The 141,950-nt window shown below is 54.6% G+C and overlaps 2 protein-coding genes and 1 pseudogene across 3 annotated transcripts; 1 reads left to right on the top strand and 2 right to left on the bottom strand.

The window, feature by feature from the left end:
* Window positions 1–6,131: 6,131 nt before the first annotated feature.
* On the bottom strand, window positions 6,132–8,379 carry LOC311513964 (hydroperoxide isomerase ALOXE3 pseudogene; annotated as a pseudogene). The gene is made up of 3 exons (XR_014714656.1): window positions 8,329–8,379; window positions 7,623–7,793; window positions 6,132–6,334 (listed from the first exon to the last, which is right to left on the bottom strand). The product of XR_014714656.1 is annotated as a hydroperoxide isomerase ALOXE3 pseudogene (transcript).
* Window positions 8,380–49,311: 40,932 nt separating this feature from the next.
* LOC311514046 (hydroperoxide isomerase ALOXE3-like) lies at window positions 49,312–68,975 on the top strand. Its single transcript, XM_084616341.1, has 14 exons — window positions 49,312–49,927; window positions 57,166–57,370; window positions 58,967–59,051; window positions 59,229–59,351; window positions 59,838–59,941; window positions 60,855–61,027; window positions 61,292–61,435; window positions 62,023–62,226; window positions 62,559–62,645; window positions 63,847–64,016; window positions 65,968–66,089; window positions 67,257–67,357; window positions 67,849–68,019; window positions 68,691–68,975. The coding sequence occupies exons 1-14, from the start codon at window positions 49,781–49,783 to the stop codon at window positions 68,868–68,870; spliced, it is 2,016 nt and encodes a 671-aa protein (XP_084472467.1). The 5' UTR covers window positions 49,312–49,780; the 3' UTR covers window positions 68,871–68,975.
* Window positions 68,976–73,694: 4,719 nt separating this feature from the next.
* Window positions 73,695–108,160, bottom strand: GUCY2D (guanylate cyclase 2D, retinal; the record flags this gene model as incomplete). The annotated part of the gene is made up of 20 exons (XM_084616601.1): window positions 73,695–74,503; window positions 75,353–75,473; window positions 75,838–75,923; window positions 76,139–76,233; window positions 76,404–76,502; window positions 76,983–77,157; window positions 77,483–77,675; window positions 79,402–79,565; window positions 79,789–79,937; window positions 80,919–81,068; window positions 81,179–81,335; window positions 88,112–88,288; window positions 89,184–89,264; window positions 97,627–97,710; window positions 98,526–98,633; window positions 99,168–99,264; window positions 100,262–100,346; window positions 105,050–105,404; window positions 105,620–105,921; window positions 107,452–108,160. The coding sequence occupies 19 exons, from the start codon at window positions 108,158–108,160 to the stop codon at window positions 75,392–75,394; spliced, it is 3,348 nt and encodes a 1,115-aa protein (XP_084472727.1). The 3' UTR covers window positions 73,695–74,503; window positions 75,353–75,391.
* Window positions 108,161–141,950: the final 33,790 nt, after the last annotated feature.

Raw genomic sequence — 141,950 nt, 5'->3', positions numbered from 1 at the left:
GCCTCCCTGTGTTCGAGTGAGCCAGCCCAGGGAGAATGGAGGCTGGGGGTTTCACAGGACATGTGACCATGTCACATGATGCTGGAATCCATCTTAAATCAGGCATTTTTCCATTTAGGAGAAGGGGTGGGGATCCAGAGACACAAAGGATTCCCGCCTTGTGCCAAAGCTATAAAAGGGGATGGAAGAGAACAAAGGGGGTCCCAGTCATGAGAAAGCCCCTGCTTTTCACCTAAGATGCCTGCTGGGACTAACAAAGGCTGTACCAGGGGAAGGACTGGGCCCAGACTAGGAAGCAGTGTAGTCTGTGAAAGAAGCTTATTGGAACATCTCTGAGGATGAGATTTACCTGTATTCAGTTTCTTAATGTATTAGGCTTAGACTTGCGTGTTTTTGTTTTATTTTGCTTGATGACTTACTTTGTTCTGTCTGTTATTACTTGAAACCACTTAAATCCTACTTTTTATATTTAATACAATCACTTTGTTTATTAGTAAACCCAGAGCAAGTATTAATACCTGGGGGAGCAAACAGCTGTGCAGATCTCTCTATCAGTGTTATGGAGGGCAGACAATTTATGAATTTACCCTGCATAAGCTTTATACAGAGTAAAACTGATTTATTTGGGGTTTAGATCCCATTGGGAACTGGGTGTTTGGGTGCTGGAGATAGGTGACCTGCTGAGCAGTTTTTGGTTAAAGTCTGCAGCTTTGGGGACGTGGATTTAGTTGGGGATTGATCCTGCTTTGAGCAGGGGGTTGGACTAGATACCTCCTGAGGTCTCTTCCAACCCTGAGATTCTATGAGTCTATGATCAGACCTGGGTCTGGGTTGCAGCAGGCTGGCGTGTCTGGCTCAACAAGGCAGGGTTCTGGAGTCCCAGTCTGGCAGGGAAAACGGGCTCAGAGGTAATTCCAGTACGTCAGGTGACAGTCCCAAGGGGGTCTCTGTGACCGAACCCATCACACATGGGCTGCTAAGCAGAGTGCTAAGAATCGCTAAAAGGCAAGTCCTCCACCAGTGACTGAAGATTGGAGCACTGTCGCCGTCAACTTGGCCACCATGGGAAGAATTGTATAGAAATACCCATGAAAAATTTGCAGAGTTGGGAGTATCTAAATCCCTGGAAGTATCTAAATGCGCCTGTTAGATGCATGGCACTTCCTTTTTTGAAAGCCTTCATCCAGCACTGGGAGCAGACTACCTATTCCTGACCCCATGCCCCATACTCTCCTGTACACAATAGGTCACAGAGCTCCTACTGGCAACGCAGGTTCCTGCCCCAGGCAAGGACTGGCTACCAAGCTGTCTCTCTAAAGAGAGAGATAGCAGAGATGTGTCCCTTCAACAGCTGGTAAACTCAGGGATGGTATGTTACACACGTACCACTTGGCGCTGTAATCTTGGTTTACGCAATGCTGTTGTAGCCAAGTTGGTCCCAGGATATTAGAGAGAGTTGGTGGGGGAGTTGGTTCAGTAAAAGATATTACCTCTCCCACCTTGTCTCTGTAATATAGTTTAGCAGTCCCTTACAGCAGCTGTTGTTGTGGCCACAAGAAAGGCAGGGTATAAAACAAACCTTAATCAAGCAACTGCCGAGCTGTTTATCCACATCACCTTTCTTTGGGTTCTGTTAATTTCGATTCCTTGGAGAAAGAAAAGGATGCTGTAGTGTGGTTGAGTTTTATTAAGAGTCCTTAATGGCAATTCATAGTGTCCATAAAAGAAGAGAAAAGTAATATGATCTGGCCAACGTCAAACTAGAAAATCGGTCAATCTGACCCTTCAGGTTTTCAGAATCTAATCACTCAACCACGACGGCAAGTCACTCTTATACTTCATCCAGGACTATCTCTGGAAGGTGACTTTGTTCAGATTTTTTACTCCAAATCCCCCAGGACATGGCCACATTTGGTTCTCAACACCGGCGCTGCTAACACAGCAGAGGGAAAATCATCCAAAGCCAGATCACAAGACAATCTGGTCAATTACTTGCATGCCGGTTCCCCACGGTCTCCTTCCCAAGGGATGTGTTGGCCACCCTTGTCACCGATTTCCAAATGAACGATACTAGCCCCAGGCCACAACACTATCTAATAGAAACTCCAACATTTATGACAGACAGAGCGCAGCTTAAAAAGGCACAGGCTTGGTCTCATTTTATGTCCACACACACCTAGAAGGTGAAAGGAAGCATGAAACCATTCACCACTGTAGATACAAGTCCTGTGTCCAGCAATCTTTGTCAGCAACAGTACTTGGTTCAATTTTAAATCTACTTTACGGCAACCTTGATTGAAACCTGTCATAAATATCAAGGGAAGGGTAAATCCCTTTAAAATCCCTCCTGGCCAGAGGAAAAACCCTTTCACCTGTAAAGGGTTAAGAAGCTAGGATAACCTCGCTGGCACCTGACCAAAATGACCCATGAGGAGACAAGATACTTTCAAAAGCTGGGGGGAGGGAGAAACAAAGTCTCTCTCTCGCTCTGTGGGATGCTTTTGCCAGGGACAGAACAGGAATGGAGTTTGAGAACTTAGTAAGTAATCTAGCTAGAGATGCATTGGATTCTGTTTGTTTAAATGGCTGAGAGAATAAGCTGTGCTGAATGGAATGGATATTCCTGTTTTTGTGTCTTTTTGTAACTTAAGGTTTTGCCTAGAGGGATTCTCTATGTTTTGAATCTAATTACCCTGTAAGGTATTCACCATCCTGATTTTACAGAGATGATTGTTTTTTACTTCTATTAAAAGTCTTCTTGTAAGGAAACTGATTGCTTTTTCATTGTTCTGAGATCCAAGGGTTTGGGTCTGTGGTCACCTATGCAAATTGGTAAGGATTTTTATCAAACCTTCCCCAGGAAGGGGGTATAAGATTTGGGAGGATCTGAGGGGAAAGAAGTTTCCAAATGGGCTTTTTCCAAATTATATCCCTGTTAGACGTTTGGTGATGGCAGTGATAAGTCCAAGGGCAAAAGGTAAAATAGTTTCTACCTTGGGGAAGTTTTTTACCAGCTTAGGTTAAGTAAGCTTAGGAGGTTTTCATGCAGGTCCCCACACCTGTACCCGAGAGTTCAGAGTGGGGAAGGAACCTTGACAGAACCTGTTACTGAACAAAGACACATGTCGTAGCTTTGACGTACCCACACACAAACTAACTAGGTCCTCGTTTCAGGAAGGGGTCAGCGGATCGATATTGGTCGTCACCCGAGAGAACGTCCGGGCATTACTGATCCCCAGCTCTTTGCTCAGTTGCTGTCCACAGCAGGAGTTGACATTGCCAACGCAAGGCGAGCGAAGGACAGATGCCACCAGTGTCCTTCCCTGGAACGCCAGCAGGCCATCTATGTTGCTGGAAAATAGAGACAGCTGTAGGTACTTGGGGTCACCACGAGCGCTCCCAGGGTGGCCAACCCAAGACCTCAGTCTACATCCTTCCAGGTGAATTCAGATTTTCTGGAAGCAAATATGCTGAAGGTGGGAGGGTGTCACGTTCTGAGTGGTCCATAGAATCATAGATTCTCAAAGCAGGACCAACCCCAACTAAATCATCTAGACCTTCATCTAGACTGCGTTTCCCCATCAACATGCCGCTAGCTTCTGAAATATCTGGTTCAACATCTCCATAATGCATACAAGTCCCGCCATATTCTTTGATGCTCTTTAAACCTGTGGAACTCCTTGCCAGGGGACGTTGTGAAGGCCAAGACTATAACAGGGTTCAAAAAAGAACTAGATAAATTCATGGAGGATAGGTCCATCAATGGCTATTAGCCAGGGAGGGCAGGGATGGTGTTCCTAGCCTCTGTTTGCCAGAAGCTGGGAATGGGTGACGGGATGGATCACTTGATGATTACCTGTTCTATTCTGGGACACCTGGCATTGGCCGCTGTTGGAAGACAGGACACTGGGCTAGATGGACCTTTGGTCTGACCCAGTATGACCGTTCTTATGTTCTTATGACAGTCTGTCACGGCACGCACCATGATTTCAACAATTTCCATCCCACCACCAACCTCAGCCTGGTCCAGTCCACACAAGAGATCCACTTCCTGGACACTACAGTGCTAATAAACAATGGTCACATAAACACCACCCTATACCGGAAACCTACTGACCGCTATTCCTACCTGCATGCCTCCAGCTTTCACCCTGACCACACCACACGATCCATCGTCTACAGCCAAGCTCTGCGATACAACCGCATTTGCTCCAACCCCTCAGACAGAGACAAACACCTACAAGATCTCTGTCAAGCTTTCTTACAACTACAATACCCACCTGCAGAAGTAAAGAAACAGATTGATAGAGCCAGAAGAGTTCCCAGAAGTTACCTACTACAGGACAGGCCTAACAAAGAAAATAACAGAACGCCACTAGCCGTCACCTTCAGCCCCCAACTAAAACCCCTCCAACGCATTATTAAGGATCTACAACCTATCCTAAAGGATGACCCAACACTCTCACAAATCTTGGGAGACAGGCCAGTCCTTGCCTACAGACAGCCCCGCAACCTGAAGCAAATACTCACCAACAACCACATACCACACAACAGAACCACTAACCCAGGAACTTATCCTTGCAACAAAGCCCGTTGCCAACTGTGCCCACATATCTATTCAGGGGACACCATCACAGGGCCTAATAACATCAGCCACACTATCAGAGGCTCGTTCACCTGCACATCCACCAATGTGATATATGCCATCATGTGCCAGCAATGCCCCTCTGCCATGTACATTGGTCAAACTGGACAGTCTCTACGTAAAAGAATAAATGGACACAAATCAGATGTCAAGAATTGTAACATTCATAAACCAGTCGGAGAACACTTCAATCTCTCTGGTCACGCGATCACAGACATGAAGGTCGCTATCTTAAAACAAAAAAACTTCAAATCCAGACTCCAGCGAGAAACTGCTGAATTGGAATTCATTTGCAAATTGGATACTATTAATTTAGGCTTAAATAGAGACTTGGAGTGGCTAAGTCATTATGCAAGGTAGCCTGTTTCCTCTTGTTTTTTCCTACCCCCCCCCCCCAGATGTTCTGGTTTAACTTGGATTTTAACTTGAAGAGTGGTCAGTTTGGATGAGCTATTACCAGCAGGAGAGTGAGTTTGTGTGTGTATGGGGGTGGGGGGGATGTGAGAACCTGGATTTATGCAGGAAATAGCCCAGCTTGATTGTCATGCACATTGTGTAAAGAGTTGTCACTTTGGATGGGCTATCACCAGCAGGAGAGTGAATTTGTGTGGGGGGGTGGAGGGTGAGAAAACCTGGATTTGTGCTGGAAATCACTTTAGATAAGCTATTACCAGCAGGACAGTGGGGTGGGAATAGGTATTGTTTCATATTCTCTGTGTATATATAAAGCCTGCTGCAGTTTCCACGATATGCATCTGAGGAAGTGAGCTGTAGCTCACGAAAGCTTATGCTCTAATAAATTGGTTAGTCTCTAAGGTGCCACAAGTCCTCCTTTTCTTTTTGCGAATACAGACTAACACGGCTGCTACTCTGAAATCTTCCAGTTCTGTTCTCCCTGTCACAAGACCTTGGGATGTAGGGCTGAGCTGCATCTGTACCTTCCATTTTGGATGGTTCCACTCTGCAGTCGAGCGTCCTGCTAATCACGCTCTTTGGTGTCATGTCCTTTGAATAGCCAATTACGGTTAATTAAAGCCACAGCTGTCCTTTAACCCCTTCCTGTCAGTGCAGGGTTTGGACACACAGGTATTCTGCTACCCATGAACACATGGCTTGGTGTTGGCTGGATCATTTCACATGAGCCTCTCATGCCTCCCTGCTCTAACCCACTAGCCCCCTCACCCCTCCCAGAGCTGGGGAGAGAACCCAGGAGTCCTGGTTCCCAGCTCCCCTGTTCTAACCACCAGCCCCCTCAGCCTGCCCAGAGCCGGGGAGAGAACCCTGGAGTCCTGGCTGCCAGCCCCCCTGCTCTAACCACCCTCACCCTGCCCAGAGCCGGGGAGAGAATCCAGGAGTCCTGGCTGCCAGCCCCCCGCGTAGTACCCCACGAGAGAGAATCAGCCATTCAGAGTGGAACCAGGCTGTGGTTTATTGCTCCCGGGACAGGATCGCAGGGACACCGGTGCCAGCGGCCACATGGGGCCCGTCCCTGGGGCTCTCCGGCCGGGCTCAGATGGACGTGCTGTTCTCGATTTGGTGGGGATCCAGGTAGCGGTAGGGGATGGGCAGGGACCTGTTCCTCTCTTGGATCTCCTGGGAGATCTGGGCCAGGCGCCCCTGGAAGGCTGCAATCAGCTGCTTGGGCTCCTCCGCTGTGAAGTGCTCGTCGGGGTACGTGCCCAGGAATCTCTGCAAGGGAACGGGAGAGCGGTGAGGGACAGCCCGGAAGGGACCCCTCGCCCGGTGCCGAGACACGGCCACCTCTGGGGCGGGGCTGCTGGTGACCCAGGGACCCCTCGCCCGGCGCTGAGATGCGGCCACCTCTGGGGCGGGGCGGCCGGTGACCCAGGGACCCCTCGCCCGGCGCTGAGATGCGGCCACCTCTGGGGCGGGGCGGCCGGTGACCCAGGGGCCCCTCGCCCGGTGCCGAGACACGGCCACCTCTGGGGCGGGGCTCCCGGTGACCCAGGGACCCCTCGCCCAGCGCTGAGATGCGGCCACCTCTGGGGCGGGTCGGCTGGTGACCCAGGGACCCCTCGCCCGGCGCTGAGACGTGGCCACCTCTGGGGCGGGGCGGCCGGTGACCCAGGGACCCCTCGCCCGGCGCTGAGATGCGGCCACCTCTGGGGCGGGGCGGCCAGTGACACAAGGATCCCTCAGGCCCTGGGCCGAGAGCACAGGGCAGGTGTTTACCAGCTGTGTAGCAACACTGGGAAGAGTTCAGGCCAGGGAGGAAAGGAGAATCCTGCGGCTGGTTGAAACAACATGGTGGAATTTATGGGCATTTGAATGAAATCCCCCAAATTGCAGCTGGGCCAGGACACCTGGCTTCATGCCCCGGCTCATGTGAAAAGTCAGCGGGTCCTTTTTTCTTACCACAAGGGGGCAAAGAACTCCGCTGAACGGCTCATTAAAAGACACCCCCAGCTGCAGCCGAGAGCCCTCTAGCACCGCCCTGGGGTCAGTCCTGCCTGCCAGGGGAGAGCGCCCCCTGCTGAGCCCCCACACCCCGCTCCCTGCCCCACAGCGCCCCCTAGCACTGCCCTGGAGCCAGCCCTGCCTGCCAGGGGAGAGCGCCCCCTACTGAGGCCCTGCCCCACAGCGCCCCCTAGCACCGCCCTGGGGCCAGCCCTGCCAGCCAGGGGAGAGCGCCCCCTGCTGAACCCCGCCCCTCTCCCTGCCCCACAGAGCCCCCTGGCACCGCCCTGGGGCCAGCCCTGCCAGCCAGGGGAGAGCGCCCCCTGCTGAACCCCCACACCCTGCTCCCTGCCCCACAGCGCCCCCTAGCGCCGCCCTGGGGCCAGCCTTGCCTGCCGGGGGAGAGCGCCCCCTGCTGAGCCCCCCACCCCGCTCCCTGCCCCACAGCGCCCCCTGGCACCGCCCTGGGGCCAGCCCTGCCAGCCAGGGGAGAGTGCCCCCTGCTGAACCCCCGCCTCTCTCCCTGCCCCACAGTGCCCCCTATCTCCCGTGTCCTCACCGAGTCCCCCGGCTCACAGCAGAGGATCCAGAGGATGTAGATAGCGAGGCTGGTGCTGTTGACCTCCGGGATGGTGTCCAGGTAGCTCTCCAGTGAGGTGGTGCCCTTGGCCTGGGGCGGGGGGTTCCTCATGGTGGCCGGGAAGTTGGGCATCCAAGCGCCAAGGTCATACTGCAGCCCAGAGAGACCCCCGCAGTCAGAGCAGCCGGGGACCCCCAGCCCAGCCAGGAACCTCCCCAAGCCCAGCCAGGGATCCCCTCCTCACCCCGCCCAGGGGGCACCAAGAGACCAGGGCACCCGGGGCTTGGTCACAGTCTCACCCATGGGCAACGGGTAGGAAAGTCAAGGCGGGGGTCGGGGGTGCTGAGCGTGGTGGTGGGGGAGGGTCCCGAGGTGTCCGGGGTCTCATTGGGGTTGGGTGCTGGTTGGGGGATTGGCTGCTAGAGCAGGGTCCTGGGGATTGAGGTGTCAGTGGGGTGCGGTGCAGGGTGGGGATGTTGGTGGCGGGATCCCAGAGCCCCATGTGGGGTGAGGGGATGTTGGTGGCAGGACCCGAGGGCCCTTTGGGGGGCAGGGTGGGGGTGTCCGTAGCCAGACCCCAGGGCCCTGTGTGGGGGGCAGGGTGGGGGTGTCGGTGGCTGGACCCCAGGGCCCTGTGGGGGGGCAGGAAATGGGGCTCCGAGCGCCCCGGCTGGCCTCTCCCTACCTGCCCGTTATTGAGGGCAGCGTGCCGGGCCGAGCAGCAGTAGATCCACATGGTCAGGTACTTGATGAATCATAGAATATCAGGGTTGGAAGGGACCTCAGGAGGTCATCTAGTCCAACCCCCTGCTCAAAGCAGGACCAATCCCCAATTAAATCATCCCAGCCAGGGCTTTGTCAAGCCTCACCTTAAAAACTTCTAAGGAAGGAGAACCATCCTCTCTGGAACCACCTCTCAGGTAGTTGAAGGCAGCTATCAAATCCCCCCTCATTCTTCTCTTCCGCAGACTAAACAATCCCAGTTCCCTCAGCCTCTCCTCATAAGTCATGTGTTCCAGTCCCCTAATCATTTTTGTTGCCCTTCGCTGGACTCTTTCCAATTTTTCCACATCCTTCTTGTAGTGTGGGGCCCAAAACTGGACACAGTACGCCAGATGAGGCCTCACCAATGTCAAATAGAGGGGGACGATCACGTCCCTCGATCTGCTGGCAATGCCCCTACTTATGCCCCTACAATGCCTCAGCCTCACCTCAGTCCCCGGAAAAATCAAGGTGGGTAGAAAGTTGGCTAGATTGTCGGGCTCAACGGGTAGGGATCAATGGCTCCATGTCTAGTTGGCAGCCGGTATCAAGTGGAGTGCCCCAGGGGTCGGTCCTGGAGCCGGTTTTGTTCAATATCTTCATAAATGATCTAGAGGATGGTTTGGATTGCACCCTCAGCAAATTTGCGGATGATACTAAACTGGGAGGAGTGATAGATACGCTGGAGGGCAGGGATAGGATACAGAGGGACCTAGACAAATTAGAGGATTGGGCCAAAAGAAATCTGATGAGGTTCAATAAGGATAAGTGCAGGGTCCTGCACTTAGGACGGAAGAACCCAATGCACAGCTACAGACTAGGGACCGAATGGCTAGGCAGCAGGTCTGCAGAAAAGGACCTAGGGGTGACAGTGGACGAGAAGCTGGATATGAGTCAGCAGTGTGCCCTTGTTGCCAAGAAGGCCAATGGCATTTTGGGATGTATAAATAGGGGCATAGCGAGCAGATCGAGGGACGTGATCGTCCCTCTCTATTCGACATTGGTGAGGCCTCATCTGGAGTACTGTGTCCAGTTTTGGGCCCCACACTACAAGAAGGATGTGGATAAATTGGAAAGAGTCCAGCGAAGGGCAACAAAATGATTAGGGGTCTGGAACACATGACTTATGAGGAGAGGCTGAGGGAACTGGGATTGTTTAGTCTGCAGAAGAGAAGAATGAGGGGGGATTTGATAGCTGCTTTCAACTACCTGAGAGGTGATTCCAAAGAGGATGGCTCTAGACTATTGTCAGTGGTGGAAGAGGACAGGACAAGGAGTAATGGTCTCAAGTTGCAGTGGGGGAGGTTTAGGTTGGATATTAGGAAAAACTTCTTCACTAGGAGGGTGGTGAAACACTGGAATGCGTTACCTAGGGAGGTGGTAGAATCTCCTTCCTTAGAAGTTTTTAAGGTGAGGCTTGACAAAGCCCTGGCTGGGATGATTTAATTGGGGATTGGTCCTGCTTCGAGCAGGGGGTTGGACTAGATGACCTCCTGAGGTCCCTTCCAACTCTGATATTCTATGATTCTATGATTCTATGGGTGGATGGGGTTGGATAGAGGGGCATGTACGGGGATGGATAGACTAAGGGGTGTGTATGGAGATGGATAGACAGAGGGGAGTGTACGGGGATGGATAGACTGAGGGGTCATGTATGGAGATGGATAGAGGGGTGTACGGGGATGGATAGACAGAGGGGCATGTGTGGGGATGGATAGAGGGGTGTACAGGGATGAATAGACAGAGGGGTGGGTATGGGGATGGATTCACAGAGGGGCATGTATGGGGATGGATAGAGGGGTGTATGGGGATGGATAGACTGAGGGGCATGTGTGGGGATGGATAGAGGGGTGTACAGGGATGGATAGACTGAGGGGCGTGTATGGAGATGGATAGAGGGGTGTACGGGGATGGATAGACTGAGGGGTGTGTATGGGGTTGGATACACAGAGGGACGTGTATGGAGATGGATAGGGGGTGTACGGGGATGGATAGACTGAGGGGTCGTGTACGGGGATAGCTAGCTCGCTATGATCCCAAGCGGCACCAGGTCGGCCCCCAGGCCCTGCCCCCAGCCCGCAGCCCCCTACCTTTGCCCTCCCGCAGCTCCAGGGTGCGGTAGCCCTCGATCCACTGGTAGCAGGGGAAGCGGTAGCACTGGCCGTGGGGGGAGACGACCTCCACGAAGCTGCAGTACCAGTTGTCGCTGGGGTAGAAGGAGTAGGGCTCCTTGTGTAGCCGCACCAGGATGATGTCCCCCAGCCAGCGCCGGCAGCACAGCTTGAACTCCTCCACCTGCAGCGGGGGGCAGGGAGGGGGGCCAGAGTGTGAAGGTGTGGGTCAGGGATTAATCCAGCAACTCAGGGGTTAACTGGCAGCATCTGTCTCCACCCCCCCCCCCCACCCAAAATAAAACACTTGCTGGCCTCCTGTGCCCCCATTGTGTGGAAGTCTCCAAGAAAACACAGATCAGCCCGGTCACTGTTGCAATTAGTGTTCTACTTGGCACCTGCCTTTCATTCGCCCGGAGGTAGAGGCCAAGGTTTACCGGTTTGGCTACAGCTTGAGGTACCTCAGCGGAGCCGAGCAGTGTCTAGGAGACGGGCGCAATCCCTTTCAAGCCTTGGTGAGCCCTCTGTTGGTTCCCTCCATGTTTCAGAAGCTGCCACAAATGGGTCAAAGCAGCCATGTGCGTCGGCCTCAGTTAAGGGAGGGGCCAAAGTCCTGCCCCCCTGCCCATCCAAGCCTGCTGCCGTGGGCTCGGCCCGACCCATCCATGCTTTGCGGGTCAATGAGAGGCGCAGCACACTCCCCAGGGCCCCAGTATTGAACCCCGAGCCTGCCAGGTCCTCGGGCGCCCTCCTGAGCCGCTGCCCCTCCTTGAACCTGCAGCCCTGGGGCAGCCGCGGGCTAGGCCCCCCTATGGGCTGGGCTTGCCACACTCTCCGTGGGTACCCGGACTATATAAAGACCCCAAGGGCCAGAGGAAACTGGCTGAGCGACAGACCCATGCCTTTTGCCTCACCCGGCCCTGCCCTACTGCCTCACCTGATCTCCTCCCCCCTCAATCCACTGACCTGGCCCCATGCACCGGATCTTCCGGCCCCTATCCGACCCCTTGAGTCTTGCTCTAGACCGGCCCCCCTTAGCCCGCCCCATCCCCCAGACATTATGGTCCCCACCAACCATTCCCCTGTGATCTCCAACCCCTGGCGCTGGTGACTCACAAAAGCACCAGGCCTGCCATCTCAAAGGGGCAGCAGCTCGGGGCTGGCAGGGCACTTACCACCGCTGCGGTGAAATCACAAAACAAAGTGATTGGGCAACAAAATGGCAATTGAAATTTAATGTGGATAAATGTAAAGTAATGCAGATTGGGAAAAATAACCCCAACTGTACATACAATATGATGGGGGCTAATTTAGCTACAACTAATCAGGAGAAAGATCTTGGAGTCATCATGGACAGTTCTCTGAAGACGTCCACGCAGTGTGCAGCGGCAGTCAAAAAAGCAAACGGGATGTTAGGAATCATTAAAAAAGGGATAGAGAATAAGACGGAGAATATCTTCTTGCCCTTATATAAATCTGTGGAACTCCTTGCCTGAGGAGGTGGTGAAGGCTAGGACTATAACAGGGTTTAAAAGAGAACTGGATAAATTCATGGAGGTTAAGTCCACTAATGGCTGTTAGCCAGGATGGGTAAGGAATGGTGTCCCTAGCCTCTGTTGGTCAGAGGGTGGAGATGGATGGCAGGAGAGAGATCACTTGATGATTACCTGTTAGGTTCACTGCCTCTGGGGCACCTGGCATTGGCCCCTGTCGGTAGACAGGATACTGGGCTGGATAGACCTTTGGTCTGACCCAGTATGGCTGTTCTTATGTTCTTAATCTAGTGCTAGCGAAAAGGAGACTGAATTAGTTGTCCGAGTAGACGCAGATCGTGAGTCAGGGGGTTGGCCTCTAGGCCCTACCGTGAAACAACCAAAGCCAGTTTGGCAGCTTCTCTTCTGTCTCTTTACACTGACTCCACAAAGGAATACAGGAACTGCTGCACTTGGATGGGACCAATGGGCCCATCTAGCCCGGTATCCCGTCGCCCACCCACGGAGAAACATTTTGCAATAACCTTCCCACAAGTGACACATCTCCCTCGCTCAAGGCACTTGGGAGCTGGCTGGGGACCAGGAACCGCAGGGCAGACAACCCTTGTTTATTGCAGCAGGTGGAAGCCTGGATGATATTACAATGATTTATAGAATGATTTAATCTCTCTGCTCAACCCTGCTTCGCCCTTCCAGTTAGTAGCTGTGAATGCTACTGTGAATGTAACCTTTAATCCAATTAAAGTTTTTGCTGCTTTTGTTTAATGTCCCGTTATTTATTTATCAATTATTATTAATATAAGAAGAGGTCACATTTTCCATTTTCACATTTTTTCTGCCCTGCAAAGGGTAGAAATGGAGTTTAAAAAAAAACAAACCCCAAAAAAACCCGAACCAAGATTCTCAGATTCACATGACTCCAGGTGCTTGGGCCTTTACCCCAAAAATCACATGATGCGCAAAAAAGTTAGGCAAGTTAGCAGGGCGGTAGAAATGCCAGTGCTGTTAACTATTTCAGTGCCATCCGCAAGTGTTCCCCCACCATCAGTGTATAGCCTTGCTTAGGCCTGAGATAGTCACATCCCAAATTCTTTTTGATACTCTTAAATCTTATACTAATATGTGTAAACAAAAGACAAAGACTAGGGGCAAGCTCGGCAGGTATATTTGGGCCTGCTAAAGAGAGGGGGAGGAATAGGGAAGGGGGACACAGGCCGGGCTTTGCAGCATCAGAGCTAGGAAGAGGGACACGGGGGACCAGACACTGCCGGCGTCTAGAGCGATGGCCATGCTTGCTTGGAACTGACCCCAATAAACATCACATTGCCTGCACTACGGCCTCCTGGCTGCCTGCTTTCTGTCTGCATGGCAAGAACCAGGGGAGAGGGTGAAGGCACATCTACACGCTCCCATCGGGACTACGGTGCACGAATGGATCTGTGGAACTCATTGCTGTTTGCAATCGGACCAGCGCACGCTCCCTGGTTCCATATCAAGTGCTCAAGCCACTGTGGACCATACCCCCTTTGTCTGTGACTATCCAGTGGACTTATAATACGGACAACAGCACACAAAACCTGCACTGCCAACTAGACAGATTTAAAATATACACTCCAGAAGGGTGTTAAAAGACCTCGACCCTGTCCGAGGAGGAGAAGCAGTTCGGGTGGTGACCCGGATGTTGAACCATGTTACAACGATCAGGGCTCCCGATGTTACTGTGGATTATTGTGGCTATTGGCCTATTGTTAAGTATGCTAATTTTGCGGTGGTTAAGCGGGGCACAGACCCACAAGGTACAAGGGCTAATTGCCATGGAAGAGGCCCTCCACCACAATGTGACAGATAACTCGGAGACCCCACCTTCTCGGGAACACCATTATGGGGTGTCTGGCACACTCACTGGAATATGGATGTCCGTCCGAGGGAAGGGGACTGCCGTGACACCCCCGGAAGGCGGGTGAGGAAGAAGTAGTGGGCACTGCCGGAGGGCAGCGTCCTAAAGAGGACACCGCCAAATGGGGGAGCAAAGCGGGTCCGAAACAGGGGAGTAGAGCAAACAACGCACAAGACTCCACCTGCAGAGGGCGCCCCGGAGCTGGACTGAGCTCATTCCCGGGGCAGCCAGCAGGAGGCGCCCTTACACGCTCCTACGGGGTACAAAAGCGGTGGGACAAAGACCCCCAGACCTACGCGCCTCCAAAACGGAACATGACCATAAGGGGTGGGACCCGGGGCGTGCACGGCTGTTATATTTGGGGCTGCTGAGGAGGGGGGAAATGGGGACACAGGCCAGGCTCTGCAGTATCAGAGCTGGGAACAGAACCCTAAGACATAGACACTGCCAGCGTGTAGAGTGATGGATGTTTGCTTGGCACTAACCCCAATAAACATCAGATTGCCTGCACTTTGGACTTCTGGTCTTCTGCTTTCTGTCCGCATGGCAAGAACCAGGGGAGGGGGTGAAGGGAAAGCCCCCTAACGCGCACCATCCCTTAGCGTCCCTCCCAAACCATCATGAGTTTGGTTTACAAATCATGAGATTTTTTTAAAAAGCGGTAACCGGTGCGCTTTGTATTCTTGAGGCATTTCTACATCTGGTCTATTTTTGGTACTTATCTGGCACCCACCACTGCTGTACGGAGGCACCTTGAATCTTTAATGCATTTACCCTCACTTTGTGAAATAGTACAGTGCTGTTATCCCCATTACACAAGTGGGGAAACTGAGTCACAGAAAGGCTTTCCCACAGTGAACTGTGGTAGCATAGGGAATAGAACCAGGATCTGTCATAGCCCTGGCAACTACTCTAATCTCTGGACCATCCTCCCCACGGGGTATAGAATGGATTTTTCAGTTCTAGCAATGCAACAAAATTGTGGGGGGTGGAAATTCAGTTCTGGTCAAACCGGAAAAAAGTCAAGAGACATCATTTCAGGTGGAACAAAATATTTCATTCGACCTGAAACAAAATGTTTTGTTTTTGATCTCCAGCATTAATTTTTTAAATGTTTTAAACAAAAGGATAGATAAAAGGAAATGCTCCTTGCCTAGAAAAATTGAACGTTTTCATTCTGAAAATGAGAAGACCAAAAGATTCTGCTTTTTTTATTTTGGCGCTCAAACAGTTCGCTGGAATCAGTGCACATTTGTGAAAGGTTGTGCCAAATAGCCATTTTTCACCACAAAAAAAAATTACAGTTGAAAATTTGCACCCCTTTCTCCTCTCTAGGATCAGCAGTAATATTCTCACAATAAAAGCTGCCAGTCTCCTGTCATAATCACATGACTCCAGGCACTAGAGATTTAAGAAAAAAACCCACCAACTATTAGGAGGTTTTTTAAGCTGCACTTAGTCCAGGTTTTCTATGCAACCACAAGGACTAGAAACTTCAATATTTTTTCAAATGAATGCAGAGTAGCCCAGCATAACCCCATGACTCCAGAAGCTGGGGTTTGATGATCAAACAGCCCCAAGTCACGAGCCTTGGTAACTGTGACGTTATGCGTGTAATATAGTATCTCATTGAAAGGGGACAGGGCCAGAAAGAGTTAATTAACTCTCAGACTGACCTGACCCATGGCCGAACTTTAAAGCCTGGTTAGGAAGAGATGTAAATAAATAGAGCTTTGCAATGCAGCCGGCATTGTTAGAGATAGAAGGGGAGATGTTCGCTTAGGTCTTGTAATGTCAGCAAACAAGTCTTGTCTATTGCTAAGCTTTGGTTCAAAGATCAAAAAAGGAATATTAACATTTAGGAAGACACTTGAGTGAAATAGGATTATTGTCCATATGTCTCTTTGAAGATTGTGGTAACCTGTATCTGAACTGTTTAATGGATAAATTACCCTGTGCTAATTGCCATGATGTTTGGGAGAAGGAAAGTTAATGGGTAGTGATCAATGGCTCCATGTCTAGTTGGCAGCCGGTATCTAGCGGAGTGCCCCAAGGGTCGGTCCTGGGGCCGGTTTTGTTCAATATCTTCATAAATGATCTGGAGGATGGTGTGGATTGCACTCTCAGCAAATTTGCGGATGATACTAAACTGGGAGGAGTGGTAGATACGCTGGAGGATAGGGATAGGATACAGAGGGACCTAGACAAATTGGAGGATTGGGCCAAAAGAAATCGGATGAGGTTCAACAAGGACAAATGCAGAGTCCTGCATTTAGGACAGAAGAATCCCAGGCACCGCTACAGACTAGGGACCGAATGGCTCGGCAGCAGTTCTGCAGAGAAGGACCTAGGGGTGACAGTGGAAGAGAAGCTGGATATGAGTCAACAGTGTGCCCTTGTTGCCAAGAAGGCCAATGGCATTTTGGGATGTATAAGTAGGGGCATTGCCAGGAGATCAAGGGACATGATCGTCCCCCTCTATTCGACACCGGTGAGGCCTCATCTGGAGTACTGTGTCCAGTTTTCGGCCCCACACTACAAGAAGGATGTGGACAAATTGGAGAGAGTCCAGCGAAGGGCAACAAAAACTATTAGGGGGCTGGAACGCATGACTTATGAGGAGAGGCTGAGGGAACTGGGATTGTTTAGTCTGCAGAAGAGAAGAATGAGGGGGGATTTGATAGCTGCTTTCAACTACCTGAAAGGGGGTTCCAAAGAGGATGGATCTAAACTGTTCTCAATGGTAGCAGATGACAGAACGAGGAGCAATGGTCTCAAGTTGCAGTGGGGGAGGTTTAGATTGGATATTAGGAAAAACTTTTTCACTAAGAGGGTGGTGAAACACTGGAATGCGTTACCTAGGGAGGTGGTGGAATCTCCTTCCTTAGAGGTTTTTAAGGTCAGGCTTGACAAAGCCCTGGCTGGGATGATTTAATTGGGGATCGGTCCTGCTTTGAGCAGGGGGTTGGACTAGATACCTCCTGAGGTCCCTTCCAACCCTGATATTCTATGATTCTTTAACCCAATTGTTTTCTCAGGCCAAAAGGCTGCAGGAAATGTCTAAAAACCTTGGGACACGATCCTTCTTCATCTCAGATCTGCTTTGGGCTTTGTGGCAAATGGCCAGCACTACTTTGATGGGTCTCACGCTGTCTCTTCTTGGGGAGGGTCCAGGGCACCGTTTCTCGCCCCTGAACTGGGGTATTAACTGCCCCACTAGTGTCCTAGAGGAGGGGAGTGGAGACGGAGGGACCCGGGCTCGCCCTGTACTCCGGGTCCCACCCAGGGGCCCTAGGGATAGCGGTAAACCTCTTGAACTAGCGGTTCCTTCCCCTGGACTACTTCCCTCTCCTGCCCTTCAACTTGTGGGGCTTCCTGCCCTCCCTCTGCACAAACCAGGTGTCCCTTTACCTGGGGTCTTGGTCTTCTTAGCCCACCGCAGCACTTCTCCAAACTCTCCTCTGCTTCCCTCCAAACTGCTCTCTGCTCCCACGCCGATCCACTCTGCTTTAACTCCTCCAAACTGCTCTCTGCTCCCACACCTAGCCGCTCTGCTTCAACTCGTCCAAACTGCTCTCTGCTCCCACGCCTAGCCGCTCTGCTTTAACTCCTCCAAACTGCTCTATGCTCCCACGCCGATCCGCTCTGCTTTAACTCGTCCAAACTGCTCTCTGCTCCCACGCCGATCCACTCCGCTTCAACTCCTCCAAACTGCTCTCTGCTCCCACGCCGATCCGCTCTGCTTTAACTCCTCCAAACTGCTCTCTGCTCCCACGCCGATCCGCTCTGCTTTAACTCGTCCAAACTGCTCTCTGCTCCCACGCCGATCCACTCCGCTTCAACTCCTCCAAACTGCTCTCTGCTCCCACGCCGATCCGCTCTGCTTTAACTCCTCCAAACTGCTCTCTGCTCCCACGCCGATCCGCTCTGCTTTAACTCCTCCAAACTGCTCTATGCTCCCACGCCGATCCGCTCTGCTTTAACTCGTCCAAACTGCTCTCTGCTCCCACGCCGATCCGCTCTGCTTCAACTCCTCCAAACTGCTCTCTGCTCCCACGCCGATCCGCTCTGCTTCAACTCCTCCAAACTGCTCTCTGCTCCCACGCCGATCCGCTCTGCTTTAACTCCTCCAAACTGCTCTATGCTCCCACGCCGATCCACTCCGCTTCAACTCCTCCAAACAGCTCTCTGCTCCCAAGCCGATCCACTCTGCTTCAACTCCTCCAAACTGCTCTCTGCTCCCACGCCGATCCACTCGGCTTCAACTCCTCCAGATTACTCTCTGCTCCACTGCTGATCCACTCTGCTTCAAGTCCTCCAAACTGCTCTCTGCTCCCACGCCGATCCACTCGGCTTCAACTCCTCCAGATTACTCTCTGCTCCACTGCTGATCCACTCTGCTTTAACTCCTCCAAACTGCTCTTTGCTCCCACGCCGATCCACTCCGCTTCAACTCCTCCAAATTGCTCTCTGCTCCCAGGCCGATCTGCTCTGCTTCAACTCCTCCAAATTGCTCTCTGCTCCCACGCCGATCCACTCTGCTTCAACTCCTCCAAACTGCTCTCTGCTCCCACGCCGATCCACTCTGCTTCAACTACTCCAAACTGCTCTCTGCTCCAGCACCGATCCGCTCCGCTTCAACTCCTCCAAATTGCTCTCTGCTCCCAGGCCGATCTGCTCTGCTTCAACTCCTCCAAATTGCTCTCTGCTCCAGCGCCAATCCGCTGTGCTTCAACTCCTCCAAACTGCTCTCTGCTCCCACGCCGACCCGCTCTGCTTCAACTCCTCCAAAGTGCTCTCTGCTCCCAGGCCGATCCGCTCCGCTTCAACTCCTCCAAACTGCTCTCTGTTCCCATGCCGACCCACTCCGCTTCAACTCCTCCAAACTGCTCTCTGCTCCCGCGCCGATCCACTCTGCTTCAACTCCTCCAAACTGCTCTCTGCTCCAGCACCAATCCGCTCTGCTTCAACTCCTCCAAACTGCTCTCTGCTCCCACGCCGATCCGCTCCGCTTCAAATCCTCCAAACTGCTCTCTGCTCCCACGCCGACCCACTCCGCTTCAACTCCTCCAAAGTGCTCTCTGCTCCCAGGCCGATCTGCTCCGCTTCAACTCCTCCAAACTGCTCTCTGCTCCAGCACCAATCCACTCTACTTCAACTCCTTCCCTTGTCTGATTGAAGTAGGGGGGTTTTATCAGGTGACTGGCTTCAGGTGTTCTAATTGGCTTCAGGTGATTTAATTAATCTATAGCAAACTTTCTTCCTTCTACAGGGAATAAGGCTCCCTTCTAACACTCTCCTGCTGCCCTCTGGCCATGCTGTGTCACAGTTTAAAGAGAGGAAAACCTTAAGCCATAAGAATTGAGATCCCCAGTCACTGACTGGAGTCACCCTGAGCATGGACATTGGACTATAACCTCTGGACTATTTCTAAAAGAACCTTTGGCAACTACAATGCAATCATATCTGATGAGGTTCAATAAGGATAAGTGCAGGGTCCTGCACTTAGGACGGAAGAACCCAATGCACAGCTACAGACTAGGGGCCGAATGGCTCGGCAGCAGTTCTGCGGAAAAGGACCTAGGGGTGACAGTGGACGAGAAGCTGGATATGAGTCAGCAGTGTGCCCTTGTTGCCAAAAAGGCCAATGGCATTTTGGGATGTATAAGTAGGGGCATAGCCAGCAGATCGAGGGACGTGATCGTTCCCCTCTATTCGACATTGGTGAGGCCTCATCTGGAGTACTGTGTCCAGTTTTGGGCCCCACACTACAAGAAGGATGTGGATAAATTGGAAAGAGTCCAGCGAAGGGCAACAAAAATGATTAGGGGACTGGAACACATGACTTATGAGGAGAGGCTGAGGGAGCTGGGATTGTTTAGCCTGCAGAAGAGAAGAATGAGGGGGGATTTGATAGCTGCTTTCAACTACCTGAAAGGGGGTTCCAAAGAGGATGGCTCTAGACTGTTCTCAGTGGTAGCAGATGACAGAACGAGGAGTAATGGTCTCAAGTTGCAGTGGGGGAGGTTTAGGTTGGATATTAGGAAAAACTTTTTCACTAGGAGGGTGGTGAAACACTGGAATGCGTTACCTAGGGAGGTGGTAGAATCTCCTTCCTTAGAGGTTTTTAAGGTCAGGCTTGACAAAGCCCTGGCTGGGATGATTTAACTGGGAATTGGTCCTGCTTCGAGCAGGGGGTTGGACTAGATGACCTTCTGGGGTCCCTTCCAACCCTGATATTCTATGATTCTATGATTCTACAAACTCATCTCTGCTCTGTGTCTGAACCTCTAGACATTGAACTCAAGTTTGTCTGTACATTGATCTTTTAACCAACTCTCTCTATCTCTCTCTTTTCTTTTTTAATAAATGTTAGTTTAGTTAACAAGAATTGACTCTAAGCATGTATTTTGGGTAAAGTTACCATTTGACCTGGCTCTGGGCCTTGGTCCTTTGGTGTCAGGAGAACCTTTTCTTCTATATGATGAGAGAAGATTTTCAGAATTTATCATCCTATGTTTGACGTGTGTGTCTGGATGGAGGCCGGAGCCTGGGTACTTTAAGGGAACTGTGTTGTTTGGACTTCTCAGTAACCCGGGAGGTGCTACAGAAGCTGTTTTGGGCTGGCTGGGTAAATCTAAGTATTAAAATATCCACCAGCTTCTGGGGTTTGTCTGCCCCGTTTTGTTTGCAGTTTACCCTAATTAAGTGACCTCAGCTGGCTCCCACGGGCAGCATCGTCTCAGCAACCCCTGCACTTTCTACTGGGAGGTTCTATCCACTGAGCCTGGCCCCATTCTACTAGTACTCACCGCCCCAGGGTTGAAGTCCTTCCCGCAGTTGTCGAGGGGCTTCTTGTCACTCTCCTCGTGGGTCCCCACCAGGGTGATGGAGATGGAACTGAACGTCCCGGCTAGCAGGAAGTTCCCGGTGGTGACGCGGACTTTGTAGTTGCCCATCGTAGTTGGTGAGGCAGGGAGGAGCGTATCTGGCAGGATCCCTTGTCTGGCTGTCTATCCTTGCCGGAGAGCTGGTGCTATTTCCCAGCCCTGCCCCGCTGCTGGATTTTATATTGCCCTCATTAAGCAGCCAGTGATGTGAGCTGCGAGTTCTTCCATGGATCAGTCACCCCCAGCATCAGGGGTTGGACACAGGCAAAGGGTGGCGAGGCTAACTTGGCTAATTTTCGTTTCCAATATATGATTAAGGAGGCCTCCGCCCCCTGCCCACACACGGTGACAAAACAAAGCAGTGACAGCCCAGGGACTCTCAGGGGTCCCCTAAAGTGGAGAAATCCCACTGCACAATTTTGGGGGGCACATTATGGGTTCTTCTTGCTGCTTCACAAAATTCAGCGGGTGATCAAGGGGCTTCTTATAGCAGAGTTGGTAGTAGGGAATGATTTTCAGGCAGTCGACCTGTAGTGAATAGAGAGATACCAGCAGAAGGCCCTGGAGTAGGAAGAAGGAAGAACTCTAAAAAGATATATTGGAATTGGAAAAGGTTCAGAAAAGAGCAACAAAAATGATTCGGGGAAGGGAACAACTTCTATATGAGAAGAGATTAATAAGATTGGGACTTTCAGCTTGGAAAAGAGATAACTACAGGGGGATATGATAGAAATCTATAAAATCATGACTGGCGTGGAGAAAGTAAATAAGGAAGTGTTGTTTACTCCTTCTCATAACACAAGAACTATGGGTCACCCAATGAAATCAATAGGCAGCAGGTTTAAAACAAACAAAAGGAAGTGTTTCTTCACACAACACACAGTCAACCTGGGGAACTCCTTGCCAGAGGATGTTGTGAAGGCAAAAACTGTAACAGGGTTCAAAAAAGAACTAGATACGTTTATGGAGGACAGGTCCATCAATGGCTATTAGCCAGGATGGGCAGGGATGGTGTCCCTAATCTCTGTTTGCCAGAAGCTGGGAATAGGTGACAGGATATGGATCATTTGATGATTCCCTGTTCTGTTAATTCCCTCTGGGACACCTGGCATTGGCCACTCTTGGAAGACAGGACACTGGGCTAGATGGACCTTTGGTCTGATCCAGTATGGTCGTTCTTATGTGTATTACAGAGAGAATGGGTTGAAATTTTCCAATCAAAGCGTTTTTCATCCAAAAAAAAAAAGGCCGTGTTCAGGACACTGACCCATTCCGTGAATTTTTGTCGGTTTTGTTCAATTGTTCTGGTTGGACTGAAAAAAGGAGGAAAGAACTCAGAAAAGGCAAATATCGTTCAGGGGTGTATTCACAGCAGTGTTATACGCAAGACATGGGAAGTCATTGTCCTAATTATGCCTGGGGCCAATTGTGGGTGCGGCATTTTCAGAAAGAGGTGGGCAAATTGGACCACGTCCAGAGGAGAGCAGCGAAAAGGATCAGCAGGTTAGAAAAGCCAATCTACGAGGAAAGGTTACAAAAAACGGGCATGTTTAGTCTTGGGAAAAGCCGACTGGGGGGGGATCCAATACCAGTCTTCAAATATGATCAGAGCTGTTATAAAGATCCGTTGTCCCCCGTGTCCATGGAAGACAGGACAAGAAGTAAGGGGCTTAATCTGCAGCGAGGGAGACTTAGGGTAGATATTCGGAAAAACTTTCTAACTTTCTGGAATAGGTAGTTGGTCCTGCTTTGAGCAGGGGGTTGTATTAGATACCTCCTGAGATCCCTTCCAACCCTGATCTGCTATGATTCTAGGTGTCCAAGAAAGGTGGTGGAATCCGCATCACTGGAGGGTTTTAAGAAGAGGTTGGACAAATACTGGTCAGGGATGGTCTAGGTTTACTTGGTCCTGCCAATCTGACATTTCTATGATTTTGATGCCTGCTTTTTTATGTCAAACGTTGTGGGTTCAAATCCCACACGTGGCTGTGAAAGGGGCAGCGAAGATGGCTATTTCTTCCCATGAAATCCCATGGCCTGCGATAGGAGGGCAGACTAGACTATCACAGAGGTCCCTTTGGGCCTGGGAAATCTCTGAATGCCCCCCTCGTTTTTACAAATGCATGGGGAAGCTAAATCTCTGTCTCATAGCATTGTAGGGTGGTAGCCTGACAGTCATCTGACCTGCTTTCTGTTCCCAGCTCTGGCCTGCAGGCTGATCTCAGCTGACTCCCTTCTGTGGTTGCATGACTCAGTTTCCCCATCTATAAAATGAGGTTAAGGATACTGGGCTCCATTGCGATCTCCTTGTGAAACCTGCCAGGGATTATTCTGAAAGCCCCACGATGCCAGGGGCCACCTGGAAAGGAAAGCGAATCCCAGCCCACCCCAAGGAGTTTACAATGTGTGAGATGGGGGCGGGCGAGCAGCGAGATCCGATTCAGCTGAGTGGGTCTGCCAGGTGCCAAGAATCTACTCCAGCCCTTGGTAAATTGTCCCCGTGGTTAACTGCTCTCACCACTAGTTCCAGTCTCAGTTTGTCTAGTTTCTGGATCGTGTTATATTTTGTCTGCTGGACTGAGGAGCCCATGATCCAGTATTTGTTCCCTGTGTTGCTATCTGCTGACTGGGATCAAGACACACCTTAACCTCCCCTTTGTTAAGCTAAATCGATCGAGTTCTTTCAGTGTCACTCCAAAGCCGATTTTCTAACCCTTTCATCATTCGCGTGGCTCTTCTCTGAATTCCCCTGCACTCTTATTTGCATCCATGCCTCCCTCGCAGCCTTCTACCCAGCTCCCCAGATCCGCTTCCTGCCTGACACACTGTCCGGTGGCTACGCAGGAAGTGCTTGCCCAAATCGTGTTGCAAAAGGTCCCAGCCTCCTCAGAATGCTCGTTAACTTGTGATTTATAGCCGGGATGAATGTTGCGACCAGATCAAAGGGCATACCCATCTGCTTCACTCTGATGACATGTCAAGGAGTCCGCCGAAGTGGAGGGTCTTTTTGTTGCCAGGATATGACTCATGGGCTTGCACGAAGGCGTGGTTAAAGCTGGTTTCAGTACTTTGGAAAGTGACATATGATGAGGAAAAAATTCGACTAGCGTGCTGAGGCTACGTCAGCTTTTGGATTTCAATTATTTCCTGCAGCAGGGAGTTCCACAAATGAGTTATCTGTCACCGGAAATGTATTTCCTTTTATATTGGACATCAGTTCGTTGCACTATTGATATCGTTCCCATAGTGCCTAGAGGTCCCAGGTGAGACCATGGCCCCCGGGTGCTGCACAGACCCCAAGCCAGATCAGGGCCCCTCCCCCATTGTGCCATGCCACCTTGGTCTTGTGTTATGGAAAAGGGGTAAATAGCAACATACTGGCCCTAATCACATCTCTAACCCTAAGCAACTACTCCAAGTATTAAAATTAACCCTTACCCATAACTGTAACCCTATACCCCATCCCTAACCCTAAACTAACCCCTACCCATAACTGTAACTCTATACCCCATCCCTAACCCTAAAACTAACCCCTACCCATAACTGTAACTCTATACCCCATCCCTAACCCTAAAACTAACCCCTACCCATAACTGTAACGCTATACCCCATCTCTAATCCACCAAAAGTGATTTGAGGGCTGCAGAAATTGCCTGACAGGGAGAATGGTTTAGCTTACAACAGAGAGGATCATTGTGTTGTATAACAGGAAGAAAATCCCGGGAACTAAAGGGCTTTTAAGCCTCGTGGGAAAAGTCAGAACAAGAACCAATGGCTGGTGCTTAAACCAAGCAAATTCCAATTGGAAATATGGCACTTTAGAGATCAGCTAAATTCCTGGAGGATAGGTCTGTCCATGGCCATTAGCCAAGATTTTCTGGGATGCAACCCCATCATGCTCTGGGGTTTGCTAGCCAGACGCTGGGACTGGACGACAGGGGATGGATCACTCACTAATTGCCCGGCCCTGTTCATTCCCTCTGGGGCACCTGTCTGTGATATTCTATACCTTGGGGGAGCGTATTGTAACCCCCATATGACTCATTTTCATATAATCGTGATCTTACATATAAAGCATGCCTTGTAAGGTATGCAGAGAAAGGTTACAGAGTGGCCAGCTGCAGGTCCGTTTTCTAGGCAGAGGGGCCACGGGGCTCCGTGCGCTGCCCCTGACCTGAGCACTGGCTCCGCACTGGAGAGGGGACAGTGCCACCAGGCGAGAGCCACGGGGAGCCGCTTGTGTACCTCCGCCTAGGAGCCGGACCTGCTACTGGCCACTTCTGGTGCATCGTGGTCCGCGGAGCCAGGACAGGCAGGCAGCCTGCCTTAGCACCCCCATTGCGCCACAGACCGGGAGCCACCCGAGGTACCTCTGCACCCCAAACCCCTACCCCAGCCCTGAGCCCCCTCAAACCCAGAACCCCTTCCTGCACCCCAGACCCCTCATCCCCGGCTGTACCCCAGAGCCTGCACCACCAGTCCAGAGCCCTGACCCCCTCCTGCACCCCAACCCCCTGCCCCAGCCCTGAGCTGCCCCAAACCCTGAACCCCTCATTCCCGGCCACATCCCGCAGCCCCGCACCTCAACCCTCTGCCCTAGCCCTGAGCCCCTCCCACACCTCAATCCCCTCAGCCCCAGCTCTGCTGAGTCGTGGATATCAACAATTTTCTTCAACTGGGTCCCCAGAAAAAAAGTTTGAAAACCACTGCTCTAGGAGATCGAGTACAAGTTCTGGGCCCTGTACAGAAATAACTCCCTGGCCCATGTCATGCCACAGTTCAGTCTGGAAGATCCTGGTGGTCACTCATGAATCATCTTGAAAGGTGACCTGCCAAAGGAAAGACCAGCAGGAATTTGTTTCCTGGGCCACATGCCAGGTAATGACAGGAGAGGACACTGCATTGGTATAAGTACATCAGCTCTTTATTAAGAGAGCTATTTCTAGAGACGCTCCTCGGGCAGCGCCATTCCAGCCACAGGCACACAGACCGACTTCCAGATGCCTCCTCCAAATGCTTCCCTCCTGCAGCCTGTGCCCCTCCCTCCGAGTTCCACGCAGGTGGCTGCAGGGTTTGTGCCCTTTTAAGAGACCTGAAAAAATTTCCAAAAGCGATTTATTTCCTGCCTGTCAAATGGGAAGTGTGGCTCAGTGGATGCAGCACTGGGGAGTAGGGGGTTGATTCCCGGCTTTGCTGCTCGCCTCTAAAAAAATTCTTGGTCCCAATCCACTTCCATAGCTTCTCCAAGGAGAGCACTGTGACGTTATTGACATAAACTGTGACCATATAGATTATTGTTGCAACCACTGTTACATATTTGCAGCAAATCTTGTACAAAGGTTGTCGTGTGAGGCGTCTATGAAAAGGTTATGATTTGCTGATTATGGTTATGCTGTCTGTTTGTGTGTACCATTTTTGTAGTTGAAGTTATGAATATTGGCTATGGACTTGTATCTCAATGTGTTTTGATTCTAAGTAGCCTCAGCTAAGCATTTGGTCAGCTTCTTCAGAAGGGACTATTCTCAGTAAGTGCCCAGTCAAGAAACACTTAACAGCCAATGGACTTTGGGAGATGCCAATCCACATCTGAGCTTTCCTGGGAACGTTCAAACTAACATGTACACAATGGCGTCGGCCTGTAAAGAACTGAGTCATGCATGGACATGTGACTTGCCCAGGTGACTCCAAACTCCATCTTGCTGTGATCTTGCACAGGAGAACCAAGTTTCAGAGTAGCAGCCGTGTTAGTCTGTATTTGCAAAAAGAAAAGGAGGACTTGTGGCACCTTAGAGACTAATAAATTTATTTGAGCATAAACTTTCATGAGCTACAGCTCACTTGATCAGATACACCAAGGGGTTTCCTACAAGAGAGAGAATATAAAAGTCCCTGGAAGCTCCTCCATCTTGTCTTCAATCCTGCTTCTTGCCTCTAGAGGAACTTTGCTACAAACGGAAGCTCTGAACAAAGGACTGAATGACCCATCCCTGCTGTGGATGTTCTCCAGAGACTTGATTTGAACCTGCAGTTTAATCCATCACTGCTACAAGCCTGAACCAAGATGGTTTTGTGGAAATATCAAGGATATAAAATCTGCTTTCCCCTGGTGCTTGGGTTTTCAAACTGGGGGGTGCTTGTCCCTGGGTCGGCAGGGGGCGTGCAACCAGCACCTTTTCCATGGAGCAGGGGCTGGCAGAGATGCTGTGACTCCAGGGCCAGGAGCAGTAACATCAGGCGGTATGTGCTGGAGAAGACCCTGGGGGTGGGGATGGGCGTGGGAGCCCCTTGCTCTGTATCAGTGTCCCATCCTCTTCCTTATTTAGCACTCCCCAAATTTTGGATGTCCTTTGCACACCGTATCGGGGCTGGTTTTATGCTTCCTTCCAGCTCATGGATTAAAACCATTAAGTAGCATAAGACTAAGGGTATGTCTACAGTACGAAATTATTTCGAAATTATTCTATTCGAATTTTCGGAAGCTATTTTATACATTCGGTCTTCTGTGAATTCACTAAAGAGCGTGAATTCGGCAGATTGCATCCACAGGACCAAGGCTAACACCGAATGTCGGAGCGGTGCACTGTGGGTAGCAATCCCACAGTTCCCGCAGTCCCCGCCGCCCATTGGAATTCTGGGTTAAGTTCCCAATGCCTGATGGAGCAAAAACATTGTTGCGGGTGTTTCTGGGTGCGTGTCATCAGGAAGCTCTGGCGGACAATCGTTTTGCGCCTTTTTTGGTATGCAGACGCCATACTGCTCTCAGCAGACGGTGCACCGCTTCTCTCCTGCTACTATGAATCCACCTCTCATTTTCTCTCCTCTTCCTATGTAATCTCTACTATCTGCTCTTTCTCTTCCTCATCGAACGCTTCCACCGCCAACTCTGCTCTCCTGCTATTGCCACACTTCCGAGCTTCAAGGGGGGAGGGATAGCTCAGTGGTTTGAGCATTGGCCTGCTAAACTCAGGGCTAAACCCAGGGTTGTGAGTTCAATCCTTGAGGGGGCCATTTAGGGATTGGGGCAAAAATTGGGGATTGGTCTTGCTTTGAGCAGGGGGTTGGACTAGATGACCTCCTGAGGTCCCTTCCGACCCTGATATTCTATGATTCTCCGCATTGTCTGTCCTGGGTTCCCACCTCCGTGAATGCCACAGAAGACAACCATTTCCCGCCTTTTTTCGGCTACCGTGAACCGAACAGCACCTCTTCCTCTGCCACTCTGCTCTCCTCCGTTTCGCGCCCTTTTTCCAGGATTAGCCATGCAGGTGCCATAGCCATGGAGCCCGCTCAGATCTCTGCTGCAGTTTTGACCATTGTAAATACCTCGCGCATTATCCAGCAGTATGTACAGTCCCCGCAAAACCAGGCGAGGAAGCAACGACAGCACGATTACTATACTGATGAGGACATGGATACAGACGGCACGGCATATGGCGATTGGGAGAGCATGGTGGTGTTGGCCCAGGTTCATGCCGCGGAACGCCGATTCTGGGCCCGGGAAACAAGCACAGACTGCTGGGGCCTCATCGCGTTGCAGGTGTGGGATGATTCCCAGTGGCTGAGAAACTTTCGTATGCGTAGGGCCACTTTCATGGAACTTTGTGACTTGCTGTCCCCTGCCCTGAAGCGCAAAGACACCAAAATGAGAGCTGCCCTCACAGTTGAGAAGCGAGTGGCCATAGCCCTGTGGAAGCTTGCAAGGCCCAACAGCTACTGGTCAGTCGGGAATCAGTTTGGAGCAGGCAAATCTACTGTGGGGGCTGCTGTGCTGCAAATAGCCAATGCAATCTTTGACCAGCTGCTATCAAGGGTAGTGACTTTGGGAAATGTGCCGACCATTGTGGATGGCTTTAATGCACTGGGGTTCCCTGACGGTGGCGGGGCGATAGATGGAACCCATATCCCTATCTTGGTCCTGGAACACCAGAGCGGCCAGTACGTGAACCGCAAGGGGTACTTTTCCATGGTGCTGCAAGCACTGGTGGATCACAAGGGACGTTTCACTGACATCAGTATGGGATGGCTGGGAAAGGTGTATGACGCTCGCATCTTCAGGAACTCTGGTCTGTTTGAACAGCTGCAGGAAGGAACTTACTTCCCAGACCAGAATATTACCATTGGGGATGTTGAAATGCCTATAGTTATCCTTGGGGACCCAGCCTACCCCTTAATGCCATGGCTCATGAAGCGGTACACAGGCACCCTAGACAGTAATAAGGAGCAGTTCAACTATAGGCTGAGCAAGTGCAGAATGGTGGTAGAATGTGTGTTTGGATGTTTGAAAGTGCGCTGGTGCTGTTTACTGACTCGGTTAGACCTCAGCACAACCAATATTCCAATTGTAATTGCTGCTTGTTGTGTGCTCCACAATATCTGTGAGAGTAAGGGGGAGACATTTATGGCGGGGTGGGACGTTGAGACAACTTGCCTGGTGGCCAGTTTCGCACAGCCAGACAACAGGGCAATTAGAAGAGCGCATCAGAGAAGCTTTGAAAGCCAGTTTCATGACTGGCCAGGGTACAGTGTGAGAGTTGTGTTTGTTTCTCTTAAAGTTACCAGCCCCCTATATATATATTGTAACCCTTCTGCCCGTCAGAGTTGGCAGCAACAAGGGCCGGGTTCAATATCTAGGGGATCCATTCCAATAGCACAATTCAAACCAGCTCGAGTCCCCACCCAGTGACCTGGGACAAATATATACCACCCCCGCTGGACGCCTCCAAGAGGCAGTACTTCCCCTCTCACAAGCACATAGTCTGAGTGTAGCAAAAAGCCTTTTAACAACAGAGAGAAACAATGTGGCATTATGTTGGGGAAACACCACCAACAGGATTCATAACACAACCCATGAGCAAAAAAACCACCCCAAGCAAATTGGGGCATGCCCTTTCCCTTTGGTTCTTGAGTCCAGCAAACCCAAATCACCCAAAGTCCCAAAAGTCCAATGACCCAAAAGTCTCTGTCCCTAGTCAGGGCAGCCCCAGAGTTCGAAAGTTTATCTGCAGAGCTTTACCTCCCAACCTGGGTGGAGATGGGGGCGGAGGTAAGAGGCACCTTACATGATCTGAAGCTGACCGCCCCACAGCTCCATAGGCCTTCGCTCCGCTCCAGCAGCCGCCCCATGAACTGCTTCGCTCGGCTCCGTGGGCCACACACAGCTCCCGCCATCCAGCCAATCCACAAACTGCTCCGCGTCCCACCAGCTGCTCCCGCTGTCCTATGAACTGCTCCACCAGCCTGTCCACAAGGCACTCCAGCTGTCCCACAAACTGCTCCACAATATATCTTCAGGCTCCCCCGCTACTTAACACAACACTCAGTGATTTCAGCTCTTAGGTGAATTCAGCTTCTAGTAGGGGAGCCTCAGTGCTGGTACACTATTAGCCCAAAGTGAGCTCAGCAGCCTGTAACTAGACTTCTAATGAAATCAAAATTAGCTCTGATATTCCACAGTGGAGAGAAGAGGAAGTGCAATTAGCATATAAGGCCCTCACCAAGGGGCCCATGCCACTAAGTATTAATACTTGTCCCCAACCCCTCTCCATTCACAGAGTTTTGGAACCCATGACCCTTGCCTAGCGAGTGCTACTTAGTTGATGGTGAGTCCCTCCATCATAACAAAAGGCCAAGTACAGTTCCAAGCACAGTTCCCATAATCAGGGTAATAACAATTTATTCTTCCTGCCCCAATAACAGAGACACTGGGGATCCCACAGCAGCCAAAGTGACCATTTGGGCAGCTATGGCCTCATTCTAGGCAGGGTGGGTGTGCCTATGCAAATGAGATCGGCCCCTGAAGTTCTTTTCCACAACTTGCCACACCTCACCACCAGATGTCAGGGTGGAGCTCATCCTGACACTGCTTACAATATGAAAGGAAATAAATTCACAGTTGTTTAAAAACCATTCTTTATTACTTGTTGCACAAAACACTGAGAGAAATCAGAAGCCAGATGGGTGGGCGGGGGGGTATTGGGTTAGGGGGGTGGAGGAGGAGGGAAGGACAAGTCCAGAAACCAAATCAAAATTTAGGATATGTCAGCTTTCTGCTGTTTGTGCAATCCTCTGGGGTTGACTGTGTGGGTCCCCGTAGCCTCCCCGCCCATGTTCTTGGGCGTCTGGGTGAGGAGGCTATGGAACTTGGGGAGGAGGGAGGGCGGTTATTCAGGGGCTGCAGCGGCAGCCTGTGGTCTTGCTGTCTTTCCCACATTAGATCCACCATACAGCGGAGCATATCAGTTTGCTCCCCGATGAGCTTGACCCTAGCATCCTGCCTGCTCTCGTCGCGCGCGTCCCCCCTCTCTTCGTGTTCATGTAACGCTTTACGCGACTCCACAATTGTTTGCCTCCACGCATTCAGCTGGGCCCTATCAGTGCGGGAGGACTGCGTGAGCTCGGCAAACATGTCGTCCCAAGTTCGTTTTTTCCGCCTTCTAATCTGGACCAGCCTCTGGGATGGAGTAGATAGGAGCCACGTTGAAACATTTGAACCTGCTGCGGGAGGAGAAAAAGGGAGGGTCGTATTTTAAAAGATACCTTTTAGAGAAGAAAGGGGACACTCTTTCTCAGTGAAACAGGCAATTCATAGTACACAGCACATGTTCTTTCTGTACAAGGTCGCATTTTGCCTCTTATACTGAAGTGCCTGCCACTTTGGTGTGAGTAAGCCATCACATGTGGCCGGGCTACAGAATTCAGCTTGCAGGCAGCCTGCGGGCTCTCTGGGATGATCACTTCAGAAAACACCCTCCCTCCCCGCACACACACCCCACACACACCGTGGGGCTCCAATGAGACTCTGAGCAGGAATGAGCCCTTTAAACGAAATGCGAACAGCCCAGCAGGGCTGGGTTTCCCCCCACCCCCATGGCATTGCATCGATCAAGCTCTCACTCACCAGAAGTGCCTTCTCCAGGGTCATGGTCTGGGAGCATGCTTTGGATGTGTGGGGAGACTATTGGTTCCAGCGTTAAGAATAGTTCCTGGCTAGGGGGGGAAACAGATTCCCCACTTGCCACCTGTGCACTGTCCTCCTCCTCTTCATCCTCCAAAAACCCATCCTCCTCGCTCCGTGCTACTCCCCACTGGCAGGTGTCCATGGACAGTGGTGGGGTAGTGGGGTCGTCACCCCCCCATAATTGCATGCAGCTCACGGTAGAAGCGGCGTGTATGGGGCTGTGACCCAGAGCGCCCATTCGCCTCCCTGATTTTTTAGTACACTTGTCCGAGCTCCTTGACTTTTGTACGACACTGTTCTGTGTCCCTGGAGTAGCCTCTTTCCGTCATAGCCCGGGAGACTTTAGCGTATGTATTTGCATTTCTTTTTTTGGAACAAGAAAAGGAGGACTTGTGGCACCTTAGAGACTAACCAATTTATTTGAGCATGAGCTTTCGTGAGCTACAGCCCACTTCATTTGAGCTGTAGCTCACGAAAGCTCATGCTCAAATAAATGTGTTCGTCTCTAAGGTGCCACAAGTCCTCCTTTTCTTTTTGCGAATACAGACTAACACGGCTGCTACTCTGAAACCTTTTTTTGGAACGTAGTTCTGAAATAACAGATTCGTCTCCCCAGCATGCGATGGGATCCAGTACCTCCCATTCGGACCATGCTGGAGCTCGTCTGCGAATCCGGGACTGCGTGGTCTCCTGAGATGGTGGACTCTGCATGGTCGCCTGTGACAGTGGACCGTGCTGATGGTCACCTGTGCTGATGGTGACCAAACAGGAAATTCAAAAGTTTTCAGGGCTTTTACTGCCTACCTGGCTAGTGCATCGGAGTTCAGAGTGTTGTCCAGAGCAGTCACAAGGGAGCATTCTGGGATAGCTCCCAGAGGCCAATATCGTCGAATTGCGTCCACAGTACCTGTAACCCGGAACTGCGATCTCGATTTTAGCGCTGCTCCACTTGCCGAGGTGGAGTACAGAAATCGGAGTAAAGAGCCCTTTAAATCGAAAAAACTGGTTTGGTCGTGTGGACGGAATCAGTTTTATTTCGAGGTAACTCGGCTAATTCCTCGCTCGATGGTGGTTCCCTGGTGACAATTTTGAATCCATCAAACACGCCCCGTCTTACTTTCTAATTTGTTAATCGGGACGTCAGGTGGCACTACTCCAAATGCTGCACAGAAGTCCAGGTCGATTACATCAACTCCGTGACCTTTATCATAAGAACAGTCAGACTGGGTCAGACCAAAGGTCCATCTAGCCCAGTGTCCTGTCTTCCAATGCCAGGTGCCCCAGAGGGAATGAACAGAACAGGCAATCACCAAGTGATCCATCCCCTGTCGCTCATTCCCAGCTTCTGGCAAACAGAACTTGTAATCTCATTATAAAATCAAAAGGTATCAAGTTAGTTTGACGGGATCTAGTTTCCATAAACCTTTGTTGATTGGCATTATAGATATTTCCTATGTCAGCTGTTCCATTATCTTGCCTGGGAGCAGAGCCAGGCAGACAGGTCTATAATTACACACTTTGTGGTTTTTGTACAGTTGCCTCACCTTCACTGAGACTCAGACACATTGCGATCTTCTAGTCTGATATCCTGCATGTTGCTGGCCGCAGAACCTCGCCCACTCATTCTCCGCCGTTCACTCTAGCTTAAACCTGCAGCTGACGCATGCCCCATGCTGCAGAGGAAGGCGAAACACCACACCTCCACCCCGGGTCTCTACCAATCTGTCTCAGGGGAAAATTCCTTCCCGATCCCAAATCTGGTGATCAGTTAGACTCTGAGCGTGTGGGCAAGACCCATCAGCCAGGCACTGGGGAAAGAATTATCTGTAGTAACTCAGAGCCCTCCCCATCCAGTGTCCCACTTTTCAATCCTCCTTTCAATCCCCGTCGTCTCCAGTTGAACGAATAATTTCCCACATGGAACAGTATCAAATGCCTCACTGAAATCCAGGTGGATTAGATCTGTTGCATTTTCTTTGTCTAAAAAATCAGTTCTCGTCTCAAAGACAGAGATCAGGTGGGCCTGGCACAATCCGGTTTTGGTAAAACCGTCTTGTACTTTATCCCAGTTACCATTAACCTCTGTGTCCTTGACTGCTTTCTCTCCTCAAACTTTTGTTCCAAGACCTGGTGTGCAACTGAGGTCAAACGAACAGGCCGGCAGTTTCCCTGATCACTTTTTCCACCCCTTTCTGAAAAATAGGTAATACATTAGCAATTCCCCAGTCATAGGGTGCGGCGATGCTGCATTCATGGATTGCTGTCGGGTTTGCAATTTCACATGCCAGTGCCTTTAATATTCTTGGATGGAAAAGAGGGAGGAGGCCTAGGAGACGGGAACTTCTTTATTCTATAACACACTGCTGCACTCAAGCAGCAAATGGATTGGCCCTGGCTTCGGGCCCGCATTTCAACGGGGTCCTGATGTGACCCAAGAGCAGCGGAGGCAAGGAGGGGATAAAAAAAACCCCCTGTGGTTCTCAGCCAGAAGGGATGGACCTAAGAAGTCATGGGGGTGGGGGCGGGAAGAGACAGGGTGTTGGTGGGGCCGGTGCAGAGCAGGGGTGGGAAGAGGCAGGGTATGGGTGGGGCCTCAAGGGAAGGGGTGGGTTGAGGGGTGGGGTCTGGGGCAGAGCGGGGCCCGGAAGAGGCAGGGGTGGGAAGAGGCAGGGCGGGGGTGGGGCCTCGAGGGAAGGGGTCAAGTGGGGGCAAGATCTGGGACAGAGCGGGGGTAGGAAGAGGTGGGGAGGGGGTGGGGCAGGGGCGGGGGCAGAGTGGAGGTGGGGTGGGGTGAGAAGAGGCAGGCAGGGGTGGGGCCTCGAGGGAAGGGGCTGGCTGGGGGCTGGGGTCCAGGGCAGAGGGGGCACTAGGGTCAGGAGGACCCCACACACGCTGCGAGAAGTGCCGGCAATAGGGGGCGTTGCGACAGGATGCGTCGCTACTCGGCCCCCTCGCATGGACAAGGGCTTGAGGAGAACCTGGAATGAGCCTTGTATTCGTTCTCCCCCCACACCTCCCTGGGTGCCCCTTCCCATCCCCCACTATTTCACGGACTCGCCCCAACTCCCCCTGGCAGGGGCTCTGGCTGCCTTGCATTTGCCCCTGCCCCCCACGCCAGGTACCCTATTCTCCCTTCCATACCAGGGGCCCTGTGTACCCCCTTTTGCCCCGTATCCACCTCTCCCTGGGTTCTCCTCTGGGTTTCCTGCTGAACTCCAAACACCCTCACACGCTGCAGACCCATTTATTAGCGGCCCGAAGATCAGGGCCTCATTAAAGCTGGGCGCTGCAGGGATGGCCCCAGCTGAGATTGGGGTGCCGGGCTAGATCCCAGCTGAGATCGGGGCACCCCCATTGTGCCAGGCGCAGTGCAGAGCCTGGCCAAAATTGGGCCCCCCAATTCTGTTTTCTTTCGATCCTGATCCTTTTTTGCATCCGTTCCCATTTCACATCCGTTTCCTTTTGATCCCCATCCACTTTGTTGTGAGCTCGGCGGAACGTGCCAGCCCGAATTGCCCGCGTTCAGTCCCGAACCGCCAAAGCTCCTGGCCTGCATCTTCCTTCTCTGCCCTCCTTCCTTTGATTTTGGGGAATGACTCACCGCTCGCCGGCCAAAATCGGTGTCTGTAGCAACTCCACCTGCCTCGCATCTTCTCAGGACCCATCCGCCCGTAAACTCCTGGCTCGGGCACGTTTTAATAAAGACAGAACCCATTTATTTCGGCGCCTTGGGCCTGATGGCTCCCTGGCGGGAGATTAAAGCGGTGGCATAAATTGTTATGAACAGGGCAACAACCAAAGCACTTTAACAGCTCTCAGCCCGAGCCGCCGATCAGCTGTTTCTTTCTGAAGGTTCATTTACAAGGACAAAGGGATCGGAGAGTTATTTACAGGCGAAAGCCAGCGAACAGCTACAGACCAATGAGCTGCCAGCAAAATCATAGACAATTAGGGTTGCAAGAGACCTCAGGAGGTGTCTAGTCCAACCCCCTGCTCAAAGCAGGACCAACCCCAACTAAATCATCCCAGCCAGGGCTTTGTCAAGCTGGGCCTTAAAAACCTCTAAGGAAGGAGATTCCACCACCTTCCTAGCGAACCCATTCCAGTGCTTCACCACCCTCCTGGTGAAATAGTGTTTCCTAATATCCAACCTAAACCTCCCCCACTGCAACGTGAGACCATTTCTCCTTGTTCTGTCATCTGCTACCACTGAGACCAGCCGAGCTCCATCCTCTTTGGGACCCCCCTTCAGGCAGTTGAAGGCTCCTATCAAATCCCCCCTCATTCTTCTCTTCTGCAGACTAAATAACCCCAGTTCCCTCAGCCTCTCCTCATAAGTCATGTGCCGCAGCCCCCTGACCATTTTCGTTGTCCTCCACTGGACTCTCTCCAATGAGATGAACCTTTAATTAAATGCAAGTGGGGGAATGGTCCTGCTATTGTGGGGAACTTTCATGGCTTCTGCACGACCCCAGTGAAATGGGCTAGCGAAAGGATCTGAGTCCTCGCTCCCACTTCCTTTACCCAGTGGCCTCCCTGCCCTTGAGGACTCCCCTTCCACGCTCCTGTCTGGCAGAGTCCTCGTAACCCCAACAAGGCTGGGCCCAGGATTCCTGGGCGGCTCGACCCCCAACCCTGCGGTGGTCACCTAGGACAGGGGCTAGGGTGTCCCCATTCCGGGGTACTCTCTCTGCACTGGGCACTTCTCTGACCCACTGACCATTACGTACAAGTTAAAGCAAATGCAAGTTATTTAATCAACAATTAATTTGAAAAAGGATAAGGGGAAATGGGAAAGGTGAAAGGAAACACATCACCCCGCCCTGTGGCAGGGAGCATCACAAACAGCGTCTCTGGTACGTCAGGGCCGTTCACAGTCTGTTCCTTGTAAGTCCCAGGCCCCTTCTCTGGCCCTGGCCGTGCTGCAGGGATGCTGCGGGTTGGACGCTTGCTCTGGTGGTGGCCACACGCTCTCAGGCTCTAAGTGGCAGGACCCTTCTTCCCAGTGTCGCCCCCGCCCTGTCGGGGTTATGATCCAAGCCTGGCCTGCAGAGCCCCTTGGCTGAGGCGTCTCCCTGTGCTGGGCCCGCTGCCCAGGGTCCCCCTCGGTCCCCCCAGCTGCTCACCGCACCCAGCTCCGGACTGCTCCAGCCCCGGCCCCACCACTCGGTCTCTGCTGCTCTGCCTCCAGCTCCCTGGGCTGCTTCTCTGGCCCCTCTGGCTCCGGTTGCTGCAGCTCTGCTCCCAGGGCAAGTCTCCTCTCTCTGGGCTGTGCCTCTGGCTTTGGGGCTGCAGCTCTGCTCCCCGGACAGGTCTGCTCTGCAGGCTGCTTCTGAGACTCTGCTCCCATCTCTGACCTGCTCCTCTGGCCCCTCTGGCTCTGGCCCAGCTCTGCTCCCCAGCCCAGCTCGGGCCCCTGCTCTCTCCTTAGCTCGGCCCCACTCTGTCTGACCCAGGCAATTCCAGCTCACACGGAGGATGGGACCTCCCTGGCCTCCAGACTCCCTGATTAGCCTGCCCGCCCTGTCATTCAGGCTGACCTGGAGCATTGGCCTCTCTCCATTGTTCCTGGGCCTGACAGTTTCAGGGTCCTGAATCTGCGTCGACCCTTCCCCCTTTTTAGTACTGGGAGCTAGCAATTAAAACACCCCGCACTGAATGTTAGTAAGGGGGCAAAAGTCCCCTTGCATAAAGATGACGTCACGTGAGGAATCTGTCGAAGGAACGTTGTAGTGATCCGTCGGTTCGAAGCGTCTGTCAGGGCAGCCCCGGGAGGCAACTCTGGGGATCTCTGGCCCTTCAGAGCTCAAACAGCCAAATGGAGGGAAGGGGCAGTGCAGGGGGCAGGACCTCGGCTCAGGTGCCGGTGGCCCCTCCACTTTTAGGAAGCTTCCACTGCTCCTGTCTGAAAGGGACCCCAAGACGTCACCGAGTCAAGCCCCCGGCATTGATGCAGGACCAAGTCACCTTATAATTAGAGCCAAGTGAAATTTTCCACCTGAAACCATTTTTCGGTGAAAAATGCAGATTCAGTGACACGGCAATGCGTCATGCAGTCATATCAGTTTCGCCAAATTGTTCATTTAAATCTGCACCTTTTTCAAATCCTGCATCATTTGAAATGGCCCAACAAAGGGGTTTCCAATTCTCCATTTGAAACGACCTGTTTCGAAATTGACTTTCATTTTATTTCTGAAAATTCTTTAAAAAAAAAGAAAAAAAGGGCACACGATTTACATGGAATGTTTCCCATGAAAACATGGAACGTTTCAGTGGTTTGGCTCAAAAAGATTCATTTCAAAATGCCCTTTCATTGGATGACAAAAAACCCCACCCTGTTCTTTTTAAAAGCTTGCGATCAAAACGAAACGTTTCATTTTGTTGAAACAAAACATTTTATTCGCCGCCGCCCCCTCGCTAGATTTGGTTTTGAGCTTTTTGATTCACAGGAAATCTGGAAAATTGTTTCATTCCAAACCAGATTGTCTTCTAATATTTCAGACTTGGCAAAGAACTGAAAAAATCCATTTCCCTCACTTCCCAGTTCTTCAGATAATAGACAGTTGCAAAGAGAGAGCTTGCTTTCAATCAGCAAAAAAGATAAAATCTTATTCACAAGCCAAGAGTGTTCCTTTCGTATTTGCAAAGGAACTGAGCAATACAAACTTCAGTTTGCCAGGGGAAAAGAGGACACATATTCCTCCCGTGTGACTACCCATGGTCTCATCTTCCTTTTCCTCATATAGACCAGTCATGTGATAGGCAGGGATCCTTTCAGCAGGTGGCTGCTTTACAATATAACAATGAGTAACTAACAGTTTGGAGAAAGGAAGTCAGCGTGAAAGATCTGACGTCGCTTGCAGCTTCAGTGATGTTGCAAAAAGTTCGAAAGCAGATTTTACAGCCCTGATAATTCCAAAGTTAAAAAAAAAATACCACGGAACCAACTTTTAAAAAGACAAACCTTCTTTCTCCACCATAAAGACACAGAAAATATAGTCGGTTGCCGGTTGCCTTTAAAAAATGTAACAACCCCGCGTCACAAATCACTGCGTGGAACTCGGAGGGAGTTGCACAGGTTGCAGGAGGGAAGCATTTGGAGGAATCACCAGGAAGTCAGTCTGTGTGCCCGTGGCTGGAATGGCGCCGCCATTGCATCACCTCTATAAATATTTCTCTTAATAAACAGCTGGTGCAGTTTTGCACAATCACGGCGTCCTCTCCTGTCATTACCCGGCACATGGCCCGTGAAACAAACCCCACCTGGACTTCCCTTCGGCAGGCCACCTTTCAAGATGACTCACCAAGGTGTGGTCCACGCTTCAAAGTTAGGTTGACGTAGCTATATCGGTCAGGGGTGTGAACTAAACAAACTCCTGACCTACCTAGCTCTGCCAACATACACCCCCAGTGTAGACACAGCTCTCTCAAGGGAAGTGTTGTCCCCCCACCTACGGATACCCCCTTTCCACAGGTGTAGGGTGTGTCTACACTACATCTGTGTCGTTATAGTCTCTCTAGCTTAATGGTTGCTTTCCCCATCCGCATTCGATTAATAGATTTCTGCACAGAGCCCAGAACTTGCGGTGGGGTTGGATCTCCTAGACCAGGGGCTCTCAACCTTTCCAGACGACTGTCCCCCTTTTGGGAGGCTGATTTGTCTCTCGTAGCCCCAAGTTTCACCTCCCTTAAAAACGACTCGCTTACAAAATCAGACAGCAAAATACAGAAGTCTCACATTAAGCGGTGACTGAAAAATGGCTGACTTTCTCCTTGTTACCAGATCATTATAAAATACATGGATCAGAATATAAATCTTGTCCTTCCATTTCACTGTATAGTCTATAGAGCAGTCTAAATGAGTCATGGTATTAAATTTTGGTTTGCACGACTTCGCTTGCACTGTTTATGTAGCTGGTGGTAAAAGCAGGCAAATCTCTAGATGAGTTGATGGCCCCCCGGAAGACTTTAGTGTACCCCCAGGGGTATGTGTCCCCCCTGGTTGAGAATGAATGACTCACACAGTGGCAAAGCCCAAAATGTTAGCCTTCATCTTCATCCTCACCCTCGCGTCTCCCCCAGCGCACGCAGGTCAGGGTAGAGTGTTTACAGTGTTACACTGAAGCCGGCCCGAGTTCATACCCACCGATGAAGGTTTTAGTCCCCTTTGTCTTATTTGAACGTGCACTTTGGGGGTGCCTCGCCTTTTCACAGGCCAGCTCGTTCGTTCTCCGGGCGCTTGGCACCGATTCACATCACCTTGTCGCTGTAGCGACAGGTTTCCTCGCCTTCAGGACGGCTCCGAGATTTCCCCCTGGCGACCGACGCACGTCTGGCGGGGTCCCCCGGCTTTCGGAGACCTTCTTGTCCAAATGTGGCCGTCGTTTTCAAACCATCAGCACGTCGTAAACGTAGACACAAGTGCAGCGGGTGTATTGTGCTGATCGGTCTTAAAGCCGAATGCCTGATTTGGCTAAGATAGCCATCGTCCGGGCCTGAGGCCCGTAGGCCCTGTGCTACAACATTAATTCTTATATTTGTCACGGTTCCTTCCCCATTCTGAACTCTAGGGTACAGATGTGGGGACCTGCATGAAAACCTCCTAAGCTTACTCTTACCAGCTTAGGTTAAAACTTCCCCAAGGTACAAACTATTTTACCTTTTGGCCTTGGACTTTCGCTGCTACCACCAAAAGTCTAATTGGGTTTTTTATTAGGAAAGAGCCGTTTGGAAACATCCTTCCCCCCAAAATCCTCACCAAAACATTGCACCTCTCTTCCTGGGGAAGGTTTGGTAAAAATCTTCACCAATTTGCATACGTGACCACAGACCCAAACCCTTCGATCTTAGAACAATGAAAAAGCATTCAGTTTCCTTACAAGAAGACTTTTAATAGAAGAAAAAGTAAAAAGAATCACCTCTGTAAAAACAGGATGGTAAATACCTTACAGGGTAATTAGATTCAAAACATAGAGAATCCCTCTCGGCAAAACCTTAAGTTACAAAAAGACACACAGACAGGAATCTACATTCCATTCAGCACAACTTATATTCTCAGCCATTTAAAGAAATCATGATCTAACGCATCTCTAGCTACATTACTTACTAAATTCTCAGACTCCATTCCTGTTCTGTCCCCGGCAAAAGCATCCCACAGACAGACACAGACCCTTTGTTTCTCCCCCCCTCCAGCTTTGAAAGTATCTTGTCTCCTCATGGGTCATTTTGGTCAGGTGCCAGTGAGGTTATCCTAGCTTCTTAACCCTTTACAGGTGAAAGGGCTTTTCCTCTGGCCAGGAGGGATTTTAAAGGTGTTTACCCTTCCCTTGATATTTATGACAGGCCCCCCAAATCACTGTTAGGGTGAAACGCTGGCTGGGATTTCTGCCTGGAGCTTTAGGAAAAACAGAGTTAATAAGACACATGTACCTCTAAATATACTACCAAGTACATAAAGACTAACAATATTTTCCACATCTCAAGGACGATTTTAACCGGTCGGTTCTGGGAAACTTTCACAGGAGAGTGCATCAGCCACTTTGTTAGAAGCTCCTGAGATGTGTTGGATGTCAAAATCAAAATCTTGGAGAGCTAAACTCCACCGAATAAGTTTTTTGTTATTTCCCATGGCGGTATGAAGCCACTGTAGCGCAGCATGGTCGGTTTGCAGGTGGAAACGCCGTCCCCAAACATATGGGCGTAGCTTTTCCAGGGTGTAGAGAATGGTGTAACATGCTTTTTCACTGACTGACCAGTTGCTTTCCCTCTCAGACAGTTTTTTGCTGAGAAACGCTACAGGGTGGAATTCTTGATCAGGTCCTTTCTGCATTAAAACTGCTCCCACACCACGCTCGGACGCATCTGTGGTTACTAGGAACCGTTTGTCAAAGTCTGGGGCCCTTAGTACAGGGTCAGACATGAGTGTCGCTTTAAGCTGGTTAAAGGCCTTCTGACACTCTTTGGTCCACTGAACGGCATTTAGCTGTTTCTTTTTAGTTAGGTTTGTCAGTGAGGAGGCGATTTGGCTGTATTGCGGTACAAATCGTCTGTAATAACCGGCCAAGCCTAAGAAGGATTGAACCTGTTTCTTTGACTTTGGGACAGGCCACTTTTGGATAGCATCCACTTCGGCCTGTAGGGGGCTGATAGTTCCTTGACCCACCTGGTGTCCAAGGTAAGTCACTCTGTTTACGCTTATTTGACACTTCTTAGCCTTAACAGTTAGTCCTGCCTCCCTTATGCGCTCGAAGACTTTTTGTAGATGTTCCAGGTGGTCTGCCCAGGAATCCGAAAATATGGCCACATCTTCAAGGTAGGCGACTGCATATTCTTTCATTCCCACTAGGAGACCATCTACAAGTCTTTGGAAGGTGGCGGGTGCATTTCGCAGCCCGAAAGGGAGTACATTAAATTCATACAGCCCGAGATGCGTGGTGAAGGCTGACCTTTCCTTGGCGGATTCATCTAGTGGTACCTGCCAGTACCCCTTGGTTAAGTCCAAGGTAGAGATGAACTGGGCCTGTCCCAGTTTCTCTAATAGTTCATCAGTGCGTGGCATTGGATAGTTGTCTGGGCGAGTTACAGCATTTAGCTTACGGTAGTCCACGCAAAAACGTATTTCCCCATCTGGTTTGGGAACTAGAACCCCTGGAGATGCCCCTGCACTTTCAGAGGGGCGGATTACACCCATCTGTAACATATCCTGGATCTCCCGTTCTATAGCAGTTTTAGCTTGAGGAGACACCCGGTAAGGTTGGACCCTAATTGGGTGAGCATTACCTGTGTCAATGGAGTGGTATGCCCGTTCAGTCAGTCCTGGGGTGGCTGAGAACGTTGACGCGTAGCTAGTGCACAGCTCCTGGATCTGCTGTCGCTGCATATGCCCAAGGGTCATGGAGAGGTTCACCTCTTCCACACCACCAGCACATTTCCCTTCGTAGTAAACACCTTCAGGCCACTCAGCGTCGTCTCCTCCCTGGGCTGTAAACTGACAAACCTTTAATTCTCTGGAATAAAAGGGCTTTAGAGAATTAATATGATACACCTTAGGCTTTCGGTTGGCGGTAGGGAATGCTATGAGATAATTAACAGCTCCCAGGCACTCCTGGACCGTGAATGGCCCTTCCCACAATGCTTCCATTTTATGGGCCTGGAGCGCCTTTAAGACCATGACCTGGTCCCCTACTTTGAAGGAACGCTCTCTGGCATGTTTATCATACCAGGCTTTTTGCTCTTTTTGAGCATCCTGTAAGTTTTCTTTAGCGAGGGGTAAAGAGGTTCGGAGGGTGTTTTGTAGGTTGGTTACAAAGTCCAGAATGTTAGTTCCTGGAGAAGGTGTAAATCCCTCCCATTGCTGCTTCACCCACTGTAATGGCCCCTTAACCTCACGGCCATATACAAGTTCAAATGGGGAAAACCCTAAACTGGGATGGGGTACAGCTCTGTAGGCAAAGAGCAACTGCTGCAACACTAGGTCCCAATCACTGGAGTGCTCATTTACGAATTTACGTATCATGGCCCCCAAAGTTCCATTAAACTTCTCCACCAGGCCATTTGTTTGATGGTGGTAAGGAGTGGCAACCAAGTGATTTACCCCATGAGCTTCCCAGAGGTTTTCCATAGTTCCTGCCAGGAAATTAGTCCCTGCATCTGTGAGGATGTCCGAGGGCCAACCTACCCTGGCAAAAATGTCTGCTAGTGCCTGGCTCACACTTTTAGCCCTGGTGTTGCTTAGAGCTACTGCTTCCGGCCATCGGGTGGCAAAATCCATTGAAGTCAGTATGTACTTCTTTCCTCTGGGTGTCTTTTTCGGAAAAGGACCCAGAATATCCACAGCTACTCGCTGAAATGGAACTTCAATGATGGGGGGTGGCTGGAGAGGGGCTTTGACATGGTCTTGGGGTTTTCCCACTCTTTGGCATACTTCACAAGACCATACATAGGTAGAAACATCCTTGCCCATTCCCTCCCAGTGGAATGACCCCCCCAAACGGTCTTTGGTCCTGTTCACCCCAGCATGGCCACTAGGATGATCATGGGCTAAGCTCAAGAGCTTGGCCCGGTATTTAGTTGGAACTACCAACTGTCTCTGAGGATGCCAGTCTTCTGGTGTCCACCAGAAAGAGTTTCCTTGTATAAAAGTCCTCTTTCTACAACAAACCTGGATTGATTAGAAGAGCTGAGAGGCGGTGGGTTGCTCTGTGCCGCCGTCCAAGCTCTCTGGAGGCTTTCATCTGCTTCCTGTTCGGTCTGGAACTGTTCCCTTGATGCTGGAGACATCAGTTCCTTATGGGATTGTGGACGAAGGCTTGGTCCCTCTGGAAGCAATGTAGGGGATGGGGCTGTTTCCGTTGACTGTGAACCGCTCTCCGCTGGGACACTATGTTGGGGTTCAGGCTCCGGCTGAGCCTCTTGTGTAGGGTTATGGGCTGCTGCCGGTTCAGGTTCGGTGGGGCCCTCTGGTGTTGGGGTTGCAAGTACTGGATTCAGTGCTGGCAATGGGTCTGGCGTTGGTTGTTCGGCTGGTTCCAGTTCTGGGACTGGTTCCGTCTGGGTCTCTGGGACTGGATCCACTACTGCTGTTGCAGACATTGGCCTGAGGTCCGGGTCCATCACCTCTGACCGGGTCCTGATAGAAGTTTCCGGAACAGAGCTAGGCCTCACGGCTTGTTTAGCCTGGCTGCAGGTGACCATTCCCACCCTCTTGGCCGGCTTCACATGATTGGCCAAGTCTTCCCCCAACAGCATGGGGATGGGATAATCATCATAGACTGCAAAAGTCCACGTTCCAGACCAGCCCTGGTATTGGACAGGCAACTTGGCTGTAGGTAAATCGAAAGAGTTGGATTGAAGGGTTGAATTGTCACTTGGATCTCTGGGTTGATTAAATTGGGGTCCACTAAGGAAGCATGGATAGCTGACACTTGTGCTCCGGTGTCCCTCCACGCGGTGACCTTCTTCCCCCCCACACTCACAGGTTCCCTCCGCTCCAAGGGTATCTGGGAGGTATCTGGGCCTGCGGACCTCTGGTGTAATTCCGGTGCAATGAACTGTATATCTGTTAGGGTTCTTGGGGCAGTTGGCCTTTACATGCCCCAGCTCATTACATTTAAAACATCGTCCAGCTGACGGGTCACGGGGGCGTGGTGGGTTGCTGGAGAATGGGGTGGTGGGACGATATGGTGTCTGGAGGGTTCTTTGGGAGGTAGGTGGGGCTTTGGGCGGCCCCCGGTAATAGGCTGTGGTCTGGGGTTGTCCCTTCTGGTCTCCGCTCCAACTGCGACCGGTTTTCTTCTTCTCTGCCACCTCCACCCATTTGGCTCCAATCTCTCCTGCCTCGATTACAGTTTTGGGCTTCCCATCTAGGATGTATCTTTCTATTTCCTCAGGAACACCCTCTAAGAATTGTTCCATTTGCATTAGGAAGGGCAAATTTACTGGAGATTCAACACTTGCTCCTGATATCCAGGCATCCCAATGTTTCACAATGTGGTAGGCATGTCGGGTAAATGACACGTCTGGTTTCCACCTTAGGGCCCTGAACCTCCGACGAGATTGCTCGGGTGTTATCCCCATTCTGACTCTTGCCTTGGATTTAAACAGTTCATACTTGTTCATGTGTTCTTTAGGCATTTCAGCCGCCACCTCAGCTAAGGGTCCACTGAGCTGCGGCCTCAGCTCTACCATGTATTGGTCAGTAGAGATGTTGTACCCAAGGCAGGCCCTTTCAAAGTTTTCTAAGAAGGCCTCAGTATCATCGCCTGCCTTGTAGGTGGGGAACTTTCTGGGATGGGAAGTGGTACCTGGAGAAGGATTGCTAGGGTTTGTTGGTATATTACCTTCTCCATCTCCAGTTCATGCTTCCTCTCTTTTTCCTTCTCCTCTTCCACATGCTTCCTTGCCTCCATTTCCCTCCTGTAGGCAGCCTCCTGTACGTCTTTCTCCATCTGCATGTGTTCTATCTGTCTTTCATGTTCCTTTTGTTTTTCCTCATCCTGAAATCTGGCTAATTCCAGCTTTTGTTGAGCCGTGGAGTCTGTCATCCTAACCTCTCTGTTTTTAACTAACTTTACATCCGAGGTTTAGAAATAAAACAAACAAAACTTGGCTTGTAAAATTTTGTTGTGCTGGAATAGGATACCTATTCTCTGATAGTGATTGTCAACCTACAGAAAAAGACAATTCCCTTTTGTCTCTGCTGTGGCCCCAAATCAAAGCAAAAAACCTCCAGCTACTTGGAAACCTGCTTTCCAGCAGCCCAAAGGAAAAAATATTCCTTTTCAAATCTATGCTCCTTGCAAAAAAAAAAAAAAAATCAAAATCCTAAAAAAACCCAACCCCCTACCACTTTTGTCTCCAGGCAAATAGGTAGAACACCCCCCTATTTACTTTTAGGGGAAAAAAAGGTTGTTCTTCAGGTTTGTGAAGAGTGTGAATTTCCCTGCAGGAGGTTAACTACTCTGCCTCCAGGCAAAGAAAACCCGGAATTCACAAAGATAATCCCCTTTTGTCTCTGCTCTGGCCCCAAAGCAGAGAAAAAACTAGCTGCTTTCAGTTGGATCTCCTTTCCAGCAGCCCCAAAGGAAAAAAAAATTTCCTTTTTAAAATCTGTTTTTCTGGTTCAAAAAAATCTCAAATTGATCTCAAAAGGATTTCAGGTTAATCCCACCACTCTGCCACCATGTCAACGTTCCTTCCCCACTCTGAACTCTATGATACTAAACTGGGAGGAGTGGTAGATACACTGGAGGGGAGGGATAGGATACAGAAGGACCTAGACAAATTGGAGGATTGGGCCAAAAGAAATCTGATGAGGTTCAATAAGGATAAGTGCAGGGTCCTGCACTTAGGACGGAAGAACCCAATGCACAGCTACAGACTAGGGACCGAATGGCTAGGCAGCAGTTCTGCGGAAAAGGACCGAGGGGTGACAGTGGACGAGAAGCTGGATATGAGTCAGCAGTGTGCCCTTGTTGCCAAGAAGGCCAATGGCATTTTGGGATGTATAAGTAGGGGCACAGCGAGCAGATCGAGGGACGTGATCGTTCCCCTCTATTCGACATTGGTGAGGCCTCATCTGGAGTACTGTGTCCAGTTTTGGGCCCCACACTTCAAGAAGGATGTGGATAAATTGGAGAGAGTCCAGCGAAGGGCAACAAAAATGATTAGGGGACTGGAACACATGAGTTATGAGGAGAGGCTGAGGGAGCTGGGATTGTTTAGTCTGCAGAAGAGAAGAATGAGGGGGGATTTGATAGCTGCTTTCAACTACCTGAAAGGGGGTTCCAAAGAGGATGGCTCTAGACTGTTCTCAATGGTAGCAGATGACAGAACGAGGAGTAATGGTCTCAAGTTGCAGTGGGGGAGGTTTAGATTGGATATTAGGAAAAACTTTTTCACTAGGAGGGTGGTGAAACACTGGAATGCGTTACCTAGGGAGGTGGTAGAATCTCCTTCCTTAGAGGTTTTTAAGGTCAGGCTTGACAAAGCCCTGGCTGGGATGATTTAACTGGGAATTGGTCCTGCTTTGAGCAGGGGGTTGGACTAGATGACCTTCTGGGGTCCCTTCCAACCCTGATATTCTATGATTCTAGGGTACAGATGTGGGGACCTGCATGAAAACCTCCTAAGCTTAGTTTTACCAGTTTAGGTTAAAACTTCCCCAAGGTACAAACTATTTTACCCTTGGACTTCCACTGCCATCACCAAACTTTATCTGGGTTCCTGAAAAAATGTAGTTTGGCAACATCTTTTCCCTCAAAATCCTCCCAACCCTTGCACCCCACTTCCTGGGGAAGGTTTGGTAAAAATCCTCACCAATTTGCATAGGTGACCACAGACCCAAACCCTTGGATCTCAGAACAATGAAAAAGCAATCAGTTTCCTTACAAGAAGACTTTTAATAGAAGAAAAAAAAATCACCCCTGTAAAATCAAGATGGTGAATACCTTACAGGGTAATTAGATTCAAAACATAGAGAATCCCTCTCGGCAAAACCTTAAGTTACAAAAAAGACACACAGACAGGAATAGTCATTCTATTCAGCACAGCTATTTTCTCAGCCATTTAAAGAAATCATAATCTAACACATACCTAGCTAGATTACTTACTAAGTTCTAAGACTCCATTCCTGTTCTGTCCCCGGCAAAAGCAGCATACAGACAGACACAGACCCTTTGTTTTTCTCCCTCCTCCCAGCTTTTGAAAGTATCTTGTCTCCTCATTGGTCATTTTGGTCAGGTGCCAGCGAGGTTACCTTTAGCTCCTTAACCCTTTACAGGTGAGAGGATTTTTCCTCTGGCCAGGAGGGATTTTAAAGGGGTTTACCCTTCCCTTTATATTTATGACAAGAGCCATCCTCTTTGGAACCCCCTTTCAGGTAGTTGAAAGCAGCTATCAAATCCCCCCTCATTCTTCTCTTCTGCAGACTAAACAACCCCAGTTCCCTCAGCCTCTCCTCGTAACTCCCCTGATCATTTTTGTTGCCCTCCGCTGGACTCTCTCCAATTTTTCCACAAACTGGACCCAGTACTCCAGATGAGGCCTCACCAGTATCGAATGGAGGGGAATGATCACGTCCCTCGATCTGCTGGCAATGCCCCTACATATACATCCTAAAATACCATTTGCCTTCTTGGCAACAAGGGCACACTGTTGACCCATATCCAGCTTCTCGATCACCGTAACCCCTAGGTCCTTTTCTGCAGAACTGCTGCCGAGCCATTCGGTCCCTAGTCTGTAGCGGTGCAAAGGATTCTTCTGTCCTAAATGCAGGACTCTGCACTTGTCCTTGTTGAACCTCATCAGATTTCTTTTGGCCCAATCCTCCAATTTGTCTAGGACTTGTGGCACCTTAGAGACTAACCAATTTATTTGAGCATAATCTTTCGTGAGCTGCAGCCCACTTCATCGGATGAATCTTGGTCTTCCGGCCAGCCAGGTTCCAGATGATGATTTTCTAGACACAGGTTATTTTCACATCCGGCATTTTCTTTTTTTGCACACGCCAAATAATAATAAATATTTTAAGGGCCAGTTCGAGGCAAAATGGCCCATCAACACCTCTGCAGTCACAGGACAAATTCCAGATTGTTGTAAGAAGCCAGAAATCCAGTGTCTTTATCCAGTCCATGATGTTTAGCGTCCTGCCAAGTCATGAATTTCAGCTCGTCTTTGGCAGGTTTTGGGCGCCTTTGAAGACTGAGAGGTCAGAGGTGGAGCGATGGTTTTGTGGGAAGTGTTCGCCCATGGTAACAGGGTGGTTTTGTCTTTTATCCTTTTTTTTCCATGTGAGTTTGTTCGAGAGCCCACGGATTGTCTGGTTTCACCCCCATAGGTGTTATTGGGCATTCGATGCCCAATGTCGTGATAAGCATCTGTAGGACCCATGGATCTTGAAAGGTAAGTTGATCATCATAGCAGAGGACTTCAGTGTAGTTTAGTGTACACCAAGCCGGGAGCAGGAAGAGGCGGAGCAAGGGCAGGGCCTTTGGGTGGAGCACCCACCCGGAAAGAAGAAAGTCGACACCCATGTCTGGGGTGGCAAGAATGGGTCGGGAAAGGCTGAAACTGACCCATACCGATGGAGGCTCTGGGAAGGCAACAGGAGTCCAGACTGGAGACGACTGAGCCTGGAAGAGACAAGCCCCAGGGAGAGATGGGTGCTGAAGGCACCCCTTGCTGTGGTATCCTGGTTTCCCCAGATTTTTGTTCCCACCCTGATGCCATTCCCGGAGAGAGAGCCCTGTCTGGCAGGAGGGGAACTCAGCATGCAGGTTTCTGGAGGTACTAATTAGCTGAGCCAGCCTCCATTTGCCTCGCCCTTGTTCTCCCTTCAGGGCTGGGGAGTGACTGAACCATCAAAGAACCCACAGCCAAGTCACCGGCTGCATCACTGAGGGTGAGCAGCGAATATAAAAACTACAGCGTGGCCAGGAGCCGGAGACAACAACGCCGGATCTCCAGGACGGACAGACAGCAGGACAAGGAATCCTGCCAGATACGCTCCTCTGTGCCTCCCCAACTAAGATGGGCGTCTATAAAGTTCGTGTCGCCACCGGGAACTTCCTGCTAGCCGGGACATTCAGCTCCATCTCCATCACCTTGGTGGGGACCCACGAGGAGAGTGACAAGAAGCCCCTCGACAACTACGGGAAGGACTTCAACCCTGGGGCGGTGAGTACTAGTAGAACGGGGCCAGGCTCTGTGGACAGATCCACTCCGTCGATATGGCGGGGTGTTTGATCATCAATCCCCAGCTTCTGGAGTCATGGGATCATGACGGGAGATGCTCCCTTTTTTGTTAAAAAAAATTCTGTCTCTAGCCCTCATGGGTGGATAGAAAAGCCTAAAAACATGAACATGGAGAAGGTAAAAGGGTCTGGAGATACCTTACATTTTTCTTAAAGCTCCAGCTCCTGGAATCAAAGATCATGCTAGGAAGAATTGCAGCTTTAGTTTTACAAAATACGCTTTTAGTCCTCGGTAGTGTGGAGAAAAGCTTCCAAACTTTGCTGTGAAAATTTTTTTTTAATGCAAAATAAAGATTCCATGTCCCTGAAATGGTTTTTTTTTGGTTTTTTTTTGCTAATTTGTGTCAGTTTTACCAAATTGTTTTGGTTAGGAGGGGGGGCCCGAAAAAATGCCCCCCCCCCAAAACCTTTGCTTTTGTTTTCATTTCAAAATGATGTTTCCTTGAATTTTATTTTTAAGAAAGTCAAAACAATCTTTTTTCATATGCCCCAAATCAAAATGAAAATTTTCGCTTGGGGCACTTCGCCCTTCAATTATTTTTTTCCCCTTCCTGTTTCATTCCCAAAGATTTCAGTTTTTGCTTTCACTCAAAAATGGCATTGTTTGATTTTTGTTCCTCAGAATGCCTCAGGCTGAAAAATCCATTATTTACACAGTTGTACTCGGCGGATGGGTCCAGGCAGGGGTAGCCAATTTTTTCTTAAGGTCCAAATTTCTTGGTCAAGGTCTAGTTAAGGTCCAGCCTCCAGAGAAATTAATAATAAAAAACCCCAGTAATGATACAAAATAAATAAAAAGATTTTCAGGTCCATTCAAAAGCATCTTGGGGGGAGGGATAGCTCAGTGGTTTGAGCATTGGCCTGCTAAACCCAGGGTTGTGAGTTCAATCCTTGAGGGGGCCATTTAGGGATCTGGGGCAAAAATTGGGGATTGGTCCTGCTTTGAGCAGGGGGTTGGACTAGATGACCTCCTGAGGTCCCTTCCAACTCTGATATTCTATGATTCTATGATCTGGTGGTCCAAATTTGGCCTGTGATTGGCTTATTGACTACCCCTGGTCCAGTGGTTAGAGCAGTCGGCTATCCTGCCACAGCCTTACTGCATGACCTTGAGCAAGTTACTTAGACCTTCTCTGCCTCCGTTTCCCCATCTGTACAATGAAGATAATAGCGTAGCCCTGCCTTAGAAGGTGTGGTGAGGCTAAATAAATTACAGAGTGTGAGATGGTGTTGGGTAGCAGATAAGTATTACAGATGTCTCAAAAAAAACCCATCTCCAACGCACGGAAAATGTAAAGCGCCTGGAGTCATGTGAGAATCTCAGCTTTTGTGTGTGTGTGTGGGAGGGGAGCCAGTGCCTCGTCTTCACAGTGGCACAGACTAGTTTGAAAATGTGACTGCTGCTAACGAAACCAGGAATCAAATCAAACAAATTGATTGGAGCGGGGGGGGGGGCGGAGAAAAGCCTCTGGAACGGTCCGAGAGCTGGGAAGAAAGTGAGAGACTGAAAGATCCTGATTTCTTTCACTTCTCAAATGGGAGATAGAGGGGTGACTTGACTCCGGGGTGTCAGGACTTGCACGGGGAGAACATTCCCGGGGACTTAGCAGAGAAAGACACAACAGGCCCCAAGGGCTGGAAGTTAAAGCCAGCGAAACACACGTTAGAAACAAGGCGGAAATTAACAGTCCGGGGGAATTAACCACTGCACCAAACTGCCAAGGGACGAGGCAGATTGTCGGCCTCTTGGCAGCGTCAGATCCAGACCAAAGGCTGTCATAGATGCACAGAGTTTAAGAATGGGCGAAGCGGAGGAATTTGATGGGGGGAAACTTCTGTTCTTGTCTTGCAAAGAAATCTGACAATCCAGCAAAGAAGCAGCTCAGGGAATCTCAAACAAGAGTAAGGAAAGGGGATTTTTTACCTCTGGATTTGGCCCTGGGGCGGCTGCTGCTGGGGTCCTGAGTCCGGTTCTGAGGTCCCCCCCCCCAGTTCAAGAGGGATGTGGATAAATTGGAGAGAGGTCAGCGAAGAGCCACAAGAATGATCAAGGACCTGGAAAACCTGCCTTCGAGGGAGAGACGCCAGGAGCTTGGCCCGTGTAGCTTCACAAAGAGAAGGGCGAGGGGTGACTTGGTCCCTCGCTGTAAGTACCTCCGTGGGGGAGCAGAAATGTGATCACAGAGGATCCTTCCATCTAGCGGAGACAGGTCTAAGAAAATCCAATATCGGGAAGCTGAAACTGGGCAAATAAGACAGTTTGTTCACAGGGAGTGTAATTTGCCAGAGGAACTTACAGCGAACCAGACAATCTCCGTTGCAAAATGACCAGTGACGGAGTATCCCCCACTGCCCTCAACCGGGGATGAATTCAGTGCCGCTTTCTCAAGAGGTACAGCCCCATGCATAACTGGCTGCCGGTCCATGACCGGGACCGCTGCTGCCCCAATGGAATAACCATCATCATGATGAAAAAAACCAAAAACGGGACAGTCAACGAAAGCGGCAAAATATAATTGGATGCAAGGACTTTACATTCCCCACCCGCCCCGGTCCAGGATTCGTGGCTACTGAGTGGAGAGGTGCTTTTGCAAGAGGATTAAATACGTCTATGAACAACCAGAACAGCATCCAGCTTTCCACCTGCTGCAATAAACACAGGCGAGGGTTGTTTGCCCTCAGATCCCTGCTCTCCTGCCAGTTCCTAAGTGCTCGGGGCTGAGGGACAAATGGCATTTACGGGCTTGCTCCTTGATGGGGTTTCTTGCTTTCAAGCAGCTGGGACTGGACACTGTGGGAGACAGGATACTGGATTAGATGGGCCCAAGCCAGGGCAGCAAGGAGAAGGCAGGATGCCAGGGTAGATAGGCCCATGGGTCTGATCCACTGCAGCAGTTCCAATATCCCTTGGTGGATTCATAGGCTGACTTCTGAAAAACAACCCATCTCCAGCAGAATAAGAGAGACTGCCCATAGGACCGCATTGTGCCGAGCACTGCCAGGCGCTGCCCAGACCCCCCAACCGAGATCGGGGCCCCGCCATGCTGGGCGCTGCCCAGAGCCCACTGCACCAAAACAGAGAGTGAGTCACTCCCTCAGCTGACAAACTCACAGCACAAATAAACAAGAGAAATAAGGTGGGGAGGAAAAATGGAGTATTAACTGCGGGTCACACGCCTGGTGTGATGCAGGTACAAATTACAGAACCTGTTTCAAAGACAGGGAAACTGAGTCATTGTAAGAGGCAGGAAATTTGCCAAATGTGACACAGTGAGTCTGTCAGACACCACCCAGGAGTCCGGGCTCCAACTCCCTTCGACCCCCACTCCCCTCCCAGAGCCAGGGATAGAACCCAGGAGTCCTGGTTCCCAGCCACCTGCTTTCTCCCGCAACTTTTAGGTCTGTAAGCGAGTGACCAGAGAGATTGAAGTGTTCTCCGACTGGTTTTTGAATGTTATAATTCTTGACGTCTGATTTGTGTCCATTTCTTCTTTTACGTAGAGACTGTCCAGTTTGACCAGTGTACATGGCAGAGGGGCATTGCTGGCTCACATAGAATCATAGAAGATCAGGGTTGGAAGGGACCTCAGGAGGTGTCTAGTCCAACCCCCTGCTCAAAGCAGGACCGATCCCCAATTAAATCATCCCAGCCAGGGCTTTGTCAAGCCAGGCCTTAAAAACTTCTAAGGAAGGAGATTCCACCACCTCCCTAGGTAACGCATTCCAGTGTTTCACCACCCTCCTAGTGAAAATTTTTTTCCTAATATCCAACCTAAATCTCCCCCACTGCAACTTGAGACCATTACTCCTTGTCCTGTCCTCTTCTACCACTGAGAATAGTCTAGAACCATCCTCTCTGGAACCACCTCTCAGGTAGTTGAAAGCAGCTATCAAATCCCCCCTCATTCTTCTCTTCTGCAGACTAAACAATCCCAGGTCCCTCAGCCTCTCCTCATAAGTCATGTGTTCCAATCCCCTAATCATTTTTGTTGCCCTCCGCTGGACTCTTTCCAATTTATCCACATCCTTCTTGTAGTGTGGGGCCCAAAACTGGACACAGTACTCCAGATGAGGCCTCACCAATGTCGAATAGAGGGGAACGATCACGTCCCTCGATCTGCTCGCTATGCCCCTACTTATACATCCCAAAATGCCATTGGCCTTCTTGGCAACAAGGGCACACTGCTGACTCATAGCCAGCTTCTCGTCCACTGTCACCCCTAGGTCCTTTTCCGCAGAACTGCTGCCGAGCCATTCGGACCCTAGTCTGTAGCGGTGCCTGGGATTCTTCTGTCCTAAGTGCAGGACTCTGCACTTGTCCTTGTTGAACCTCATCAGATTTCTTTTGGGCCAATCCTTCAATTTGTCTAGGTCCTTCTGTATCCTATCCCTCCCCTCCAGCGTATCTACCTCTCCTCCCAGTTTAGAGTCATCTGCAAACTTGTTGAGGGTGCAATCCACACCATCCTCCAGATCATTTATGAAGATATTGAACAAAACTGGCCCCAGGACCGACCCTTGGGGCACTCCACTTGATACCGGCTGCCAACTAGACATGGAGCCATTGATCACTACCCGTTGAGCCCGACAATCTAGCCAACTTTCTACCCACCTTATAGTCCATTCATCCAGCCCAGACTTCCTTAACTTGCTGACAAGAATACTGTGGGAGACCGTGTCAAAAGCTTTGCTAAAGTCAAGGAACAACACGTCCACCGCTTTCCCCTCATCCACAGAGCCAGTTATCTCGTCCTAGAAGGCAATTAGATTCATCAGGCATGACTTGCCCTTGGTGAATCCATGCTGGCTGTTCCTGATCACTTTCCTCTCCTCTAAGTGCTTCAGAATGGATTCTTTGAGGTCCTGCTCCATGATTTTTCCAGGGACTGAGGTGAGGCTGACTGGCCTGTAGTTCCCAGGATCCTCCTTCTTCCCTTTTTTAAAGATGGGCACTTCATTAGCCTTTCTCCAGTCGTCCGGGACCTCCCCCGGGGCCCACACTTCCCTTGACTTTTTTTGTCCGAGAGTCGGGACAATCCTTTGAACGCCGGGTGCAAGGCCGAGCAAAATCAATCCAGATGATCCCGTTGTCATTTGATCTTCTAGACACGGGTCTCCACCTCGTCGGTCCCATGTACACGGCCCGTGTGGTTTGCCGCGCTGGGGCAGCCGGGTTGGGCCCAGGGTCGGAGCGAGACACGTCAGGATAGGTGAAGCCTTTCATCGGCCCAGCTTGAGCTGGTGACAGAGAGGCACTCTCGAGCTGACACGGAGCTCGGTTTCGGGTCTTTCTTGCCGACGCCGGCCCCAGGGCCGGATTAACCCTTCGGGGGCCCCGGCGCCCGGACCGTGGCCCCACCCCCGCAGCCTTCCCCCCAGGAGTGGGGGGAGGGGCAGAGAACAGTCAGTGAGGGGGCAGGGGGGAAGAGGAGCGAGTGGGGGGGCAGAGAGGAGCGAGTGGGGGGAGGAGTGGAGAGGAGCGAGCCGTGCGTGCTGGGGGAGGGGCAGGGGGGGGGAGGAGTGGAGAGGAGCGAGCAGTGGGTGCTGGGGGAGGGGGAGAGAGAAGTGAGTGGGGGGAGGAGTGGAGAGGAGCGAGCCGTGGGTGCTGGGGGAGGGGCAGAGAGGAGAGAGGGGGGGAGGAGTGGAGAGGAGCGAGCCGTGGGTGCTGGGGGAGGGGGAGAGAGAAGTGAGTGGGGGGAGGAGTGGAGAGGAGCGAGCCGTGGGTGCTGGGGGAGGGGCAGAGAGGAGAGAGGGGGAGGGGCAGAGAGGAGCGAGCCGTGGGTGCTGGGGGAGGGGCAGAGAGAAGCGAGCCGTGGGTGCTGGGGGAGGGGCAGAGAGGAGAGAGGGGGAGGGGCAGAGAGAAGCGAGCCGTGGGTGCTGGGGGAAGGGCAGAGAGGAGAGAGGGGGGAGGGGCAGAGAGAAGCGAGCCGTGGGTGCTGGGGGAGGGGCAGAGAGGAGAGAGGGGGAGGGGCAGAGAGGAGCGAGCCGTGGGTGCTGGGGGAGGGGCAGAGAGGGGGGGGAGGGGCAGAGAGAAGCGAGCCGTGGGTGCTGGGGGAGGGGGAGAGAGAAGTGAGTGGGGGGAGGAGTGGAGAGGAGCGAGCCGTGGGTGCTGGGGGAGGGGCAGAGAGGAGAGAGGGGGGAAGGGCAGAGAGAAGCGAGCCGTGGGTGCTGGGGGAGGGGCAGAGAGGAGAGAGGGGGAGGGGCAGAGAGAAGCGAGCCGTGGGTGCTGGGGGAGGGGCAGAGAGGAGAGAGGGGGGAGGGGCAGAGAGAAGCGAGCCGTGGGTGCTGGGGGAGGGGCAGAGAGGAGGGGGGGAGGGGCAGAGAGGAGCGAGCCGTGGGTGCTGGGGGAGGGGCAGAGAGGAGCAAGTGGGGGGAGGGGGCAAGCGGGGGGAGGGGCAGCGGCCAGCAGCGGGTGGGGGAAGGGTGGAGAGGACCAAGCGGAGGGCGGGGTCTCAGGGCGGAGTGCAGGCAGAGCGGGGGCGGGGCCCCAGTCTGGGCGCCGGGGCCCCTTCTGAGCGTGGGTAGTGACAGAGAGGGCTAGCCCGGGCCCCGAGCGCCATCGGGGTGTGTGACCTGGGGGGGCCCGTGATCTCCACTGGAGTCCGTGGATCTGCCGGCGCAGTGAAGCACCCCGGATCTGTTCACCCCCAGCGGCGGATCTGCTCCCCTGGGCGCCTGTGCCAAACGGCCGCCGCTGGGGACGTGGCTGCCAACATTAGCTGACAGCAGGACGTCGGCCTCTGCTTTAACTGAGGCCAAGCTCAGACGCACCCGGCTGCTCTGACCCATTTGTGGCAGCTTCTGAAACGTGGGGGGCACCAACAGAGGGCTCACCAAGGCTTGAAAGGGATTGCGCCCGTCTCCTAGACGCTGCTCGGCTCCGCTGAGGTACCTCAAGCTGTAGCCAAACCGGTAAACCTTGGCCTCTACCTCCGGGCGAATGAAAGGCAGGTGCCAAGTAGAACACTAGTTGCAACAGTGACTGGGCTGATCTGTGTTTTCTTGGAGACTTCCACACAATGGGGGCACAGGAGGCCAGCAAGTGTTTTATTTTGGGGGGTGGGGGTGGAGACAGATGCTGCCAGTTAACCCCTGAGTTGCTGGATTAATCCCTGACCCACACCCTCATGCTCTGGCCCCCCTCCCTGCCCCCCGCTGCAGGTGGAGGAGTTCAAGCTGTGCTGCCGGCGCTGGCTGGGGGACATCATCCTGGTGCGGCTACACAAGGAGCCCTACTCCTTCTACCCCAGCGACAACTGGTACTGCAGCTTCGTGGAGGTCGTCTCCCCCCACGGCCAGTGCTACCGCTTCCCCTGCTACCAGTGGATCGAGGGCTACCGCACCCTGGAGCTGCGGGAGGGCAAAGGTAGGGGGCTGCGGGCTGGGGGCAGGGCCTGGGGGCCGACCTGGTGCCGCTTGGGGTCATAGCGAGCTAGCTATCCCCGTACACGACCCCTCAGTCTATCCATCCCCGTACACCCCCTATCCATCTCCATACACGCCCCTCTGTGTATCCAACCCCATACACGCCCCTCAGCCTATCCATCCCCGTACACCCCTCTATCCATCTCCATACACGCCCCCTCTGTCTATCCATCCCCATACATGCCCCTCAGTCTATCCATCCCCGAACACCCCTCTATCCATCCCCATACACGCCCCTCTGTCTATCCATCCCCGTACATGCCCCTCAGTCTATCCATCCCCGAACACCGCTCTATCCATCCCCATACACACCCCTCTGTGTATCCAACCCCATACACACCCCTCAGTCTATCTATCCCCGTACACCCCCATCCACCCCCATCCACGCCCCTCTGTCTATCCATCCCTGTACACTCCCCTCTGTCTATCCATCCCCGTACACCCCTGCCAGGGTTCCCTCCCCACTCTGAACTCTGAGGTACAGATGTGGGTACCCACATGAAAGACCCCCTAAGCTTATTTCCACCAGCTTAGGTTAAAAATTTCCCCAAAGCACAAATGCTTCCTTGTCCTTGGATGGGTACTGCTGCCACCACCAAATGATTTAGACAAAAGTTCAGGAAAAGGGTCACTTGGAGTCCTTATTCCCCCAAAATATCCCCCCAAGCCCCTTCACCCACTTTCCTGGGGAGGCTTGAGAATAATATACACTGGACACTAGCTAGAACGCGCGTCTATATAGCGGAAATTCGCATATAATCCGGTCGCAGCAATGGATCCCAAATTTAATTACTTTAATTGCAGTTCATTTTAATGCGGTCCCCGCTATAACACAGTTCCCATGTTAACGCGGTACCACACATGGATCCCAAATCCCACATTCTAACCAATTTAGCACAGACCAAACCCCTTGGTTTTTAGGACACTGAAAATTAACCAGGTTCTTAAAAGAAGAATTTTATTTATAAAAAAGTAAGAGAATCACATCTGCAAAATCAGGATGGAAGGTAACTTTACAGGGTAAATAAAAAGATTTTAAACACAGAGGATTCCCCTCTGATGCTGTTACAAAACAGGAATGAAATTACCTCTTAGCACAGGGAAAATTCACAAGCTAAAACAAAAGATAATCTAATGCATTTCCTTGCCCTTACTTACAATTTTTGAATCTTAGATGAATCATTTCAGGTATGTTTTCAGGAGATGTTTTACCTGCCTGGTCTCTCTCTCCGTCGAGAGGGGGAACAAACAAAGAAAGCACAAACAAAAACCTCCCCGCCAGATTTGAAAGCATCTTTTTTCCTTATTGGTCCCTTTGGTCAGGTGCCAACCAGGTTATTTGAGCTTCTTAACCCCTTACAGGTAAAGATTCAGTACAGCTACCCAGGAGGGATTTTATGCTACCCGTATCTGTATGTATATGACAACCTGCCTCTGTCTATCCATCCCTGTACACCTCTCCTATCTAATCTATCTATCTATCTATCCCATAAACACCCCTGTCTCTGTCTCTACCACCTTCTCTCCTCTCGCCCAGGCCAGACGGTTTGCGATGATGCCGATTCCCCTTGGCTGCTGGAGCAGCGGCAGGCCGAGCTCAAGCACCGACGCGAGTGCTATGGGTGAGTGAGACCCAGGTGGGGTTTGGGGGAGCTCTCCGGGGCTCAGACCAGCGCGGGGTCCCGGGGATGGAGGGGTGGTAGGAACCGCAGGACAGGTAGGCCCGGGACTCTGGCTGAGGGTTAGATGGGGCAGCGGCAGGCCAGGGCTAACGTCCCCGGCGGTCTCTCCCTGCCCAGGTGGAAGGAGTATGCCCCCGGCCTGCCCCGGTGCCTGGCGGTGGAGAGCATCATTGAGCTGGACTGCAACACCATGTACTCCTTCACCAAGAGCACCAACTTCCTGCTGCGCGGGGGGAATGCGTGAGTGCGGCTTCCCCACGGCCAGACCCGTTCCCAGCGCCGAGCCCCTAGGCCTGCCCTTAGAAATTACCCCTAACCCTGAACAGTAACTGCAATCCTGTACACAACCCTGTACAGTAACCCGAAGCCTGTAAACTCCTGCTTGCGGTGAACCACATCAGTGCTGCTGCCCCACAGCCCAGACCCCTTCCCAGGGACTAAGCTAACCCCTGACCCAATATACTAACCTCAACCTTAATCCGAGCTCCCTAACCCCACCCCATACACTGCAGCCTGACCCTAAACCTTCACCCAGGCCCGCACTTGCCTGCTGCAGGCGAGGAACGTCCCGCCCCGTCCAGCTCCGCATCCTTCCCAGGGACGGGCCAGAACCTCCGGCCTGCTCCCCCACGCTTGCCCTGCCCCCCTCCCCGTCCATCTCCGCCCCATTCCTGGGGAGTGGCCTGAACCCCCGGCCAGGCCCCACACACTCCCTCTGCCCCCCAGGCAAGTGGAGCTGCGCCTGAAGGGTTTCCTGAGCTGCACCAACTCCTGGGCAAAGCTGGACGACATCAACAAGGTTTTCTGCTTCAAGAAGACCCCGATCACAGGTGGGTGACCCCCCCCACCCCCACCCCGAGCCCCGCTTGCCTGGGCCCTCGGGAGCCCCCACGCACAGAGCAGGATGATTGGGATGGGTGTGATGCAAGCGGCTAGAGACCCCAGTGATGATTGTGCCAGGCACTGCCCAGACCGCCCCCCCGGCCGCGATCAGGGACCCCCTAGTGCCAGGCACTGCCCAGACCCCTCCCGACCGCAATCAGGGACCCCCTTGTGCCAGACCCCCCCCGACTGCAATCAGGGACCCCCTTGTGCCAGACCCCTCCGACTGCAATCAGGGACCCCTGTGTGCCGGGCACTGCCCAGACCCCCCCCGACCGCAATCAGGGACCCCCTTGTGCCAGACCCCTCCGACTGCAATCAGGGACCCCTGTGTGCCGGGCACTGTCCAGACCCCCCCCCGACCGCAATCAGGGACCCCCTTGTGCCAGACCCCTCCGACTGCAATCAGGGACCCCTGTGTGCCGGGCACTGCCCAGACCCCCCCCCGACCGCAATCAGGGACCCCCTTGTGCCAGACCCCCCCCGACCGCAATCAGGGACCCCCTTGTGCCAGACCCCTCCGACTGCAATCAGGGACCCCTGTGTGCCGGGCACTGCCCAGACCCCCCCCCCGACTGTGACCAGGGTCCCCCTTGTGCCAGGTGCTGCCCAGACCCCCCCGACTGTGATCAGGGACCCCCTTGTGCCAGGCACTAACCAGACCCACCTCTCCCCCGACTGGGGATCCCCATGTGCCAGACGCTGCCCAGACCCCCCCCCCCGACAGCAATCAGGGACCCCCTTGTCCCTGGTGCTGCCCAGACCCCCCCTGAGATCAGACCCCCCCCATGCTGGACCCGTCTCCCCTGAGTCCCGGCCCGGCATGTTAACCCCACGGCTGCCCTGCCCGTGTCCCCCCAGAGTACGTACGGGCGCACTGGAGAGAGGACACGTTCTTCGGGTACCAGTTCCTGAACGGGGTCCACCCGGTGATGATCCGGCGCTGCACGGAGCTGCCCTGCAACTTCCCCGTCACGCCGGCCATGGTGGCCTCCTCCCTGGGGGAGAGCACCAGCCTGCAGGACGAGCTGGAGGTAAGTGGGGCGCCGGGGACACCCCTGGGGGGACTCGGCCGCAGTCTGGGCTCTCGGCTCCCTCTCCAGCGTCGCTCTGGGCACGAGCAGCCACGGGTCAGAGGTGTCCAGCTAGCCCAACTCCAGAGCCAGGGGCCGCACTCACACTGGCCACTCAGCTCCAGGGGCTAGTCCCAGGGCACTGCTGCAGGGAAGCTCGCAGCGCTGGGGTCTCAGCTTTCCCCCAGCCCCCACACTCCGCTCTGCTCCCCCTGTGCCTTGCAGAAGGGGAACATCTTCCTCGCTGACTATCAAATCCTGGAGGGCATCCCGGCCAACACGATCAACGGCTACCAGCAGTATATCGCCGCCCCCCTCTGCCTGCTGCTCCTACAGCCCTCCGGGGAGCTCATCCCCATAGCCATCCAGGTAACGGTCCCCGGCCCCCCCACACTGCCCGGCGGGACCCCCTCACAGCCCCAACCTCTGCACAGTCCCAGAGCTGGGCCTTGTGTCTAAGAGACCGGCCCAGGGAGAGAACCCAGGAGTCCTGGCTCCCAGCCCCCTGTGTTCTAAGCACTAGACCCCACTCCCCTCCCAGAGCCGGGGAGAGAACCCAGGAGTCCTGGCTCCCAGCCCCCTGTGTTCTAAGCACTAGACCCCACTCCCCTCCAGAGCCGGGGGGAGAACCCAGGAGTCCTGGCTCCCAGCCCGCTCTGCTCTAACCACTTGACCCCACTCCCCTCCCAGAGCCGGGGAGAGAACCCAGGAGTCCTGGCTCCCTAATCCCCCCACACTCTTCTGTGTGCCTGCATGTGCCCAGTTGTGTGTCTATGCACACCCCAACTCTGTGAGTCTCCTCTTCCTAACACTGGATTTGCTGCACCGTCATGTCCCCGCACCCTGGCAGCCAGCTCCCAGCCCCTGGGCCCCCCGAGGGAAGCAGCAGGATTCACACACCTGGTTTGTGCCAACCTGCCCCCCCCCGCGCCCTCCTGTGTCTCTCCCCCCCGCAGCTCAGCCAGTGCCCGGGCCCCGACAACCCCATCTTCCTGCCCAGCGACTCCGAGTGGGACTGGACCCTGGCCAAGACCTGGGTGCGCTACTCCGAATTCCTGGTGCACGAGGCCGTCAGCAACCTGCTGCTCACCCACCTGATCAACGAGACCTTCATCCTGGCCACCCTACGCCAGCTGCCCCTGTGCCACCCACTCTTCAAGGTGAGAGAGGGGCTGGGGGCCAGCTGTGCCCAGATGTGCGGGAGGGAAGAGCCCAGCTGGGGAAGCGTACCGGAAGGGGCCCTGCCCCCGGCATCCAGCTGTGCCCAGCCGCCCGTGCGTGTGCCCGGCAGGGTGCGTGTGCCCGGTGTGCCAGGCTGGGCATGCCCCACGCCAGCACCTCCTCCACCTCGTGGATGATGGGGGAGAAGGAGCCGCTGCTGGCTTCTCGCTGGGGCCGGGTCTTTGCCCCTCCCCGGATACATGCGGGGATGGGGGTGGGGGGTGGCTGCCTGCTTGCTCTCACCCACCCCTCTGTCTCCTCTCCGCCCTAGCTGCTGCTGCCCCACACCCGCTACACGCTGCATGTCAACATCCTGGCCAGGACCCTGCTACTCAGACGCGGAGGGCACATTGAGAAGGTGAGAGGATGCCATGGTCAGGGGCATTGGCCAGAGCCGGGGAGAGAACCCAGGAGTCCTGGCTCCCAGCCCCCCTTGCTCTAACCCACCAGCCCCCACTCCCCTCCCAGAGCCGGGGAGAGAACCTAGGAGTCCTGGCTCCCAGCCCCCCTGCTCTAACCACTAGTCCCCACTCCCCTCCTAGAGCCACTAACTTGGGAATAAAACGTGCCTGTCGCCCGAGCTACCAGCCTCACCTGGAACGGGTAGGATGAGAACTCAAAGCAACTGCGACAGCCTGGAAAATTGGGCTGAAATCGACAAGCTGAAATTCAATGAAGACAAGAGCAAAGTGAGCCACTGAGGAAGGAAAAATCCAGTGCCAAGTCCACAATGGGACATAACTGGCAGCCAGGGGTGGGGGTGGGGAGTTCGTACTGCTCAAAAAGTTCAGGCAGTTATGGTTCGGAAAAAGGGTAATATCATTCTAGGCTGTATTAACGGGAGCGTCATGTGTAAAACCCGGGAGGTTATTGTCTGGCCCTGGTGAGACCTCAGCTGGAGAATGGGGGATGTGGCCAAATTGGAGAGAGTCCGGAAAAGCGGAACAAACATGATAAAAGGTTTCGAAACCCTGATCTATGAGGCCAGGTTAAAAAGAACTGGGCACAAGGAGTCCTGAGAGAAGAAGACCAAGAGGGGGACCTGAGCATCTTCAAATATGTTACAAAGAGGACAGTGATCAATTGTTCTCTGGTCCTGCTGAAGGCAGGACAAGAAGTAATGGGCTTAATCTGCAACACGGGAGATTTAGGTTAGATATTAGGAAAAGCTTTCTCTCTCTAAAGATACTTAACTCTGGAGCAAGCATGGAGGTTGTGGAATCTCCATCATTGGTGGTTTCTAAGAACTGGTTGGACAAACACCAGTCAGGCGTGGTCTAGGTTGACTTGGTCCTGCCTTGGCGCGGTGGGGCTGGACTCGGTGACCTCTCAAGGTCCCTTCCAGCCCCACGATTCTACGGTTCTGTGAAAACACGGGTGTTGGGAGTGATAGGTCATTTCTGGGGTACAACACAGAGCAAAACATCGGCACATTTGTCACGGGGCGTATTGTGCATCGATGTTTTGTGCTGAAATAGAACGCGGCGGTGTTTCATTCTAACCTGCCCCTCGGCCCGGTGGCTCGGAGGTTGAAGGCTCTCTCTCTGGTGCCTTCCCAGGGCATGGGCTCGGGGCTCGAGGGGACGAAGGTGCTGATGGCCAAGGGCATGTCCTGCCTGACTTATGCCTCCCTCTGCTTCCCTGATGACATCCAAGAGCGCGGGGTTGACTGCATCCCCAATTACTACTACAGGGATGATGGGCTGAAGATCTGGTCGGCCATTGAGAGGTAAGGAGCAGGAGCAGGAGCAGGGGCAGAGGCTAGCGAGGAAGCAGATGGCATGTGGAAAATTCCCACCAGCCCAGAGTTGCTTGGAAACACGGCTTTCCTACCACGTAAAGAATTCCGAGTTAAGAAAACCCTGCAATTCCCCAAAAGGAACTTTTTCAAACACACGGGCCCCCACACACCAAGCTAGATTGCATGAAAGCTCCTTGAGCCACTCATGAATCACACAGAGAAGAGCACCAGCCAATTCTCCCCAGCCTTGCACACCAGATCTATCCCATTTTGTCCTGCTCAGAAGCCTGCCCAGTTTAAGTTTATTACCTACTCTGCCCCTCGCTCAATGTGGAGAGGACATACACCAGTCTTTGTACCTGAGCTGAGATTTCCTGAGCACTTCAACCAAACCAAATTGTTTTAGGTAAAATATAAAACAGGTTTATTAACTATAGAAAGATAGATTTTTAGAGGTGAGCGATAGTTACCAAAGAAAACACAGTCTAAATCTCAAACCTTATTACACTAGGCAGCATTTAGATCAAGCAATTTTTCTCATCCCACCGGATGTTACAGTTCTTAATACACAGGCTTCTCCCTGAAGCCTGGGACCAGTCTCCTCAGTCAAAGTTTTCATCTTCCCAGCATTCTTGTTGCTTTCGGCGTAGGTGAGGGAGGAGAGAGGCCAAGGAACAATGCTGCTGTCTCTTATTTTATACCCTCAGTCCGTGTGCCTAGAAGACACTTGCCCAGACACATCCTGGTGGGCTTTGCTGAGTCACTGGGTTGAGCAATCCCTCTGGTGGGTCTTGTGCAACTGAGTCAGAAAGTGCAACAGTCCCCATTGTGTGGTGCTTGGGAAGCCCTCACTGAATTGTAAATCCCTTGATTACAACTCTCCTGCTTATTAATGATCATTCAACATCCTCCTGGGTGGGGGGAAGTTCTTTAACTGTCACTAGCAAATTTACAGCATATTTCAGTAACAACCACCCAGCAAAATCTCATAACTTCATACACACTAATGATATACACATTGGGAAAGAGCAACAGGTTTCAGAAGATCGTGACCTTTCATATGATATCTTACATGGCATGCTTTGTATGAAATATCACAACCACACGTGAATGACACATATGGATTTTACAGGGAGCTATTTTGAGGTACGGTGTGTCACAGATTATATTCCTGATACCTGGAGGTTCCCTGGTAACAAGGCGGCGTGGTGCCAACAGGCAGCTTTGGGCACTAAAAAATTAACCCTACCACAACGGAAAAGTCAACCACCATAAATATTGATGCCTGGCTTGGTGATCTGGCTGATCACGCAGCTAACGACTCACTGGCAATCAGAGAAAGGGAATGCCTGAAAAATTCAAAGCAATTTCGGCTGACTTTTTAGAAGTCTATGATCAATATAGACACTGAAGATAGATCACATTCCCTCCCCTGCCTTTATCCTAACCCCCTTTACTTACTTTGTGTGGTAGATTGGTTGGCTTTGGAAAATGAATGAAAACTTATAAATACACAAAAATGGAGAGGAAAAGTCAAATGTTTGGGAATTTTTTCCCAAAAGCAAATTCCGGGGAAAGGTCTTGTTGGGGGTGAATGGAAACACTTTGTTTCTGTCAAGCCAGGGCGTTTTGTGTCAATGGCAACTCTTGTTTAACGTTTTAACTTCCACAAGAGCAAGTCCAATTTGAAATGAAAAGTTCAACTCTGCAGTAGACTGTGGATGAGATCCAAGATCACCTGGAGGTCAGGCCAGAGGCTTGGCCACCAGGCCATGCTCCCACATCTAGAAAAGGGCGAAGTGGAGGGGACAGTAGGTGCTGGCAAGGATGCATGGCAGCACTGGGCCCTTTGCAGTCACTGGCTGAGTGTGGCTGGCGCACTGGGGAGCGATGTGGCCTGCATTGACCCATCAAGCTGACACGTCTCTGCTCTCTCCAGCTTCGTCTCCGGCATCGTCAGATACTATTACCCCAGTGATGCCCATGTCCTGGCCGACTGCGAGCTGCAGGCCTGGGCAGACGAGATCTTCAATCAAGGTTTCCTGGGGAACGAGGCATCCGGTAGGGGCCACGGGAACCCAGAGCTCTGCAGCCGCCAGTCACCGGGCTCCATGCGGGGTCATGCGGAGCGTCTCCAGACTGTGTGTCTCAGGAGACTGAACGACTGTCAGCCAGATCCCGGCCGGTGTCAATGGGCGTCTCTCCATTGCAGTCAACGGGGCCAGATCCCGGGCAGTGTCAATGGGCGTCTCTCCATTGCAGTCAACGGGGCCAGATCCCGGGCAGTGTCAATGGGCGTCTCTCCATTGCAGTCAACGGGGCCAGATCCCGGGCAGTGTCAATGGGCGTCTCTCCATTGCAGTCAACGGGGCCAGATCCCGGCCGGTGTCAATGGGCCTCTCTCCATTGCAGTCAACGGGGCCAGATCCCGGCCGGTGTCAATGGGCCTCTCTCCATTGCAGTCAACGGGGCCAGATCCCGGCCGGTGTCAATGGGCGTCTCTCCATTGCAGTCAACGGGGCCAGATCCCGGGCAGTGTCAATGGGCGTCTCTCCATTGCAGTCAACGGGGCCAGATCCCGGCCGGTGTCAATGGGCCTCTCTCCATTGCAGTCAACGGGGCCAGATCCCGGCCGGTGTCAATGGGCCTCTCTCCATTGCAGTCAACGGGGCCAGATCCCGGCCGGTGTCAATGGGCCTCTCTCCATTGCAGTCAACGGGGCCAGATCCCGGCTGGTGTCAATGGGCGTCTCTCCATTGCAGTCAATGGGGCCAGATCCCGGCCGGTGTCAATGGGCGTCTCTCCATTGCAGTCAACCGGGACAGATCCCGGCTGGTGTCAATGGGCCTCTCTCCATTGCAGTCAACGGGGCCAGGTCCCGGCTGGTGTCAATGGGCGTCTCTCCATTGCAGTCAATGGGGCCAGATTCCAGCTCATATCAAGTGGCCCTGCAGGGGACAGGGAGTAAGATCTCTGACCCCATAGGGACAGGGTGGTCTGGGTCATGGCAGTGGGATGGGGCCGTGGGGTGACTGGGAATGGCCCCGCCATGGGAAAGGGCAGGGTGGGGACCTGACGCGTGGCTGAGCTGAGGCCTGGAGCAGGGGAGCGTCTCACTGGGGCAGGCTCCGGCTGAGGGAGGCATCGAACCCGGCTCTAGGGGTCCCAGTGCCGAGGCCGCGGAGCAGGGCAGGGCCAGGTCAGTGATGGCCGTTCTCCGTCCCACAGGCTTCCCCTCGTCCCTGCAGAGCATCCCTGAGCTCATCAAGTACCTGACCATGTGGATCTACTGCTGCTCGGCCCGGCACGCCGCCCTCAATAACGGGCAGGTAGGGAGAGGCCAGCCGGGACGCTCGGAGCCCCATTTCCTGCCCCCCCACAGGGCCCTGGGGTCCAGCCACCGACACCCCCACCCTGCCCCCCACACAGGGCCCTGGGGTCCAGCCACCAACATCCCCGCACCCCACATGGGGCTCTGGGATCCCGCCACCGACATCCCCACCCTGCACCGCACCCCACTGACACCTCAATCCCCAGGACCCTGCTCTAGCAGCCAATCCCCCAACCAGCACCCAACCCCAATGAGACCCCGGACACCTCGGGATCCTCCCCCACCACCACGCTCAGCACCCCCGACCCCCGCCTTGACTTTCCTACCCGTTGCCCATGGGTGAGACTGTGACCAAGCCCCGGGTGCCCTGGTCTCTTGGTGCCCCCTGGGCGGGGTGAGGAGGGGATCCCTGGCTGGGCTTGGGGAGGTTCCTGGCTGGGCTGGGGGGTCCCCGGCTGCTCTGACTGCGGGGGTCTCTCTGGGCTGCAGTATGACCTTGGCGCTTGGATGCCCAACTTCCCGGCCACCCTGCGGAACCCCCCGCCCCAGGCCAAGGGCACCACCTCGCTGGAGAGCTACCTGGACACCATCCCGGAGGTCAACAGCACCAGCCTCGCTATCTACATCCTCTGGATCCTCTGCTGCGAGCCGGGGGACTCGGTGAGGACACGGGAGATAGGGGGCGCTGTGGGGCAGGGAGAGGGGCGGGGGGCTCAGCAGGGGGGCGCTCTCCCCCGGCAGGCAGGGCTGGCCCCAGGGTGACGCTAGAGGGCACTAGGCAGCGGGTGTCTCTTGAATGATCCGTTCCACTGAGTTCTCCGTCCCCTCCCTTGTGGTAGCAGTAAAGGACCCGCTGACATTTCACACGAGCCGGGGGGTGAACCAGGGTGTCCTGGCCCAGTTGCACACTGGGGGACACCCACAAATGCCCCCCTGTTGTTTCAACCGGCCGCAGGATTCTCCTTCCCTCCCTGGCCTGAACTCTTCCCAGTGTTGCTACACAGCTGGTAAACACCTGCCCTGTGCTCTCGGCCCAGGGCCGGAGGGATCCTTGTGCCACCAGTCGCCCCGCCCCAGAGGTGGCCGCATCTCAGCGCTGGGCGAGGGGCCCCTGTGTCATCGGCCGCCCCGCCCCAGAGGTGGCCGCATCTCAGCGCTGGGTGAGGGGCCCCTGTGTCACCGGCCGCCCTGCCCCAGAGGTGGCTGCATCTCAGCGCCGGGCGAGGGGTCCCTGGGTCACCGGCTGCCCCGCCCCAGAGGTGGCCGTGTCTCGGCACCGGGCGAGGGGTCCCTTCCGGGCTGTCCCTCACCGCTCTCCCGTTCCCTTGCAGAGATCCCTGGGCACGTACCCCGACGAGCACTTCACAGAGGAGGAGCCCAAGCAGCTGATTGCAGCCTTCCAGGGGCGCCTGGCCCAGATCTCCCAGGAGATCCAAGAGAGGAACAAGTCCCTGCCCATCCCCTACCGCTACCTGGATCCCCACCAAATCGAGAACAGCACGTCCATCTGAGCCCGGCCGGAGAGCCCCAGGGACGGGCCCCATGTAGCCACTGGCACCGGTGTCCCTGAGATCCTGTCCCGGGAGCAATAAACCACAGCCTGGTTCCACTCTGAATGGCTGATTCCCTCTCGTGGGGTACTGCGCGGGGGGCTGGCAGCCAGGACTCCTGGGTTCTCTCCCCGGCTCTGGGCAGGGTGAGGGTGGTTAGAGCAGGGGGGGCTGGCAGCCAGGACTCCTGGGTTCTCTCCCCGGCTCTGGGCAGGGTGAGGGTGGTTAGAGCAGGGGGGGCTGGCAGCCAGGACTCCTGGGTTCTCTCCCCGGCTCTGGGCAGGGTGAGGGTGGTTAGAGCAGGGGGGGCTGGCAGCCAGGACTCCTGGGTTGTCTCCCTGGCTCTGGGAGGGGAGTGGGGGCTGGTGGGTTAGAGCAGGGTGTGTGGGGAGCCAGGACTCCTGGCTTCTATTGTCCTTTGGCAATAGGCATAAGTCTCCTGTGCTCACTGTGCCTCAGTTTACCCCTCATCAAAAGGAGAGGATGTTCCCAAGCTCCACCACAGGGGGAACTAAGATTAGCCTGGGGCAGGGCCAGGTTCTGACCTGGGTCAGACTCGGGGTCAACCCCGAGTGGCAAGAATGACTCCCCCCAGGGAAGGACACGCCTTGAAATCTCTAGCCTGACCCTTTATTTACATGGTCACACAGTCGTTAACGACCCCAGTCGTGAGGTGTCTAGTTCATCTCCTCCGCCCACCCCGACACGTTATAAATATAGATATAGTCCCCTGCCCTTCCCCCGCCACCCTGGCCGCTTCCCTCCCCCCAAGATACACCCAAAAGTCGTTGCAAAAAAAAAGTACAATTTGTACACGAGTCTATGAAAAATGATAGACAACCAGATCCCCAGACCGGGTGGCCGGCTCCTCCCTCAAAGCTGTGAGCCTCCTGGGCCTTTAAAACACGGCTGATCACAGGCCACCCCTTTAAGAAAAATTTTTTTTGATCTGCAGACAAATATTTACCAAGCACATTGAGTGTCATCAGAAATGCAGGGTAGAGAAAGATGGCCATTCACAGGCCACCCCTTTAAGAGATGGATGATTATATGCCACCCCTTTAAGAAAATTTTTTTTCATCTGCAGACAAATATTTACCAAGCACATTGAGTGTCATCAGAAATGCAGGGTAGAGAAAGATGGCCATTCACAGGCCACCCCTTTAAGAGATAGACACTCACAGTCCCCACCCCCGGAAAGTTTTTTTTGTCTGCAGACAAATATCTTCCAAGTAAATCGAACCACCATGAAAAAACGCAGCATAGACAAAAGTGGCCACCCCTTTAAGGAAAAACAAATCTACAGATTAAAAAATGACCATCCCTTTAAGAAATATGTTTCCCCCCCCCCGCCCCCTCCCCGCCACAGACACATCCCGACCAGGTGCATGGGGCACCTCATTCCCACTGCACCGAAATATTGATCGAGTACAGTGACCCCTTGGCCTCCACCTCTGGGTGGGTTTTACGGGAGGGGAGTTTCGTGTTGGGTTGGGGGTGGTGGTGTTTGTTTGCAGATCACTATTGACCAAGTCCGTCGAGCAATGACAAAAACCCATGTGGCAGAACCTAGCCAATCAGCCTCAAGCCCTTTATGACCATATTTTTTGTCCACAGACAAATATTAACCAAGTGCACCCGGGCTGGCATTGCGATAATTTTCCAGACAGGTCACTGGATTTTGACCGCAAGGTCGGGCATATTACGATTATTTTTGGCCCAGTTTTTCACAGGCCACTGTAGCTGACTGATGATCTGGGCGGGTTAGGCCCCCGCCAAGGGGAAACCTGATCACGAGGCGAGGGCATTTCCAACCATTTCATAACAACTGTGGGGGGCAGCTATTTCACTCATTCAACCAACAAACCACGGGGAGAAAAGTCATCCCGGCTAAAGATTCGGCACGGCCGAGAACGCCAAAGACTTAGAATCATAGAATATCAGGGTTGGAAGGGACCTCAGGAGGTATCTAGTCCAACCCCCTGCTCAAAGCAGGACCAACCCCAACTAAATCATCCCAGCCAGGGCTTTGTCAAGCCTGACCTTAAAAACTTCTAAGGAAGGAGATTCTACCACCTCCCTAGGTAACGCATTCCAGTGTTTCACCACCCTCCTAGTGAAAAAGTTTTTCCTAATATCCAACCTAGACCTTCCCCACTGCAACTTGAGACCATTACTCCTCGTTCTGTCATCAGCTACCACTGAGAACAGTCTAGAACCACCCTCTCTGGAACCCCCTTTCAGGTAGTTGAAAGCAGCTATCAAATCCCCCCTCATTCTTCTCTTCTGCAGACTAAACAATCCCAGGTCCCTCAGCCTCTCCTCATAAGTCATGTGTTCCAGACCCCTAATCATTTTTGTTGCCCTCTGCTGGACTCTTTCCAATTTATCCACATCCTTCTTGTAGTGTGGGGCCCAAAACTGGACACAGTACTCCAGATGAGGCCTCACCAATGTCGAATAGAGGGGAACGATCACGTCCCTCGATCTGCTCGCTATGCCCCTACTTATACATCCCAAAATGCCATTGGCCTTCTTGGCAACAAGGGCACACTGCTGACTCATATCCAGCTTCTTGTCCACTGTCACCCCTAGGTCCTTCTCTGTAGAGCTGCTGCCGAGCCATTCGGTCCCTAGTCTGTAGCGGTGCCTGGGATTCTTCCATCCTAAGGGCAGGACTCTGCACTTGTCCTTGTTGAACCTCATCCGATTTCTTTTGGCCCAATCCTCCAATTTGTCTAGGGCCCTCTGTATCCTATCCCTCCCCTCCAGCGTATCTACTATTCCAAGCCATTCCAGGCAAAAACCAAGTGTGTGTGTGTGGGGGGGGCATGGAGCCACATTCGTTCAGCCCCCCACGGCTGGAGGCAGGAACCAATTGCAGGACCTCCAGCCCCACAAAGCAGCTGTTGGCAGGGAGTGAGCAGAACGTTGTTCCCATCACTCCCCCAAGAGGGAGCTAATCCCCCAGCACCCAGACTCATATATATATATTAGAAAACAAACCTTGAAGGCCCTCTTTACCCATCCCAAAGAAGCAAAAAACGAGCAAAAAAATATTTGTTCATGGCTTCCAAGGCCAGCCAGGATATTTTGCTCAGGTAGTTTGACCTTCTGGAGACCACAGGCCAAAGACCTGCCCCAAAATAATCCCTTCTTGTGCTAGAGAAGCTCTTTAAAAACAAAAAAACACACCCCATCTTGACTGAAATCTTGCCCAGGATGGAGTATTCACCCCACGCCACTCGGTAACTTGTCCCAACAGATTGTGCCCTTTAAAGTCACACTGCCACCTTTAAGAGCAATGGGATAGTAAGGACCTGGGAATTACCATGAAGGAGAAGCTGGCTAGGAGTCAGCAGCGTGGCCTTGTTGCCAAGAAGGCCAACGGCCTATTGGGCTGTGTGAGTAGGAGCATGGCCAGCAGATCAAGGGACGTGATTATTCCCCTCTACTCATCACTGGTGAGGCCACAGCTGGAGCATTGCGTCCAGTTTTGGGGCCCCCACTACAGAAGGGATGTGGACACATTGGAGAGAGTCCAGCGGAGGGCAACGAAAATGATCAAGGGTTGGGGCACATGATTTACGAGGAGAGGCTGAGGGAACTGGGGTTGTTTAGTCTCCTGAAGAGAAGAATGAGGGGGGATTTGATCGCAGCCTTCAATTGCCTGAAGGGGGGTCCCAAAGAGGATGGAGCTCGGCTGGTCTCAGTGGTGGCAGATGACAGAACGAGGAGCAATGGTCTCACGTTGCCGTGGGGGAGGTTTAGGTTGGATATTAGGAAACACTATTTCACGAGGAGGGTGGTTCCCCAGGGAGGAGGTGGAATCTCCTTCCTTAGAGGTTTTTAAGGCCGGGCTTGACCCCTGGCTGGGATGATTTAGTTGGGGATTGGTCCTGCTTTGAGCAGGGGGTTGGACTAGACACCTCCTGAGGTCCCTTCCAACCCTGATCTTCGAGGATTCTGTGATGATGGGGGGGGTCTGACTGCCATCTAGCGGCCAGCTGTGTGTACTGCATGTGCATGAGATTTTTTTTTTTTCCTTTTTTTAACCCCTGAAACGCCAGGTGGGTAAAGAAAAGTCGAGTTGGGGGTCGGCCCACATCCCCCAGGACAGCCGCTCTGCCGTGACCCCCCCCCCCCACATTCCTCTTGGGCACCGTTCGCGTGGTGCATGAGGAGACAATCCTGGGTGGGTCCGATGGGCATGTCCGGGGGCAAGGTCTGTGGTTTTAACCCCCCGCGGGAGAAAGAGCGCAGCCCAGACCTCGGCCGGTGACGGAAACGCAATCCGCGAGGAGACGGTAGATTTCATTGTTACCAGGTGGATCCAGCCCTGGCCCCCGACGGATTCACTCCCAGCCCACTTGAGTCAATCGCCTTCTCCCATCCTGAAGATGTGGAAAAGCCCCCTTGTCCCATTCCCTGCCCCCCTGAGCCAGCCAGTCCCTGCTCTGGGGCCGGATGGGAGCTGGCGCCCCCTAGAGGGGACAAGCCCCGTGCCCCATTCCCACCCCCCAATGTCCCAGTCCCGGCCCTTGGTCCGGATGGGAGCTGGTGCCCCCTAGAGGGGAAAGGGCCTGTGTCCCATTCCCTGCCCCCTGAGCCGGGCAGTCTTGGCTCTGAGGCCGGACGGGAGCCAATGCCCTCTAGAGGGGAAAGGCCCCGTGCCACATTCCCATCCACCCCATGCCCCAGTCCCCACCCTGGGCCAGATGGGAGCTGGCGCCCCCTAGAGGAGAAAAGCCCCATGCCCCATTCCCCCCCGCCCCCATGCTCCGGTCCCTGCCCCCTGGAGTCATATGAGAGCCCAGATACTACAGTGCTGGATAGGGAAGCCTCGTGCATACAGCCAGCGTGGCCGTGGGCGGGAACTGAACCCAGGACCTCCAGCCCCACAAAACATCTGTTAGCAGAGAGGGAGCAAAACTTTGTTCCCTTTGCTGCCCCTAAAGGGAGCTAATCCCCCAGCACTCAGCCGGCAAACTACAGTAACCCCATGGGGGCGTCGCTCCATTGCCCCATCGTGTCTGTCCGGGGTTCTCTGCAGAAAGCAATTAGGGTCTGAACAAACCACCCAGCCACCCCCATCTCCTCACAGTGGTACAGTCTGAACCACTGAAGAAAGGGGGGAGAACGGCTGGTCCCAGGGGACACTGCCCATTACAGGAATGAATGTGAATTCTCAGGTTGGCTGAAGTCCCATAATGCACCTGGGGACCTTGATTGGAGGTGAACGGCAAATTCCAGGTTGGCCGAAGTCCCATAATGCACCTGGCTTTGTAGTAGGAGGTGCATGGAATTTCCCAGGTTGGCCAAAGTCCCATAATGCACCTGGCTCTTCGGCTGCAAAGCAAACAGCGATTCCTAGGTCAGGGCCACAGTCCCACAATGCACCTGGGGAGGCGGGACCAGCGCACACAAAGACGAGTCCATTTCTGGTAACCGGCACCAGTTGCCCGCCTGCCCCGGCCCATTCTCCTTCCGCAGGGTGTGATGGGGTCGAGGCGGGGGAGCAATCTGAGTCTGCCCTGCGGCAGAAAGGCCCATAGAGACTGGCCGGAAAGTGTCAGGTGGTCTTGGCCGCAGATCTGGATAAGGGGGGTGGAGGCAGAATTAGTCACGTCAGAGCCACTCGATCTCCCCCAGTTTCCCCCCCGCTCCCGCTTTTATTGGGGTGGCACTCTAGGCCACATCTCTATGGCTAGGGAGAGCTGGAGGACTCTAAATGCAATAGAGTTGGGCCTGTCCATGACCATAGGGTGTGGGCCAGGGCAATAGAGTGGGCAGAGTGGCTCTATGTAGGTGGCTGCTCTGGGCCCCAGCTCTATGGTTCAGGAGAGTTGGAGGACTCCAAATGGAATGGAGCATTGGGGTGACCTCAGTGGGGGCAACCCGTAGGCCACCCATGACCATAGAGCTCATGGCTAGAGCGGTCCTACCGTCCCAGGCATTCTAGCCCCGTCTCTATGGTTATGGGTCAGTCCATAGGAGTGGGGATGGAACCAGGCTCCTGGAGGGCGCTCTGTGATCAGGGCGGGGTGGGAGGTTGTTGGAGGGGAAATTCAGAGGGAGGGTGAAGGGGAACGATATGGTGGAATTATGCAAATGATCTGGTGCATATTAATCAAATATGTAAATGAAAGCCATGCTCATTTGCATAGACCTGTGGTTTCTGGACCTGGCTCTGGTTGGGGGCGGATTAGGGATTTGTTCCCAGGGAAAGAGGAGAAGCTAAGAGCTGCCGGTGGCCGCTGATGGAGTGTCTAAGGGGGAGGAGCCCAGGGTAGCCCCACCTTCCAGGAAGTGGGGCCAGGAGGGGCGTGGCAGGTGCCTCTGTCTCCCAGCATGGCTTGGCCTTGCCAAGTTGCTCCTGGGGGCTCCTTTATCCACAGGGGGGCGGTTATCGCAGCTCCCCTGTCCCCCAGCCCTGGCCTCACCTCGGCCCAGCCTGGCCTTCCGCTCGCTGGTCTCCCTCACTACTTGTTCTGCCGGGCTTTCTCCAGCTTCTTCCGCCGGTCCTCGGGGATCTCGTCCAGGCTGATGCCGTGGTTACTCGCCCTGAAGGAGGGGGGCAGAGTGAAGCCTGGTGCCCAGGCCGCTCCCCTGCTCAAACCACTAGCCCCCACTCCCCTCCCAGAGCCAGGGAGAGAACCCAGGAGTCCTGGCTCCCAGCCCCCCTGCTCTAACCACCAGGCCCCACTCCCCTCCCAGAGCCAGGGAGAGAACCCAGGAGTCCTGGCTCCCAGCCCCATCCCACTTTGCTTCTTTCCAGGCGTCCCCTCCCATCTCCCTCAAGGCCCTCTCCCCTCTCAGGGTGGCCTCAGGGCCTGGGCACAGACAGTGACCACCCACCCCCTCCCGTCCTGCCTCTCCCATCCCCCCATGGAGGTCAGAGGGGGCTCCAGGCCCATGATGCTCTTACCCCGGCTGCAGGTCGGGGGGCGTAGGGATGGGTTTGTTGAATCCGTCTCGTCCCACCAGCCAGTATGTGTCTTCTACACCTTTGCCCTATGGCAAGGCAGAGAGAGAGAGAGACTGTGAGCCCAGGGCTGGAGTGGCGGGGGGGCTGCGGGTCAGGAGTGGGGGGCACCAGCAGGGCTGGGGCGGTGGGAGTGCTGAGCTAGCAGGGGCTGCAGGTCAGGAGTGAGGGGCACCGGCAGAGCTGGCGGGGGGCAGGGCTGGGCCAGCAGGAGCTGTGGGTCGGGAGTGAGGGGCGCCGTTACCTTGAGCTCCGTCTTGCCCCGAACGTCCAATTTGAATCCCTCCTTTAGCGAGTGCAGGATGGTGACCGTGCGGATGTTCACGTGGATCCGGTAAGCTGTGGGGGGCGGGGGGCACCAAGAACATGGGGGGTGAGCATAATAAAATCGCCACCCTCTGCTCTGTCCACCCCCCCTCACCCCCCACATACAAACACCCCTGGACACCAGCCCAGGAGAGTCTCTCCCGCCGGCCCCAGCGCTGCCCCGGGGACGAGGGGGGACTCACGCAGGCCGGTGGACTCCATGCGGGAGGCGGTGTTGACGGTGTCCCCGAAGAGGCAGTACCGGGGCATGGTGAGCCCCACCACGCCAGCCACGCAGGGCCCTGTGGGGAGACAGGAGAGGAGACGGGTTACAGTGGGGACGGACAGGGTGACAGGGCGCTGGCCTGGGCGGGACCGACACAGCAATGGCCTGAGATTGCAGAGAGCCTGAACCCATTGTTCTGACAGGGGGAGGTGCCCCCTGAATCTCAGTGGGGAGTTATCTCCAAACCACACTGCTCTGGGGGGGCCCAGCCAGCCCCAAGGCAACAGGGATGTTGGGGGGAGGGAGCAGCCCTCATTCCCCACCACCACTCGGTGAAGTAAACCCCAGGGAAAATACCGGGATCCCACTGCTAACACCAAAACCTCTCCAGGGGTAGGGGTGGAAAGAGTTCCCCGGTGGAGGGCAATGAAGAACCCCATTATGGTACCACTCCAGATGGGGATCCGGTAAGCTGGGGAGGGCAGAGGAAAAGGGGCACGGCCATCATGAATGAGCGGAGGCCCACAGAGGCCATGGCATTGTGCCCGCGCCATACCGGAGTGCAGGCCAATGCGGATGCGGATCGGCACGTCGGGCATGTGGCGCATGCGGAAGGAGCCGACGGCGCTCAGGATGTCCAGTGACATGTTGGCGATTTCGCCCGCGTGCCGGTTCCCATTCCGATGGGGCAGCCCCGAGGCCACCATGTAGGCGTCTCCGATGGTCTCCACCTGCCGGGGAGGGGCGGGGGTCAGACGGGGAGCTCTGTCCTCACCCTGCGGGGTGCCCCACCCAGAGACCCCCAACTCCCCAGTCCCTGCCACCCAAATCTCTGCTCCCCCGCCCCCCAACCTCCACCTGCCCCTGGCTGGGCCCCCCAATCTTGCCCCTACAATCCTGCTCCCCTGTGCCACCAGGCACTGCCCCCCATCTCCGGGGTCCCCAATTCCCCTGTGTCAAGATCTTCCCCCGTGTCAATGCCCTGCCTCCCGCCCAGGCCAGGCCCCATCCCCCAGGCCTGGCCCCACCCCACAGGACCGGGGATGGGGGCAGCACCTTGTAGACATCGTGGGAGCCAATGATGGCATCGAAGAGGGTGTAGAGGTCGTTGAGCAGGTCGACCACCTCGATGGGCTCGCTCATGGCCGAGATGGTGGTGAAGCCCACGATGTCGCTGAAGTAGAGCGTCACCTCCTCGAAGTACTCGGGCTCCACCGGAGTCCCCATCTTCAGAGCCTGCGCCACCGACCTGCGCCACCAGGGGGCGTCAGTGGGGCTGGGACGGCCCCTCCCCGGCCCCCCACCGCCTCCCCGGAGCCTGCGCCACCGACCTGCGCCACCAGGGGGCGTCAGTGGGGCTGGGACGGCCCCTCCCCGGCCCCCCACCGCCTCCCCAGAGCCTGCGCCACCGACCTGCGCCACCAGGGGGCGTCAGTGGGGCTGGGACGGCCCCTCCCCGGCCCCCCACCGCCTCCCCAGAGCCTGCGCCACCGGGGGGCATCAGTGGGGCTGGGACGACCCCTCCCCAGCCCCCCACCGCCTCCCCAGAGCCTGCGCCACCGACCTGCACCACCAGGGGGCGTCAGTGGGGCTGGGACAACCCCTCCCCGGCCCCCCACCGCCTCCCCAGAGCCTGCGCCACCGACCTGTGCCACCAGGGGGCGTCAGTGGGGCTGGGACGACCCCTCCCCGGCCCCCCACCGCCTCCCCAGAGCCTGCGACACCGACCTGCGCCACCAGGGGGCGTCAGTGGGGCTGGGACGGCCCCTCCCCGGCCCCCCACCGCCTCCCCGGAGCCTGCGCCACCGGGGGGCATCAGTGGGGCTGGGACGACCCCTCCCCGGCCCCCCACCGCCTCCCCAGAGCCTGCGCCACCGACCTGCGCCACCAGGGGGCGTCAGTGGGGCTGGGACGGCCCCTCCCCGGTCCCCCACCGCCTCCCTGGAGCCTCACCGACCTGCGCCACCAGGGGGCGTCAGTGGGGCTGGGGCGGCCCCTCCCCGGCCCCCCACCGCCTCCCCGGAGCCTGCGCCACCGGGGGGCATCAGTGGGGCTGGGACGACCCCTCCCCGGCCCCCCACCGCCTCCCCAGAGCCTGTGCCACCAGCCTGCGCCACCAGGGGGCATCAGTGGGGCTGGGACGGCCCCTCCCCGGCCCCCCACCACCTCCCCGGAGCCTGCGCCACCAGGGGGCATCAGTGGGGCTGGGACGGCCCCTCCCCGGCCCCCCACCACCTCCCCGGAGCCTGCGCCACCAGGGGACATCAGTGGGGCTGGGTCGGCCCCTCCCCGGCCCCCCACCGCCTCCCCGGAGCCTGCGCCACCGGGGGGCATCAGTGGGGCTGGGACGACCCCTCCCCGGCCCCCCACCGCCTCCCCAGAGCCTGCGCCACCGACCTGCGCCACCAGGGGGCGTCAGTGGGGCTGGGACGGCCCCTCCCCGGCCCCCCACCGCCTCCCCGGAAACTGCGCCACCGGGGGGCATCAGTGGGGCTGGGACGACCCCTCCCCGGCCCCCCACCGCCTCCCCAGAGCCTGTGCCACCAACCTGCGCCACCGGGGGGCGTCAGTGGGGCTGGGACGGCCCCTCCCCGGCCCCCCACCGCCTCCCCGGAGCCTGCGCCACCGGGGGGCATCAGTGGGGCTGGGACGACCCCTCCCCGGCCCCCCCCCCGCCTCCCCAGAGCCTGCGCCACCGACCTGCGCCACCAGGGGGCGTCAGTGGGGCTGGGACGGACCCCGACCCCCGGCCTCCCCGGAGCCTCTACCCCAGGCCGCAGTCTCAGCCGGGCCGCACGTTGTTTCTCTGGGTACCGCCGGCTTGGGGATGCGGGGAGTGTCTGGTCAGGTGCAGCCCGGCCCCTGCGAGGACTTGGGGGGCTGGCTGGGGTACAGGCCCCCCCAGTGTCCGGGCTGTGCCGGCCTCGTGAGTCTGCCCTGTATGGCTCCGGGCTCCCGCCCCGGCTGGGACTCACGGCGGCAGCATCTGGGTGAGCAGCTTGTCCGTCTTCTGCTTCTCGATCTCCAGCTCCTCCGTCCGCTCCCGGATCAGGTCCTCCAGGTTGCTGGAGTACTGCTCCAGCATGCGCAGCATGGAGTCGATGATGTTGGTCTTCCGGCCCTTGTTGATGCTCTTGAACTGCGGCGGGGGGCGGAGCGGGGGGAGGCGTGAGAGAGACGGCTCCCGCCTGGCTCCGGCGCCCCCCCCCCCAATGGCTCCGGCGTCTCTGCTCCCTGCCTCGGCATCCCCGCTCCCTATTGACTCTGGCTCCAACATCCCGGCCCCTCCTGGGCACTGGCTCCAACATCCCCACCGGCTCCGGCGCCCCCCTGTGCCCCATCCCCCATGGGCCCCCCGCTACCTGGTCGAAGATCTGGTCGACGGTGGGCCGCCGCTCGGGCTGCTCGCTCCAGCATTGCTTCATCAGCTGGATGCACTCCAGCGGGGCCTGGTCCACCGAGACCGAGGGCCGGCAGAGCGGGGGGGGCTTCTCCACCTTCCGGATGATCTCTGCCCACGAGAGGAGACCCACGGTCACCGCGGGCGCCTGCCGCCCCGCTCTGCCCCCACCTACTGCCCCGCCGGAGCTGGGGGGCAGCCCGGGGCTAGGCTAGCGGGGGGCTGTGGGGCGGGAGTGAGGGGCACCGGCGGGGCAGGAGTGAGGGGCACCGGCGGGGCGGGGAGGGGCAGGGCTGGGCTAGCAGGGGGCTACGGGCCAGGAGTGAGGGGCACCGGCAGGGCTGGGGGGGGCAGGGGGCTGCGGGTCGGGAGTGAGGGGCACCGGCAGGGCTGGGGGGGGCAGGGGGCTGCGGGTCGGGAGTGAGGGGCACCGGCAGGGCTGGGGGGGGCAGGGGGCTGCGGGTCGGGAGTGAGGGGCACCGGCGGGGCGGGGAGGGGCAGGGCTGGGCTAGCAGGGGGCTACGGGCCAGGAGTGAGGGGCACCGGCAGGGCTGGGGGGGGGGCAGGGGGCTACGGGCCAGGAGCGAGGGGCACCGGCAGGGCTGGGGGGGGCAGCGGGCTGCGGGTCGGGAGTGAGGGGCACCGGCAGGGCTGGGGGGGCAGGGGGCTACGGGCCAGGAGTGAGGGGCACCGGCAGGGCTGGGGGGGGCAGGGGGCTACGGGCCAGGAGTGAGGGGCACCGGCAGGGCTGGGGGGGGCAGGGGGCTGCGGGTCGGGAGTGAGGGGCACCGGCAGGGCTGGGGGGGGCAGGGGGCTGCGGGTCGGGAGTGAGGGGCACCGGCAGGGCTGGGGGGGGCAGGGGGCTGCGGGTCGGGAGTGAGGGGCACCGGCAGGGCTGGGGGGGGCAGGGGGCTACGGGCCGGGAGTGAGGGGCACCGGCAGGGCTGGGGGGGGCAGGGGGCTACGGGCCAGGAGTGAGGGGCACCGGCAGGGCTGGGGGGGGCAGGGGGCTGCGGGTCGGGAGTGAGGGCCCCTGGCAGGGTGGGGAGGCGGGAGCCGGAGGAGATGGGGGCACAGGCCCTCCCCCCGTACCGTCGGCCGGCATGTCCAGCATGCAGTAGGGGGCGCTGCGGCAGATCACCTCCTGCATGATGATGGAGATGCTGTAGACGTCCCCGCGGAAGGTGCCCTTGCGCTCCAGCGACGGGTCCCGCAGCAGCTCCGGCGCCGTCCAGAACCGATCTGGGGCCAACAACAAGCAGGGCCGGCTCAGTCGCCTGTAGCCCCCTCCCCGCCCCCAGACACCGCGACCCCTCCAGCCGCCCCCCCCGGACACTCCCCCGGGGCGTCACCTTCGGGCCTGGGCGGGTCGTGCGGGACCTTCTGGGCCTCCAGCAGCTCGTTGTAGCCGTGGTCCGTCACCTTCAGCACGAAGCGCCCATCCACCACGCAGTTCCGTGACTTCAGCCGCCCGTGGACCACCTCCCGGTGATGGAGATACTTCATCCCCTGCAGGGGGGGCAGGGCGGGGGGAGAGAGACAGGGGGGTGAGATCAACCTCCCCCATCCCTGGCTGGTCCCCAGGGCCGCCAGCAGCACTGGGATCTACTCTGACTGTGCGACAGCCCCAATTGGCCGTGTGGGGGATCCAGTGGATCCCTCCAACTCAGCCGGGGAGTTTGCTCCTTGGTTTATTTGCATCAATAGGTCCCAGGGGATCTCTGGTCCTGAAGCCCGGTCGAGCGAGTGGATCCCTCTGGCTGACCCAGGATTGAGTGGATCTTATGTTCTTTGAGGATGGCCGGGCTCCGGTGCCTAATCGATCCAGTGGATCCATCAGCTTGATCGATTAATTGATACGGTGAGTTTGCTCTCTGATCGATGCATTGAATCAGTAGGTCCAACTGCCTCCTGATTGGTTCAATAAATCCATCTGCCCCAGCCAGTTGATCTATCCACTGGATCTTCTGACCAGATTTTTTGGCCAGTGTATCCCAGTGGGTCCCTGACCAGCACCAGACTGATCCAGTAGATCCTTGTCGTCACTAGACCTACTGACTAGCTTCCCTGGGGTGTCTAATTAATAGATCCCAAATGGATTCCCAACCCTGCTGTCTGAATGATCCAGTGGATCGCTCTAAGCATGCTAGTTTGATCTATCCAGTTGGCGTCTTGCCTGGTGTGTTGTGCCAGTGGATCAAAGATTGACCCCGTTTTGATCCAGTGGATTCCTCCACTGCAGACAGTTCAACTATTCATGGGGATCCCTGTCCAGTTAGTGTGTTGTACCTGTTACAGAGTGTGGGGGAGCCCGAGCCCTGCACCCCCCTCTTCCTGGGATTAGCCGTGACTCTCAGCCAGCCAGTAAAGCGGAAGGTTTATTGGACAATAGGAACACAGTCTAAAACTGAGCTTGTGGGTACAACCAGGACCCCTCAGTCAGGTCCTTCTGGGGGGCAGGGAGCTCAGACCCCAGCCCTGGGGTTCCCTGCGTTCCACCACCCAGCCCCAAACTGAAACCAACCCCCCCCTCCCCCAGTCTCACTCCTCCTCCCCCCGGCTCCTCCTCCAGTTTCCCGTCCAGTTTCCCGGGCCAAGGTGTCACCTGGGTCCAACCCCCTCCCGGCTCAGGTGACAGGCTCAGGTCTCCTCACTCCAGTGGAGTCACCCCCGGCTCTGCCATCCCCCGTGCAGACAATCCCAGCAGATGTAGATGGCATTCCCCGGTCAATCCGCCCCCCTCCCTGCTCCCTCAATTTCTCTCCCCCCTTCGAGACTGAGCTGAGCGGGGTCACTCTGACCAGTGACCTGGGGAAGTTCGGGGCCCCCTCTCCGGGACAGCGCATCCGCTATCAGGTTGGCCCTTCCCTTCACATGGACCACGTCCATGTCGTAATCCTGCAGGGGCAGGCTCCATCTCAGGAGTTTGGCGTTGGCTCCTTTCATCTGGTGCAGCCAGGTCAGGGGAGAGTGGTCGGTGTAGACGGTGAAGTGTCGCCCGAAGAGATAGGGCTCTAGTTTCTTGAGGGCCCACACCACGGCCAGGCACTCCTTCTCGATGGCCGCGTAGTTCTGCTCCCGGGGTAGCAACTTCTTGCTCAGGTACACGATGGGGTGTCTCTCCCCCTTTTCATCCTCCTGCATTAACACCACCCCCAGTCCCGTGTCTGCGGCATCGGTGAACACCATAAAGGGCTCGTCAAAGTCTGGGTTTGCCAGAACTGGGCCACTGACCAGAGCCTCCTTCAGCGCCCGGAAAGCCTCCTGGCACTGCTCGGTCCAGACCACCTTGTCTGGCTTCCCCTTCTTGCATAGCTCAGTGATGGGGGTGGCTATGGTGCTAAAGTGGGGCACAAATCTTCGGTAGTATCCTGCCATCCCAATAAAGGCTTGGACCTGCTTTTTGGTGTGAGGAGCGGGCCAGTCTCTGATCACCTCCACCTTGGCTGGTTCCGGCTTTAGGCGGCCGCTCCCCACCCGATGGCCCAGGTAAGATACTTCCGCCATCCCCACCTTGCACTTCTCCGCTTTTACAGTCAGCCCAGCCCCCTGGAGTCGGTCCAGCACTTGTCTAACCTGGGACACGTGGTCCTCCCAGGTCTGGCTAAAGGCACAGATGTCATCAATATACGCCACGGCAAAACTCTCCATCCCCCTCAGGAGCTGGTCCACCAGGCGCTGGAAGGTGGCCGGCGCTCCCTTGAGGCCGAAAGGCAGGGTCAGGAACTCATAGAGCCCCAGAGGGGTGATAAAGGCTGATTTCAGCCAGGCATCTGCATCCAGCGGCACTTGCCAGTAGCCCTTTGTAAGGTCCATGGTGGTGAGGTACCGAGCTCCTCCCAGCTTGTCTAGGAGCTCGTCAGGCCTGGGCATGGGGTAGGCATCAGATACGGTGATGGCATTGAGCTTCCGATAGTCCACACAGAACCGGACCGACCCGTCCTTTTTGGGGACCAGCACCACCGGTGAGGCCCAAGGGCTGGCAGATGGCTGGATCACCCCCAAAGCCAGCATGTCCCTGACCTCTCTTTCCAGGTCCTGAGCAGTTTTCCCTGTGACTCGGAAGGGGGAGCATCTTATCTGCGGGTGCGACCCTGTCTGCACCCGGTGGACAGTCAGATTAATGCATCCAGGCTGGTTGGAAAACAGCTGTCGGGACGGATGCAGCACCCCCCTGACCTCAGCTTGCTGGACAGGGGTGGGCTGATTCGAGAGGGGAATTGTTTCCAGGGAGGAACCAGCTCTGGTCCCAGGGAATAGATCTACTAAAGGGTCATCTCCCTGCTCCTCCCACTGTCCACACACGGCCAACACCACCTTCCCCCTGGCATAATATGGCTTCATCATATTCACATGGTACACCCGGCGGTGGTGCGCCCGGTTCGACAGCTCCACCACATAGTTTACCTCATTGAGCTGCTTGACGACCTTGAAAGGGCCCTCCTAGGTGGCCTGTAGTTTGTTCTTTCTCACAGGGATGAGAACCATCACCGGATCCCCGGTGGCGTAGGCACGGGTCCGCGCCGTGCGGTCATACCAGACCTTCTGCTTCCTCTGGGCTCTGGCCAGATTCTCCCTGGCCAGGCCCATGAACTCAGCCAGTCTCTCTCGGAAGATCAGGACATACTCTTCCCGCTCCTGCTGCAGTTCCCACTCCCTGAGCTCCAACTCTCGCACTTTTAGCTCCTTCTCCCATTGCGGCCACCTCAGATCCAACGATGGGGAGCTCTGCCGGGAGGATCACGGTGCCCTCAGTATTCGCTGGGCTCCTCCCGGCCCTTCCCCTAGGCATAGGTAGAAGGGGTCTCGGGAAGCCCTAAGCAGCCGCCTGTCACTCCCCGCTGGGACAGACACCGGTGTTCGCACTGCATCTGCCAGGCTGCTTCCCTCCGAGACAGATCTCCCTCCTCCAGCTGGGCAATCAGCTGTTCTTTGGTGGGCCTCCCAGTGCGCAGCCCCCGCTGCCTGCACAGCTCCACCAGGTCGCTCTGAAGGCGTTTAGCGTACATCTCCCTGCTGGCCGCTCGCAGCCTGTGTGCTTGCCGCTCCCCACGGTTTCCAGGGAGAACCCCTAGGGTGCCAGCCTTTCTCGAGGTCACCACCTCTTTGCCAGGGTCGAGCTGCAGGCTCCTCCGGTCCCAGCACTTGCTGCAATCCCCCGGGGGACGCTGTTACTGCAAAAGTCCTTCTCGCTGGTCACACACTCCCGGGGTAACCGTGCCCCCCGAAACCGCTCCTCTCTGAGCCTTCAGCACGCCGGGTCCTCGTCAATCCCCCTTCATCTTACTGCTCCCCAGTCACTTACTGCAGGAAGCGCCATCATAGAATCATAGAATCATAGAATATCAGGGTTGGAAGGGACCCCAGAAGGTCATCTAGTCCAACCCACTGCTCGAAGCAGGACCAATTCCCAGTTAAATCATCCCAGCCAGGGCTTTGTCAAGCCTGACCTTAAAAACCTCTAAGGAAGGAGATTCTACCACCTCCCTAGGGAACGCATTCCAATGTTTCACCATCCTCCTAGTGAAAAAGTTTTTCCTAATATCCAACCTAAACCTCCCCCACTGCAACTTGAGACCATTACTCCTCGTTCTGTCATCTGCTACCACTGAGAACAGTCTAGAACCATCCTCTTTGGAACCCCCTTTCAGGTAGTTGAAAGCAGCTATCAAATCCCCCCTCATTCTTCTCTTCTGCAGACTAAACAATCCCAGCTCCCTCAGCCTCTCCTCATAACTCATGTGTTCCAGTCCCCTAATAATTTTTGTTGCCCTTCGCTGGACTCTCTCCAATTTATCCACATCCTTCTTGAAGTGTGGGGCCCAAAACTGGACACAGTACTCCAGATGAGGCCTCACCAATGTCGAATAGAGGGGAACGATCACGTCCCTCGATCTGCTCGCTATGCCCCTACTTATACATCCCAAAATGCCATTGGCCTTCTTGGCAACAAGGGCACACTGCTGACTCATATCCAGCTTCTCGTCCACTGTCACCCCTAGGTCCTTTTCTGCAGACCTGCTGCCTAGCCATTCGGTCCCTAGTCTGTAGCTGTGCATTGGGTTCTTCCGTCCTAAGTGCAGGACCCTGCACTTATCCTTATTGAACCTCATCAGATTTCTTTTGGCCCAATCCTCCAATTTGTCTAGGTCCTTCTGTATCCTATCCCTCCCCTCCAGCGTATCTACCACTCCTCCCAGTTTAGTATCATCCGCAAATTTGCTGAGAGTGCAATCCACACCATCCTCCAGATCATTTATGAAGATATTGAACAAAACCGGCCCCAGGACCGACCCTTGGGGCACTCCACTTGATACCGGCTGCCAACTAGACATGGAGCCATTGATCACTACCCGTTGAGCCCGACAATCTAGCCAGCTTTCTACCCACCTTATAGTGCATTCATCCAGCCCAGACTTCCTTAACTTGCTGACAAGAATACTGTGGGAGACCGTGTCAAAAGCTTTGCTAAAGTGAAGGAACAACACGTCCACTGTTTTCCCTTCATCCACAGAACCAGTAATCTCATCATAAAAGGCGATTAGATTAGTCAGGCATGACCTTCCCTTGGTGAATCCATGCTGGCTGTTCCTGATCACTTTCCTCTCATGCATCCATGGGGTGCAGTACATCCCACCGCTACCACCAGTTCTCATGGAGCGTGGGGGCGTCCGGGATTGGGCGATCCCAATGGATTCCCAACCCTGCTGTCTGAATGATCCAGTGGATCACTCTAACCATGCTAGTTGATCTATCCAGTTGGCATCTTGCCTGGTGTGTTGTGCCAGTGGATCACAGATTAACCCCGTTTTGATCCAGTGGATTCCTCCACTGCAGACAGTTCAACTATTCATGGGGATCCCTGTCCAGTTAGTGTGTTGTACCTGTTACAGAGTGTGGGGGAGTCCGAGCCCTGCACCCCCCTCTTCCTGGGATTAGCCGTGACTCTCAGCCAGCCAGTAAAGCGGAAGGTTTATTGGACAATAGGAACACAGTCTAAAGCTCAGCTTGTGGGTATAGCCAGGACCCCTCAGTCGAGTCCTTCTGGGGGTCAGGGAACTTAGACCCCAGGCCTGGGGTTCCCTGCATTCGACCAGCCCAAAACTGAAATAAAAAAACCCCTCTCCCCCAGTCTCACTCCTCCTCCCCCTGGCTCCTCCTCCAGCCTTTGTCCAGTTTCTGGGGCCAAGGTGTCACCTGGGTCCAACCCCCTCCCGGCTCAGGTGACAGGCTCAGGTCTCCTCACTCCAGTGGAGTCACCCCTGGCTCTCCCATCCCGCGTGCAGACAGTCCCAGCAGATGTAGACGGCATTCCCCAGTCAGTCCGCCCCGCTCCCTGCTCCGTCACAGTACCAGTGGATCCCCAGCCAGCAGATCGATCCACTGGATCCCTTCTATCCTCTCACTGAGTAGACCACTCTGGCCAGTGGTTGGTTAGCCCAGTGGATCCCCCATCCTACCAAGGAGCACAATCTAGGAGTGGATCCTATCCAGCCTCCCAGCCCCTGGAGTAGATCCCCTTCCCCTGCTGTGAGTGGATTCCCCTTCCAGCAGATCTCCTCCACCTAGTGCTTTGGGCATCAGGATCCCTTCCTGAAGCCGGGGCTGCAGGTGAATGGATCCCCCTGCCAGGATCCTGCAGCATCCCAGTGGATCCCCTCTGCTTAGCGCTCTGTGTGAGAAGGATCCCTTCCTGAAGTGACAGCAGGCTCACTCCTCAAATGGATCTTCCAGCAACCTTCCAGGCAGCATCACCTGGAAATCGATCCCCTCCAAACAGAGCTGGATCCCCGCCCTGCCAGCAGACCTTCCCTGTGTGAACAGATCCACTTAGCTGATTTCTGACAGTGGATCCCTGAGCTCCCAGCAGATACTTGCTGTCATGGGATCCCCATTGGCTAGCCATCCAGCAAGTGGATCCCCCCCCATGCCCAACGAACAGTAGATCCTGGCTGGCAATTCAGACAGCTGGATTCCCCTGCCCACCCCCATCAGATCTGCCATGTATCCGTGGATCCCGGATGGCTTTGCAATCCCTGCGAGTGGATATCCTGGGCCTCTCCGCAGATCGGTCATCTGAACAGGATCCCCTCTGTGTGGTGATTTCAAAGTGGATCCCTTCCCCCCTGCACACGCACACTGCTCCTAGCTGATGCCCCATGTCCTTAAATTCACTCACCAGTGGATCCCCGGGGATCCTCCCCCACCCGGTGCGATTCCCGCCCCAGCCCCAGACCCCAAGGCAGGATCCCTGCCCTGTCCTGCCCCCGTCTTCCCGGCTGCACCTTGATGAGGTCGATGAGCAGGGAGGACTTGAACATCCAGTCGAGCTTCATGTCCTGGTTGCGGATGAGGTCCTCCAGGCTGCCGCGGGAGCAGTGCTCCGAGACGATGGCGAACACCCCACAGTCGTAGAAGAACCCCAGGAACAGGTTCACGTTCTCGTGCCGGAGGTCCCGGAGCTGGAGGCGGGGGAAACGGGGGAATCCCAGTGGCCAGGGAGGGGAATGCACAGGGTGTATCCAGCCCCCCCGGAGCAGCGGTGACACCCAGTGGCCAGGGAGGGGAATGCACAGGGTTTATCCAGCCCCCCGGAGCAGCGGTGACACCCAGTGGCCAGGGAGGGGAATGCACAGGGTGTATGCAGCCCCCCAGAGCAGCGGTGACACCCAGTGGCCAGGGAGGGGAATGCACAGGGTGTATCCAGCCCCCCCGGAGCAGCGGTGACACCCAGTGGCCAGGGAGGGGAATGCACAGGGTTTATCCAGCCCCCCGGAGCAGCGGTGACACCCAGTGGCCAGGGAGGGGAATGCACAGGGTGTATGCAGCCCCCCAGAGCAGCGGTGACACCCAGTGGCCAGGGAGGGGAATGCACAGGGTGTATCCAGCCCCCCCGGAGCAGCGGTGACACCCAGTGGCCAGGGAGGGGAATGCACAGGGTGTATCCAGCCCCCCCGGAGCAGCGGTGACACCCAGTGGCCAGGGAGGGGAATGCACAGGGTGTATCCAGCCCCCCCGGAGCAGCGGTGACACCCAGTGGCCAGGGAGGGGAATGCACAGGGTGTATCCAGTCCCCCAGAGCAGCGGTGACACCCAGTGGCCAGGGAGGGGAATGCACAGGGTGTATCCAGCCCCCCAGAGCAGCAGTGACACCCAGTGGCCAGGGAGGGGAATGCACAGGGTGTATCCAGCCCCCCCCCGGAGCAGCGGTGACACCCAGTGGCCAGGCAGGGGAATGCATAGGGTGTATCCAGCCCCCCCAGAGCAGCGGTGACACCCAGTGGCCAGGGAGGGGAATGCTCCCCGTGTCTCAGCATGGCCATTACACTGAGACCCCCCACTGCTGTTCACACTCACCTTGCAGAAGCTGGTTTTGGTGGCTGGCTTGATCTCCGTGTGCTTTTCCCCTGGGAACTTCTTGAGCCAAACCCAGTCACCCTAGGGGAGGAGACAGAAGGGCAGCCCGGTAACCCCAGAGCTGGGAGAGCGGCGGATTCCCACAGCCAGTCACACCAGGGCAGGAATCAGAACCAGCCAGGTTTGCAACAAACCAAGCCAGAGACACCCTGCCCCACCTCATGCGGCCAACCTGGCCCCAGCACGCCCTCCGGAGGTATCCAGAGGTATCCAGTGGGAAGAGCAGCAGAAGCTGGTCTTCCCAACAGTGAGGAGAGGGCAGCAGAGATGCTGCAAACATGAGGAGGGATGGGGGCTGTGTGACGGAGCAGGGAGCGGGGCGGACTGACCGGGGAATGTCGTCTACATCTTCTGGGACTGTCTGCACGGGGGATGGGAGAGCAGGGGGTGACTCCACTGGAGTGAGGAGACCTGAGCATGTCACCTGAGCCAGGAGGGGGTTGGATCCAGGTGACACCTTGGCCCCGGAAACTGGACAAAGGCTGGAGGAGGAGCCAGGGGGAGGAGGTGTGAGACTGGGGGAGGGTGGTTTTTTGGTTTCAGTTTGGGGCTGGGTAGTCGAATGCAGGGAACCCCAAGGCTGGGGTCTAAGCTCCCTGCCCCCCAGAAGGACTTGACTGAGGGGTCCTGGTTGTACCCACTAGCTCTGTTTTAGACTGTGTTCCTGTTGTCCAATAAACCTTCTGCTTTACTGGCTGGCTGAGAGTCAAGGTGAATCCCAGGAAGAGGGGGGTGCAGAGCCCGGACTTCCCCACACTCCGTGACAACTGGTGGCAGCGGTGGGATGTACTGCACCCTGTGGATGGCACTTCCTGCAGTAAGTGACTGGGGAGCAGTAAGATGAAGGGGGATTGATGAGGACCAGGCGTGCTGAAGGCTCAGAGAGGAGCAGTTTCAGGGGCGGCGGTTACCCCTGGGAGTGTGTGACCAGCGAGAAGGACTTTTGCAGTAACAGAGTCCCACTGGGGATTGCAGCGAGCAGTCCCAGGGGCGGAGGACTCTGCATCTCGACCCTGGCAAAGAGGTGGTGACCTCGAGAAAGGCTGGCACCCTAGGGGTTCTCCCTGGAAACCGTGGGGAGCGGCGAGCGCACAGGCCTGCGAGTGGCCAGCAAGGAGATGTACAGCAAACACCTTAAGAGTGACCTGGTGGAGCTGTGCAGGCAGAGGGGGCTGCACATTGGGAGGCCCACCAAAAAACAGCTGATTGCCCAGCTGGAGGAGGGAGATCGCTGAACTGATCCCTGTCTCGGAGGGAAGCAGCCTGGCAGATGCAGTGCTGGCACCGGTGTCTGTCCCAGTGGGGAGTGAACAGGAGGCTGCTGAGGGCTTCCCAAGACCCCCTTCTACCTATGCCTAGGGGAAGGGCCGGGAGGAGCCCAGCAAATACTGAGGGCACTGTGATCCTCCCGGCAGAGCTCCCCATTCCTGAAGCTGAGGTGGCTGCATTGGGAGAAGGAGCTAAAACTGAGAGAGTTGAAGCTCAGACAGTGGGAACTGCAGGAGGAGTGGGAAGAGCAGGAAAAGCAGCGACAGCATGAGCTGGAGGAGAAGGAGAAACAAAGACAGCAGGAAGAGAAGCAGAGGCAGCATGAGCTGGAGTTGGCCAAGCTGAGGAGCAGCGAGTCCCCGGCTGTGGTGAGTGATGGGGGACCCTGGACGGCACAGAGCTTTGATAAGTGCATCCTGGCCCAGCGTAAGGAGGGGGAGGACATGGATGACTTCCTGGATGCCTCTGAGATGGCCTGCGAGCTGCACCAGGTTGATCCTGTGGACAGGCTCCCGTTTCTCACCCCCTTACTGGACCCTAAGGCCATGGCATTGTACGCCGACTGGAAGGGGTGGAGAAAGGGGACTACAAACTATTCAAAAAGGCCCTGCTCCGCGAATTTGGGTGGACTCCTGAGATGTATCGGGAAGGGTTCCAGAGTCAGCGTAAAAACCCGAGGCCTCATATCTGCAACTAGCTGCCCACATGGAGGGATATGCCACCAAGTGGGCAGAAGGGGCCCAGATGAAGGAGGACCTGGTTAAACTGATCATACTAGAGCAACTGTATGAGCAGTGCCCATCTGACCTGAGGCTATGGTTGGTGGACAAAAAGCCAGAGAACCTGCGACATGCAGGGTGGCTGGCCGATAAGTTTGTGAAAAGCCGGACAGGGGCTGGCAGGGAGGAGCCCCAAAGGAACAGGCCCTGCACGATGCAGAGAAAGAGTCACCATGGGACCTCCCAGCGTGGAAATATGGAGAACCTCTTCCCAAGGGGAACATCCAGCATCAGGGCCAACCAACTGGCTCGAGGGGACCAACGGGACATGGGCTGCTATTACTGTGGCCAGAGAGGCCACCTACGGACCCAATGCCCAAAGCTCAATGACAGACTGAGCAGACCAAACTCACCCAGGGTTAACTGGGTAGGGACCCAGCTGGATGAGGGGCAGGCTTCCCAGGCAAGGGGGGCTGGCAGCTTATCAACTGCTCAGGAGGGGGAGGGCCCCAGGCCAACTCCTCTGGGGGGTTGGATGCCCCAGACTCAAGGGTCTCCATTTACAGGGTGGGTAGGGGCTGTCCCTGTGGAGCGAATGCCTTGTTCCCCTGGAGGTGGATGGGAGGAAGGCCCAGGGATCCAACTTCATGACGGCCCTGCTCTGGTGCTTATGGGAGAAATGTGGTGTCTGGCACAACTGGGCCTCAGCTTATCACCCCCAGTCCAGTGGGCTGGGGGAGAGGTTCAATGGGACACTAAAGATGATGCTGAAAACCGTTATGAACCAGCACCCGCAGGACTGGGACAAGTACTTACCTCACCTGTTGTTCGTGTACAGGGAGGTACCCCAGGAGTCTACCGGATTTTTGCCTTTTGAACTGTTATATGGCAGGAGGGTAAGGGGGCCCCTAGACCTGATGAGAGATGAATGGGAGGGGAAGGCCACTCCCGATGGAGAGTCAGTGGTGGAGTATGTCCTGATCTTCCGAGAGAGACTGGCTGAGTTCATGGGCCTGGCCAGGGAGAATCTGGCCAGAGCCCAGAGGAAGCAGAAGGTCTGGTATGACCGCACGGCGCGGGCCCGTGCTTACGCCACCAGGGATCAGGTGATAGTCCTCATCCCCGTGAGAAAGAACAAACTACAGGCCGCCTGGGAAAGTCCCTTCAAAGGCTGTCAAGCAGCTAAATAAGGTAAACTATGTGGTGGAGCTGTCAAACCGGGCGCACCACCACCGGGTGTACCATGTGAATATGATGAAGCCATATTATGCCAGGGGGAAGGTGGTGTTGGCCGTGTGTGGACATTGGGAGGAGCAAGGAGATGACCCTTTAGTAGGTCTATGCCCTGGGACCAGAGCTGGTTCCCCCCTGGAAACAATTCCCCTCTCTGATCGGCTAACCCCTGCCCAGCAAGCTGAGGTCAGGGGAGTGCTGCATCCATCCCGACAGCTATTTTCCAACCAGCCTGGACGCACTAATCTGACTGTCCACCGGGTGCAGACAGGGTCGCACCCGCCGATAAGATGCTCCCCATTCTGAGTCACAGGGAAAACTGCTCAGGACCTGGAAAGAGAGGTCAGGGACATGCTGGCTTTGGGGGTGATCCAGCCATCTGCCAGCCCTTGGGCCTCACCGGTGGTGCAGGTCCCCAAAAAGGACGGGTCGGTCCGGTTCTGTGTGGACTATTGGAAGCTCAATGCCATCACCGTATCTGATGCCTACCCCATGCCCAGGCCTGACGAGCTCCTAGACAAGCTGGGAGGAGCTCGGTACCTCACCACCATGGACCTTACAAAGGGCTACTGGCAAGTGCCGCTGGATGCAGAAGCCTGGCTGAAATCAGCCTTTATCACCCCTCTGGGGCTCTATGAGTTCCTGACCCTGCCTTTCGGCCTCAAGGGAGCGCCGGCCACCTTCCAGCGCCTGGTGGACCAGCTCCTGAGGGGGATGGAGAGTTTTGCCGTGGTGTATATTGATGACAGCTGTGTCTGTAGCCAGACCTGGGAGGACCACGTGTCCCAGGTTAGACAAGTGCTGGACCGACTCCTGGGGGCTGGGCTGACTGTAAAAGCAGAGAAGTGCAAGGTGGGGATGGCTGAAGTATCTTACCTGGGCCATCAGATGGGGAGCGGCCAATCAGCCAAGGTGGAGGTGATCAGAGACTGACCCGCTCCCCACACCAAAAAGCAGGTCCAAGCCTTTATTGGGATGGCAGGATACTACCGAAGATTTGTGCCCCACTTTAGCACCATAGCCACCCCCATCACTGAGCTATGCAAGAAGGGGAAGCCAGACAAGGTGGTCTGGACCGAGCAGTGCCAGGAGGCTTTCCGGGCGCTGAAGGAGGCTCTGGTCAGTGGCCTAGTTCTGGCAAACCCAGACTTTGACAAGCCCTTTGTGGTGTTCACCGATGCCTCAGACACGGGACTGGGGGTGGTGTTAATGCAGGAGGATGAAAAGGGGAAGAGACACCCCATCGTGTACCTGAGCAAGAAGCTGCTACCCCAGGAGCAACACTACACGGCCATCGAGAAGGAGTGCCTGGCCATGGTGTGGGCCCTCAAGAAACTAGAGCCCTATCTCTTCGGGCGACACTTCACCATCTACACCGACCACTCTCCCCTGACCTGGCTGCACCAGATGAAAGGAGCCAACGCCAAACTCCTGAGGTGGAGCCTGCTCCTGCAGGATTAGGACATGGACGTGGTCCACGTGAAGGGAAGTGCCAACCTGATAGCAGATGCGCTGTCCCGGAGAGGGGGCCCCGAACTTCCCCAGGTCACTGGTCAGAGTGACCCCGCTCAGCTCAGTCTCAAAGCGGGGAGAGATGTGAGGGAGCAGGGAGGACTGACTGGGGAATGCCGTCTACATCTGCTGGGACTGTCTGCACGCGGGATGGGAGAGCCGGGGGTGACTCCACTGGAGTGAGGAGACCTGAGCCTGTCACCTGAGCCGGGAGGGGGTTGGACCCAGGTGACACCTTGGCCCCAGAAACTGGACAAAGGCTGGAGGAGGAGCCGGGGGGAGGAGGAGTGAGACTGGCAGAGGGGGATTTTTTGGTTTCAGTTTTGGGCTGGGTGGTCGAATGCAGGGAACCCCAAGGCTGGGGTCTAAGCTCCCTGCCCCCGAGAAGGACTTTACCGAGGGGTCCTGGTTCTACCCACAAGCTCTGTTTTAGACTGTGTTCCTATTGTCCAATAAACCTTCCATTTTACTGGCTGGTTGAGAGTCACGGTGAATCCCAGGAAGAGGGGGGTGCAGGGCCCAGACTCCCCCACACTCTGTGATAGGCTGCCCCCTGCATTTTCAGCACCAGGTGCTTCGGTTCTTTATCCCTCACTGCACCAGGCTCTGGGGCCAGTCCCTGATGTCCAGCCCTCCCCCCTGCTCTGACCACTAGACCCCCCACTCCCATCCCAGAGCCAGAGAGAGAACCCAGGAGTCCTGGCTCCCAGCCCTTCCCCTTTTAACCACCAGGCACAGGGCTGCTCAGTGTTTAGTGCTAGAGCTTTAAAAAATGCAACCCTCCTTTTCCACCCCCCCAGCTCCACCCCCCCATGCCCTGAACAGAGTTGGCATCTGGCCTGGGGGTGTGTGGGGGTGGGTCTGGGGATGGCAGAGGGGGGTTGAGTTGTTAGTTGCCCCTCCCAGCTGGCTAAGACCCACCATCAAAATTGTTGCATCCTGCAGCTTTGGCCTCATGCCTTCGTCCTCAGCTGGGGAAAGCCAGGCCCACGATCACCCACCCCAGCCAGAAAGAGAACAAACGCGGCGTGAGCAGGCAGCCGCTCAGCCAGCTATGGCACCGTCCCACCAGTCGCTATGGGGACTATGATTCGGGGGGGGGGGGGGAGCAAGGTTTGCGCCAGGCTAAGGTTTCCTTCTCAAAACCCCATTTCACAGGTCTTTGTCAATCTCTCCCCAGTAGAGGCAGTAGGAAAATTTTCAGCAAAACAGTTTCCCATTGGCAGATGCTGTTTGGGCCACCCCCAATTTTTTGAACAAAATTGATGCCAAAAATTTTGGCAAGGAGCAAGCAGGGAGAGGGCAATTTCAAAAGGGTGAAAAACATCTGATTTGGGGGCGAAACATTTGGGTGGGTTTTTTCCCATTGTGAAATGACTTTTCATTACTTGATCGTCAAAGAGATTTCAAACCAACCATGGAAAAAGTTCGGACTGAGCTGAACGAAACATTGGAATTCCTCGAGACAAGAGACTTCCAGCTGAAATGAAATCTATTTCGAAATTGGGTTTTGCCCTTCAAATTCTGAAATTTTGAAGGTGGAAAATGTACCCCCCTCAAAAAAATTGTGTTTGATTCCCCCCCCCCCAAAAAAAATCTAAAAAAAAAATTAAAAAATTGCAAGACAGAAAATCCATTTCTGACCAACTCGATTCAAAACTCCCCGATTCACCAGCGCACTTCCGCACAGACTGAGTTCCGAGAGTCCCACTCAGATGGACGCGTAGCCAAAATCGGAGTGGAAAACACCAATCCTGCGTGGGACAGATTCATTGATAGGATCGGGGCCTCGGGACCCGAAAGACCAGAGCTGTTTTCGGCGGGGGGAAGGGTGGTCAGTAGTATACAGCTGAATAGCATTCATCACCATGTCTTTTTTGACAGGTTTCCATGCCCCATTCAGGGCTTATATCCCACCCTCCGTCCCCGTTTCCGTTGGTGTCGAAGTTCGGCGCCATCGGCCATTTGGAAAAAATTTTTTGATTATTTAATCTTTAAGCTCTCTCACGCTATTCTTTCAACCTTTTTCTCTAAACAAACAATCAAATGTATCAAAGCAGAAGCATGCAACACCCCCCCCCCATTCAAACATAAAACATAATCAACAGGGTTTTTTTTCAAAATGGCCAATGGTGCCGAACTTCGACGCCAACGGAAACGGGGATGGAGGGTGGGATATAAACCCTAAATGGGGCTTGGAAACCTGTCCAAAAATATATGGTGATGAATGCTATCGAACTGTATACTACTGTGGTCAACCTGATGGATTCAAACCCCATTTTCCAGTACTTCAGGAGGCAGTAGGCACCATTTACCCAATTTTCCAGGGGTGTGTGAGTCGGGGGAAACTGAGGCATGGAGTAACTCAGCCCTTTCCCCAAGGGCTCACCACCGAACCAAGAATAGAACCCAGGCGTCCTGCCTCTTTGCTAACAGATTCTGCTTCACACAACTCAAACAAAGCAGGAGAAACAAAAAAACCTGGGGTATTTTTGGTAAGAAAACCCAAAATTTTAGAGCCAGAGTTCAAGGGTCACGGGGGGGGACTCATGGCAGGGTTACAAAACCCTCCCTTTCTTTATGGCTAAGAAACATGCCATTCGGTTTAGCACAGGGAGAAATTGTGTCCCACGCAAGAGTTTGAACGCATCTGGCTTCCAACCCCCTGAACTTTCGCCTGGAGCTGCAAAGCGGGATGGGATGTCCTCCACCCGCGGGGTTATTCTGCCAAGGATGCCAGCTGGGGTTGATCTGAGGCCTCGTGTCAAAGAACAGAGATAAAATTCCAGGCTGTCCCGCTTGGCACAGAAAGAACAGGGCAATTCGGACAGCGGCCGTCAAAAATTCACCCATTGCCATACCCGGACTGGCCACTAGTGGGCAACAAAGAGTCACCCCTGGTGTTGGGAGAGTCCCCAGTGGGACTTCACATTGTCACACATCCCCGCCCGAACCCCGCTGCCAGGCGAGAGGAAATTGAGTCTCAGCCTCGAGGAGACCCCACTGGCCGATGGGTCAGCTGCTGAACGTGGGCTCAGGAGGGTTGCGATGTTGGTGGCACGCAGCTCCTGGAGTTGGGGATCATTACAAGAGGAACACAGCCCAGATCTGGGTCGGAGTCTGGGCAGCACCTGGCCCAACAAGGCCCAGATCTGGGTCTGAGTCCAGGCAGCGCCCGGCATGAGAGAGCCCGGCCCTCGATCGGGGTCTGGGCAGCGCCCGGCACAATGGGGCCCCGGTGAGCAGTAGCTGGCCCCGTAACACCAATAGTAAGAACCACTCCCCCTTCCCCGGGGTGCCCCCTACTGCATGCCGTGTGCATCGCGGGGAGAAATTCTCACTTCTCGCACCATTAAAAAAAAATCAAAATACCCTCCCCCGGCAAGGGGGATCCCCCTCTCCCTCCAGGGACAGGCAGATCCGACAGGCGGGTGATGCGGCTGATGAGGAGATTGGACCCAGGCCCGGCAGTGGTCTTACTGACTGAATGCCAGGTGACGGGGAAGTGGGGGGCGGCTACCAGGTGCCATAGCCGCTGCTTTCCCTCCTGTCCGTGGGAGAGGAGTGAAACCCGGGGGGCAGGGAGGGAAGAAGCTGAGGGGGAGGATGCGGGAGCCCAAAGGCAGTGCCTGGAGCCTTTGGCCGCTTACCTGCACGGCTGCCACTAGCCCTTGGTTGTTAAACAAAAGGAGGAGGAAGGGGACGTGGCTGTTGCATTTTTGCTTCTCATCTCCCTAAGGATGGCAGGAAGCAGCTGTCAATCATGTGGCCTGGCGGGGTGGGGGAGAGAGAAGCGGGGGCGAGGGGGGACACCCCGAATGCCGGCGGGGTCGGGAAAGGGGACGGAGGTGGAGGAGCAAGGGGGGATCCTGTTCAGATGGAGGAGGGGATGGATGGTGCTGGCGGGCAGGGTGGGAAGCACAGGTGTCCCAGGGGGGATGGCACGGCCAGGGGTGGTGGGAAGAGCCATCCCAGGGAGACACGGAGGGAGTGAAACCCAGGTGGATACTTACGCAGGGGGTATTTTCCCAGCAAGGGATATTTACCTGGCAGAGGGTGTCCTGGGGTAAATACCCAGTGCGGGACAATGCCCAGGGGGTATTTACCTCATGGGTGCACCTGCAGGACACTGCCCCGGGGGTATTTACCTGGTGGGAGCACTCAGGGGCTGTGCACAAGGGGCAATTATCTGGTGGGGGCACATGGGGGCAGTGCCCAGGGATATTAACCTGGAGGGGGCACCTAGGGGCAGTGCCCAGGGGGTATTTACCCAGTGGGGGGCCTGTGCCCTGAGGGCAGTGCCCAGGGGGTATTTAGCCAGTGAGGGGGGGTCTGTACCCTGGGGGCAGTGCCCAGGGGGTATTTAGCTGGTGGGGGGGGCCTGTGCCCTGAGGGCAGGGCCCAGGGGGTATTTAGCCAGTGAGAGGGGGGTCTGTGCCCTGGGGGCTGTGCCCAGGGGGTATTTACCCGGTGGGGGGTCTGTGCCCTGGAGCCGGTGCAGAGGGAGGGGGTACCGGGGGGGCACCGGGGGGGGCTGGGGGAAGGTTACCTCGGCGACAGCCATGTTGGTGTTGTCAGGGGCAGCTGCCAGGCTCTTGAAGCTCCTCATGTCAGAGACACTCTTCCCCGCCAGGCTGGTGCGGCTCTCGTCCATCTTCTGCCAGGGCCAAGGGCAGAGCATCAGCCTGGCTCTGGGAGGGGGCCTCTGACCCCCAGATCCCTTCCACCCACTGAACTCCCTTTGGCATCTCTGACCCCGACCTCTAGGGTGGGCATCTCTGACCCCTGACCTCTAGGGTGTGCCCCTCTGCCCCCCCCCAGGGAGCATGACCCCCAGTTGGCATCTCTGACCCCAATCCCCCGGCCCTGGGGGTGTCTCTCCCTCTGACCCCGGGGGCGCAACTGCCCAATGTCCCTGACCCTGAGGCATGTCTGTGACCCCAGGAAACACGTCTGATCCCTCTGGCCCCTCTCCCCCAATGCCGTCACCATGGCCGTCCTACCTGACCTCCAACCCTCCTCCCGCTTCACCCCACCGTCCCAAACCCCTGACCCCAAGGACTCCCTACCCCTTCCGAAGACCCACTTCCCCAGCTCCGCCCCACCCATCACCCTGGACAGCCCCCACCCCTTGGCCCCAGTGGGGTCCCCCCCCCCCGCCGTCCTTTGCCCCCCACACTCTGCTTCTTACTTTGTTGCTGCTCTGGGTGTGGATGAAGGTCAAGTCGTCCATGGTCAGAATGATCTTGTTGGGCCCCTTCATCAGCTGGGCATGCAGGATCCGGCGCCTGCAGGGTGTGGAAACACAGATGCATGGGGTGCAAGCCCCGAAGTGTGTGGGGGGCATTGCACCTCCCCCCTGACTGCTGGGAAAGGATGTGGGGAGCCCAGCTTGGGAAATGGGAGGGGGGAACCTTGCTTGGGCTACCTCCCCTGCTGGGCACTGGAACATGGAAACACCAGATGACCCCCTGCCCCCCAGGATTAATTAAAAGGGGGAGTCTATGGAGATAGTAGGGCAGCAGGCATGCATGTGGGGCCTCCCCTGGCAACCTCTGCCTGCCAGTCCCAGGAAAAGCCAGGAGACGGCATGGTTGTCAATACAATTGTTAGCCCACAGCTAGCGATAAGGAACAAGGATCCAATATGGACGGGCTGGGACCCCACATGGCCGCCAATGACGCCATGAGCCCACAACGAGATGGGCCGGGACCCCACGTGGCTGCCAATGACGCCACGAGCCCACAACGGGATGGGCCGGGACTCCACATGGTCGCCAATGACACCATGAGCACACAACGAGATGGGCCGGGACCCCAAGTGGCTGCCAATGACGCCACGAGCCCACAACGGGATGGGCCGGGACTCCACATGGTCGCCAATGACGCCACGAGCCCACAACGGGATGGGCCGGGACTTCACATGGTCACCAATGACGCCACGAGCCCACAACGGGATGGGCCGGGACCCCACGTGGCCGCCAATGACGCCATGAGCCCACAACGGGATGGGCCGGGACCCCACGTGGCCACCAATGACGCCATGAGCCCGCAACGGGATGGGCCGGGACCCCACGTGGCCGCCAATGACGCCATGAGCCCGCAACGGGATGGCCCGGGACCCCACGTGGCCGCCAATGATGCCATGAGCCCACAACGGGATGGGCCGGGACCCCACGTGGCCACCAATGACACCATGAGCCCACAACGGAATGGGTTGGGATCCAATTTAGCCGCCAATGACGCCATTAGCCCATAGCAGGAAGTTGCCCACCACAGCTCTCACCTGATGTAATAAGCAAGAACCGTTCCCCCAACAATCAAGCTGGAAACCAGGATGAAGAGCAGCAGGATGAAGCTGGGGTCCACCCCTACAGGGGAGGGACAGCAGGGGGGGTTAGCGATGGAGGGTGGGGAAGACCTCCAGGTCCCCCAGCCCCACTCAGGTTCAGCCCTCCCTCTCCCCTTGAAACCCACACAGGAATGCCCCCATTTCCTCTGCCCTCCGCTATCACTTACAAGGGGTTTCCGGGGTCCGACCCTCTTCTTCTCCCCGTTCCAATACCCCAAAAAGGACTCCCCTCGTCTCCCCCAATCTCACCCATATGGACCCCTCCTCTTTCCCCATTTCTGCTCAGCAGAACTCCTCCTCTTTCCCCTCCTCCATCCCAAAAGGACCCCCCCTCACTCCCTGCCACCCCACGGATGGAAAGAGGGCAGGGGAAGGGGATTCTCTGACTATTGGCCACAGATCAAGTGGTCATGGGATAATGAAGGCTCCAGAACCAAGCCAGGAGGTCCCAGGGCAACCGTCAAGCATCAAACTGGGCAAATCTGTGGCCAGCTGAGGAATTCCCGGCCGGTGCAGAGCCATGAGTCGCCTGCTCCGAAAACACAGGCTCCAGCCAAAGGAAATTCTCCAGGAATAGGAGCAGTATGGGGTCTATGACACACAGGGGAGAGGCTCTGTGCCCAGCCAATAAAGGTCAGCTCAAAATAAAATAGCCAGCCCAGTGCATTCTTAGCGCACAGCGGGAAGTGCCATGATCCAACATGGCCACCACTAAAGTCCTTCACCATGAACAGGAACTGGACAGAGACAGACAGTCTGAGGCATGTATGGAAATGGATGGATGTGCAAGGGGATGCATGATTGGACGGAGAGGTGAGTGGATGGACGGACAGATGGGTGGGTGTGAGGAGGGTGGGACAGACAAATGGATGGCTGGACAGACAGATGGATGGGTGGGTGAATGGATGGACAGATAGGTGGGCGCATATGGGAATGGGTGGATGGACAGACAGATGGGTAGATGTGCATGGGACGGATGGATGGATGGACAGATGGGGGGTTGTGCATGGGGTGGGATGGGTGGACAGATGCGTTTGCATGCAAAGGGGTGGAGGGAGGGATGGATGGATGGACAGACAGACAGGTGGGTTTATGTGGGGAGGGAGGTGGGTGGATGGGTGGGTGCGCGGGAGATGGATGGGAGGTTGTTGGGAGGGTGCACTTGGGGATAGATGGATAGACAGGTGGATGGACGGACAGACGGGTGGGTGGGTATACGTGAGGACGGATGGGTGGCTGGGCATGGGGATGGGTGGATGGACAGTTGGATGTGTGTGAAGATGGATGGATGAGTGGATGGATGTGCATGCAGAGAGATAGATGGACAGACGGATGGGTGGACGCACTCGAGAATCAATGGATAAAAGGACAGGTGGGTGCAGAGATGGTTGGGAAGGTGTGTGTGGGGACAGATGGCTGGACAGATGAGGGATGGACACACATGGGGACAGATGGCTGGATGGACAGACAGATGGGTGCATATGGGGACAGACAGATGGGTGGACAGATAGGTGGGTGGGGGCATGTGGGGACAGATGGACGGACAGATGGGCGTATGGGTGCATGTGGGAACAGATGGACAGATGAATGGGCATATGGGTGCATGAGGGGACAGAAAGTTGGACGGACAGGCGGACAGGGGCATGTGACATTATTGACATAACCTGTGATCATGTAGATCATTGTTGCAACCACTGTTATATATTTGCAGCAAATATTGTACAAAGATGGTCGTGTAAGGTGTCTATGGGAAGTTTATGATTTGCTGATTATGGTTATGCTGTCTCTGGGTGTGTATCATTCTTGTAGTTGAAGTTATGAATATTGGCTATGGACTTGTATCTCAGTGTGTTTTGATTCTAAGTAGCCTCAGCGAAGCATTTGTTCAGCTTCTTGAGAAGGGACTATTCTCAGTAAGTGCCCAGTCAAGAAACGCTTAACGGACAATGGACTTTGGGAGATGCCAATCCATATCTGAGCTTTCCTGGGAACATTCAAACTAACATGTAAACAATGGCGTCGGCCTAGCAGACTGAGTCATGAGGACACATGTGACTTGCCCATGTGATGCCAGACTCCATCTTGCTGCTGTGATCGTCCACAGGGCAGAGGATATAAAAAGCAGCTGCAGCTCCTCCATCTTGTCTTCAGTCCTGCTTCTTGCCTCTGGAGGGACTTGGCTACAAACTGAAGGTCTGAACCAGGGACTGAAAGCCCCATCCCAGCTGGGGATGTTCTCCAGAGATTGGATTTGAACCTGCAGTTTATTCCATCCCTGCTACAAGCCTGAACCAAGAACTTGGCCATTGCTCTATGGAATTAGAATCATAGAATCATAGAATATCAGGGTTGGAAGGGACCTCAGGAGGTCCTCTAGTCCAACCCCCTTCTCAAAACAGGACCAATCCCCAACTAAATCATCCCAGCCAGGGCTTTCTCAAGCCTGACCTTAAAAATATCTAAGGAAGGAGATTCCACCACCTCCCTAGGTAACACATTCCAGTGTTTCACCACCCTCCTAGTGAAAAAGTTTTTCCTAATAACCAACCTAAACCTCCCCCACTGCAACTTGAGACCATTACTCCTTGTTCTGTCATCAGATACCACTGAGAACAGTCTAGATCCATCTTCTTTGGAATCCCCTTTCAGGTAGTTGAAAGCAGCTATCAAATCCCCCCTCATTCTTCTCTTCTGCAGACTAAACAATCCCAGTTGCCTTAGCCTCTCCTCATAAGTCATGTGTTCCAGTCCCCTAATCATTTTTGTTGCCCTCCACTGGACTCTTTTCAATTTTTCCACATCCTTCTTGTAGTGTGGGGCCCAAAACTGGACACAGTACTCCAGAGGAGGCCTCACCAATGTCGAATAGAGGGGAACGATCACGTCCCTCGATTTGCTGGCAATGCCCCTACGTATACATCCCAAAATGCCATTGGCCTTCTTGGCAACAAGGGCACACTGTTAACTCATATCCATATTAAATTGATTCCATTTAACCAGCTCTAGCTCTCATCTCTCTCTTTTTCCTTTTACGAATAAACCTTTAGATTCTAAAGGGTTGGCAATGGCGTGATTTGTGGGTAAGATCTGATTTGTATATTGACCTGGGTCTGGGGCTTGGTCCTTTGAGATCGAGGGAACCTTTTTTCTTTTACTGGGGTATTGGTTTTCATGACCATCTATCCCCATAATGAGTGGCACTGGTGGGGATACTGGGAAACCGGCGTGTCTAAGGGAATTGCTTGTGTGACTTGTGGTTAAGCCAGTGGGACAAAACCAAAGTCTGCTCTGTTTGGCTGGTTTGGTTTGCCTTGGTGTGCACAGAGACCCCAGCCTTGGGCTGTAACTGCCCTGCTTTAAGCAATTTGTCCTGAATTGGTATTCTCAGTTGGGTCCCACCAAAGCCAGCATCATTACAGGGCGCATGGGGACGGATGGCTGGATGAACGGGTGGAAGGGGGTGAGTGGGGACAGATGGGTTGGTACACATGGGAACGGATGGCTGAATGGATGAGGGGGTGGCGGGCATAGGAACAGATAGATAGATGGACAGGCAGGTGCACATGGGGACGGATGGATAGATGGACAGGTGGATGGGTGCACATGGGGACGGATGGCTGGACAGATAGGCGGATGAGTGCACATGGGGACGGACGGATAGACAGATGGGTGGGTGGGTGCGTGTGGGGCAGATGGATAAACGGACAGGGGGATGAGTGCGCATGGGGACGGATGGCTGGACAAGCGGGCATGCGTGGGAATGAATGGCTGGATGGACGGACAGGCGGATGGATGCGCGTGGGAATGGATGGCTGAACGGACGGACAAATGGGTGTGCGTAGGAACAGATGGCTGGATGGACGAGCGGATGGGTGCCCATGTGGACAGACGGCTGGAGGGACGGTGGAAGGGTGCGTGTAGGGAACATTGGCTGGACGGACAGGTGGTTGGTGCACTTGGGAATGCATGGCTGGACAGACAGGCAGATGCGTGCATGTGGGGACAGATGGCTGGACGGGCGGACGGGCGCACGTAGGGAAGACTGGCTGGACAGATAGGTGGGTTGGTGCACGTGGGAATGGATGGCTGGATGGACGGGCAGACTGGTGCGTGTGGGGACAGACGGAAAGACGGACGGGTGGATGGGTGCATAGGGATGGATGGTTGGATGGATGACCAGAGGGGTGCTCGTGGGGATGGATGGCTGGATGGATGGCCTGATGGGTGCTCATGGGGATGGATGGATAGACCAACAGGTGGATGGGTGCTCTTGCAGACAGATAGATAAATGGATGGTGGATGGGTGCACATGGGGATGGACAGTTGGACAAATAGGCGGATGGGTTTATGTGGGGATGGATGGACGGACAGACGGGCGGACGGGTGCGCATGGGGACAGATGGCTGGACGGACAGGCAGATGTGTATGCATGGGGACAGTTAGATGGACAGACAGGAGGGTGGGTTAGCACGGGGACGGATAAATAGATGGACAGGTAGATGGATACATGTCGGGACGGATCGCTGGATGGACGAGTGGATGGGTGCTTGTAGAGATGGACGGACGGGTGGATGGCTGCGCTTGGGGACAGATGGCTGGACAGAGAGACAGACAGGTGGGCATGCACGGGGTGGATGTCCAGCTAGACCGACAGACCAGACACGTGCAGGGAGGGACACATCGGGAGGCCAGAGGACAGACGGACAGACAGCGAGTGCTCACCCCCAGAACAGACAGATGTTGGGTCGAACCAGCAGCTCGAGTCGGTGCCGGGGCTGGCACTGTGGGGCCAGTGGATGGCATGCCCCACGTAGCGCAGCCCCTTGGGCCCCGTGGCCACGCTGTAGGTGGGCCAGAGGTGGTTCCCTTTGCCGTCCGTGTCAAGGATGATGTAGCTCACCACGGGGTCGCCATCCTCGTCTGCTGCCAGCGGCTGGCAGAAGCCGTCCAGTTGGAAGTCCCGCGCATGCTCGGCGACACTGGAGCCCATCACCCAGCGGCCGGCCTGCTGTGTGCGCTCCACCGCCTTGGCCAGGTAGTAGATGGAGTTGTAGATGGTGCCGAAGAGCGGGTGCACCTGGGGGCAGCGGGGGGACGGGGTCAGGGGCAGCGGGTGGTGGGTTTTGGCACGCCCCCTCCAGCTGCCCAAGGGTGCTGTCTCCTCATTGGTCACATCTGTGCACCTCCAACCCGCCTCCCGCTTGGCCCTGGTCCCAACACCCCTGCCTCTCTGCCCGTCCCAGGGTCAAGACCAGCATCCTACGGCCTGTGCCCTCCGTGTCTGGTGCCCACCTGTGCGGGGTCCAGGTGAGCCGGCAACTCGTGCGCCCGCTGGGCGTCCTGGAAAGCCTCGCGGAAGCCGCGCTCGGGGGCGTCGATGGTGACGGTGAGCACGGCGTCATAGGCCAGCCGCAGCTTGGTGTTATTGCCCAGCACGGGGTAGGGGGTCCGGCGGTAGGGCAGGCTGTATGTCAGCGCGTCGTAGGGGATGAAGATGAAGGTGCCGTCCGTCATGCGCAGGTCCTCGGCCTTCTCCAGCAGGAGGCGCTGCTCCTCCCCGCCCAGCAGCACCGAGTGCATGCACATCACCACCACTGCGGGGGGCGGGGACATGGGGGGCAAGGGGACATAAGGGGGGAGGGGAGGAAGACGCACCAGAAGGCTGAAAAGTGCCCGACAGGTTAGAGCGGTGGGCAGAGCTGGCCCCCCCCTCTGTCCCCCAGCCACCCACGGCTTGGGATCGGGCTTCCCCCTTGCACCAGGACTTCGGTGTTCCACCCGTCACCCCAAGAGTCCTCTGACTTCCCATCCCCGCACACCCTCTATTCCCCCCACGCCTCTGTCTCTCCATCCATCCATCCCCCACACACCTCTCCGTCTGTCCATTCATCCACCCCACACACCTCTCCGTCTGTCCGCCCATCCACCCCACACACCTCTCCGTCTGTCCGCCCATCCATCCCACACACCTCTCCGTCTGTCCGCCCGTCCACCCCACACACCTCTCCGTCTGTCCGCCCGTCCACCCCACACACCTCTCCGTCTGTCCGCCCGTCCACCCCACACACCTCTCCGTCTGTCCACCCATCCATCCCACACACCTCTCCGTCTGTCCATTCATCCACCCCACACACCTCTCCGTCTGTCCGCCCGTCCACCCCACACACCTCTCCGTCTGTCCGCCCGTCCACCCCACACACCTCTCCGTCTGTCCGCCCATCCATCCCACACACCTCTCCAGCCTCAATCCATCCATCCCCCACACATACCTTTCCATCTGTCCATTCATCCATCTGTCCCACACACCCCTCCATCTGCCCATCCATCCGCACACCTCTCCGTCTGTCCATCCATCCATCCCCCGCACACCTCTTTATCCATCCATCCATCCCTCACACACAGCTCTCCATCCATCCATCTACCCCCCCCCCCCCCACACACACACACACGTCTCCATGTGTCCATCCATCCCCCACAGGCCCAATCATCCATCCACCCCCCCACGCCTCTCTCTGTCCGTCTGTCCATTCAACCACCCCACACACCTCTCTGTCTGTCCATCCATCCATCCCCCACACCTCTCTGTCCATCTACCCCCACACAAACATTCTTATGCCTTTATTTATCTACCCATTCCCCCTACATCTCTCTGCCCATCCATCCCCCTATACCCACACCCATCATCTCTATCTAGGCACCCAGCCCCTGGTAAATGCACACGTCTCCAGGCCAGCAGGGCTGGCCAGAGCCCAGGGGACCTCGCTGAGCCCTCCCACCATCGAACCCGCAGCTTCCAGCTCAACCAGCGTGCCCCCTTGGCTGGGAAAGTCTCCCAGTGATGGGGCATTCTCCCTCCTTTGGCGGCTGATCCCCCTCCCGGGGCAACATGGACCCCTTATTTCCTGTCTGAATTTGTCCGGTTTCAGCTCCCAGATATTCCTGACTCAGAAATCCTGGCTCCTCTGCTCTAACCACTAGACCCCACTCCCTTCCTGGAAACAGGAGAGAACCCAGGAGTCCTGGCTCCCAGCCCCCCCTGCTCTAACCCACTAGACCCCTCTTCCCCTAACCTCCCAGAGGTGGGGAGAGAACCCAGGAGTCCTGCCCCTCTCCCACCGGCGTACCTCTGACGTTGTCGGCTCTCTGCACCCTCCGCAAGGCATTCCGGGCCCCGTCGGCCCCGGGCTCCATGGTGGTCACCACGCCCACGGGCAAGCCGAACTCGCGCAGGGAGCTGGCCAGGCCCTGCCCCACCTCCACCCACAGGTCCTGCCGGGAGGTGACCACAGCCACGTGGGCCCAGCGGAAGAACTGGAGGACAGCGTAGAGGACGGCCGAGGCCCGGGGCAGGGGCCGGGCGAAGGTGCCCCACCGCTCGACCTCGGCGTCCCCGTTCAGGCAGGCCCAGGAGAAGACGGGCTTGTTCCAGGCCCGGCCCAGCGGTCCGGCCGCCCCGCAGGACCCTGGGTTGAGCGGCCCCACGAAGCCCGAGGCATAGCGCTCGGCCTTGACCAAGGCCACCAGCGCCTGGCTGGTCTGGCACTCCTCGTTCAGCAACACGTAGTCGAACCAGTAGCCCTGGTTCATGGTGGGGTCCTTGTTGAGCCGCCCCACGGCCAGCTTGGCGGCCACCTCGGGCAAGGCCTGGGCGAAGATGGGGTCGCAGGTCCAGGGCCCCATCACCCCCACCTTGAAGGTGGCAGGCTGGACCCAGGCGGGCCAGCCCAGGAGCAGGAGCCAGAGCAGGGGGGCCTGGGGCCGCCGGCGTCCCCACCTGGGGTGGTTGGAGAGGCGCAGCAGAAAGCTGTGGACACCGAACCAGGCGGGAGGCATGGTTCAAGGGAGCCTGGAGGGGACGGGTGCAAGGGGGGGAGAGGTCGCCGGGCTCTTTAGCCCCGTGGGGGCCAGGCCCCGGAGGCTCGGGTGTAAAGAGGTCTGGCCGCCACGCCCGACATCACGAGAGGGGAGGTCACTGCCGCCGGAGCTACGGGGAACGGTGCACCTGGAAGAGAGAGGAGACAGGTGTCAGAATGGGAGGCAGAGAGTGGGGGAGATGGGAGCCAGGACTCCTGGGTTCTCTCCCCGGCTCTGGGAGGGGAGTGGGGGCTGGTGGGTTAGAGCAGGGGGGGCTGGGAGCCAGAACTCCTGGGTTCTCTCCCCAGCTTGGGGGGGGGGGTGGAGTGGGGGCTAGTGGTTCGCGCAGGGAGGCTGGGAGCCAGGATTCTCCCCCTGGCTCTGGGGAGGGGAGTGGGGAGTGAGGTGTACTGTACTGTCTTGCTACCCAACGGCAGCCATCTTACTGCCAGGGGCAGCCCTCTTGTTGTCAGCGGCAACCACCCTACTTCCAAGGGTGGACGTCTTGCGGCTAGGACCATCCATCTCACGGATGATGGAAACCATCTCGATGTCAACAGTGACCACAACGCCAACTACGGTGGCTGTATTGCCCACAACGGCAGCCATATTCTTAACGATGGTGGCCACCAGCCGTATTGTCACAAACGGCAGTCATAATGCTAACTATGGCGGTGGCCAATTGCCAAGGGACTGTGCATAAATTACACAACATTTAGTGGGTGGGTCCTGACTTGTGCGGGTTTGTTTCGGCATCGCAAAGCGTTACAAGGGGCGGGCGGCTCTTGAAAATCACCAGGAAAGCGTGTTGCGTCAATGGCCATATGGTCACCATGCCAGCAATATGTTCGCTAATGGTGACCCTGTCGCCAACAACGGCCGCCAAACTGTTAACTGCAGCGGCCATGTTGCGAACAGTGGCAGCCATATTGCGAATGGCAGCCATATTGCAAACAGTGGCGGCCATATTGCGAACAGTGGCGGCCATATGGCGAATAACAGTAGACAAATTGTTAACAACGGCCATATTGCCAATATGCCAGCCATATGGTCACTAACAGTGGCCGTATTGCTAACAACGGTGGCCATATTGTGAACTGTAGACCTACTGTTAACGGCAGCCATATTTGTGAATAACAGCGGCCATACATGGCCACCAGGGGTGACTATAATGCTAACAATGGCAACCATCTTTCCAGGGCATGACCCCACAGCCTGTACCAGCCCGCCATGACCCTTGCCTTGACAGCAGGCAACCCCTGGCCCCTCGTCCCTCCCGCCCCACACGCATGGGGCCTTGCATGGCCCATTTCCATGGCAGGCCAAGCGGGAGGGGTCGCGGCGGGCGAGGACAGCTGTCCTGGCCTAAATCCACCTGATCTCATCAGCCTCGGCTGGTATTAGCCAAATCACGGCGACACGTGGCGCCCGGCACGTCCATAAACCTGCCCGCTCCCCTCCCCCACCCCAATCCTAATCCCCCAGCTGAGCTAAACGGGGATTAACCCTTTGGCCCCAGCTGCCCCGTCGCATTAGGTGTGAAGCAGCCCAATGGCCCAGGGCAGCCACGTGTGAGCGCAGCTCCGGCGGCCCCAGCCTACATGTCTCCTGCCCCACGTGGATGGGCCGGAGCGGGGCGGGGGGGGCTAGAAGAAGCCCTGGGCAAGGTGGGGCAGGATGGAAGGAATGGATGGGTGGCCAGGGGAAGTCAGTGGTGACCTTGGTCCTCAGACGGTTCTCGGGCTAAGCAGGGAAGAGAGCCAGGGAGCGGGGCAGGGGGCTCAGCAGGGGGCGCTCTCCCCTGGCTGGCAGGGCTGGCCCCAGGGCGGGCAGGGAGCGGGGCAGGGGGCTCGGCAGGGGGTGCTCTCCCCTGGCTGGCAGGGCTGGCCCCAGGGCGGGCAGGGAGCGGGGTGGGGGCTCGGCAGGGGGTGCTCTCCCCTGGCTGGCAGGGCTGGCCCCAGGGCGGCGCTAGGGAGCGCTGGGGGGACAGGGAGTGGGGTGGGGGCTCGGCAGGGGGTGCTCTCCCCTGGCTGGCAGGGCTGGCCCCAGGGCGGGCAGGGAGCGGGGTGGGGGGCTCGGCAGGGGGTGCTCTCCCCTGGCTGGCCGGGCTGGCCCCAGGGCGGCGCTAGGGAGCGCTGGGGGGACAGGGAGTGGGGTGGGGGCTCGGCAGGGGGTGCTCTCCCCTGGCTGGCAGGGCTGGCCCCAGGGCGGGCAGGGAGCGGGGTGGGGGCTCGGCAGGGGGTGCTCTCCCCTGGCTGGCAGGGCTGGCCCCAGGGCGGGCAGGGAGCGGGGTGGGGGCTCGGCAGGGGGTGCTCTCCCCTGGCTGGCAGGGCTGGCCCCAGGGCGGCGCTAGGGAGCGCTGGGGGGACAGGGAGCGGGGTGGGGGCTCGGCAGGGGGTGCACTCCCGTGGCTGGCAGGGCTGGCCCCAGGGCGGGCAGGGAGTGGGGTGGGGGGCTCTGACTAACTACATGAGACGGGCCCAGATGAGCCCCACGGGGGAGCTGTGCCCTATGCTACAGAGGAAGCCATAACCCCGCCCCCCGCCATGGTCCCTGCCACTCTGACCCAGGGGGCGCAAATTCCTTCCCGGCCCAAATCAGGCGATTGGCTGGATCCTGAACCCGTGAGCGAGACCCACCAGCCAGGCTGCTGGCGAGAGGATGCTCCGAACCCCGCCCCATGTCCCAGCTGTGCCTCAGAGGAAGCAGGCCCACCAATGCATGAACAGGGCCAGGAGCCACCGGGGCAAGTACCCTTCCTGACCCTTGCAGGGGACCAACTGGGGCCCTGAAGCATGACTATTAGGAATGTGAGATCTAAACCGGGGGGAGAAGGGGGGACCCAGAGCCTGGCCAGCCCTGCCCCCGATCCTCATGAGCAACACCCTCGCTCAACCCCCTTCAGATATTTCTCCAGCTCTTTCGCAAAATGAATTAAGCCATTTGGCCCCCACAGCACCTCGTGGGAGGCTGTCCCATGCCCACGCGTCTCCAGTGGGTAGAAACCTTCTGTTCTCCGGCATCCACTGATCCCTGGCCCACTGATCCCCCTTCGTTCTGGTGCCAACATTGCCCTGGGGCTGGACTCCCACCGATGGATTTAGATACAGCCACCACACCCCCCTCGCTGACTGCATCTCTGGCTGACAAGGCATGCTCAGCGAGACAGGCTCTCTGGCCCCCTGGGTATGCTCATGCGTCTTTCACCCTCCCCCCTGCCCCAAGTCATTCCCAGCTGGTGAGCCTCCAGCCCCATGGCCACACAGCCAGTCCTCACCAGGAGGCCAGCTGTGGTTTTTGCCACAGCCGGAGACGTTCGGCAGGCAGCCCTCTCCGTTCTCTGTGCATCTCACAATGCATTGCTCTGCTCTAGGAGACCCACCTGGATTTCCCAGCATGCCTTGCTCAGTGTAGGCTATATGCCAGCTGATGCATTTTGGGAGAACGGCCTGGATTTTCCCAGCATGCATTGCTCACTGTGGGTTACATGCCGGCTGATGCATTCTGGGAGAACTGCCTGGATTTTCCCAGCATGCATTGCTCACTGTGGGCTTCATACCGGCTGATGCATTCTGGGAGAATTCACCAGATTTTCCAGCATGCATTGCTCAGCGAGAGCTGCGCTTGTCATAAATGTTTTTCACCTAAAAAGTCTCTTTTCTTGAACTTTTCCCTCCGCCGTTTTTGTTCCCTCTTGTCCCTTGCATCTCTTTCACTCATCTTTTCATCTAATAAAACAAAAAGGGCCTTGTTTTACTAATCCCTAAACCACTGCTCAGCTGCGGCTCTCCCGGTACTTTGGGGGTGAAACCGAGGCACAGCGCAGGGGGAAGCAGCTTCCCATGGGCAGCCAGCAGAGTCCAGGCGTTCGGAGTCCCTCTCCTGGTGACACAGTTGCATCCAATTCATCCTGGTTATAAAACAAATACATTTTTTTTTTTAAATCCAGCCATTGGCCCTGTCTCCCAACCTCAAAGCAGCTCGTAGCATTGCCGACTGGTTCAGTCTCTCGGGGCAGAGACGGCTGGTACCTGCTAAGAGTAGGGGGTGGGGAGCACAATTTAAAGGTTGCCCCTGAACAGCTTGAGTCTCTCCCCGCCAGGCAGGTGCCCCCCTCTTACCCTCAGCGGCCCCCCTCTGCCACTCCTGGCTTGTGAGGGTGCTGCCCGTGGGAGCCAGCTGAGGTCACTCAATCAGGGTGAACTGCAAACAAAACGGGGCAGACCAACCCCGAATGCTGGTGGATATTCCAGGACTTAGATTTACCCAGCCAGCCCAAAACAGCTTCTGTAGCACGTCCTGGGTTACTCAGATGTCCAAACAACGCAGTTCCCTTAAAGTGATCCAGCCTCCGGCCTCCATCCAGACACACACGTCAAACATAGGATGATAAATTCTGAAAATCTTGTCTCATCATATCGAAGAACAGGTTCTCCTGACCCCAAAGGACCAAGCCCCAGACCCAGGTCAAATGGTAACTCAGATCTTACCCCAAATACATGCTTATAGTCAATTCTTGTTATCTAAGCTAAAATTTATTAAAAAGGAAAAGAGAGAGAGTTGGTTGAAAGATCTATGTACAGACAGACTTGAGTTCAATTCTTGAGGTTCAGACACAGAGCAGAGATGAGCTTGTAGTTGCCAAAAGACCTTTTAGAAATAGTCCAGAGGTTATAGTCCAATGTCCATGTTCAGGGTGACTCCAGTCAGTGACTGGGGATCTCCATCCTTATGGCTTAAGGTTTCCCCCTCTTGAAACCCAAAGCAGATCTGAGATGAAGGAGGATCCTGTTCCAAGGTTTTTAGACATTTTCTGCAGCCTTTTGGCCTGAGAAAACAATCGGCTTAACTTTCCTTCTCCCAAACATCATGGCAATTAGCACAGGGTAATTTATCCATTAAACAGTTCAGATACAGGTTACCACAACCTTCAAAGAGACATATAGACAATAAACCTATTTCACTCAAGTGTCTTCCTAACTGTTAATATTCCTTTTTTGATCTTTGAACCAAAGCTTAGCAATAGACAAGACTTGTTTGCTGACATTACAAGACCTGAGCGAACATCTCCCCTTCTATCTCTAACAATGCCCGCTGCATTGCAAAGCTCTATTTATTTACATCTCTTCCTAACCAGGCTTTAAAGTTCGGCCATGGGTCAGGTCAGTCTGAGAGTTAATTAACTCTTTCTGGCCCTGTCCCCTTATTACACGCATTACGTCACACAGCTGTTTCCTGCTGCCTGTCCCCATGGCCGCAGCTTGCATCTCGCCAGCTCCTGAAGCTGCCGCACAAGGTGAGGACCCAGCCAGCAAAAAACTGGCAGAAATCTGGGGGAGGGGGAAGGCCCCCACATGTGTCCCCCACACGCGTCACTTCTGTCTTTGGGGACAGGGGTTCAAATCTCCCTCAAGGCTCCACGTTTCCGAGCATCTGCCTATTCAAGACAGATGTTGACAAATCGCCAAGGGTCCACCGTGTTTCCATTCCCAGCGCGACCGCTGCTGGAATCCTGTGCCCAGTTCTGGTGCCCACGGTTCCAGGAAGAGGCGGGTCAATTGGAGATGGAGTCTGGGAAGAGCCACGAGGGGGGCGGGTTAGTTCATGAAGTAACTGATCAATGGCTCCATGTCTAGTTGGCAGCTGGTATCAAGTGGAGTGCCCCAAGGGTCGGTCCTGGGGCCGGTTTTGTTCAATATCTTCATAAATGATCTGGAGGATGGTTGGATTGCACCCTCAGCAAGTTTGCAGATGACACTAAACTGGGAGGAGAGGTAGATAAGCTGGAGGGCAGGGATAGGATACAGAGGGCCCTAGACAAATTAGAGGATTAGGCCAAAAGAAATCTGATGAGGTTCAACAAGGACAAGTGCAGAGTCCTGGACTTAGGACGGAAGAATCCCAGGCACCGCTACAGACTAGGAACCGAATGGTTCGGCAGCAGTTCTGCAGAAAAGGACCTAGGGGTTACAGTGGACGAGAAGCTGGAGATGAGTCAACAGTGTGCCCTTGTTGCCAAGAAGGCCAATGGCATTTTGGGATGTATAAGTAGGGGCATTGTCAGCAGATCGAGGGATGTGATCATTCCCCTCTATTCGACATTGGTGAGACCTCATCTGGAGTACTGTGTCCAGTTTTGGGCCCCACACTACAAAAAGGATGCGGAAAAATTGGAAAGAGTCCAGTGGAGGGCAACAAAAATGATTAGGGGACTGGAACACATGACTTATGAGGAGAGGCTGAGGGAACAGGGATTGTTTAGTCTGCAGAAGAGAAGAATGAGGGGGGATTTGATAGCTGCTTTCAACTACCTGAAAGGGGGTTCCAAAGAGGATGGATCTAGACTGTTCTCAGTGGTAGCAGATGACAGAATGAGGAGTAATGGTCTCAAGTTGCAGTGGGGGAGGTTTAGGTTGGATAGTAGGAAAAACTTTTTCACTAGGAGGGTGGTGAAACACTGGAATGCGTTACCTAGGGAAGTGGTGGAATCTCCTTCCTTAGATATTTTTAAGGTCAGGCTTGACAAAGACCTGGCTGGGATGATTTAGTTGGGGATTGGTCCTGCTTTGAGCAGGGGGTTGGACTAGATACCTCCTGAGGTCCCTTCCAACCCTGATCTTCTAGGATTCTATGATTCGGTCATGAGATGGGTCCCTAGGATGGGTCCCTAGGAAGGGATGGGGAAGGAGGGTGGTTGGGAGGGACGGGGGTGAAATGGATGGCATAACCAAGAGATTATGACCTCCAAAACCTACTTGATGAATGAGGCTGGAACTGGAAGAGGTGACATCCAAAGGCTTTGAGACTACGGCAGCAGGTTCAGACTCCCAACCAAGCCATCAGCACGGGCACTGAGGGGATGTGGACAGCTGGGATGAAGTAGATGTGGCAGTAAGCCAGCTTCTTTTTGGCATCTCTGCGTCGGAGGCTCCAGTCGGCCACAAAAGTAGCCGAGTGAGGTGGGCGAGGTCTTTGCCTGTGACTCCTTCGGCGGGTGAAGGGAATTGTCCGTAGAGTCTGAAGATCATTTGCGATCTCTAGCAAAGCCAGAGAGCCGGAGCCAAGATGCTCGTTCCATCACAATCATGGTGAAAATGGACCAGGCTGGAGTTCCGGCAGCATCTACGAAGCCCTGCGAAGACGTCTGTGCCAAGAGTTGACCTTCACCCGGGATGGGCCTTAAAATCGGGCCTGGTGCTTTGGTGGCAAATCGTTAGTAAAGGTGTTAAATTCAGAGTTGCATTTTGACACAAACGCCTGATTCGCTCTCCGGGATGATAATGTCACAGAGGAGTAGCTTTTCATAGACTCATCGAAGATCAGGATTGGAAGGGACCTCAGGAGGTATCTAGTCCAACCCCCTGCTCAAAGCAGGACCAATCCCCAACTAAATCATCCCAGCCAGGGCTTTGTCAAGCCAGGCCTTAAAAACCTCTAAGGAAGGAGATTCCACCACCTCCCTAGGGAACCCATTCCAGTGCTTCACCACCCTCCTAGTGAAATAGTGTTTCCTAATATCCAAACTAGACCTTCCCCACTGCAACGTGAGACCATTGCTTGGGACCAACTTGAGACCTTTGGCAACCAACAAGATCAAGACACTTCTGATCTTTGGTATAGGGAGTAACCTTAGCATGGTGCCACCTCCCAAGGTCATTAACGCCATCCACAACCAAGGAATTGGGAGTTAGGTGTGAGAATAAAAATTCCGGATCCTTCTTCGGGGATATGAGTATTTTTTGTTGGCTCATCAATAAATGCAAAGTAATGCACATGGGAAACCACAATCCCAACAGTGCATGCAAAGAGATGGGGTCTATTTTAGCAGTTGTGATGAAGCAAAGGGTTTTCTTGTTGTTTCCAATGGTTTGCACGCAGAGGGCGTTGGACTCAGCTTCCCTGGGTGTTACTGGTTGAACAAGGTGATGGGAGAGGGAGTTTGTTGTTACAGAGGGTCAGTGAATGGCCTGGAGAATGGAGACCCCAGTGACTGGTGACCTGGTGACCGGGAGGCCCAGCTCGGCACTCACAAGCCAGTTCCAGCCAGTAGGAGGACAATGGGCTGCGAAGAGAGGACCCCAGTGACCTGACCAGCAGGTTCCAGCCAGAGGAGAAACAAAGGACGGCTGAGAGAAGAGAAGGCCCAGGCGACCCTGTTTACCTGGACAGAAGACAAAGGACAGAGGCGGGATTTGGGGCCGGTGAGATCAGATGCCCGGGTGGGAAGCAGGGGGTCTTGGAACTGGAGAGAGGGAGCAGGCAGAGCCCACCTGGATGCAGGAGAGACTGGGATGTGCAGTGCTGAGGGAGGCCAGGCTTGAGGGCCCGGAGAGTTTCCTGTGCTGGGCTCAGATGCTCAATAAACCCTCCTGTTTTATGCAGGTGGAGAGTTGCTCCAATCTGGAAAACAGGGGGGCATTATTCCCTCTGGGTGTGGAGGCTCCGGGGGTCCAGAGCCAGTGGACTCCCTGAGGGAGCCCATGGCAAGAAACAGATGTGCTAAGGCTCAGAGAGGTGCAGCTCCAGGAGGCAGAGAGGCTTAACCTCCGAGAGAGAGTGGACCCCCAAGAAGGGCTGTTGCACTGAAGGGGGTTCCCCCCAGGGACCGCACAGGGCCAGAAGTGGGCCTGACCTGTGGGTCCGTGACAACGTGGTAGCAGAGGATGGTTGGTGGCTGCACCCTGTGTGAGTGGCTTTGCAGTGAGTGGCCGCCAGCGATAAAACGAGGGAATTGAAGGAACCAGGGCGGAAATGGCCTAGAACCAGCTCCGTAAGAGGAACCTGGCACGTCTGGGCAAGGAGAGAGGGCTGAGCATGGGGAAGCTCACGAAGGAGCAGCTGATGGCTCAGCTTGTGGAGAACAACCAGTCTGAGGAACAGGCTCCAGAGCCCAGGGTGCCCGGAAAGCTGGGAAGGAGCCGTGGGGGAGGTCAGAGTAACAACCGGGAGTCTCTCAGACCCAACTCCCCAGTCAGCCCAGGGGGACCCCAGTCAGGTTTCTCCCTGGAGGAGCTGTGGAGACTGGAGCTGGAAGCGAAGGAGATGGAGATGGAGGAGCAGAGGCTGGTGGACCGTGCAGAACAGCGGAAGCACGAGTCAGAGTTGGAGGAGCACGGGGCCAAGAAGTCCTCCAAGGGGGTAAGTGGGGAAGGGCCCCGAGACACCAGTGTTGTGGGGAATCTAGACACCAAACTGCTGCCCCGGTTTAAGGAGTGGGGGGGATATTGATGCTATCTCACAGACTTCGAGAAGGCTTGTAAGCTGAACCAGATTGACCCCGCAGACAGGCTTCGCTGTGTGACCCCACTGCTGGGTCCCAAGGCCATAGAGGCATTCAGCCAAAGGGATGGTATTGAGACGGAGGACTATGACCTGGTCAAACAGGCTTTGCTGCTGAAGTTTGAACGGACCCCCGAGGTGTACAGGAAACGATTCCAGAGTGTACGCAAGACCTCAGGGGTCACTTACGAGAAGGTCGCCAACCTGCTGGGGGAATATCTTCGTAAGTGGGGGCCACTACCGCAGAGGACTTGTATAACCTGGTGGGGTTGGAGCAGCTGTATGACATCTGCCCTCCAGACCTTAAGGTGTGGTTAGTGGTAGGGTGACCAGAACAAAATATCGGGACACATGGCGGGGCAGCCATAGACTCACCCCACGACCAGGGCCGGCTCTAGGTTTTTTGCCGCTCCAAGCAACAACAAAAAAGCCAAAGTGCTGTCGAAGCAAAATATGGGGACAAATGCCATCCCGACCGTACATCGGTCGGGACACAGGACAAACAACTAAATATCGGGACAGTCCCGATCTTATCGCGACGTCTGGTCAGCCTAGTTAGTGGACCAGAAGCCCATAGATCTGCGTTGTAGTGGATGAGCTTGTGGACAGCAGATCGGGGGCAGGAGGGAGACCCACATCGGGGACTCAGAAGGGGACTCCCCCAGAGACCTCTCAAAGGTGGGACTCCAGGAAGCCCAACTCAGGGGTGCCCGTGAAGGCTGGGGAGGGCCGACCCACCTCGTGGGACTTGAGGGACCTGAACTGTAATTACTATGGCCCAAAAGGACTCAAGATGGTGTCACGCCCAAAGAGACAGGAAATTTTCGCCCAAGAGAACCGTCAAAGGGTTAACAGGTGAAGGGAAGACAGCCTGTGACCCAGACTGAGAGAGTGAGCTGGGAACGGGTCACCCGGCCAGCTCCTGGGGCAGAGCTGGCCAGGGGAAGGGGGAAGGCAGACAGGCTTCCCCTCCAAGCCCAGCAGATGAGTCCTGGGCTCAGGCCCCTCTGATCCCAAGGGGGAGCGGCAGGTGGGGAGACATTCACAGAGCGACTCGCTTCTGGGACCGAGACTCTTGTGGGTGTGATGCAACCTCACCAGCTGCGGGGGGGGGGGGGGGGGCGTGTAAGTTGTGGGAAGGCTCCCGGCCAGTTGCCATCCACCCGGGTTTCCTGTGCAGACACAGGGCTCTTAGCTGGGGTCCTTCAGCACGTCAGCCTTGATGTACTCATGGGAAGTGACTGCGTCTCTTTAAGACAGGATCCAAACCCCATGCCAGGAACGGCCAAAGAGCTGAACCCAGAGATTGTCAGGCGGACAGGGCAGGAGCCAATGAGCATGTGAATGGCCCGTAAATGGGGCTGGCAGGGACGGGGGTCCTTTCCCCCCTGGCTAGTAGCACAGGGGAAGAACTGCGGAGCTCCGGTTTTCTGCCCATCTGTAGCCAGCCCCTGGAGCTGAGTGGGACAACAGCCCTGCACAGGGGAGAGGTGGCTTCCACTGGCGACCAAAGCAGTGGGCCCACTCCCTACCCTCACTGGGACACAGGTGCTGGGGGTGGTCAGACCCCCAGTTAAGGTCCTGTAGCAAGGACGCATCTGAATGGGAGCCCCAAAGAGGTTGGGGTGCATGATCAGCTGCCTGCAGAGGTGCTGATGTGGGATGGACTGAAGAACTGGCCAGACAGTGCCCCGGTCCTTGCCTGTGGCTAAGGTCAAGGAGAGCCACTTGGCCTGGCACCGGCAATCTACCCAGCAGGGGCACGTGGAACCACCAATGTGGGGAAGTGAGTTGCCAGGGACAGGGCTGAGACCAAGGCCTTGTCCCAAGGTGGGGAAACTGAGGCACAGCCCTTGTGGGCTGGCCCCAAACCCAGCAGCTGAATTCAAGACCTAGCCGCAGAAGGATCCTTCCTGGAAGAAGCGGGGGCCTTGTGGGGTGTTGCGAGATCCTGGGGAAGAATCCAGGTGAGAGAAGCGACCCGGGACCAAAAAGGGCTCCCTGAGGGAAAACTGAATGTGGGGGGTCAGAGGGTGTCTGGTGGTCCCCCAGAAGTACCACCAGGGGGATGTCCCTCCTTTCTAAACATCAGGCGGTTCAGTGCACCCAGCGAGAGCTGCTGCAGAACGTTTACTACCCCGGGAATTCACAGGGGTCCCCCCCTTTTGAGTTGGGGTATGGAAGGAGAAAGAGGGGACCCCTGGACTTGATGAGAAACAAATGGGGAATGGGTAGTGGATTCTGGGGAAAGCTCACTGAGCTCATGGGTTTGGCCAGGAAGAACCTAGCCGGGCCCCAGGAACGGCAAAAGGGCTGGTACGACAATGTGCCTGATCAGGGACCAGAAGAGGGGAAAGGGAATCTCTCTCCTAAACCAGGAGCCGACCTCCCTTCTGGAATAACTTCCCCTCTCTGGCCAGCTAACCCCTGCCCGCTGGCTGAGATCAGAGGGGCTGCGTTTGTACCCACAGCCGGGCACCAGCTGGCCTGGGCTCACTATCTAGCTGTGCCTGGGGGGAGGGGAGGTGTTCCCCATTCACAGTCACCGGGAAAGCAGCCCAGGATCTGGAAAGAGAGGTCAGTGACGTGCTGGCATTAGGGGTGATCCAGCTGCCCACCAGCCGCCGGGACTCACCCATGGGGCTGGACCCCAAGCAAGACAGGTCAATCAGACCTGGGGTGCACAGTTGGAAGCTCAAGGCCGTCACCATGTTTGATACCTGCCCCAGGCTTAGGAATAACAAAATCCTAGACGGGGGGCAGGGGGTGGGGGTGTTATCTCACTACTGTGAATCTCACCAGGGGCTACTGGCACATGCCTTTGGACCCAGTTTCTGGGTTGAAATCTGCTCCCACCACCCGTATAGGGCTCTGAGATCCTGGTGTGACATTCTGTACCTCATGGGAACACCCTACCCCCCATGTTCATCCTTATGATTGTGTGGTATCCAATGCAAAGTTGGTCATGTCAAGTGTCTTCGGAAGTTCTCATGATGCACTGAGCATGGTTGTTATAGTGAGGTTATACTAATGTTATAGGTTGTAATTTCATGTATGTAGTTATGAGGCTGAAAATGTGTCCTCATGGCTTAAAGCAAGCCCAGGAAAAAACTCCCAAAGAGCAGAGAGGCAGTTCTCACCTCATCAGGGCAGGTATGGGACAAACCCACCCCAGCCTTTCAGGAACAAAGGACGCTGGCCTAGGCAACAACAAAAGAATCTGTTGGACTCTCGAAGGAGTCACCCCCCTTCCTTTGGTCAGTCTGGGACTGCGATGAGGTAATGCTCACCTGACTCTGAACAGGGGGGGGCAAAGTCAAGAGGGAGGAAAGGACATGATAAAAGGGAGAGACGTTTGCCATGCTCTTCCTCTCTCTTCCGCCTCCATCTACAGACAACACCACCAAGCGACTGAAACGCTGATCAAAGGAGAGAGTCTGGCTGAAGGGCAACCAGCCAGCCCATGGTGAGAAGCATCTAAGTTTGTAAGGACACTGAAAGTGCCAAGATCAGCTTAGAAGGCGTTTTGCTTTTATTTCATTTGCCCAGATCTGACTTGTTATGCTTTGACTTACAATCACTTAAAATCTATCTTTATAGTTAATAAATCTGTTTGTTTGTTCTACCTGAAGAAGCGTGTTTAGTTTGAAGCATGTCAGAGTCTCCCCTTGGGATAACGAGCCTGGTGCATATCAATTTCTTTGTTAGATTGACAAACTCATATAAGTTTGCAGCATCCAGCAGGCATAACTGGACACTGCAAGAAGGAGGTTCCTAGGGCTGTGTCTGGGACCGCAGATATTAGAATATCAGGGTTGGAAGGGACCTCAGGAGGTATCTAGTCCAATCCCCTGCTCAAAGCAGGACCAATCCCAACTAAATCATCCCAGCCAGGGTTTTGTCAAGCTGGGCCTTGAAAACCTCTAAGGAAGGAGATTCCATCACCTCCATAGGGAACCCATTCCAGTGCTTCACTACCCTCCTAGTGAAAAAGTTGGCGAGTATCATTCGGTTGCACAATCCAAGCAACTTACATGCCAGAGGCTGTGCGTGACCAGCCCAGGAGTGGGGGTTCTCACAGCAGAGCAGGGTCAAGCTGGCTCCCAGAGTCAAGGATTGGAGTGACCTAGCAGATCACCGATCCAGATAACACCAGAGAGAAACATCACACCTGGTCCTACCTTTTGGTCTCAAAGGGGTGCCTGCCACCCTACAGGGCCAGGGGGGGATCAGTTACTGAGGGGGGTGGAGGACTGTGCCTGGCTACATTATGATATCTGTGTCTTCGGCCCGAGCTGGGAGAACCGTGTGTCCCAGTGAAGAGGGAGCTGGGACACCTCCAGGATGCAGGATAGGATGATAGAGGCTGGAAAGGGTAAGATGAGGGTGGCAGAGGTGTCGTACCTGGGCCACAAGGTGGGAAGCAGCTGCCTAAAGCCAGAGCAAGCCAAGGGGAAGGTAATAAGAGATTGGCCAGTTCCTCAAACCAAGAGACAGGCCCAGGACTCTAATGGGATGGCAGGGTACCATTGAAGGTTTGTACCCCACTTTAGCTCCCATTACAAAGATTGGTACATTGGACTAGCAAGGGAGTCTGGATCGAGCAATGCCAGGGTGGCACTCTGTGTTCTGAAGGAGGCTGTAACCCAGGGGCTGGGGCTGGTAAACCCAGACTTGGACAAACCCTTTAGGGTGTTCACTGACACGCCTCAGACACAGGGCTGGGCACGGTGCTGACGCAGGCCAATCCGAAGGGGAAGATACACCCCATCGCGTACCTGAGCAAGAAGCTGCTCTTCTTGGAGCAGAACTATGCAGCCATAGAGGAGTGCCTGGCCCTGGGATGGGCTCTTAAAAAGCTGCCTATTTGAGGGGCGCTTTACGGTGTACACTGACCACTCGCCCCTGACGTGGCTGCACCAGATGAAAGGGGCCAATGCCAAACTCCTAGGGTGGAGCCTGATCCACCAGATGATCCTCTGGGGGTGGTCCATGTTAAGAGGAGTGCAGATGTTATAGCTGATGCTGTGTTCTGGAGAGCGGGGACCTGAACTTCCCCAGGTCACCGCCTGAAGTGACCCCGCTCAGTTCAGACTCAAACGGGGGAGAGATGTGAGGAAGTTGGGGATTTTTGTAGTGTTTTACATGATTAGTGTGTGAGCACCTCAGTTTCCCTGTGTGCTGCAAGGTGGTGGGAGAGGGTTTGTTGGTGCAGAGAACCAGGCGTGACCTCGTCTGGCAGCCGGGACCCCCGGACAACAGCCTAGAGATGGGGAACCCAAACAACTGGTGACTAGGATGCCCACGTCAGCTTGGCCGTCAGCCGGTTCTGGCCAGTGAGAGGACAATGGACTGAGGAGAAAGGACCCTGGTGACTTGTTTACCTGGGACGGAAGACAAAAGACGTGGAGGAGCTGTTGGGTCCAGTGATACCCGATGCCCAGCTAGGAAGCAGGGGGTCGCGGGACTGGAGAGAGGAAGCAGACAGAGCCCACCTGGATGCAGGAGACTGGGATGTGCAGTGCTGAGGGAGGCCAGGCCTGAGGGCCTGGAGAGTTTCCTGTGCTGGGTTCAGACGCTCAATAAACCCTCCTGTTTTACGCTGGCTGAGAATCGCTCCGGGCTACAGATCAGGGGGGCATTATTCCCTTTGGGAGTGCAGGCCCCAGGGGTCCAGAGCAAGTGGACTCCCTGAAGGGGCCCACGGCGAGAGACAGGTGTGCTAAGACTCAGAGAGATGCGGTTCTAGGAAGCAGAGGGGCTGAACGCCTGAGAGAGGCCCCCGAGAAGGGCTGTCGCACTGAAGAGGGTTCCCCCCAGGGACCGCACGGGGCCAAGAGTGGGCACAACCTGGGAGTCCGTGACAGGGGGATGGACGGACGGAAAGAAAGGAGAGTGAGGGGGACAGACAGACGGACAGAGAGAGGGGAGTGGGGGGAGCAGGGTACAAGACAGGAGGCCTCCTGATTCATACTGAGGAAGCAGTGCAATCGGATAGTTATCTTAGGTGCCTGTACACGACTGCAAGGAGCCTGAGAAACAAGCGGGAAGAATTGGAAGACCTGGCAGAGTCAAGGAACTCTGATGTGATTGGAATAACAGAATTGGTGGGGTAGCTCACATGACTGGAGCACTGTCATGGACGGGTAGAAACTGTTCAGGAAGAACAGGCAGGGGAGGAAAGGGGGAGGAGTTGCACTGTAGGATTGCTCAGAGCTCCAGTATGAACCTGGAGAAAAGCCCGTTGAGAGTCTTTGGGTTAAGTTTAGAGGCGAGAGCAACCAGGGCGATGTCATGGTGGGCAACTGCTATAGACCACCGGACCAGGAGGATGAGGTGGACGAGGCTTTCTTCAGACAACTAACAGAAGTTTCCAGATCACAGGCCCTGGTTCTCATGGGGGACTTCAATCCCCATGACACCTGCTGGAAGAGCAATACAGCGGTGCACGGACAATCCAGGAAGTTTTGGGGGAGTGTTGGGGACAACTTCCTGGGGCAAGTGCTGGAGGAACCAACTAGGGGCCCTGCTCCTCTTGACGGGCTGCTCACAAACAGGGAAGAATTGGTGGGGGAAGTAGAAGTGGGTGGCAACCCAGGAAACAGTGACCATGAGATGGTCGAGTTCAGGATCCTGACAAAAGGAAGAAAGGAGAGTAGCAAAATACGGACCCTGGACTTTAGAAAGCAGACTTGGACTCCCTCTGGGGACTGAAGGGCAGGATCCCCTGGGAGGCTAATATGAGGGGAAAAGGAGTCCAGGAGAGCTGGCTGTATTTTAAAGAAGCGTCATTGAGGGCGCAGGAACAAACCATCCCAATGTGGAGAAAGAATAGTAAATATGGCAGGCGACCAGCTTGGCTTAACAGCTAAATCTTCAGTGAGCTTAAACACAAAAAGGAAGCTTACAAGAAGTGGAAACTTGGACAGATGACTAGGGAGGAGTATAAAAATATTGCTCGAGCATGCAGGGATGTGATCAGGAAGGCCAACAGCTAGCAAGGGATGTGAAGGGTAACAAGAAGGGTTTCTACAGGTATGTTAGCAACAAGGTGGTCAGGGAAAGTGTGCCTCCCCCATTCAGTAAGGGGCCCAACCTAGTGACAGAGGATGTAGAAAAAGCTGAAGTACCCAATGGTTTTTTTGTCTCGGTCTTCACAGACAAGGTCAGCTCCCAGACTGCTGCACTGGGCAGCACAAGATGGGGAGGGGGTGAGCAGCCCTCAGTGGTGAAAGAACAGGTTAAGGGCTATTTAGAAAAGCTGGACGTGCACAAGTCCATGCGGCTGGATGCGCTGCATCCAAGCGTGCTGAGGGAGTTGACTGATGTGATTGTCAAAATCTGGCTAGATCATCAGGCTCAACGGGGAGTGATCAACAGCTCAATGTCTAGTTGGCAGCCGGTATCAAGTGGAGTGCCCCAGGGGTTGCTCCTGGGGCCAGTTTTTTTCAACGTATTTATTAATGATATGGATGATGGGATGGATTGCACCCTCAGCAAGTTTGCAGATGACACTAAGTTGGGAGGAGAGGTAGATATGTTGGAGTGTAGGGATAGGGTCCAGAAGGACCTAGACAAATTGGAGGATTCAGCCAAAAGAAATGTGATGAGGTTCAACAAGGACAAGTGCAGAGTCCTGCACTTAGGACGGAAGAATCCCATGCATTGCTACAGGCTGGGGACCGAATGGCTCAGCAGCAGTTCTGCAGAAAAGGACCTGGGGTTACAGTAGATGAGAAGCTGTCTAGGAGTCAGCAGTGTGCCCTTGTTGCCAAGAAGACCCAACGGCATATTGGGCTGTATTAGTAGGAGCATTGCCAGCAGATCGAGGAAAGTGATTATTCCCTTCTATTCGGCACTGGTGAGGCCACATCTGGAGCATTGCGTCCAGTTTTGGGCCCCCCACTACAGAAGGGATGTGGATAAATTGGAGAGAGTCCAGTGGAGGGCAACGAAAATTATTAGGGGGCTGGGGCACATGACTTACGAGGAGAGGCTGAGGGAACTGGGCTTGTTTAGTCTGCAGAAGAGAAGAGTGAGGGGGGATTTGATAGCAGCCTTCAGCTACCTGAAGGGGGTTCCAAAGAGGATGGAGCTCGGCTGTTCTCAGTGGTGGCAGATGACAGAACAAGGAGCAATGGTCTCAAGTTGCAGTGGGGGAGGTTTAGGTTGGTGTCACGGAGTCCCCGGGCGATGCTCTGGAACTGCTCCCCATGAAGCCAGTCAGGACTCTGGGGTAGTCGCCTTTCTGTGAGCAGCCTGTCTTCAGGACACACAGCTCACACAGCTTCCACCTTCCTGGGTCTGACCTCGGAGCATTCAGCATCCTCTGCCCCTCCGTGTGCTTCCCCACAGCGAGTCCGCTCAGGCAGGGCTCCTGGGGAAGCCAGAGGGTCCTGCACCCCAACTTCGCAGTCAGACGTGACTCTCAGCCAGCCAGTAAAACAGAAGGTTTATTAGACGACAGGAACATGGTCTAAAACAGAGCTTGCAGGTGCAGAGAACGGGACCCCTCAGCTGGGTCCATTCTGGGGGGCAGTGAGCCAGACAACCACGTCTGCACTTCACTCCATGTCCCAGCCAGCCCCAAACTGAAACTCCCTCCAGCCCCTCCTCCTCTGGGCTTTGTTCCTTTCCCGGGCCAGGAGGTCACCTGATTCCTTTGTTCTCCAACCCTTCAGCTCTCACCTTGCAGGGGGGGAAGGGCCCAGGCCATCAGTTGCCAGGAAACAGGGTGTCGGCCATTCTCTGTGTCCAGACCCCTGCACACACCTGCCCTCTAGGGCTCTGCAATGATCATACACCCTTATCCCACCCCCTAGATACTCAAGAACTGCCCAGGGGAAACTGAGGCACCCCCACACTATTCAGAGGAAACATTAAGAACAGTCCCACTTCGTCACATCTCTCCCCCCTTCGAGATCGAACTGAGCGGGGTCACTTTAGCCGGTGACCTGGGGAAGTTCGAAGCCACCAACGTTCCCATGGATGCCCCAGCCTTCCTTGGTAGGAGTTACACCAGGCCCTTCCAGTTTCACGCCCTCCCTTAGGTCAGGGGTGGTCGATAGCACTCGCAGGCCGCATGTGGGAAGGTTTATGCAGCCCATGCCCTTTGGCCACCCCAAGAATGTCTCCCCATTGACCATCACCTTCTGCTCCCACTGGAGATCCGAGGGGCCTGGCCCCAGGAAACTCCACACAGACATATAGGTTGGGACCAGGAGTGGGAGCCTGTCCACCTCCCCACCCATCTGGCTGATGGAGTCTGTGGCCTTGGGACCCAGCAAGGGAGCTAGACACCAGGGCTTTTCCGCAGGGTCCCCTTGGTTCAAATCGCCAGCCTGCTCAAAGGCAGTGAGGTGGGCATCCACACCCCCTCCCTCCTTAACTAGGGGCAGCGATTTACTCTCGAGGTTCCCTGCGGAACTGGCCCCCCGGGGTCTATCCCCACTCACCCCGGGGAGGTCCCCTAGGCCTCTCCACCCCACCACCGCCAGTTCATGCTGCTGCTGCTTCTGCAGCTCTTTCTCGGGCTCTCGCTGTCTCTCACAGTCCTCTTGCTCCCTCGGACTCAGCTCCAATCCCGTCCATCTCCGATCCCCCGATGGGGAACCCGATCGTGAAGACCCCCGTCTGGTCGGGGACAGGAGTTTTGGCGATGCCTGGCTCCCACTCCAGCTGCTCCCAGATCCTGCTATAGCCCCATTGGGGGTCAGGAATCTGTTCCTTAGAGCGGTCATCCTCCTCCAGCTGCACGATTAACTCTGCTTTGGTGAACTTTCCAACACTCAACCCTCTCTTTTTGCACAGGGTTACAATGTCCTTCTTAAGGAGACGGGGACAGACCATCACTCCGCTCCTCCCAAGGTGTTGTGGACTCACAGGCCCGTGTGTTCTCAGCTCCCCACGGTTTCCAGGGAGAACCCCTAGTGTGCCAGCCCTTCTCGAGGTCACCACCTCTTTGCCAGGGTCGAGCTGCAGACTCCTCCGCCCCTTGGACTGCTCGCTGCAATCCCCAGGGGAACCCTGTTACTGCACAGTCCTTCTCGCTGGTCACACACTCCCAGGGGTTAACCGCCCCCCGAAACCGCTCCTCTCCGAGCCTTCAGCAGGCCTGGTCCTCGGCAATCCCCCTTCGTGTTACTGCTCCCCAGTCACTTACTGCAGGAAGCGCCATCCACGGGGTGCAGTACATCCCACCGCTGCCACCAGTTGTCACGGAGTCCCCGGGCGATGCTCTGGAACTGCTCCCCATGAAGCCAGTCAGGACTCTGGGGTAGTCGCCTTTCTGTGAGCAGCCTGTCTTCAGGACACACAGCTCACACAGCTTCCACCTTCCTGGGTCTGACCTCGGAGCATTCAGCATCCTCTGCCCCTCCGTGTGCTTCCCCGCAGCGAGTCCGCTCAGGCGGGGCTCCTGGGGAAGCCAGAGGGTCCTGCACCCCAACTTCGCAGTCAGACGTGACTCTCAGCCAGCCAGTAAAACAGAAGGTTTATTAGACGACAGGAACATGGTCTAAAACAGAGCTTGCAGGTGCAGAGAACGGGACCCCTCAGCTGGGTCCATTCTGGGGGGCAGTGAGCCAGACAACCACGTCTGCACTTCACTCCATGTCCCAGCCAGCCCCAAACTGAAACTCCCTCCAGCCCCTCCTCCTCTGGGCTTTGTTCCTTTCCTGGGCCAGGAGGTCACCTGATTCCTTTGTTCTCCAACCCTTCAGCTCTCACCTTGCAGGGGGGGAAGGGCCCAGGCCATCAGTTGCCAGGAAACAGGGTGTCGGCCATTCTCTGTGTCCAGACCCCTGCACACACCTGCCCTCTAGGGCTCTGCAATGATCATACACCCTTATCCCACCACCTAGATACTCAAGAACTGCCCAGGGGAAACTGAGGCACCCCCACACTATTCAGAGGAAACATTAAGAACAGTCCCACTTCGTCACAGTTGGATATTAGGAAACACTACTTCACTAGGAGGGTGGTGAAGCACTGGAATGGGTTCCCTAGGGAGGTGGTGGAATCTCCATCCTTAGAGGTTTTTAAGGTCCAGCTTGACAAAGCCCTGGCTGGGATGGTTTAGTTGAGGATTGGTCCTGCTTTGAGCAGGGGGTTGGACTAGATACCTCCTGAGGTCCCTTCCAACCCTAGTCTTCTATGATGGACGGATGAAGAACAGGGAGTGAGGGGGATGGACGGACGGAGAAAGTGGAGTGAGGGTGTGACACTCTGTACCTCGGGGGAACACCCTGCACCCCCATATTCATCCTTATAATATGATTGTGTGGTATCCAATGCAAAGTTGGTCATGTCAGGTGTCTTCGAAAGGCTCATGATGCACTGAACATTGTTGTTTTAGTGATGTTATAGGTTGTAATTTCATGTATATAATTATGAGGCTGAAAATGTGTCCTCATGACTTAAAATAAGCCCAGGAAAAAGCTCTCTGGGAACAGAGGAGCAGTTCACAACTCATAGAATATCAGGGCTGGAAGGGACCTCAGGAGGTCATCTAGTCCAACCCCCTGCTCAAAGCAGGACCAATCCCCAACTAATTCATCCCATCTCTAGATCATCAGGGCATGTATGAGACAAACCCACCCCAGCCTCACAGGAACACAGGACGCTGGCCTAGGCAGCAGCAAAAGGATCTGTTGGACTCTTGAGGGAGCCATGGTCAGTTTGGGACTGCGATGGGGTAATGTTCACCTGACCCTGAAGGTGGGGGGCAAAGCCAAAAGGGAAGAAATGACATGATAAAAGGGAGAGATGTTTGCCATACCCTTCCTCTCTCTTCCACCTATATCTGCAGACATCACCACCAAGTGACTGAAGCGCTGATCAAAGGGGAGAGCCTGGCTAAAGGGCAACCAGCCAGCCTGTGATGAGAAGCATCGAAGTTTGTAAGGGCACTGAAAGTGTTAAGATACGCTTAGAAGGCGTTTTGGTTTTATTTCATTTGACCAAATCTGACTTGTTCCACTTTGGCTTATAATCATTTAAAATCTGTTTGTTTATTCTACCTGAAGCAGTGTGTTTGGTTTGAAGCGTGTCAGAGACTCCCCTTAGGATAACAAGCCTGGTGCATATAAATTTCTTTGTTAAATTATGAACTCAAATTTGCAGCGACCAGCGGACATAACTGGACACTGCAAGACGGAGGTTCCCAGGGTTGTGTCTGGGACTGGAGATATTGGCTAGTGTCATTCGGTTGCACAATCCAAGGAGCAGCTTACATGCCAGAGGCTGTGCGTGAACAGCCCAGGAGTGGGGAAGGTTCTCACAGCACAGCAGGGTCAGGCCGGCTCCCAGAGTCAACGATTGGCGTGACCTAGCAGATCACCAGTCCGGATAACACCAGAGGGGAGTGTCACAGTGGCGCATCGAGCAGGCTGTATGTGCAGTTTGTTACTCCAAGTGAAGTTCACACTTTAAGCACTGATATTTGTGATTTTAAGTGAGTCTTAAGTGCAGTGGCTAAAAGCAGCCAGGAGGAGGTCACAGTTTTGTTATTTCCTGTTTGCTGATTTCAGGAAAGGGAAGTAAGAACAGAAAAGCAGGAAAATGAGTGAAAGCAGTGAAGCAATTGCGAAGTTGGAGCTTTTTCGGCTGCAGGCCGCAGAAAAGGAGAGGGAGCACCAGAGATTATTGCAACTGAAAGAACTAGAGATAAAAGAAAAAGAGAGAGAGAGAGAGAGAGAGAGGAAAGAGAGAGAAAACACCCGCTGGACCTGCAGAACCAGAACCCCCCCTGACCCCAACAACTCCCGTCACTCCAAAAATCCACAAGTGGGAACACTTATGTCCTACGTACTGTGAAGAGGATGATATTGCTGAATATCTGACTACCTTCGAAAGGCTGTGAAATCCCTGATAAGAGAGTTCCTACCCTGACTGTGAAATTAACTGATAAAGCTCGAAATGTGTTCAATGGAGTGTCTGTTGAAGATGCTTTAGACTATTGTAAATTTAAAGATACTGTTTTAGGAAGTTTTCAGATCACCCCTGACACATATAGAGTTAAATCTAGGAATCTTAAGAGGGACATTGGGATGAGTAATGAGGAATATGTGAACAAAATGAAAGATTTGTTGGGAAAATGGGTGAGGGGTAAAGAGGTGGCAAGTTTTGAGGGAACGTTGGATCTTGTTGCTCAAGAGCATTTCCTAGCACGCGTCAGCCTGACGCGAAGCAGTGTCTGTGGGACAAAGGTGTCGAGTCTGTGGAGGATTTGGCTTTTTTATCTCATGCCTTGGAACAGACTCCAGCATCTATTGAGGGCAGGCCACAGAAAGAGGGGTTTAAAACGGGTGGGGAGGGAGGATCCCATTTTGCCCCTGGGAAAAGAGAAGGGGGTTGGGAGCCTAAACATTCCTCTAACCCTCATCCCAAAAAGCAGACGAGCCCAGGAGTTGCGATCAGTGTAATTCCACTGATCCCCTGGGGAATAAACGCCCTGGGTTAGGGGGAAGCAGGCAACCACTAGCTCATGTTAGTTCTGTTGTCCTCAGCACAGAAACCCCGCCAAGCAATTGAAACCGACCGTATTGGCTCTGGGAGGTTAGCCTCTGCAGAACCAGATATGGAGCATGTTACGGCTGTCCAAATTGACGGCAGGGAATACTTGGGCAGAGGGATACAGGGGCCCAGATCTCTCTGGTTAAGCAGAGTGTGGTCCCAAAGGCCAGTACGTTGCCTGGCCAAATGGCAGAGATTGTGGGGGTGGGCGAAAGCAGATTCCTTGTACCACTAGCTAAAATCCATGTGGGGTGGGAAGGTTTGGAAAGTGTTCTGACTGGGGGGTCATAGAACACCTTCTGCTCCTTGGGAATGATTTTTTCCATGTAGCTCAGGTTAAAGTATTTGCCTGCAGCAGGAGGGAGTGGGACCGCCGAGGGAAAGGGGAAGGTCTCAGGAACTGCTGAGAGAATGGGAGAGTCTCCTTGATTCTTCTGCAGCCGGGGGAAGCCACATGCTTCCAGGTGGGAGGTTGGTTGAGACCAACTCCGGCACTGCAGCGGGAGGCACCAGCATATCAGGAAGGGATGGGGGCGTAATGCCTGCCAGGGAGAGAACTGTCCAGGTTGTTAGCTGCCAGCAGGTTGCTGCTGAACCAGACAAACCCGGCTCTAGGGAGCAGAGAGAAGTGTGTCCCAGAGGAGAGCCCAGAGACGGGGCAGGGGATCTCAGAAACCACCAAGGTGGGTGAGGATTCCTGTGACTCCGTAACACAGGGAAGCAGGGTGCTTCCAAGTATGGGAGGGGCTGAGACGAGCTCCTTTCCAGCAGAAGGCAACATGCCCGCAGGGGCAGGGGCAGGAGAGGCGTGGTCTGTAATTAAGGAAACTGTCCCAGTTGCTAGCTGGCAGAGTATTGCAGCTGAACAAGAGATAGATCTCTTCTTATGGAGCACAGAGAAATGTGTCCTAGGAGGGGGCCCAGAGGAGGAAACGGGGGAAGGAATAGTGGGGGTACGGGAATGTCTCCTCACTAGTCACTTAGGGCAGGATGCCCAGGGCACCAGGAGGAGGCTGGGTCAGCGTCTGTGCACCCAGGCACTCAGCCTGTGACCCAGGGTTGGAGAGGGAACTGTGTCACTGACCTCCTGGAGGGGAGCAGTCACATCACTGGCTTCTCAGGGACAGAGAAAGGGGTGGCGGAGGGTACCCCAATCCAGGTCCCAGTTTTTCGGGATATTTCTGTTAAGTTTTTGGAAAGTAACTGTCTCTTTACATCTACGTGCAGCTCCAATGCCTGTGACAGCTGGAAATTGTCAGGTGGCAGTTTATGAGAATGCAAATGGCCCAACTGACAGAGAAGGGGGTGTTTTCCCCTTCTCTGGTGAGAGACAGGGAGCAGTTATGGGAGAGCTTCTGGGAAAAGGTGCATCTGATCAAAGAGCAAATACACCTAGCCCAGAGAGCACCGATCACAGCCCTCTAGGGGGCAGGGGAGGACTCAGTGCTGGGAGTGGGAAACACAGGGTAACCACAAAAAGGGAGCTGGATTTTCTGTATATGTACAGTCCTGGGGTCGGGAGATCGCTCCCCAAAGGGCCAGCCAATGTGCAGGATCCCCCTGAACACCTATCTTGCCAGACCCTGAGGCACCAAAATGCCTGGAACATGATTAAATTAAGAGCCCACAGAGAGGGGAACACTGACAAGCCAGTGACTGATTACATGGGAGAGAGTCAAAGGACACCGTGGGTAATGAACAAACTAAGCTCAAACTATACTATCTGAACAGAGGGCGTGGTATCATAAAGATACTTGTAAATGCCCATCTGTGATAAACATTTTGGTATTAATGTTAAGTTTTGGGGATAAGAATTTTGACACAGATGATAAACTTTATGACAATGCTACTTTTCAATGAATACCTGTAAACAGGTTTAAAGCTTATCACAGGAGAGGAACCATAAAAAACCTGGTTTGCTGTGTGAGAATGGGGAAACTGAGGCACACTGCCTCATGGCCTTAATGGCTGGATGCCAAGAGAACTATAACAAACTGACTTTGAGATAGTCAGTGACTAACCCTCTTGCAGTAAACCAGGAGGGGAGGTGTGATGCTCTGTACTTTGGGGGAACACCCAGCAAACCCATGTTCATCCTTGTAAAATGATTGTGTGGTATCCACTGCAAAGTTGGTCATGGCAGGCGTCTTCAGAAGGCTCAGGATGCACTGAGCACTGTGGTCATAGTGATGTTACAGTAATTGTTGTTACAGTAATGTTAAACTAATGTTATAGGTTATAATTTCATGTATATAGTTATGAGGCTGAAAGTGTGTCTTCGTGGCTTAAAATAAGCCCAGGCAAAAACTCACCAAGAGCAGAGGGGCAGTTCACACCTCATCAGGGCAGGTATGGGACAAACCCAGCCCAGCCTCACAGGAACAAAGGACACTGGCCTAGGCAACAACAAAGGATCTGTTGGACTCTCAAGTGAGTCATCTTCCTTTGGGCAGTTTGAGACTGCGATGAGGTAATGCTCACCTGACTCTGAAGGGGGCGGGGGGGGGGGCAGCAAAGCCAAGAGGGAAGAAAGAAAATGAGAAAAGGGAGAGATGTTTGCCATGCTCTCTGTCTTCGACCTACATCTACAGACATCACCACCAAGTGACTGAAGCGCTGATCAAAGGGGAGAGCCTGGCTGAAGAGCAACCAGCCAGCCTGTGGTGAGAAGCTTCTAAGTTTGTAAGGGCGCTGAAAGTTGTAAGATCAGCTTAGAAGGCGTTTTGCTTTTATTTCATTTGACCAGATCTGACTTCTTATGCTTTGACTTATAATCACTTAAAATCTATTTTTTGGAGTTAATAAATCTGTTTGTTTATTCTACCTGAAGCAGTGTGTTTGGTTTGAAGCATGTCAGAGACTCCCCTTGGGATAACAAGCTAGGTACATATCAATTTCTTTGTTAAATTGATGAACTCATATAAGCTTGCAGAGTCCAGTGGGCATAACTGGACACTGCAAGACGGAGGTTCCCAGGGTTGTGTCTGAGACTGGAGAGATTGGCTAATGTCATTTGGTTGCACAGTCCAAGGAGCAGCTGACATGCCAGAGGCCGTGTGTGACCAGGAGTGGGGGTTCTCACAGCAGAGCAGGGTCAGGCTGGCTCCCAGAGTCGAGGTTTGGAGAGGCCCAGCAGATCACGGGTCCAGATAACACCAAAGGGGAACGTCACAGGGGAACTGATGGATGGACAGAGAAAGGGGAGCGAGGGGGATGGACAGACGGACAGACAAAGAGGACTGAGGGGGTTGGATGGACGGAGGGATGGATGGATAGATGGATGGAGAAAGGGGTGGGAGGGTTGGATGGACGGATGGAAAAAGGAGAGTGAGGGGGATTGTTACCTATCAGCTCTGTGTTCTTGGGCAACCAGGGAGCAGTACCCAGCTTGTCTGACTCACCAAAGACCTTTCCCCCACTATCTCCCACCAGCCTCTGCTTGAACCAAAACCAATCAGAAGAAAGACGTACAAAAAGCAACAAAAAGGCAGTGGGAGACCTACCTAAAGCGCTGGGATAAGGGTGACAGGATTAAGGCAACTCCCCTCGCCTCATTTGCATGAAAGATGGGACAAGGAGGCATCCCCATTAGCTTACAGAATGGAGAACAGAGATTCCAAGGCAAGAACCGCAGGGAACTCTGGGACCAGAAAAGCAGGGAAGCACTGCAGGATGGGGGATCTCTGCTCCAGGTGCGAATAAGCCCATGCCTTCACACCCCCAGCTCAGTAGTTATCAGACCAATTCTAGTAATAAATCCTTTATAGATATCCAAAATAGTGAAGCTCCCTAATTGTATTGTGCGCTCCCTCCAAGGAACACTGCCCACAGCCAGGAATGATCAGCTCCCGCGGTCTAGCCTGAACAAAACAACTTTGGGATCCTCCCTTGAGCCATCAGTTTACCCACGAACAAATCTAGTGTTCTCCCTCGAACCATTGTTGTTTCCCTACAAAAACCCCAACCCACACTCCAGTAAGTGCTCTGATGCCTGGATCCAAAATCTGTGGCCGTTCCATTGGGACTTCATCTTCTCCTGACTGATCGTGCTGGGGGCTCTGCCTGACTCCAGCAGTCCAGACCCTCAGCTACCCTCCACCACCTGGGACCCCCCATCAATTCAAGCTTCACAGAGTGGCAAGAATCCATCTCTCTCTCTCCCCCCCGGCCATGGGTGTTTTTCGGTTTCCTCATTTGCTCTACAGCAACACTCCTCATACCTAAGCTAAAAGGGCCCTGCAGCGCCCAAAAATCCTGTGGAGTTTGCTCATCAAGTGGGTTACTACCAGAATGCGAAAATGGGGATAGGGACATGCTGAGCCAGGGGCCTATGAGGGTGACAGCTTGGCAGTACTGTTCAAGCCAGCCAGCTGAGTCCAGGGGTCAGCTTGGGAGTGCTGATTAACCCGGTCCTCTCAGAGGCACTCTGTTAATGTGTGTTCATCTAATTCTGGGGCTGGAAGAACGCAGTCCTGGGAAACCTAGGTCCTGGAGGATAGCTCCATTGGGAGGGTATTTGCAGCAGGGAGAAGTAGAGCTCCCTATGAGAACATAAGTGACACAAGCAGGACATTGATAGAAGTACAGAAATGCCCCCCACCCCCCAGAAGAATAACCCTAATAAATGAGCATACCCCAAAGTAACAGGCAAAACTGGTAATAAATTGGTGGAGAATGCGGGCAGCCCATGACCCTAATCACGTGTTACTTGTTGAGTAATTGCTGTAGAGTGGGGAAACCGAGGCACAGACCTGCGCAAACTCTCTCTTCCTTTTTCAGACTAAGCTCCTTTAGTGAGGTCTCTCTTTCTCTCTCATAGAATATTCTGTAACGTCCTGTAACTTTTAAGTTAAGAATCATGCTTAGAATAACTGGAGAACCGTGCAATAAGGAGTTAAAGAGTTGTGCCTTAAAAGTAAAGATTTTAGAGCAATACTCTGACTGCATGACAGGGCTTTTGGTAGGGATCATTAAGATAAGGGAAGTAGAGATGGCTGGAAAAAAAACCGCTTGGCTCCTCGTTTGAGTCAGGAGAAAAACAACAGGTTGGAGAGATGGGTAATCATAGAATATCAGGGTTGGAAGGGACCCCAGAAGGTCATCTAGTCCAACCCCCTGCTCGAAGCAGGACCAATTCCCAGTTAAATCATCCCAGCCAGGGCTTTGTCAAGCCTGACCTTAAAAACCTCTAAGGAAGGAGATTCCACTACCTCCTTAGGTAACGCATTCCAGTGTTTCACCACCCTCCTAGTGAAAAAGTTTTCCCTAATATCCAATCTAAACCTCCCCCACTGCAACTTGAGACCATTACTCCTCGTCCTCCTCGTAATGAAGAAGGGGAAATGCCCCTGGGAAAGGGGGGGCTTTAAGGGTGAGAATCCCCTGACCGAAGTGCGTCTGAGCTTTGAACAATGTTGCACAACCTTTAAGCGAGGGGGTAGCGCAAAGGATGCAGTGTCTGTATGGGCATTATTTTACGCATGTCTGGACAGGGTGGAAATGGTAAAGGGAAGGCAGGAACTGGAGCTGGAGAACAAGCAGTTACAACGGTGTTTGAACAAATGTGAGAGACGGGTGCGAATTTATAACAGAAAAGCTTAAAATGGTGACTGTAGTTAGAAATATGCAAGACGAGGGAGACAAGGTGAACAGGAACGCAGGAAAGAGTTAACACACACACAAAAGTTTTGTTAGAAGAAGCGAGAGCAGCAGCTCGCTTCCTTGTAGATGAGAATAAGGCAGCAGCAGGCCATCAGGAATGTGAGGCAGAGATTAGTAAATTGCGTGCCCAATTTAGTGGCCATAAATTCAGTTTATGGTCAGCTCCCAGACTGCGGCACTGGGCAGCGCAGTATGGGGAGGGGTGAGCAGCCTTCAGTGGAGAAAGAATAAGTTAAGGACTATTTAGAAAAGCTGGACGTGCACAAGTCCATGGGTCCAGATCTAATGCATCCGAGGGTGCTGAGGGAGTTGGCTGATTTAATTGCAGAGCCACTGGCTATTATCTTTGAAAATTCGTGGCAACTGAGGGAGGTCCCGGATGACGGGAAAAAGGCAAATGTAGTGTCCATCTTTAAAAAAGGGAAGAAAGAGAATCTGGGGAACTACAGACTGGTCAGCCGCACCTCAGTCCCCAGCAAAACCATGGAGCAGGTCCTCAAGGAATCCATTCTGAAGCACTTGGAGGAGAGGAAGGTGATCAGGAACAGTCAACATGGATTCACCAAGGGCAAGTCATGCCTCACCAACCTGATTGCCTTCTATGATGAGGCTTGACAAAGCCCTGGCTGGGATGATTTAATTGGGGATTGGTCCTGCTTTGAGCAGGGGGTTGGACTAGATGAGCTCCTGAGGTCCCTTCCAACCCTGATATTCTATGATTCTATGAGATAACTGGCTCTGTGGGTATGGGGAAAGGGGTGGATGTGATATACCTTGACTTTAGCAAAGCTTTTGACACAGTCTCCCACAGTATTCTTGCCAGCAAGTTAAAGAAGTATGGGCTGGATGAATGGACTACAAGGTGGATAGAAAGCTGGCTAGATCGTCGGGCTCAACGTCTAGTTGGCAGCCAGTATCAAGCCGAGTGCCCCAGGGGTCGGTCCTGGGGTCGGTTTCGTTCAATATCTTCAAAAATGATCTGGAGGATGGTGTGGATTGCACCCTCAACAAGTTCACAGATGACACTAAGCTGGGAGGAGAAGTAGATACGCTGGAGGGTAGGGATAGGGTCCTGAGGGACCTAGACAAATTAGAGGATTGGGCCAAAAGAAATGTGATGAGGTTCAACAAGGACAAGTGCAGAGTCCTGCACTTAGGACGGAAGAATCCCAGGCACCGCTACAGGCTGGGGACCGACTGGCTAAGTGGCAGTTCTGCAGAAAAGGACCTGGGGGTTACAGCAGACAAGAAGCTGGCTAGGAGTCAGCGATATGCCCTTGTTGCCAAGAAGACCCAACGGCATATTGGGCTGTATTAGTAGGAGCATGGCCAGCAGATGGAGGGACGTGATTATTCCCTTCTATTCGGCACTGGTGAGGCCACACCTGGAGTACTGCGTCCAGTTTTGGTCCCCCCACTACAGAAGGGATGTGGATAAATTGAAAAGAGTCCAGCGGAGGGCAACAAAAATGATTAGGGGGCCGGGGCACATGACTTACGAGGAGAGGCTGAGGGAACTGGGCTTGTTTAGTCTGCAGAAGAGAAGAGTGAGGGGGGATTTGATAGCAGCCTTCAGCTACCTGAAGGGGGGTCCCAAAGAGGATGGAGCTTGGCTATTCTCAGTGGTGGCAGATGACAGAACAAGGAGCAATGATCTCAAGTTGCAGTGGGGGAGGTTCTAGGTTGGATATTAGGAAACATTATTTCACTAGGAGGGTGGTGAAGCACTGGAATGGGTTCTCCAGGGAGGTGGTGGAATCTCCATCCTTAGACAAAGCCCTGGCTGGGATGATTTAGTTGGGGTTGGTCCCGCTTTGAGCAGGGGGTTGGACTAGACACCTCCTGAGGTCCCTTCTGACCCTGATATTCTATGAAGAGCAGAAGCCAGGAGAGGCCGCTGCAGCTTACCTAATTTGAAAGAAGATGCTGGCAGCTCTCTCGAATTCATTACCCCAGCCAGAAGAGAATGGGATTATCACTTCCCATTATCAGGGACCCAAACTAGTACAGAGCACTTACTCGGGACTAAATTCTGAGACAAAAAGGACCATGGGGGCTGTGGGTCTAGAACACTTAACCTGGAATGAACTAGTGGCAAAAATCAAACAGACAGGGGATTTGCTGTGAGAGGCGGGCATCTTAAAAAGATAAATCAGCAAAAAGACTACCTCAGAGCCAGTACAGGCTATCACATTTGCGAATGATGGTCCTCACTCTGCCAGTCGACCCACTGCCCCAGTACGGAGTGCATCCCCCAAGCCCACTCCCTGTCTAAAGCCACATCCCTGCCCCCTCTTCTGAGTGGAGACTCTCAAGGGAGTCGGCGGAGCAGGAGGGGTGCCCAGGTCCCTGCGAGCCTCCTCAGCTGTTCGCAAGACTTCACTGCGACGTGTGGGGCAGACCCACGGTGAGGGCTACAGGGATATTTGCCCAAGTGCTAGTGGACACCAGAGCATCCGTAAATATTCGAAGTCCTTGGTGGCTCTCCAGAGGGAGACCCTGGATAAAAGGAAAAAACCGGGGACACCTGGGTGACTCACACAAAGGGGCATCAGAAAAATCACTCAGAGGAAGCAAGTGGACCAACCAAGCTGATGGCTTTAGCCAAAGCTACTGCTGCTGCTAAAAACCACACCAGAGCCACAGACCAGGTCTAACAAACAGAAGCAGTAACTACCCGGGGGAAACGTTGTCCCGGCTCTCTGCTGAACCTGTGATCCCGCTGAACCTCTGGAGGTGCTTGCCAACTGGAGTCCAGGATGTAGAATTGCTGGGCCACATTCATGGATTCTGTGGAAATGGGAACAACCCCCTGGCCCTGCAGCATCGCTACCAGTTCTAAGCTGTCGGCAACTCCTCGGGTTGCCCCCGGGAAAGCGTTGCCAATTGCACGCAGAATCGCTCAAGTTTTGTTAGGAAACTAAGACCACGCCAGACTCCATCCCATTCTTCTCTAAGCCGGTGTGGTCACCATTAAACGCAACCAGTGACAGCCTCCCGGGTGACAGAAGGTGCAGGATAGTCCTGGTTTCCTCCACTGTTTGGGCAGCTGTGATGGGTTCGGTCACAGAGACCCGCTTGGGACTGTCACCTGACATGCTGGAATTACCTCAGAGCCCGTTTTCCCTGCCAGCTCGGGACTCCAGAACCCTGCCTTGTTGAGCCAGACACGCCAGCCTGCTGCAACCCAGACCCAGGGTTTGGTCCACACCTCCAGAGCTGCAGACTTTACCTAAAAACAGCTCAGCAGGTCACCTGTCTCCAGCACCCAGACACCCAGTTCCCAATGGGATCCAAACCCCAAATAAATCTGTTTTACTCAGTACAAAGCGTATACAGGGTAAACTCAAACTGTTCGCCCTCTATAACACAGAGAGAGAGAGAGAGAGATCTGTACAGCTGTTTGCTCCCCCATCACTTACTCTGGGTTCATTAATAAACAAAAGCGATTTTATTAAGCATAAAAAGTAGGATTTAAGTGGTTTCAAGTACTAACAGAACAAAGTCAGTCACCAAGCAAAATAAAGCAAAAACATGCAAGTCTAAGCCTAATACGTTAAGAAACTGTTTACAGGTAAAATCTCACCCTCAGAGATCTTCCAATAAGCTTCTTTCACAGACTAGACTCCTTCCGAGTCTGGACCCAATCCTTTCCCCTGGTACTGTCCTTGTTAGTTCCAGCAGGTATCTGAGGTGGAAAGCAGGGGTGTTCTCATGACTGGGACCCCGCCCGTATTTTTCCACCCCCTTTAGTATCTTTGGCACAAGGTGGGAATTTTTTGTCTCTCTCTAGGTTCCCACCCCCTACTTCTAAATGGAAAAGCACCAGGTTTAAGATGGATTGCAGTATCACGTGACATGGTCACATGTCACTAACACCTCATTCTTCCTACCCAGGAAGGTTTGCAAGTAAACAGAGCTATTTACAACCAATTGTCCTAGTCAGTGGGAGCCATCAAGATTCCACACCACCATTAATGGCCCACACTTTGCATAATTACAATAGGACCGCAGAGTAATACTTCATATTCCTAGTTTCAAATACAAGAGTGATACATTCATACAAACAGGATGAACACACTCAGTAGATAAGCTTTGCAATGATACCTTACAAGAGACCTTTTGCTTAAAGCATATTCTAGTTACATCATATTCACACTCATAAGCATATTTCCATAAAACATTATGGAGTGCAACGTCACAAGAGCAACCATGTCCCTACGTGTCGTCATTAGCGTCGGAACCCAGACACCTCCGTTACCCAGAGATGAACTGTAGCTGTCTCTGATCACGCCAGCAGGCAAGAATATCACACGGTTCCTCGTAAACTGGGAGCCGCCGAACAGGACTTGATTCAGCAAGGTCCCCCAGACTGGGTAGTTCCATTAAAGGGCATACATTGCGACAAGCTCATGCCAACAATTTGGTTTAAATTCTATGGGCACGTTGCCATTTCGGAGGGGGATTCCATGAGCCCGGATTGTATAGAATGGAACTGGGCCAGCAACAAAAAACAGTTTTAAATTTTGATTCTCTGATCACAAACCTCGCTCCCCTCCGATGTTTAAGAGCCCCAATTTCAGGACCCCGTGTGTTGAAACTGGATCAACAAGAAGATTTGGTTCTTCAATCTCAGACTTCTCTGAAGGAGGTTCAAATCCACTTTGAAGGCATGAATATCTCTCACATAGCACCTGTATGCGCTCCCTAGACTGGAACTAGCCATAAGGGTTGGGATGAATGGGTAAGAATGTGGCAAGGGGCCGACCATGTAAACAGAGTAAAAAAGGGAATCAAGTGATTGGATTGCACCTGTAGGAACAGGAATCTCTTTGGTTGATGCCACATAGAAGTTCTGGCTAATAAACTATCATATGCCACCGAAACTATAGAGAAGATGGGAACTCCATTAACAGCATCTTTGAAACAGTTAAGTAAGGAAGAGCAGTTAATCAGTAAGGTATTTCCCGGGTGGGAAAGACGCATAGAAAAAGATGAAGAGTTAATGATGTCTGGTGTACAGTCCCTCCAGAATAAGGTCTCATTGACCTCAGCATGGGACAAGCTCAGGTTTTCACCCAAAACGTAGTCATGGGAATGATTCGGCAAGCCATAGCAGGACAAATTCCCTTGGAGGCAATCAACTTGATTCGGCCCCATGTGACGGAGGAAGAATTAGTCCTTCGGCCCGGGGGGAAGACTAGTTAACACTTCGTACAATCACCACCAGCAAAGCTTGCAGTTATTCCTGATAACTGGGGCAGGCAAAGAAATTAGAGTAATCCACCCAGTAGGCCCACTGGGATTACAGATG

This window comes from Lepidochelys olivacea (genome assembly GCF_965140295.1).
Source record: "Lepidochelys olivacea isolate rLepOli2 genome assembly, chromosome: 28".
NCBI lineage: Eukaryota > Metazoa > Chordata > Testudines > Cheloniidae > Lepidochelys > Lepidochelys olivacea.
Note: the sequence above shows the minus strand (reverse complement) of the source record. Positions and strands in the feature narration are given on the sequence as shown.

What these genes read in the sequence shown, in the direction of transcription:
- LOC311514046 (XM_084616341.1), top strand. Translation starts at nt 49,781, where the DNA reads ATGGGCGTCTATAAAGTTCGTGTCGCCACCGGGAACTTCCTGCTAGCC. An exon ending in GCGGAGGGCACATTGAGAAG is followed by an intron (nt 62,646 to 63,846) that starts GTGAGAGGATGC and finishes GTGCCTTCCCAG; the next exon opens with GGCATGGGCTCGGGGCTCGA. An exon ending in GCTGCGAGCCGGGGGACTCG is followed by an intron (nt 68,020 to 68,690) that starts GTGAGGACACGG and finishes GTTCCCTTGCAG; the next exon opens with AGATCCCTGGGCACGTACCC.